The sequence below is a fragment of the Columba livia genome, chromosome 16, assembly GCF_036013475.1.
Source record: "Columba livia isolate bColLiv1 breed racing homer chromosome 16, bColLiv1.pat.W.v2, whole genome shotgun sequence".
Taxonomy (NCBI): Eukaryota; Metazoa; Chordata; class Aves; order Columbiformes; family Columbidae; genus Columba; species Columba livia.
In genome coordinates, this window is record NC_088617.1 from 2,818,976 (window position 1) to 2,963,154 (window position 144,179).

Genomic DNA, 144,179 nt, shown 5'->3' on the forward strand with positions numbered 1-144,179 from the left:
AGTACCCTCTTGGAAATCTGTTTCTCACTTTACTTGATTTTTGCCTCTCAAGCATACTTCAGTCCAAACTTCTTCACTAATTATTTCTGTTAAGAGCAGCGTTTTGAGGTGCTTGGCAAGACCAGCGGTGTCCTGGGCTGTGTATTCAGACAGCAAAAGCTCGCTGCCTTTCACCGGGTTAGTGACTGAAGAAGGAAAAAAGAGTCAACAGGAGATAAAGGAAACCTCACAATTTTAGAGAGGGGAAACTGAGGCAGAGAAAGATTAGGAACCATGATTCTCAACTCATATTTAGAAGTCTAAATTACCTATTTTTTTTTAAAGGTGTCTAAATTATTTTCGGGATCTAGGACTCCAAGGGGCCAGTTTTCCCTTGTAAGAGAGGTGCAGAGTGACACAGCCAATCGTCAGTTTTACTCACAGGCTCATTAGCCCTGCTGCAGACTGCCATAATTTTGCCTTGTCCCCCCAAGTGGGATTTTGTGTTCCAGAAGATTTTGCCTGTGATGAGTTACTATTGATTTTTCCAGGCTGCCATTAATCTTTCAAGCACTTTTAAAATACAAAAATATCCTCTGGATTATGAACACGTCTGGACCTTTGTACCACTGAAATCGGAGCTCAAAGTGCTTTGTCTCCTACCCGGCCCCTCTCCCTCCCCTTTCCCTTTGCTAAGGGAACTTACATCTGTCAAACAAATCCAGCAAACTGTCTGGCAGCAAGAGCTTAATAACAGGGTCTCCAAACAGCCAGAAAGACAAAAAAAAGCCACACTCCTACCATAGCTCCTGGGTTTTGTATGGGAGCAGTGATGCTCTGTGCTGAACTAAAAATGTCTTTAGTTCTAATGGTAAATGATAGGCAGCTGGGTAAGGTGAAGAAAAAAGCACTTTTCCACTGGGATACATAGATGCAGCACTTATTCTGGGTCTCTGGGGGGAGCAGCTAATGCACACCACAGAGCATGAATGAAGAAGACCCCTCTTTGTTTTCAGATAGATGGTTCTTTTTGCATATGCACAGTTGCAGCTGAGATTTGCACTTAAGTGCAAAGCCAGGCACAAGCTTGCCTTTTCTTCCTGTTCCAGTCTACATGTGAGTAGCAGAAACATCTGTCTTGAATTTCAATAAGAAATGTAGCTATTAACTATAAATATTAAAATGATACAGAAACAGCAGTGCTGATGGGCAATGCTTTAGCAGAACATGGGCTGCATGCCATGGACTGAGAGCCAAGTGTCCATTGCATTCACACACCAAAACAGTGCCTGTAAAACAACGTTTGTTTCCTTTTTGTGGTTTTCTAACCCCAAGAATGATTTAGGGAATTCTCTAGTCCTGTCTTTGTATTCCCCAGCACTGTGAAGCAGAAATGCCACATGAGGCTGACTTGACTTCTCACACAGTATCACAGTATGTTTGGGATTGGAAGGGTAGATGTTTTCTTCTTTGTGTATTTTTTTTTCCAGAAAGGCTATGTGAATTTTGGGTCTAATAACATTTGGGAAAGTCAGTTCAGAGCTCCAGCAGGGGCTCATTTGTACAAGGACAAATGTATCTTCCAAATCTGTCTGTCTGAAAGGAAGTAAAGCTTTAAAAAATAATTAAGATTTCCTACAAGTGCCTCATTCACAATAGAATTTCATAATATAGTTACATTAAGAGGAAATGAATGCCTCTCATTTGAGGCTGTTACCACAAATTGATTAAATGAGCAGATACCTTTTAGAGACCGGTTTTCAAACTTGGATTCAGCTCTGAAATGGATGAGTTCCAAAAATGCTCCGCTAGTGCAATGGCACATGAACAAGATGTGTAGTGCCCAGGTCCTGGCACCCAGGTCAGGATGACCTCACTACATATTTAATCAGTATGTGCTGCAAACAGCCTGCACCTCATTACCAAGGGCTTTTGGCAGGATGAAGACAGTGACTTTATGGCAAAATAAAAAAAAAATGAAAATGTGTTATTTTTTGAAATTCATCTGGAATAATGAACTTGGAGAGGCCCCAGTATCTCCTATCCTGACCCTACCAAAATTAGGAGATGAGCACTACGCAGATGTGCTGGCCTGGATGTACATGACCAGATCCATTGCTCTCTGGCTCTAGTTCTTCACCAATAAGGTCTTCTGAAAAGCAGGTGGATAAACGGTGTATTGAATCAAACTATACCTGGTTATCTTGGCTAAATATGCTTACTGAATCACATGACTGGAGTAGGGTCAGTAGTCTAGCTGATATCAATTGCTCTATATTTAATTAGAATATTCTGCTTTTCCTCTGAGGATCCCCAAGTTCCATTGTTAGGGGACCCTTCTTTTTACTTAATCTCAAATCTCAAGCCTGCCTGCTTCTTAGTGAGCCACAACCCTATCCAGGGAAAGGTAAGGATTGCTATCAAGTTTAAACCAAGTCTTTTACTTAGGTAGAGACAAACCCTTGGTTAGTCCAAAGCACGATTCAGGGACCTCCCACAAGACACACTCAAACATCCTCTCAGGATGATACTGAGTGTATAAGAGCATAGATGTACAAATTACCTCTCTCTAGCAATATCAACAGTCCAGGCTGCAACCGAAATAACTCTTCAAGCTTTTAAACTCATCTTTTGTGCCACACTGTTTTCGGCTAGGACTTGGTTTATTTTCTAAGCTAATCCCCTATTTTTTAGCATGGGCTCCACTCAAACCTGTTATCTATTGCAGCTCTGTGAGTTTGGTGTCTCCTCTCCTGAGTCACTGCAGACCAGTGTTTTAAAGTCGGTCCCAAAGAGCTGCAACTTGGCTTCTAGAGAGCGGAACTTCTGCTCTGGAACAGCAACTTGTGACACTGGCCACCCTGCCCTCCTCTCTGCTGGCAAAACTGGCCAGTCCCAGTTTGCTGTCAAGAAGAGCAAGAACTTGCTTCTCCTATCCAGATGAATAAATAAGTAAAAAGCCGAAACAGGAATGTGAGACTTTAGTGATAGGAATGCTGTTGTGTTTCCAGCAGGACACTTTCTGCTCTCGGCAAGAGGAGCACGAGCTCTGCACGTCATTATGGAGACATCAAACCCATGTTCCCCAGGCTCTCATTCCTACCTTCCCCAGCTCATCTCTACATAGCACAGCTGGGTGTCCTCTTTGCTGGAAGAAGGGGATTGATGGTTTCCTAATTTCTGTCCTCGTGCTGCGCGCTGCAAGCAGTGTGGCATTTCTGGTGAGCAAGGCGGACAAACCTGAAATTCAATTTGTTCAGAAGAACATTTGAGTTGGTAACAGTAGCTAGGTTGTTTTGTGTTTTGCAATAAATTCCTTCAGCTTAAAAATTAAGACCTAGAATAAATACCTTCTTATGCACTTACCCTACATGTTCAGCCCATCAACCTAAGGTTTTATAACCTTCTTAATAATTAATATTCATTCTCCCTGCAGTAACTTCTCATTATAGTCGGGTTTTGTCTTCATACCTGACCATATTTTAAATAGCATTTGATGAGTGTACTATGATTTCCTGATAAAAGACATTAAGCCTGAAGCTCATCACTAATTCTGCAAGATGATTACTGTATTTCAGCCACATGCTTTGATAATATCATTAAATGTACAAAAAGGATGTTAATTCCTTAGCTGTGTCTGCTCAACACACACAGGAAAGGCTTTTAAACAAAGTCCAAATAAATAAGTAAAATACAGGTTGACGTGGAGACTGGTTTATTAGCTCCTCAGTAAGTACAGCTGTAAATAAATGTGTCTCTCGTATTTTCTCAATATTTGAAAGAAGATGACACAGAGAAGGGCACACAGACTTCAGCCCCATGAGGCTCGGCTGTTGCATAGTCATAAAATAAGTATCTAGCTGTTGCTTTTCACTTCAAGTATCAACTGTGTGGAAGGGTACATAAGGGCCTACAATCAGTTGTTTAATCAGCTTTAAATAATAAAATGAAAAACCCACAGACATTCAGACAACCTACTTGTGCATAAATGATATGCTTGATTTGTGAGAATTATGGGCAGTAATCATATTATCATTTCCATTAGATTTTTCTCTTCCACACTTTAGATAACTCAAGTGATTCATCTAGTCGATGAATATACAGACACAGACAAATACTTCAAAACGGTTCTTTTTTGGAGCTGTTTACGTTTGTCACATAACAAGTTCATCTCACCTGATTTTCCAAGAGCTGAAGTTGTAATTACAAACACAAAGACATAAAGATTGTCGTGGCCATGGAGTAGAGAGGGAAGAAGAAACTAGGCAAGGAAAAGGAGCCTATGCAGTGCCTACCGAAGGAAGGGTGCAGTGTGAGAGCAAATAAAAAGGAAGAATCGCAGTGAAAAAGGTTTAGGCTTGCAAATTTGCAGATTCTTGCAGATTGAGAAGGATCTGACGTGGATGAGGCAATGACAGCAGACAAGTGCCTTGCTCGGGAGTCCAGCTGGTCAGGGGAACACAAAGCTGTCTCAACTGTCAGGACTTGAGGGTCACATCATATGTCATAGGAAAGATCAGTTCCCCAGACTGACAACAAACCCGGTGCTCTTATTCGGGACCTTTAAAGGTGAAGCCAGTGATGATCTTGTACACCTCAGGGAGGAGTGAAGATTGACAACAGGAAACAAAGAGTCACAACGCTTTCATTGTCTTTTGCATGAAAAATTAGTCCTAGAGCATTATTAATTTCCGATGATACTTGCAATCAGTCGAACTCATTCATTTTTTAAGTTTTGCTTATTTGCGGTGAATGGATCTGTTTCTCAGCTGGGTAGCTACATTCATTTTGCAATAATGGTGTTTGTTTGACATCTGAGAAATTAACAATGCAAATGCCTCCGCGTCTTAGTAGCACATTCAAAATAAAATATCTCCTCATGCAGAATTGATGGCATGACTGTAAAAAGGGCTCCATAATAGCTGAAACATTTTTTAAAACCTGTTAAAATGTTAGGTACTTTAATGCAGTGGGGTCATCTCTTGGGGTCCAGCTCTATCCACACTGTCCTGCTTGTTCCTGAAAATGGTGATATCAACCAGCAGATACCCCCAGGGACCCCTGGACACCCTGATACTGAGCACTTTAATAATCTTGCAGTGTTACACTTTATAATTCAGATTCATGTGCTAAAAGAAGAAGTCTACTGACAATAAATGTGGGAATTTTACCCTTATGTTTACAAATAAAGGTCTAAAAATGGTTAACAAATAGTGCATTACTCCCCTTCCCTGACTGACGTGAGGGCCCACCAAGGATTCACACTGTACAGCTTTCCGGTGCTGTACTGTTTCTATAACCCACCTACGCCTGCTTATTTCTGTATTCTCTTTGGTTCGTAACTATGAGGAAAGCCCTTCGTTTGCAAGCCATTGATAAATTGTCATTTACAGGAGGCAATAACGTCCTTAAAAATTTGCATAATGTTTTTACTGGTCATTTAGGGCTGTTGCATATTATATTAAACCTCAAATGGCAGATTTTTATTATGCATTAAGCCTCAAATAGTATTACAAATCCACCAGCCTCACTGGAATATTTTGTGTTTCCTGAAATTTAATTGTGTTGCAAGGCAAGGCAGCTCATAAGCTTCAATAAGTCCCATTAGTAAATTGGGATGTTGAACTGGCTATTTCAGATCGCTTCCATTAAATAAAATGGACACATCGTGTTGCCAGCAGGCGTGTAAGGACTCAGGTCACAGGAAACAGCTTCAGAGATGCACCAAGGAGCAGCCCAGCTTGAAAGGCACTTTTCAGCCCGGTTATGGGTCTCCCCTCTGCCTCACAAGCTCAAGCATAGGCAGCAAAGGATATATTATATATATAGGTGGACATATAGAATAAGGGCATAGCCTCCAGGACATCAGGTGTCCTCCAGGAGTTTCTCTTATGGCAGAGACATATAAGCGGCTGTAGGATGGTGCCAGGGCTAGTGCAAGAATTGATGTTGTCCAGATGAGTAGGAAGAAAGAGAACTTTGGGAAATTGCTCCTTATTTCCTGGAAATGTGGGTCACAGGCTGGTAAATCAAGCGATTACTGATGTTGCCTGAGGTCTACTTCAGGGGCCATTAAGTCAATTGAAAGCCTCTCATGGACATCAGATAGCTTTGAGTTAGAGCCCAAGGTCAAGTTTACCTGCCAGTGAGATTTGTACTCCTAGAAGTAACTGGCCTTAATAATATGTGTTCGACTGTCATGGACCAGCTCACTGCTTAAATTAACTTGCTCAGCTGGACTTTCAAATAAAACCGCTTTAAGAATGCAGTGTGCCCTAGAAAGTAATTTGTTTCTTTCAGATTTGGTACCAAAAGCCTCGTTTGATTTTGATTTTAGAGAAGGCAGCAACTGGTAAAGTGGGTAATTTGAAACTTAACATACTTCTCCTCCCTAAGATCCGAACACATTAAAATTAGGTGCAAAGTGCTTCTAATTTGTCAATCATTCCTCAGGTAATTTTATCCCTCCAAGAAAATTGCCTCGGAGAGTGTTTCCTTTTTCCTTCATGCATCGTTCATTTGACTTGATCCTGGTTCAGGCAGGCGAGCGGTACCCCCGCACCCACCCTCACGTCGTCTCCCATCGTGCAAGCTGCTGCCTCCAGACGACATCTTTCTCTTGCCATCTGAAGAACAGCTCTGTAGACAGGGTAAAGACAAAAGGACAAATGAACAAGCCTTCCGTCCAAATGGCAAACTCTGATTTGTTTCTACAGTTAAAATAGTCTTAGCAGAGGAAGGAATGGAAGTATCCCAAAAGCTCCGAGGAAAAAATGGTTCTGCTGATGCTTCCCATTCAGCCTGTCAAGTGCCAGAAATGGTTTGTGAAGTTTCCACCTCATCTCTATAGCAAGGAAAGTTCAGATAGGTTTCTGATTTAGAGCCATCAAAATACATGCAGCATAAGATAAAACCAAAGGAAAAAAAATCAGTTCTTGGGGTTTGTCAAAAATGCTTACATTTACATGGATTTCACAGTGCAGTTTGGAAAGGTTCGTAAAATCCAAGCCCAAGTTTCAGGGCTGCATTTTGTGCAAGCTGTTCAGAGAGATACAGATAGTTATCTGCGTGCTTCAAAATCAGTTAATGTCAAACAAAGCTGGGAGGCTGGATGAAGCTCAGAGTTATGTCAAGCTACTCAGGGAAAACCTGTGCTAAGCAATCCTGCTTTCCAGCTCTAACAAACCAACCTGAGGAGTGTTTAACTGGAATTACAAGAGATCAGCCCACCAGTAACATGTGATTGTGAGAAAAATGTATTTGACTGTGGCTCGATCATAAATTCTGCTCAGAATTTAAATGTACCGGTGTCATTTGCAATTCTAGACCTCTAAGCCAAGCATGAAGTACTTTGATGATTTGATAGCAGCTGTCTTGTCTCAAATGCAGGAGCCCTGGCTTTGCTGTAGTGAATTGATTTCTCTCTGAGAGTGGCCAATATCAGCTCAGGGCAAAAATACCCTGGTCTGCTACTATAGTAACAGGTGTGCAATGCTACACGTGGAGGGATGCAAAAAAATGGGGACAGAAGAGCAAGAGAAATTCCTTCTGCAGATTTTATTCCTTCTATTTTTCTTTATAGCCTCAGCTTTGGGTGCTCCGATGAGTGCTTGTAACTACAGGTGTAATAGTGCCAGAATCACCCCTAAAATTCAGCGCTAGGTTTGGCTCCTTGACCTCTCGGCAGTGGAGGGGGCTCATCGGCTGGTTACACCCTGCAGGAAGCAGCATTTCTTGTCATAAAATCAGCTGCTGCTAATGCCCCCGGGTGACCTCATGTTTCTTGTGTTAGAGACAGGCAAAAAAGCCTCCAATCGGTTAGTGCCACACTCTTCAGCCTTCATCCCCACCCAGAGAGCTCCTGCCAGCGGCGGGTGGATGGTGAGCACGGAGATGTACTCAGAAGCTTGCTATGCATCACCATGAAAACTCTTTGTTCATAAAATGTTCTGGTTTTTCAAGAACAGCAGTAGAGGAGGTCCAGAAACAATTTTCCTAATTCTCCTCCTTCTCAGGAGCTGGTTGCTTCCTACTGAAGCCAGCATTTATCAAGCAAATGCAGCCTTTTAGCTTGGTAAAGGATGCCACAAAAGGGCAAACTTGATTCTCCCTTTTCCCTTTTATGCTTTAACTTAGAGAAAAAGAGGTCACTTGAGGGAATTCCTCCCAGTTGCTGCCCATCCGTAGCCTGTTGGCATAAACAAGCCTGAACTGCTGCACGTACCATGAATCCAACAGAGCCGCAGAGGAGCATCATGCCTCATGCATCATCAGCATCATTTCTGCAACAGGACGAAAGGCATGGCTTGGTTTTCAGCCGTTGGATTTAGCCTGCAGCGCTGGCAGAGAAGGGAAAAGAGAGAAGAGGGGGAGAAAAAAAATACCAAGTTTTGATTTTTAAAATGAGCAAATTGATGTGGAAGTCACAGATGGTGAATAAATATGGGCCACAGAATTGTCATTTGGCAGCAGTTCTCCTGACCAATTTAAGAGGGGTATGCTGTTATCAAGTTTGGTTCAGCGAAAATATATTTTGGGCAGCAGTTAGTCATTTAAGAGGCCTCATTGTTTCATAAAATATATTTGGGTTTAATACAAACACAATTAATTCAGCTTTCTAATATTGTGTTTGAACCAAGCCCAAAATACATGTTGTAAACATTCATTCTTTTATGTCGTTTATATTGGTTCCTGGTTCTTTTCTGAAAGCTTAAATTTAAAAAGGGATTTGCAACAAAGAACGAACATTTGGGGTGACTTCAGCTGGTGCAGCAAACTCCATTCTTATGCACTGTTTTGAGATGTGCCTCCAAATTATCTGACAAATGATATGTTCCAATTTAAGTCCCTCATTACCCATGCTTTTCTATTGCTAAGTGCTGCACAGCAATCTTCATTATTATACCACTGTATTTTGGGGACTTATTAAGCTTTGCTTGTTGGGTCTAGCAATTGAAGCAAAGAATTTGCATCAGGCGTAGCACAGGCAGCACTTCTGCCAGCTGAAGCACCACAACTGCATCTAAACTCTCATGCTTTGGTTTCCCAAGTGATGCCTTTGAGGACATAATGGTCTTGTGAAAGACCATCAAGATCTCCAGCCCTCCTGATCCAGAGGCTTCTTTTCTCCCAGCTATCTACACAGGGTTTGTTTGGATAATTTGTGCTTTGCATGCTGAAAACAAAGGGCATGGCAAATGGGTTGTAATGCAGAACAGTTTTTCCAGAAGTAACTTGTTGGTCTCCATCTCATCACGCTGGGTGTGCTGCAGCGATATAAGGAGTTATTTGGCAGGATAGGTGGTGCAGCAGGTCTTGCTTTGCACACAGGTGACTGCTGTCCCTGTCAGCAAGTGTCACAAAGCCCATCAGCTGTTACCAGAGTGCAGCTTCTGCCCAACCCAGAAAGCACCAACCACCACAAGTAAGTGCTGGTCCTCGACTTGCAAATCAGCCCTGCCTTTCCTTCCCAGAAACGTTTCTTAGCCAAAGGTTTCTATAAAATCCTGGTTTCCGACGCACAACACACAAAACTTCCAGTGGTTCTGAGTTAGGCGAGTTCAGCATCAAACTTCTCTGAGTTCAATTGACAATTACTGACACTATAGGTGACAGAGGGGGAAAAATAATCTAATCTCCACTTAGACATCAGTCCCCTCCTCCACATCTGTGTAACTTTTGGGAGAGAAAGGAATTGGGCACAAATATTTCAAGACTATGTTTGGTTTTCCCACTCATGTTAGAGACCTCATGATGTAAAACTCTCGACAACCAAAGCGAACCGAGCTTTTTAAAACAAATGAACAAGGCCTACTCTACCATACATTATCCCTCACCTGGTGGTAAATCATGGCTGCTCATACCATCACTGACTTGCAAAACACATCCCTCCATCTCAAATATAAATACTAATTAGCGAGATTTCTGCTTCAAATTAGTGATGCCAAAGCATTTTGAGATCCACACATGAAAAGAGCACAGAGGCCAAAGTGTTACTGCTTGCTTTGGTCACAGTGTTTGAAATGGATATCCTTGAAAAAGTCTGTTTTCTCCTGCCAGGTAGTTTGGTAAATGAGCCCTAGTGCCCAGCCCGCCTCAGAAACAGAAGGCAGGAGCAGAGCTCTTTGAAGCTCCTCCACAATTACAGTCCTGTGATGGGAAGAGGGAGCAGGGTGTTAACAAGTTTCAAAGTATACATATAAACCATAGAGATCAGGACTTTCAGCAAAGCCTTCAATAAGAGCCCTTTTCAAGTCTAAGATACATATCTAATTTATCCACTATCTCCAGAGATGAAAAGGACTCCTGATGGTATCGTCTCTACTCACCACATTATCATATCAATGATGAAACGGCCAGGCAAGCTTCCTGGCTTTGGAACTCATAATGCAATTATTAATATTTGTGTGTTGTCCCCTCCTTTAGACGGGTGTCTGGATGAAGGAGGGCTCGAGGTGGGCAGGCAGCTGAAGAGGAGAGAACAGCACAGGAGCACCAGCATTAATTCTACCACAGTGAGAATAGAAGGTTCCTGCTCCTCAGCTTCCCTGTCATAAGCAATAAGGGGAATACACTGTGCTCTTTGCCAGCTGCATCTTTCTCAGGATGCGCTATTACCGTGGCTACTGGGATGGAGCCAGGAGAGAGAGAACAGAACACTCCATGGCATTGAGTGCTTGGCCTTGAAATGCATGGTACCGAACACCCTGCGAGGTCGCACCAACGCACACAGGTGAGACATGTTTGTACCTCTCCTCACAAACAGGTTTTCTGAAGCTTATTGCATTCATGAAATGCCTCAGGAAGCCATGTCAGGGACCTGCTATTGTGTCAGGTAATGTTAATCATCTCTGCATGATCGGGAAAGGTAGGGGATGCTGCACACAATGGAAAGGAGATGGTGAGACGTGTATCGTGCTGCTTCGATAATGCAAGGTGTGAAAAGTGCCTTCTGCAGTAAAGAAATAATAGTAGTTAGGATTAATTGCAGGTTTAGAGCAAGGGAATCCCACTGGGTTATACACATATGGTAAATGTCTTCTCCACTGTGTGGATGGAGAAAGCAAAACATGAAAGAGGAAGAATTGCCAGCAAACACACGCCAGGACAGATAAAAACAAAAGCCCAAAAAAGCTTTTCAAAAGTACAATGAGATATTTTTCAAACCATAAATACCTTTTTGTTTTAAAACCAAAAATGTCTGTTTGGCTTCCAAGATTACATGCTCACCATGTAAACTTATTACAATATATGACATAGCTTACACTACAAATGCACCGTCTGGATGTCACAATATTGTCACTGCAGATAAGAGGAGGGCAAACCAACTCACCTGTCTCACCCAGAACTCGTGGTCACTTTTGCAGGAACTAAAGGACTAATTTTCTTGATTTCAGCTTATTCAACTACTGTAGTACTGTGACCAGCCAACTGAGGAAGTTGAAAAGTCAGGATCTATTCAATTCAAGAGTATAAGTTAAGGTTGAGAGTAAAAGATCTATCTAAAACAACATCACAAGATGACCAGAAATACTGGCCTCATTCATTGTCCATTAACACCCAGCACCTTCACGCGCTGTTGTTTAATGAATAAGACACGTAAGTAAAATACTGCCTTTTCACACCCTTAAGTCCTGTGTTCCATCCAAGTGCAACTTGAAACATATTACATGTGAGAAGCTGATTATCCACTGGTATGTCATTCACCATTTTTATGTTGTAGAGTGTAAAAAGGAAAAATTAATGAATGTACAGTGAAACAACATGCTTGTTTAAATCACTTTGTCTAGGTATACTACATTCTTCTAGCTAGCAGAAAACAAAAAGGCCAGCTAGAATATCAACCATCTGTTACTAAAAAGTTTCAAGGTTTTCCATGAAAAAAGATATTCCTTTAATTAACAGTATAGCTACACTATAAATTGTCCATCCAACCAGGCTTGACATTTTTCTCTGAATACCTTTATATGTGCATTGGAAATTCCAAATATCCGGGCTGTAGGTGGCTCACACAGCTCCTGTCCTGCATGAGCATCTCAACCAATTCCCATCCCCATCCCATCGCAGGGCGGTCACTGCTCAGCCCCACGGAGCTCAGACACACACCCGTCTGCTCCAGCAGTCCTGCCAACCCCCTCCCTACGCTTCCCAGCCCTTTGCAGCGCTGTCTCTTTTAGTGCTCCGCTCAGCAAGAGCCAAGAGGTATTTAATACCGAACCATTTGGCACCTTCACTCTGGGCTGCCTATTCCAGGCTGCCAATACAAGCCCAGCAGCTCCAAGCTGCCTGGCCGTGCCAAGAATTCTCTCCCTTGTGTGCAGCTCGCCAGCCAGAGGCAAATACATGAACTTTAGAGACTATCTAGAGGGAATATTCCAGGAATTTAGATTTCAGCCCCGGCAGTACGACCATACATCATTAAAGCTGTCTCTCCTGCCAATGCGAAAAGCAAACATTGATGATTTAAATCATGGTTCCCTGCTGGCTCATTTAAATCACTTGGATGGAAATCAGACCACCTTGTCGCTGTGGAAGAGGTAGAAATGGAAGTTGTGGATTCATGACTCCCAGGTCAACACTCTGCATTGGACATGGACCAGGTGGACAATAAATCCTGCAAGGCACAGTATATAATAAGCAATTTTATGAGGTGTGGCACTGATGAATCCTGGTTCCTACAGTTGTGTGTGTTGTGTTTATAGTTTCTATTGTCTGTGAAGTGTGATTATTGACCAAAGCTTTTCCTGCAGTCCTGATATGCAATACCATGCTCTTCGGTGTCTTGTGAGGGTAAATGAGTCTTCTATTCCGTAAGCACTTCCATACAGTCTTTCCCTATTTATTTTTTTTTTAACCCACCAGCCTATTATCACAAAACCTGCAAAAGATGCAAAGCTGACATTTGCATTTGCTGCAGAAGCTGGTACCACGTGCACGAGGGGACACTTGGAACCACAGAGCATGGGACAAGGAGCCTTGAAAGCATATGTCTGATGGTGCCTTCCCAGGAGAAGCTTGACCTGGACACACACAGGCCTGGACCCACATACCCATACACATCCTGGGATGCTCTGTGCAGCCTGTGAGTTGTGGGACACAAAACAGTTGTTCATCCCCCATCACTGGAGCATTGAGCAGGGCACGTGTGTTAGTGGAGGTGGTCTCTGCCACAGAAAATCTACTGTTTGACTGGGGAAGCCTAAGTAAGGTTGGCAAAGTACAGGTGAGTAACCAACATAGACAAAAAACAAATAAACCAAGCCAAACCAAAACCCAAACAAACGAAAAACCAAACCAAACCAAAACACCCAAGACAAGACCAAAATAAACCAACCAAACAAACCCCCTACCTTTCCACACAAAGACCAAATCCTGATCTCCCTCAAGCGGGGGGAGCTCTGCCAGCTCACTGGCACACAGACCTCTTCAAATTGGTTTGAATTTTTACGGCTGCACAATAACCAACCAGCAGCACAACCTGCAATTTAGCAGAGATGCGTTGGCTCCACATTTTCATGCCCGTTGGGCTTTTCTGAAAGCAGCAGATTTTGTTGCCTGTGTTACCTACAGGAAAAGACAACATTTAGTATGAGAGCAGGTATCAGAACCCAGCCCCAGAAGAATGCTTTGTGTGCAGGCAGCTGCCCACGTTTTGGCAAACTTGTTTGACACTTTCAACATTGGAGAGGCGTTTGAGAGGTGACAGCTGATTTCGGTCTCCGTGGCATTGAATTCTGATTGCTGACATTCACAAGTGCTGTTAAAAAATCTTCCTGGCTTAGGAACAAATAAATAAAAAACAGAAGGAAAGGAAATAGAAAAATAGAAGTAATGTCACATCAGTGCTCTCTCCAGCACAGGTTTATGGGAGTGAGAGAGAGAAGACGACATAGATTTAAGTCTCTCTGGCTATTTTGGTGCTAAAGTGCCTTGTCCTCTGTTTCTTGATGCCACCGTGGCTGGCTCTTTATTGACTAGGGCTAGGACAACATTTAGGGGTCTCCCACACTATTTAAAAGGTGATATAATCCGCACACCAAAAAGAGGAGAAAACCTCCACTTTAAACAGTGTCCTCAGCCGACAAAAAAAAAAAAAGGTTTACCTTGATATACCTACAGAAGACTCAGAAGAAATGTTCAGCGATAGCAGAAAGGCCGCTCCTATAATAAGAATGTGCTTTGTCTGCAGATGCGCTTAGATGGCTCAGCTCCTTACGAACTGATTTCAACCTCTGCTTTTTGAAGTAATAACAGCTCATTAATGAGGATTTTACTTCCTATTAGGGGATCCTGCTGGCTCTATTTAGAGTCTTCAACCCATGCTTGCTTTCTTTGTTCCCCTTAATGCTTTTTTCCTCAAATCTTTTTCCAGTGGTCAAAGGCGAAAAAATTACTCCTATTTGCATTATACCAAGGGCAGTGATATTATACTTCTTTCAAAAGATCCTTTTACAGCTTTCCATCTGTCTATCTAATGCTTTAAAACAGAGAAAGAAGTCTGGCAGCTGGCAAGTGCCCAAGATCTCCCAGCATGGGGAAGGGCTTCAGTAAATAGCTGGTGCCCTCTCCGAATGTGATGGGGTCTGTGCTTAAGTTTCTTCTATTCTGCTCAAGTGACAGAACAACCCACCAGCCCTCCCAGTGCCCTGGCCTGAGATCCAGGAGCAGCCGCCTCTCCCCAGGGTGCTGAGCCCCAGTTGGGTTAGAGATGGGAGGGTAAAAGTCCTTTTCTGAAATAATCAGCTTCCAGACCCTAAATGACTCACCAAGAGCAAAGTCAGTGCCTTTATCTCATACCCCTAAGACCTGCGGAAGAGTCCAAGGATGCACATACCTTCTACTTTCCCAGTAACACAGTCCCCTTCACCTCCATGGACAGCAGCATCATAACGGTTCAGCAAAGAAGAGATCAAAGAACACTACGGAAAAGAAGTGGTGGGTAGGCTGCATGTGAACAACAGCAAGATAAGCATGATAAATTCATGCTGAGACCTCTGAAGATGGGGACAAGAAGGTGAAACAGAGAAGTTTGCAGAAGGATGTGAACATAATTGGGACATGGTTGGAGCTGTGAGATCTCTTAAATTGAATTTCTGTTTGGTGTAACATCCCTTGTATATGTTAATCGGGATGTGCTCTAGCAGACTGGTTTAGTGTTATCATCAAAAAGGGTTTCTCAGCTGCCTTTGTCAAAGGAAGATTACAAATTATTTCAGATAAGTAATGGAACTAAAGACCTTTAAAACTAATTGGCCATTGCGCAATCCTGTTAATATCCTTTCTTGTCTAACAAAACGTAAGAAGGCAATTAAGGCCAAATACCAAAAAATCTGAACCTGGTTTCTTGCATGAAAATATGATTTATATGCCACTGGCTGTTCCTATCATGAGAAAAAAAATATGGTGAACGATCATCTATTAACAGCCAACATGGCCAAGAAAACTACAGCTTCATAATAAGGCCTGAGTTGGGAATGGTTTAAGAACCACACTCTCCCAGGTTTGCTACAGAAAACAGGAATTTCCATAAAGTCTCCATATTAAATAAGAAACCCTGGTGGTTATTGAGCTTTGACAAGCCTGAGCTGTAGTTTCCTTTGAGATACAGCTGCTTACTGGCAGCTCGGAGAGGGTCGTACCTGCCCAGCAGAGTCTTGGCGAGACATGAAATGGGTTAGCGGGACCCGGCTGTGCAAACCTGCCACGTCCCGGTGACAGCTGGTCAGGATCCATCACAAAAAGCAAAAACAGCCCTTGGAAAGTGCTCTAAGGCCTTCTGGACCTCCCAGTCATCTTTAATCAATCAGGACCCAGCTGCTGTTTGATGTTACTATTAATAATCATCATCGTAATCAGCTGGTGTTGTTTGCATGATATTGTCTCTGTGTACATCCTTTCCCCAGTCCTAGATGCCCTTAATGTTGCTTTAAACCAGAAGAAAACAGGAAAATAAAAGAACTTGTAAGCCAACCAAATTGCAGCCAACCAAAATTTGCACCCAGCAGAGCTCCAGTCCGGGCGGCACCTTTGAGCATTGCAGCATTGGCCACAACTCACAGGCCTTCACGCAGCCTTTTTTTCAAGAAAACCAAGTCTACCAAGTCACTAAAACCACCAAGATTTACCTTGTGGGTAAAACATTGCTCCCTAAACACCCCTACCCTCACCCCGCCACCTTTCTACCATGTTTTTTATATTAGCAATAAAGTCACCCATTTTGTTGTTGTACCAGTGTCTTGACAGCAACTCTTCACTGCTCAAGTAGTTAGTTGGCCATGGCACCTCTTAATATTGGTGTAAGGGCAAACAAACACCAAGTTACAGAGGGATGGCTGTTGCTCAGAACCCAGGTGGGCATTTATGTCTAAACAAATATATACTTTGTCTTTAATGAATTATTGCTTCTTATCAGGCTGCATTTTCCATATGAGACGGAATCTTCAACCTCACTAGTAAAAGGGATCTTAGGAAATCTCATTTAAATTTCAAGGACCTCTTAGGGATAGTTGTTAATGGTTATGCTAATTGGCATAGGGTCTGAGTGACAGTTATGACCTGGAATGATTTGCAAATCACATTTTCTTGGAGCTTATTAGCAGACTCATTAACTGTACAACAGTACATTACTTTCAGAAATTTAGATCTAAGCAGAAAATTAAAATTATTTGCTAAATGACCTAATAAAATGGAATAAAATGTGCTGAGAAAGTGAAAACTGAGGTATATCAGGACTCCAGAATTTGGCTAAAAATAATCTGCATTTACCATTGATGTTCACCTCTCCTCTGGGAGTAGTTGTAGCCCAGGTGAAACTTGGTTAGAAACCTGTTTAGATATGAAAACAAATGAGGTCAAATCAGCAGTAGCAAACCCCAGCTAGCACACCCAGAGCCAGCATCAAGATCTACCACAGACGTGGCCAGGACGTGATCTGGTGATGGATCTTGTGGTCCTTCCTCCACATCTCCATTTCTCCTTCCCTCCAGTTCCCCATGCAAATAGAAACCCAAACAGATGCACCTTCCTACTTCCCTGACAAAATCTATTTGCAGAAGGTTTTGTAATACTGAAAGGTCTTCCTTGAGGTCAAAAGGATTATGTGAAAAATTGAGAGTCAAATTGTGCAGTTTTACTTAAAAGTGAGAGAGGAGACACAATGAAATCTCCAACCTGATTAACATACGCTATCAAATCTTCCTCTGTGTAAATAAAATGTTTCCCAAACTTCAGAAAATTCACCTGCAAAACAGTTTGATGAAAATATATTTTAAATTTTACAAAACTATTAGGTTTTCGTGCTATTCAAAAACACACATTTAAGTGTATGCAGTATATACCTGTATTTCCACATATTTAGAATATATTGTGCAATGCCAAGATACTTAGTGCCAGGTTTTTGAAGGAAGGAGAATCTGATTTCTCATTGTGTGTGAGCATATGACATTGACGCTCCAGATCCAAGTTTGCTAGCAGGCAAATCTTCACACATTTGATAATTACGGACTGAAGCCCCAGATCTGAATTCTCACCTGACAACGCACCGTGCAGCATTGCCCTCAACTTACACCCTCCAGATCTGACTTGTGTGTGCCAGGTGTAAAATTTCCAGCACCAGTTCTACCTCCTCCATTTTTTTTTGTTTGTTTCTTGGCTGTCGAATCATAGCAGCAAGCAATTGTATTTTAAGGGATTTTAAAGTCCTTTTGGAGGACTTCAATTCAAAAATCATAAGAAGGGCTGGTCTGGATCAGATACACTCCCCAAAGCACTCTGTTAAAATTTTAGGATCCTGGTTTTCACCTCATATCCAGAATTAAAAGGTGTGATTTCTTTTGGCTTTGGATTTTTTTGGAACCCTTTAAATATCCCTACTTCAAAAAATCTTCAGCTGTAACAGGAATAATTGATGAGTGTACAGTATTCTTGGCACACTAAAGTGCTTTTTTTCACTAATGAAATCTCAAACCAAAAGAAACAATTTAAATTTAAACATGTTTGTCAACCTTGTATAACTTTGTTTTACAGAAGAAGCAATCTGATAAGATTGAAGAGATCTACAATGAAAGGCCTAGCTTTTTTCTTGAACCGACATTTCGAAAGAACCAACTTTGGAATTAAAAGGTTTAAAACCAGAAATTATAATTAAATATTTTGATGTCATAAAAACAATCACTTCACATTAAAAAAAATATGTTTAGCCATACTGCTTTGGAATTGAGATGCCTGAACTTGAGATAATCTCAGAACATGCAGAAATCTATGTCTTCAAAACCATTGTTTTCTGAAGTGTCCTGTATACCATTTCACTCTTTTTGGTAAGTATCATTGCATTCAAGTCCAGAAACAGTGTTTTCATCTCAGCAGGTCCTTTTAAAGTTTTTTTCCTCAAACTATAGTGGAAATGCTGTTTTAATCTACATGTTACTGTTCATTGTAATATGGTCCGAATTTAAAGTGCTTACAAGCTAATGAGCAATTCCGCTTGGGGGAGCTGGAGAGGCCAAATCATTAAATGCACAAGTTGGAAACGAAGGGAGATTTTCTCTTTAGAAAAACCTACTTTTGACAAAAATTTGTCATATTTTCCCATAATAAACAGGGAAACCTCCTGTAGTAAAGAACCTTGGAAATTGTTGTCAATGTAACATAGGGCATAATAGCCTTAGAGATGTATTTACACATATATATGGTGTGTATATATAAAATATGTGCTAAAAGATAGCATAGTATTTCACCACAGGAAGGCAGTATAATCTTCATCATAAAACACTTGCTTTGGGCTGCAAAGTGCCCCTACCTGGGGAGATTTAGCTGTGCTGTGTTAAATAGAAACTGGTACCTCCAGGTACCTCTTGGCATGAGTGTGGTAGGAAGCACCATGCAGGGACCTTGGGAACTGGTGTGTGCTGGGGAGCAGTGTGAGGACCATGCTGGACCACCACATCAGCAATGAATTAACAACATAGATGAACATTACCTGGGGATCCAGACATTCCCCAAACCGGGCTGGGCTGAGCATGGAAATTTTGCCCAAAGATTGGTCTGACCTACTACCAAAAATGGGTCAAAGCCAAAACGTTTGGCTGCAATTCTGAAGCTCCTGGTGCTCCAAGAACTGGACCTGGTGTTTCTGCTCGATGTGTCCTCAAGCACATCTGCATGCCCCTCATTCTTCTCCCAGAAGCCAAATAAGGAACACAGGCAAATAGAAACTCATGTCCTAGGAGCAAAGGAAATCTAGGAGAACAAATAACAGTAAGAGGAAGACTCAGCCTCTTTAAGAGTTCAGACTTGTGATGTATGAGCTCCAAGAAGCCCAGTAGTGCTGTCTAACACCTGCATCTTTAGAATTGTTTAAGCTTCAGCAATGGTGTGGAAGTCTATGAAGTCAAAGCAACCACATGACAGAAAATTTCACATAGTGCCTTTCATCCCAAGCCCTTTTCACATTAGTGACCCAGCTGTGTCTCCGCATGAATTTCCATTTGGCTTCAGAAGCTGCTCAGCATGTCAAAAAATCAGCTGACTTCTTTAGGAAACCGCATGCAAAGTTGGGATCTCAGCAGTACACTTCTGCACTTCAAAAAAAGAGCCATTCTGTCTTGATTTCTATTTTCTTAGCTTTAAAATGGAGACAAAGAAAGCTCTAAACCCTGCACTGGTCTCCAAAATTGAATGGAGTGGGAGGGGCTGAGGCTGGGGAACTGGGATTCTGCAGTGGCAGAGGAGGTGGTCACTGGTTTTACATGGTCTCAGTTCTGGCACAAACTGGCTGGTGCTACTAGTTTGCTTTAAGAGACCTCAATTTCCCAACATTTCAACTCAAATCTGTAAGCTACAGCCACTGTTTCAAGGCATTCAGCCTGCCCACAGACAGCATTATTCTGATAGCTTCACAAGAGGAAAATATCTCAAGTGTTCATCCTTTTAAAAGCCTTCCCCAAGTATGTGCAGCTCACCCTGTCAGCTGCTGGAGTTTTTCCCTGCAGCTACATCTTTCCACTGTATTTCTGTGCCTGTAATAATAAAAACAAGGCAATAATTTAGCTCCCATGATTGTTGTACCAAAGCTTGTTTCTTATCCCACTCTCTTATCTTCTCCATTCAGAGCCAACGTGTCTTATTACTTTGCAGCAAACATGGTCAGAGATGAAAGATTCTGTCATATATTTTCCTTCATATTAAACCACAAGGCTTTATACTTCTCTTTCATTTTTCAATCTTGGACTTTATTGTTTCTGACTATCTCTGCCACATGTGATTTTGGTTTTCATGCGGATGTGAATATGTGCATTTCTCTATTTATCCTCTTTATCAAAACCAAACAAGATTGGGAGCACTTTAAAATAACTGCCCACTGAATCCTGTTTGATCAGTTATTTGTTGCAATAACCTTACTAGGACAGACTTGGGGTTGTGCAGGTACCAGAATAAAACATTTTTTAAGACTTGCAATATTTAAGCACATTTTCTTTACCTGTATCATACATTAGTGTGTCACAGCAGGAAAAAAGTGACCTAGAAATGGTTGCATCAGGCCAGATCATGCCCATGTCAGCACAGGGGATGGACGCAGAGGAGAAGAACTCAGAAAGGACTGAGCAGGGTTCTGTGGGACTGGCTAAAATCATAGAATCATAGAACCACAGAACCTTTTGGGTTGAAGGGACCTTCCCAGCTCCCCCAGTGCCCCCCCTGCCATGAGCAGGGACATCTTCACCAGCTCAGGTTGCTCAGAGCCACATCCAGCCTGGCCTGGGATGTCTCCAGGGATGGTTCATCCACCACCTCTCAGGCCAACCTGGGCCAGGCTCTCACCACCCTCAGGGACAACAATTTCTTCCTCATGTCCAGCTTGAATCTTCCCTCTTTTAGTTTAAAACCATCACCCCTTGTCCCGTTGTAACAGACCCTGCTAAAAAGTCTGTCCCCATCTTTCTTATGGGCTTCTTCTAAACTGAATCTTCCCCTCTCCATATCAGCAAAACACATCCCAGCTGCAGGTAAGGATTAAAATTCTTGATCATGCAGTACCACACTTAATTATTTTCCCCTCTGTCTTCTCCCTTCAGATCACAGGGTTTTTTTCATGGTGAAGGGTTGGGTTTGCTCCAGACTCAGTGAACATCATTTCTATCCTGCTGAGGGAGAAATGAGAGTCAGAAAAATAATCAGAGTTTTGAAAACTATTTAAGTAATAATAATTCACCTTTTAAATTTATACTTTGAGGATGGAATGGAAGAGAAGCCGGAAAGATTAGGGTGCCTGAAGACTCAGTATCTGAGTTTAAAGGAATAATCACATCACCTGATTTCATCTCCTAATGCTAGAAAAGCCTTATGGCTGAGTTCCTTCAGTTTTGTGTTGGCAACCACAAGAGCTCTCCTCTTTCCTCACAGAGTTTTATAGGCAGTGTGCAGTGTCTCAACCCATCACATTAGTGTGACTTTAATCAGGTACCAACTGTACAGAAGAAAAATTATAATTTTCCCATGGATACAGTGTTCACTGGGCCACAATGAGTCCACCTTTATGTGGTTACTTTGCAGTTGTCCACCCACTGTTTAGCTGAAGCAGTGGGTTGGCATAGTAGAAAAGGAGACCCAACAGGGAACATTGCTGGGTGTGAATTCCTATTCACACCTCTAATTAGTGTCAGTGGAGTCATCAATGGTGTAGTCACATTAATTACACATGAATGACAGCTACAATAGCATTGAGAGTAACTACAATTTTACTAGAGTGCCAAAAAGGACATTACCTTCAACATAACACAAATACTGAATGTATTTAGAAATAAATTGTGATTTAAATATTTTCATATTAAATTAGAGCATACCACTGTGGAAATAGAAAAGATGGCAAAAAATGGAAAAACACTGCAGAAATACAGTTAGTACTATGCTGGTCATTATAACTTACTAAAAGTTTCTTACAAGATGGAGTTATAAATACTTACATGGTGGTCATTAAGCCTTCCCAAATCTCGTCTGGCAGGCACCATCTGTTCTTCTGGCCTTGGCTTTGAGAGGGTGTGCGTGACTTGCAGGCATGAATGCACATGAACCACTCGTCTACTGGAAGATGCACAGCCCCACTGCGGTGTGAGGAACTGGGGGTGCTCAATACACCTTCAGGGCACAGGACCATCACCACCACTCAGACCACAACTGATGAAGAGTCTCCAGAGGTGACCACGGATGGGCTCAATTGCTATCTCCCTTGATCACAGCGAGCTTGGATGGCCTTCTGACATAGTTCAGTGGCTCTGTTTGGGTAGAAGGAGTCAGGGCAGCTGAAGCCATATGCCAGTTCAGTCACCTGGTGATGCAGGGGTAAATGAGGATGTGTCTTGTCTTGCATCTACCAGACAGCATGGGGGTGTGATGGTATCACAGGTAGACCTGCGTGCAGTAGCTCTGATCTGTCACAGGCAACAAATGAACATGTCACAGCACATCTTTCCCAGCCAAGCTAACTCAGAGGTTTGGACGTTTCCACCACTGGCAGGGCAGGCAAGTCTGAAGTGTTGCCCTTTCCTTGGTTTCTGATTGGGAGAGAAGAACATTTGCAATTACACTCCCTTAATGTCTTCATGGGAACAAACCAAACCAAACAAACAAAAATATCCCACCCAAACCAAGCAAAAAACCCAAACCAAACCATAAAAACCACACACACACAACCCCAACAACAACAAAACCCACAAAAACCACAAACACCAAACCAAATCTTTAAACTCCACAAACAAACAAAAAACCCCAAACACACGAAACAAAAACACAAACTTCCAAACTGTGCAGAGACCAAAAATCTCGCTACTGAATGTTAACAATGTTGAGAATTTTGTTCTTTTTCATTAAGAGGCATTTTCCTGGCCATTAGCATCCCTGCTACTCCTGTGCAGAAGTGCATTACCTCTAACACGGTAGAGCTGACAAGCAGCAAGAAGTGTGTAGCTTCCCGATGGTTAAATCTATAGGAAATGTCTGGTGTTTAATGAAACCCCTATGGAGACCTCCATATTAGCCATGGTTTATTGCTCCATAATGGCAGTGAGTAATTTATCTATGAGCAACAGCAACTCCTAGTTCTCTGTGCATTAAGAGTTATTTATGAGGTAATTTGAACAGTTTCACACTGGCTGGTCATTATGTTACTGAAGGCTAGCTGTCGGTAGTTGTAGCCTAGGAGGAGAGAATTACTTTCCCTGTCACTGGCTGAGTAGTAAACAATGACAAGGGAGCACTTGCGTGTTGGTGGAGAAGATGACAGAAGAAACAGCTCTACACTTAACACTTGGAGGTCTCTGCATGGACAACAGTGTCTACTTCTCATCTCCCTCCCACCAGCTCTGTCCCAAGGTTCCCCCTGCATGGTGGCATCTCTCATCCTCCTCTTGTGACCATTTCCAACAACTGTGCTGGAGAAGAGGTTAGAGAGCATAGGGAACAGCCCGAAGATACTGATGAGTTGGAGAGCCAAGACACAGCATCCCATAGAGGAGATTTGCTGGGGTCTTGTGAAGGACCAGTTGGTACAGAAGCTACTGAGATGCTGCTGAGGTAGGTAGGTGGCCCAGCACAGCAGAGAATGGTCACAAGATGGCCAAAAGGATACAGGTAATAACTGCACTTTCTGGAACATGCAGAACATTGTACAACCACCTACTTACCACTTCAGCTCCACCTGTGTGCTACAGACACGCTGTTGGAGCACAAATTGTGAAAAAAGAAAGTTGAGGACAGGCACAAAGCTGTAACAGAGGCTCGTGTGACTTCAGTCACAGGACAGTGGCAGAGGAGGATGGCACTGCAGACAGATGTAGAGTGGTTACAGGGCAGACAAGCTTGGATAAGGAGGATGTAGAAGGTCTAGCCAACAGCTGGCCAGAAGTGACAGTGACAGCCATGTTCCTTAAGTAACAATCAAAATAGTTAATATTTGCTGTGGCAAACCTGGGGGAGAGGGTTTGGTGGTGCAGGGGGGTGAGTGCAGTGTGGGAACCTTTTCCACCACTGCTTTTGATGTGAACAGTTTAGCAATTAACATTATTGCTAATCACTGCTCTAACAGAACTGAGCTGACAGTACTTTGCTGGCAGAAGAGAAAGAGATTCCCTGCTTGACAAAGATTACAGCAAAAGGCAGGAGGAAATCCAAATGGAAAATGGGGGTGAAGAAGGTGCTGGCGTGGGCACATGAACCTGTATCTCGTGCTTCAGAAGCAAAAATGTATTAAGCAGTGGCTGTTCTGAAACAGGGAGTGATGTGTAGGAAGACTCACCGCCTTGCCAAGGGGGGTAAAAAGGATTCATCAGCTATAGAGAACTGTGGTTTAATTTAGCACCTTTATCAAGGAGAGGCTTTTAAGAGGGATCAATTGAAACATCGACTGCAAACACAGAAGACCAGAGCAAGTAAACGATTATACTAACTGTGTTTACCTATATTGTGCCCATTTGCCTCAGGTTTTTAGGTGCAATTCTTCACTGATGGAATGGCAGATTGGGCACGTATATAATGCACACTCTGACTATAAAAACACAGAGGATCTTTATTGTTGCTACGCAACACTCCAACATCGCAATTATTTGACAACTTTATGCCCCCGATGCCCTCTGTTTGTTTTGCTGTCCACTTCACTAGATCACCAGCTTTGGCAGCTTCACTTACTTTCAGTCAACATCATGTTGCAGTCATTCCTCTCTGTGGATGGTCAAAATACGGCTCCCTTCAGAGCAAAACACCCCCACAAATAAACAAAAATAAACAAAAAAACCCCACAAAAAATAATCCCAGCCCCCTCAAACTTCATGATCTTCATTCTCAGGACAAAGCTCATGCCATGGAGCTGCTTCCCCAGTTTTATCACAGGAAGAAAAGTGAATGTTTATATTTGCAGCACTCGTCTTTCTGCTTGTGCGGTAGTGAAAAAGCATAAAAGTTGCATCAGAACTGATTTAGCTGCAGACCAAAACACCTCTCTTGCCTCTCCTGCAGCTTATCGTCTTATTTATCTTGTCTGTCAGCGTTTCACGTTGAAAAGTTGTCTGGGAAGACCTTTAACCATCTTCAGCTTGGCTGCACTGTACAGGGCACTACTGACAAAGTTCTCCCCTTTACATCCACCTTCTAGAAGTGAGACAAAGTTTAGAGTGCACGATTTTGGAAACTGGTTAGTCCATCACCTTCTAGAAATACAGAGCTGAAATCCACTTGCTGAACATCTGCACAGATTCATTAAGTAACCAATCACTTAGGAATATGGTGCCATATATATATATATATATATAGTTTCAAGTACCTGGAGGATGGTAGAGTGCATTCCTCCAATAGATCCAAGAATACCAAATATCCTGCACTGTAACGAGCTGAAGGAGAAAAATTACAAAAAAAATAAAAATAAAAATAAGCATCTCAAGTAAAGGTCTGGCAAATCTGTAACAGCACCTTCTCTTGAGTATCTGAGCTGGTAGTTTGCACATCCAGGTACAATCTCTGCAGGAACAGACCAAACCCTGAGCAGCAGCGCTGTATTTCACACTGCATGTGAAAACATCCCAGGGCCTGTTGCAGCTGTGCTCCCATCACTGTGTTCCCAATCACTTGTCAAGACAAAGAATTCAAGCTGCAGGGGTTGAGCTTGCTCCGAATCTTTTACAGGGGCTAAAATAAATCAGGTACCTTACTTTTTATAACAGTTATTCCTTACAATGCCAACATACACTGAAACTCCCTTACAAAACAGAGACTAAGTATAACTTAGCAGACACCTGGACAGCGAAATTGAGCTTTTCTACCTCCACAAACCTTTTAGCTCCTACTGGAACTTGCAGTGCCACAATAGCTACCAGCCTGTGAGGGTGCTCAGCGATGGAGGAAATAAAGCTAAGCCTTAAAGAAGGGTTTCACATGACTAAAGAATTAACGCCTCTCTTCCCATGCTCAGTGCAAATAATGCTGGGTTTAATGGGGACCCCTTGAGAGGGGAATCAATCCCACCCACAATAAATAAAGTGGTGCCGTTTGTACGTTAAAAGAAGAGCATTGCAAGCCAGTTACAGTAACGACCCATAAAACCGAAATCACAGGAGCAGGGCTTTACCTGCTCTGTGATTCATACCTCTCCACGTTGGTAAATAATGGGGACTCTTGCTGTTTTTTTATTTCTTGTGCAAGAGCTCCCATTATCAGAGCCAGAATTGAAAATGCAAAGTGAAACAGATGCCTGTCAGAGCCCTGGTACTATACCTCTCTGCACTTTAGGGGAAAAAAGGTATTATTTTACATTTAAGGAGTTGTCTATGCAATGTAATTGTCGCTAAAAAGTGAAACTGCTCAAAGGTCACCAGCCTTCACCCAGATCAAGACACAACAGTGTCACCCTGTGCTCATTTCAGTGCCAGAAGTGTAACAGCCTTGTCATATTTCAGCTGAAATGCCCCTTTCTCAGCTGGAGCTCAGTGGACAGCTAGAGCTCATCCCTGCTTTCCACAGTGACTTCCTGGAGATCCCCATCCAGGGGACCTCTCGCCTGTCTATGGAAAGGGGACAGAGTCCCAGGGCTCCTCCTTGCAGGGTGGACTTATTCTGTGTATTGACCTCAATTTTTACCATGCTCTGCAGTGCACAGCAAAGATAGCTTGAGTCTCCTCCAAACTAAAGAGCCCCAGCTCATCCTCAGCCTTTCCTCACACAGGAGATGCTCCACTCGCTTAATCATCTTTGTTGCCCTGCGCTGGACTCTCTCCAGCAGTTCCCTGTCCTGCTGGAACTGAGGGGCCACAGCTGGACACAATATTCCAGGTGTGGTCTCCCCAGGGCAGAGCAGAGGGGCAGGAGAACCTCTCTGACCTACTGACCACCCCCTTCCAATCCACCCCAGGTACCATTGGCCTTCCTGGCCACAAGGGCCCAGTGCTGGCTCATGGTCACCCTGCTGTCCCCAGGACCCACAGGTCCCTTTCCCCTACGCTGCTCTCTAAGTCACGTGTGATCTATGGTGATGGTATGGTATACATAGCTTTTTGACATCTATCGGTGATGCAAGCAAAGCCTCCAACTGATGTTGGAGGTTATATGAAGGCAGGAAAGAATATCTTGAGCACCAGTTTTGGGGTGGATGAGTGCCTGCTGCAGGCTCTCTGCCACCTGGGTTTGGGGGTTGTTTCTGAAGTGGCGTTACTTGACTCACTGGGATTTGTTGCACTTTTGTCAGCCCATCAAACTTAACTGACTAAAATACATCCATGAAGTACAGAGTCTGATTCAGCAGCTGTAGCCCTTGTAGAGATAAAATAAACATCGCAAAAGTGTTCCTTTTAAGGGCTTTTCATAAGTAACCAAAGAGTACATGAAATTATAAAACTGAAAAAACAAAATGCCCCAGAGACATTTTCATGGTTACCTTGCGTGCATTAAAATATATAATAAGGTTTTATGAAATAGGCTGTATTGCTCCTCCAGACATTCCCAATGTGCAATAGGGCTCATTTGAACTGGAAAAAAGAAAAGTCTTGGAATCACTCTAGACATAATCTTGGGGATTTTCCAGTAAATTCAATTTATTTTGGACTTTGCATGTGGGCCTGGTTGAGCTTTGGAAGGTTCACGAGAATTTTTTGGAACCTCTGTGTTAGATTTTTATCTGTTAACACAAGTGGGAGCCTGAAACAGTTGCATTTATAGCACGAGATTCACTTCAGCCTTACATCTGGATGTATTAATCAAGATCATATTCTGGCTCCATCCATAAATGTTTTCCTTTTTTTCAAATGTAGATGAGAGGGAAAAACAGCATTACAGCTCTTCATGTCCGTTGTACCCAAATCATATTTATGTTCCAAAAAAAGGAAAAATCAGCAAAATATTTTATCCTCTTTTAACTTGCTTAAGTTTCCCATTTAAGCCACTTAAGATCTTGGCTCATATCATGGAAGAAAGGAGATTTCCTTCCAGTGGCCACAAAAACTTTGGAGATGGTTGCATTTTCTACTTCATTTCTACCAGAGATGTTTTCTCAGCTTTGCGGCAGTGACATCTCTCTGTCATATTGCAAGGCTTTTTCTTTTATATACTCAAATACAGAGAGGTAGGCAAAGCACGTGAGCACCGCAGGAGCTCAGAGCCTGAGGGAGCCTCAGGAGATCCCCTGGTTTATTCTCTGGCCCCAGGGCAGGATCAGTCCTGCCTGCAGCATCCCTGACATGTCAGCCACACACGTCTCCGCTCAGACCACAGGGAAGGGCACTGAAATTCAGTGGAGTGCACCAGGATCCAACAACAACCACTATTAATTTGAAAATGTAATTATCGTTAGCTGGGATTGTTTCATTGGAGATCTCTTTTAAAAGCCTGAGTATGAGACCAAATTATTGCTAGCTCAGCCCAAGTGAGCAGAAATGGGGAAACCTTGGTATTGTTATTGCATTCTGGTTTTGTACAGGAGAAGATGTACAGATGTACAGGAGAAGTAGTAAATGGCTGTGTAAGAAGTAAAAGTAGTAAATTCCCTGTGGGTTTTTTTTCCACTTTTTTTCCTCAGCTATAGAATTTCTGCATCCCCTTTGGCTAAAACAAGAATTGAATCCCTGGAGACTGAGGTAACTCAACAAGCAGATGGATCACCTCAGAGTGAAAGACAAGCTGATCAAATCACCTGTTAGTCAATTAAAGTTCATTTTCCTTTGCTGGATGTAGTTTGCAATTATGCTTGATGACTGGAGTTTCACTTTGATACCAAGTTTGGGCAGGATGCCCCCCTTGCAATGGTTAGCCCAAAAGGCTCTCCATAGGGTGCCAGATACCTTTAAACTCCCCACTGATGCCTTTGCGCAAATAAAATTGCTTTTCCAGCAGGCAGGCTGCTAGAGAGCTGGGTCTGACTGTCAGGTGTCTGAAGATGTGAATATATTGCCATGGTTAAGAACCAATGTGATTATGCAAAATTCAGCTCTGTGCATGTCTGGAAGTGCACGCGGGTGTGCAGATGAACCGAGCGCAGTCGCTTTCCCTGAAACGTGACTGCTTTCTCTAAGATAGTGAAAAATTTCTGCTGTCAAATAAATGCTCACAGAGTGCTAACGGAAAGTGGAATCTGAGCAGAAATTAAGGTTCAACCAGATTGCACAGGCTGGATCCTTAGTTGGTATAAATCAGTGCCTACAGTGGATCTGACTGCTACTCTACTCTAAGCTAGGCTTATCCATCCTGCTGTAGTTCTTTCCGCATGCCCACCAGCACAGAGGTTGGATGAATGTCTGCACAATCAAGATCCATCCCATTACTATGCTGCCTGCAGACAGGGCTCCAAAAATACAATACTTTGTATGTCTCAGAGCAGCCTGGAGTCAACACAAGCAAAGGTTCCTTTCCAGGCCACACTCACTCTCATGAACAAAACATAGTTGCGGCAGGTCTCGAGGGGTAGTTTTTGTCTCCTTCCCAGCTTTCTTCCTCCTCCAACCACGCTCCCCATCTTCCTCTCCAAATATGCCTTGGTGGGATTAAGACAGCCCTGACGACTCAGAGAGTACATGGCCTTGAAAATTCAATGCTGATTTTAAGAGATACTGAGAGGCAGAGCAAGTGTGAGGAAGAAGGTGAGTCTGAGGAGAACACAGATAAAACAGGCTCCTCTCAGCAGCACTTTGAAAAGAAATGACTTTCCAAAATCTCCCCATTGCCGAAACACGAGTGTTTCATGCTGGTGGATGTGACAGTCCATGAGAATGAGAGGGAAAGGGAACGTGACATGAGCTGAGGGACCAGGAGCTGCGGCAGCCTAACAGGTGTAAAATGAGTGAAAGACGCCAGCGGGAAGAGAGGGGATGGGCTGTGATGTGCCAGGATGATGTGCTGTTTCATGGAGAGTTTGCTCCGCTGAGCAACCACCACACGGGCACCTGCTGCTCCCGGGAACTGCACACAGCAGGTGGCAAGGTGGGATGGGGACAGGGAAGTGAGAGGACAAGTGGGGCAAGCTCAGAGGTCCACATTGGCTCCAGACGGTGGGGTGCACATGGGAGGATGTGGGCATCACTGTATACCTGCAGAGATCTGTTCCACCTTTTGAAGTGGGATGTTTCGTTCAAGCAAAGAAAGGGAAAGGTGGAAACAGCATGTCTGGGATGTTTGGAGCTGTGGAAGCACCCGCCTTGCCAGCAGCGAACAGCAAGAGGGAGCAGTAATTATGCACAGTGCTCTTCAGCGTGAAGCGACCTCTGCACAGAGAGAGCTGGTGGCACACAAGCCCTCTCCAGATAACATCTCTGGTTTTCCATCTGTAGCAGCCCAGCCTGTTCAGTGAAAGATATTTTGTGAGACAAAACCAGAAGGGGACAATGGCAGATTGGCTCCTACATTCACCGCAGTGAGACGTTCTGCCTGGAGCCACCCCATTGCAGACCCAGTAACAGAGAAGTGGGAATGAATTATGAGACCACAGCACCTTCCCCAAAGCTGCTACTGCCCAATGTCTCATGTGCTCCAGCTCAGAAAATGCTGGAACAAACCCTCCCCTCTCCTTCAAATAGGAGTCAAAAGATAACTTTGACTACCTGATGACTGATTCAGAAGCATATCAGTTTTAGAAAACTTTCCAGGGTCAATAAAGATGAGACATCCAGTGAAGGGATTGGTGGTGAAGTCCTGGTTCCTCAAGGGTTAATGGCTTCTTCACACAGTGCTCAGGAGGGCCGGGATTTCATGCTGTATTTCCAGGGTCTGAAATACTGTCTCATTATTTCTGTGATCCAAATACTGTAACAGAAGACTAACAGCAGCCAGAAAATGGATCTTAGTAGCTACTGACCATAAACAAAGTGAAATAAATACTTCTTTTCCTTTAGGCAGGCAAACAATCCATAAGCATTCAGCCAGCCGAGGCTCTGCTCAGCTCACAAATGTCAATGAACATACTATGCCCATTTGTCGCCCAGCTGCTTGCTCTCTGTTCTGAATTTCCTCTGCTCTCTGGCTTGCCATGGGACTCCCCAGTCCTGTTACACTCACACTGATGCTCCAGGACAGTCACCAGGAATGGGACTCTTCCTCCAGCCCCCATGGCTAGATGTGAATTAAATGAACTTCAAATTCCCATCTGTTCAGGAGTTTCAACTTTCTTCTGGAAGTAGCTCTGGAGAGAAACCCTGAACTGCCCAGATCCCTGCAGAAAGGGGTCAAACCTGAGAGAAGCAGAACTGCATTTTAATCATACAGAAACGGCTTTTGCACCAGTCTGGGATCCCTCTCCAAGTTACCCAACCTTCCTGGTGTGTGCTCTACCTCTGACAGCCCCTTTCTGCTATTTAGCTCAGTACTTTACTGTGCTGATGCATCCCAAGAGCTTTTAAAGGCATAAGTAAATATTTGTAGACTGTTTCATCCTCCTTACAATGAGAATTCCAAGGGTTATCATACAAGTCTGTCCAGATTTACATATTGTTTCATACCATGCTTTCTGTGTCTCTAAGTGCTGCTGTCACGGTGTGAATCGATCGAGTCTTACAGCATCATTTCAGGAGGTATCATTAACCCACCCACTTCACAGTGCTGCTTTAAGGCACAGGGTGATTACTTGACACACCCAAGAGAACAAGTTGGTATCTGAGGTAAAACAACTCAGTAATCTCAGTGCCAGACTCCAGCAGATATATATTTGATGCGGTGTGCATTAATGCAAAATTAATAGATATCCATCACTGTGCAGCAGCATTTGCTAACGGTATTATATAAGCTGGTAAATAATACACAACACTAATACGTACATGATTTTTGACAGCCAAATGCTCTTCAGGTGACAATAACACCTGCCAATAGAGAATTTGTCTCTCTAATTCCAAATAATGACAATTAAAGGAGATATATAAGGAACTGACAGCTCAGCTTCCGAGACTGGACTGTTCTCATTTAGATACAGGTCAAGACTCAATCAATTTATAAGGGATTCTTTGTCTTGTGGGATTCTTTGTCTTCAGGCTGAAAGGGAAGACAAGGGGAAGAAGACAACAGAAAATGCCATCGGGTAAAAATAAAAATTAAGATCTTGGGGTTTTTACGTATGTTTTATTTTTCCTTGGCATCAAGCTCTAAGCTTGGCCATGTTCTCCCCAGTACATACATCCCAAGCAGTCTCACTGTGCTCTTTCCATGGGTTTAGTCATTATCTCATCTGAAAGTGAAACTGATAACTTGTCCTTTCAGCCTTCCTGACCATCAGCAAGGGGCCTTAAATATTGGGGAAAGCTCTTTTCTCTATTTGTATCACACCTTTGGCTTCTACAGGTTCCCAGCATCTCATGCCCCCTGTTGCAGCGGTGATCCTCCTTCTCCAACATGTGAGCACCTTCAGTGCAAATGAAACAAGAATTCAGTATTTTCACCAACAAAGACCTTGCAAATCTTCATTTTATTATGCACTTCAGTTTTCTAAATGCACAAGGGAACATACTTCATGTAGTTTCAAGACAGAGGAAAATCCTCAACAGAGTTTTCAAATCCCAGCTCTAAAACAAGGTGCAGCTTCTAAAAGGAGAGATTGCTAGGTGTATTTTTTTCTGTTAGGATGAGTAAAACAACATATTTCTCTTTATCCTCTTTCCTGGAAATTTAAACATTGTTTTGCCTGAAGTCTTTCCTAACCAAGTCAGCTGGGGGCAAGAACCTGCTGCAGCAAATTTCAGCCCAAATACTTAAAGTCTGGTAGAATCACAAAGAGCTTGCAGTGAGATGTCAGGGGCTCATTGACAGGTAACAGCCCTGCACAAAGAAGGGCTGAATAGTTGATGGAGGCTGGAAGATAGAAGTAAAATTAAAGATTGATTTTTGTCAGTAATTATAAAGGGTCAGAAATGATTCACCTAAAAAGAAGGATGTGATTGAGGACAGCGTAGTAAACAAATTAATTTGACATCTAGTTATTACATTTTAAAAATACAACAAACGAAATACAGATTAAATAAACCTCAGCTGACCCAGCTCCCTGGCTGCTTGTGTTTGACTTGCCAATAAATAACAAAATCCATCAGTAAAGCTTGTTCACCCATTTCTACTTCAGGTACTAATTTCAGCCCAAAGATCAATTCCTGACACTTAATTAGGTGAATTGAGGAAAGAGATGTTTCTACTGATCGAAAAGTCACAGGAAGGAAAAGCTAATACCATTATTCTTCTATGTAGCTGGAAGAAGCCTTGTAAGATGTGGCAGGTCTGGGATGCAGGCTGGGAGCCACAGCATCCTGCAGCACTCACTACATGAAAATCCACAGCTGGCAGCTGTAGCATCGCACCCAGCGCTGTTGGACCTCACCTGCTACACAGGGAAAGATAAAGGTCAGAATACTTTACAGCCAACAGCTGCGAATGTAAATGATCAGAAAACAATTCTTAAATTGGAAACATCAGCTCCTGGGGGAGGGTTTGGTTCTCCTCTTTCATGGTGCAAGGTGGTAAATACTCTGTAGTTAAAAGACATCAGCTAGGTTTTACCTAACTACTCCCCCACTTTAGTAGGGATGTACCAAATGTGGTATTTCAGGCTGACTCTGACGCAACTGCACAGACAGGGTCCAAGCAGCAGATTTTCAAAAGCATTTAAAACATTGATTCCCTTTTAAATCAATAGGACTTGGGCACTGAAATATTTGAAAGGTCTGAGCGTTGGCCTATAGTATTTAGCGAAATCACAGCAAGTTCAAGTAAGCCAAGCCAGCACTGGAAGATTTTGGGGAAGATGGAGTAAGAACCATGCTGTATTTATACTATTAACAGCTTTTCAGTCTGCACAGGCTTGGTGGGACTTGAAAACAAGCAGTTAAGCAGATGCAGCCCAGGCGTTTTGTTCTGAGAGCGCAGTCAGCTCACGTCCTTCCAGCCCTGCGAGCACCGGCAGCGATACAGCAATTACCGCAATACTTACACATCCTCGCATCCCACCTTGGGATCTGGAGAGAGGGATGGAGCTCCCTGCAAACGACAAAGTATCATTATCCCCAGGGTGTAGATGGAGAAACTAAGAGATTGTTACGGGCCCACAATCACATCGCACCAAACAGTGGCAGCAGGAATAGAAACTGGCTTTGCTCAGCGGCTGTTTGCACAGGCTCAGAAACCAAACACTCTTTCTGAATATCCTAATGTTTGGGGATTTCATTCCAACCAATGCCTATGAATATCTTTTTATTTCAGTGAATAAAGTCCCTTTTCTCATTTTAGTGAAGAGTTCCAGTGGTAGTTATCATATGTTTGTATTATTTAGAGAAAACTAGTGAATATGGAGAAAACAGCAAGGTTACCATATTCCAAATTCCAGTGTCCTACAAATATAGAAACTATGATTATCCTAGGTCTGATTCAGAATACATAAAGATGATCAGATCTCAGTTAAAAATGTAAAAACTTTCTCAGCTTGAGTGTACATCATTACACCCGGCTTCAAATCTGTATCTCTTTCCCTATGAGTGATAACTCTGATATTCCCAAAGAAGAAGGATGGATTTACACAGTGCTTAGAGAAGAGAAACCTGAGAAAAACACCCTGGATCAGGAATAGATACGTCTGTGTCAGCAGACAGAGCTTATTCAGTGAATATTTTGTAACCCAGAGTTATTTGCGCCACTCTTCTGGAGCTGTCCTTAGTAAATCACACGTTCCATGCTAAGGCTACAGCTTATTGATCATAAATGCAATCAAAGCCACGATACATCCCTGTAACTGCAGTGGTCAGTCTGCTGGGACGATTAATTAAGCTTGATACTGTACATATTCTTCATGCACAATTATACAACTGCCTTGTCAAAAAAAATCTGTCCAGCATTTCTGGCTGCAAAATATTAATAATGGTGAGATCTGTGGGTAAAAGATTAAGCTAAAAGGCTGCTTAAAATCAGAAAAAAATCACATGAAATGCTGCAGACAAGAGCATCCACTGAAGTCCTAGGATCCAGCTCTACACAGAAGTGCCAAACTAACTTAAATTGGAGGATCACATCATAATCCCATATAATTAATGTTTGTCATCTTGCTGTAAACTGCCAGATTATCATTAGTGCATCTTTTGTATTTCCAGGAGAAACTCATTACTCAGCGAGTGAAACGTTAGGAAATTATTTACAATTATGCTGCCGAGAGCAGTAGGCTAATTCCATCTACTAATTAGCACCACTTACATAAGTATAGGTAGAGTGCTATAAATAATAGCGGTAATGTGTGCCACGCTGGCACCAGCTCTCTGGGTCTCCGTGCAGCAGTGGAAGCTGCCCCCTCTGCTGGCCTTTTAATGGGATTTTACTCAAACCACAAGAAAGGCTCCTAAAAATTATTCTTTGCCTGGGGTGGAGAGATATGGAGTGACTTGCAACGCAGGTATTTCTAACCTCCTTTTGTAGTGGGCACCTTAACTTAAACACCAGCTGATGCTTCCCAGCCTGCTTGGCACTGCTGGGAGAAAACTCCTTCTGTAGGGGCCTTTAGGGGAAGCAGGGTTGATAGGGGGAAAAAGGATCCTTGGCTTTGACCTGGAAGGTGTTGTGCGGGTTCCAGGCAGGAGCCACTAAAGTGTTGAGATTTTGATGGATTTTGTGCCGCTGGTGGCTCCAGTCTCCTTAACTCAGCCATTGAAAGGGACAGAGCGTTGCACATCCCTTTGTACTGCACTATTGGTGGTTTGCATTAGCAGCAGTTGGGTTTAACGTTCAATAATGGTTAGAAATTGGAAAGAAAAAAACCCAAAACAACAAAACAAAATAAAACAACAGTAATAAAAACCCATAAAAGAAACAACCCCCCATTCACACAACAAAACCCAAACAAACAAAAAAGCCCCAAACCAAACCAAAACCAACCGAACGACAATCCAGTTCCTACAGCAGGAATCTGCCTCTCTTCCAGCTGCATCAACTAATGCAAAGGCTGGGGAGATTTGTCCTGTTTAACCAGCACACAGGTGTATAAAACTTGTGCCTGCGTGAGACCTGTGCAAACTAACAGCATTTGTAGTACCTTGTTTTAATCGGACCTCCACAAACCTACAGTGATGCTACACGACCTCTTAGCTTTCATTCTTCTCCCTCCATGAATCCTGCTCCTCTACAGTAACCTTGATTTGGCAGGGACTCACCTTAACATACATCGCAACATACACCTCAGTCTTTTCCTTGGTGATACAGGGATTGACTAGAAACATGCATTTGTGCGTGAAATAACGAAAACCAGACTGGTGCTATTTTAAAAATGGAGAAGGACTTACCTTCCTCAGGAAAGCGTTCCAGGCTGTGGACCTTCCATGGACAAAAGCAGGTCAGAAACAGGCCAGGTGGACCTTCTTTTGGTGCTGTGTAGAGCCAGGCACCTTCCCAGGATGCTGGGTCCCTCTCAAAGGCCTTGATGCCTAGAAACAAAGAATGTAAAGCTCACAAGCTTCCTTGGGTCTAGACTAACAAATTGACACCTGTTGGGTGGGGTGGGGGAAGGAAGGAAAATGGAAAAAGGGAAAAAGGAAAAAGGTCAGTGCACACTTGAAATGTCATCTTTTCATCAAAGCCAGCATTATTTCACATGTGATTTCTCTTCCCAATGACTTTAGGGACATCTGGGATGTTAGAGAGGGAAGACAAATGGTGGTGTAATGCCAAGGCATGCACAAAAAAACTTCTAGTCCGGACAGCGTTTTTCATTAAGTCATTAAAATATGCAGAAATGAACAGCTGCCATCCTATAACACTTTAAATATTAGTGACATAATAAAACAGTTATTTTCATTGTTTCATATGGTTTTCAGTTTGCACACTTAGCCACAGCCAGAATTTCCTGACTAAGAGTGTGGAATTGGCCAACAGCTTCAGCCAAACTGTCTCAGATGTTAGATTCCTTATTACAATGTTCCCAGCACCAACTGCCTGGAACCGTTTAATAAGATGGAATTGCAGTTTGAATGACACACATAATCAAAATTTTCATTTGTTTTCTGAAATAAAATCCATCTAATCTCCAGCAGAAGAGAATGGAAGTGGTTTTGAGGCAGGCCGTTCTTGTTCCAATATCAATTTAGATGCAATTTGAAATATCGGATTTGCCTTAATGGATCATCAGGTCTTAATATATAGGGGAAACGAAGGTATAAGAAGGGTTATTGAATGAGCAGGAAAGGCTATACTAAAAGACAACAAAAAATAAGAGAGGGAAAACAAAAGATATATTCCTGTCACTGTAACTAGAAACAATTACTACATACGATGAGATTTTTCAAAATCCTTTGGTAACTTGCTATATCCAGACCACTTTCCTGCTGTGGCAGGACTGTTCCCTATAGGCCATGGTCCAATCTACCAGGTGGTTTTTCAATAATTCATGCAAGACATCAGAATGCACCTTACATGGTTATTACATCACTCCAATCTCCAAGATGAGCTCATATAGTTTTCATTATAGGGAAAAGCCTCCATGCAAAGTGACTTGCTTGAAGAAGCAGCCAATAGGAATAGTTTATTGCTTTTGCTGCTGTTATAAAACATATAACATCAAATGTTTCCAGCTCGGTACTCTTTCTTTTCCTCATCAGCGACATTCTCCAAGAAAAGCTGGTTTCTTCTTCCAGCACTGAAATCCCAATGTATGGGGTGGGTTTGTTTGTTTGCTGTGTGCTCACTCTCCTATGTCATCTCAACTTTTAACTAAACACATTCTTAGGGAACAATGTATAACAAAAAAGCATACATCTCTCCCACCCCACACATTTATCTAGTTCACATGCCTGTTAAACTGGTGCATTGCCCATCACAAACATGGAACCTATAGTAGAAAAGTCCTCAAGGGAGCACAGGCTGGCACTTCAAACCATTGGTTCCCCACTGCAAAGCCTCACAGTTTGGTCCATCAGCCTTGACCATCCGGTAGTTGATGTTGAAAGACATTGGCAGTTCTGCTGGCACAGGGATGCCGGATGAGCTCAAACCCCAGCTGAAGGGCAGTAGGTTTGTTCATACTGGGTCAGTCTTAAAAGCAGCAGCAATATCCCTGGGACCAATCTCTCCTAGAAGTCATTCCTAAAGCTCTCCAGACCCTCAGCTCTTCCAGGTATTCAGCACATTCCTTGTGGCGCAAGAAACCTTAAAAGAGAGTTTACAAGGCTATGTGTTTGCCCTCGCACTCACTGGTGCTGCTAATCCTCGCTCTTTCTTGCAGTGGCATCCAGCTCCTGGTTGAACTCCTCCTTTCCATATGCTCTGTTGTTCCTTGTTGGAAAGATGCCCAGAATCCCCAGATTCTTCCTGATAATTTTCTTCCCTGTGGGGCATTTTCTTGATTTGGTACAGATTAATAAAACTACATTTGCTGATAGCTCCCACTTCTTCATTCTTCCTCAGCCCGTATGTCCCACAGTTCATCAGTTTGCATGGCCATTGGGCCCTATTACATCTGGTGTGGGAAACCCATTGTTAAAGGTGGCAATAACAGAGCAGGAGCTACATCTGTATCCTGAAAATTATGTGTGTGGCAAATAAAAGCACCACCTGGGTGAGGACCAGACCCCACATCCCTCATTCTGAGTCCCAGCACAGGCTGCATGTCAGCCCAGGACTTACCGACGGGGCCAGTAAAGTTTTTGCCAAAAGCCTCTGGGAAAAGCCTCTGGCCAGTGGGAAGCAGCTCTGAATGCAACGAGTTGTACTTACACTCTGTCTTGATATGTCAAAGGCAGAAATGACTCTGATTTGATCCTGCTCACAGCATTCCCTCTGGGTCAATGGATATCAGGATTTGCTTTGCTGAGCATCAGGGAAGAAAGCCTGGGCTTTGAAATTACCTTTATATAGATGTATACGACCAGAAATATACAGATGTAGACAGATGCACATCTGGGGCTTTTTCCTTGCAAACTTTAAAGTCATCACAACACTTTGTTTATGTCAAATTCAAAGAGCAACAGTTCGCTGTTATTTTATTTTTATTCCTTCTTATTTGATTTTGTATTTCCAGCATGTTACAAATCACCAGCTTACACCAGGGTGTAAGCCATAGAAGTATTGCCTCATTGCACACACAAATGTTTCAGATTAAAATTATAGGCTAGTGGCATATATGAAAGGCAGATTATAATTAGTATCTAGACTCTTGGGTGATGAATAACAACAGAGCATTATATACCATCAGCTTTGCTCTGTGTTGCAGGTCAGAAGTTAATGATCCAAGTAATGCCATTCAGCACAAGTGCTGCGGGACCGGATGCCTGTTGTCACATCTCCAAGATAACAGGTGACATTGCTTCTTGCGCTTCACCCAAAAATGAAGGCAGGACATGAGGGGTGCTAGACAGACCACTCCATAGCATGGAGACTAAGGAGGTCTATCTCTGGCTTCTGCATGTCAGGAGGGATGAAGTAGAGAGAAAGGCAGGTAGAAAGCTGGCAAAGAATGAGCGGATAGCTGTTAGAGTCGGGAATTTTTCAGTTAAAGAGGGTTTTCCAGGAAAATACCCATCTCTTGAAATTGAAACATAGAAACATTCAGAGAACTTTTTGCCGGGATGGAAGGACAAGAGGTGGGAGGGTGGGCAGGGAGACTTCCCAGGACTTTCCATGGAGCATCTATACAGGGAACAGACTGTCCCATGACTGATCATCTGCACAAAGCTGTGCAGGTTCCCATAGGCTTTAATCCTTGCTGATTTAAAAAGACAAAAATGAGCAGCTTGCCCAGAGAAATGGTGGATGCCCCATCCCTGGAGACATCCCAGGCCAGGCTGGATGGGGCTCTGAGCGACCTGAGCTGGTGAAGATGTCCCTGCTCATGGCAGGAGTGGCACTGGATGAGCTTGGAAGGTCCCTTCAACCCAAACTATTCTATGGTTCCAACTTGATAACAATGAGGAGATTTAGCACCAGGAAGACCTTCCAGTACAGGGACTACTGTGGACTCATCCCCGTGGCAGCCCTCTCCACTGCATGCATTTAGACACTGACCAGTGTCACTGTAAGCCTTGCAATGTTATTGTTTTCACATGTGTTTCTCATCTGACCAAACATTTAAGAAGCTCCAAATTCTGTTTAAATGTATAGTTCACTGTTCACTGGCATGTTGCTCCCAACACTTAGGCTACATTAAAAAGCATAACATACATACTCATGTAAGTATATATATATATAGCCATATGTGTGCTCACGACACACATACACACACAGGAGCGAACATTTCGATAGCAAAACCACCCTGATTCTCATCTGTCAGTAATTCTGCCCTCCAGGGCAGCATATGTGCTGACAGTGAGAAGATTACAAAGGTGATTGAGCTTTGAAATGTATTGTTACTCTCTTCAATAGTGCTGATTGGCAGCGGTGATTAAATGACTCAGGCAAGGGGAAGCGGTATGAGAGGCTGACCAGGCAGATCATGGATGCAATCAGCTTAAGCATCTGAGAATAAGTGCTGGTTTTCTTCTTGAACAACTCTGGATGGAGCCAGGTGAGGATATGCATCCCATGTGGCTGGAGTTTGGTTATTTCTCAGTTCTTTTCTTACCCCATCTGGTGGTTTCAGGGAAAAATCCAGGTGCTAAGTCTTTATCACCACCACAACTTGAGTCACAGGTCACTGTCACACCGTCTTAGCCTGCAACAGAGCCAGCACTCTTTCTTGGTATTAAAGCATCTTAAACTAAGACTTTAGCTTTACCCTGAAGACAACTGAATTAATAAATTCCAGCTTGGTATTGAAATAAAGCTCACTTTCTCCTAGGTGGGTCAAAAATGCACAATCTATATCGGCTGTTCTGTTCCCATGAATTCTATTACAATACGTCGCAAAGGGAAAGATTACAGGGAAGGCAGAGCCAGCAGCATGCCTTGCTTTATGAGGGAGAAAAACACACACACACACAATTTATTTTTCATTGCTTTATGATGAATACGAATTCAATTACATGCAGAAGAGAACGGCAATAGTCAGTTGGAATTATACTCAGCTAGTAGCGAATATAATGGCTTTTAACAAGTAGAGCTTATCATCAAGGTTCAGACAAGCTTGAGTCCATGTTGCACCTGATGAACCTGCACAAGGAGACAATGGCTATCACAGCTGAGAATTCATCTCTCATCTCCACAGCTGGAGGAGGGAGGGGGAAGCATGTTAGTGGAGCCTTCTGGTCATTGCCAGCCTTCCAACCACACGTGTCAGGACAACAGCCATACGGGCACCAGGGAGCAGAAGGACCATCCATCAAAACATGAGCACATGCAACAAAAGCAACGCAGAAACATGCTTGTCTCTAGTCTTGTTTCTGTCATTTTTCCCACCAGACAAAACACCCGTCCTGTCCCTGGGTAATGCGTCCAACAGCCTGGTTCAGCTTTGCCCACAAGGCTCACAAGCTCAGAAACCACGTGTACAAAAACCAGCTCAACCTTCTGCCTCGATTCAGCCAGACATTTGGGAAGTGCCTGTACAAATGGCATCACAGCACCCAAGCACCACATCACACACCGCATACATATGTCTACATCTCTCTATATATATATCTGTGCCTTTTCACTTATAAGGCTGAAACACTCAAACAATGACCACCCACGCAGAAGCTGAGTTCTTTAAGGAGGCCTTTTAAGCCCCTTTTAGTCCTTCCAATTGAGCAGAAAACCACAGTCATTAACGCATCTGTGCTTGGCACAAAGTGCCTCTTTGCACAGCTACACTGGAGCAGTGAGCAGCCTGCCTGGGGACCCACTGCACCCCTGGGAGTCCTCTGACAACCCCCGTGCTCTCAGGACACCCCTGCAATGCTCAGCAGCCCCCAAACCCTGGCCCCTCTGTCCTGCTCCCCAGAAACGGCAGTGGCTGCATTTCCCCAGCTGCTGCAGCATCAAAAGAAATCCTCAAGCACACGGGAGGAGGGACAGACAGTCACTATGTACTGTGCATTAGTCTCATGAACAGTGCAACTCTCCTCGGGTGTCACCAATGTTAGTACAACATCGATACATCCAGGTTTTATTTCTTCAAGGTAGCTCTCAGGTTATTTCTTGGGGTGCTTAGCAACTCAGAACAGTAATGTTAATGCAACAACGCAAGCAAACACCTCCAACCTTTCTCTGGCAGCAGGCGTGAAAAGATTATACATCTTTAGTCGCTGTTTAATAAAGCAGTACTAAGCAGCAAACTTGACTTTGCTTCTGCCTAAGACAGAAGCCCTGAAATCCTCCAGTAGTGTGTGCAAACACACATACGGGTGTTGTCTCACTGTGCAAACACTCACACAGGTGTGCCGCTGCCTGTCAAAGCTGCCTTTGAGCCAGACACGCCAGTCAGGCAAAGGGGAGAAACTGGGGGCACACAGGAGGGCTTGGGCAGCAATAAGCCGGATGAAGTTGGAAGATGTCGTGCGCTTTGTGTAGAAGATCCAGTTGTTAAAGCTCCACCAGCAGATGTGCTGGGCTGTGCTGCCCAAAGGAGGCTGGTGGGGACAAACTGCCCAGGAGAAGCTGTTCTACCTTCCTCTCTGCCTACAGGCAGCGCACACAAAGCTTTCCCCTGTTGCAAAAGCAAAATGTTATCTTGGAGCAACTGTCTGAAAAGGGACGATCAAGTGATACCCAATGACAAACATTTCAAATTTCCTTAGTGTTTTTTGTCAAAGCATTTCATGGACATTTGTGGGTTAAGCTTCACATCATCTTCAGCATGGAAGATAAGTGTTGCTACTCTTTAGAGACAGCACGGGCATCGAATTTCTTGGCCGAACTTATGGATCAAGACAGAGTGGAGCTCATACAAACCCCTGACATTTGCACTACTTCATCCCCATCTATCTGCTCCTTCTCATCAGCTGAGATGCTGCACCGTGGCTCTGAAACAAACCGACCGTTCTCTCACCCGCTGCCCTGAAAGTATTTTATTCAGTGCTGGAAACGCCATCAAGCTGGTGTATCCAAATTTGGGGAATTAAAGCAGGCTCTTTCATTTATTTAGAAAACATATTAATAATTATTACAATTATCACCTAAAATATTAAAACCTAAAAGATACTAACTTGGGGAGAATAGATGCTCATATTATAAAATAAGCGCAGTAGTCACACCTCTCCTCTAACAGCTGGATATCAGCTTCATTGGGCCATTTAAAATTCAACGCCAAGGTAAGACTTCCCACCGTGCTCCTGCTAGTACTGCTTTATTTACACAACTGGTACAGCAAGAGCACTCTGAGGGATTACCAGCAGCGAGCCCTAAGTAGCAGTGAAATCCTGCATCAATCTCTGCCTCCGTGTATTCAAATTCTTCCCTGTGAGCGGCCAGTTCACTAAAACGCTCTCTGCCCTGGAAGAGAAGGTGTTTAATCTCATTTCCATCCAGGTGAGGCTGAGGACCCCAGCCCAGCCCTGAGCCCTTTCCCAAGCCCTCGCTGCAGTGGAGTTAAGCAGAGCTGAGCTCTGCTGTGAACACAGAGACGGCACCGGCTGCGGGGCTGGAATCAGACTGCACCATTAGACAAAATCTACGGGCTTGAGTTCGGCCATCTGCTCACCGGGCTTGATTGAAAGTGCAGGAATTACATTAAATTACCTGATTATGTGAAGGCTGACAAATGATAGCAGATATTACAGCCAAGGCCAAACAAGAGCTTGGTTATTCCTGTCTTTACAGGAGGAGTAGGAATTTTGCCCTGTGATGACAAGCATTGCAAGTGTCTCCTCTTTTTTTTCTTTGTTGACTGAGGATGGAGAAGAAAACATACAAATTGCTCATAATAAGTGGAACACAAAGAAAAAGAGCCAGCTGTACTCACAGATGTTACAATACAACCAAAGGTGCTTCTCTATTTTCTCTCCTCCTAGAACAAGCCGTATACATCTAATGAATAATGCAAGCGAACTCCTCTATAGAATTAATAGCACGTAGTCCTTGACTTGCCTTTAATCATGCTCAGCACCCAGTGGGCCTGGGAAAGTCAGTGTTATTAATTTACCCAAACTCTGTGGTTGTCAGCCATCCCAACAGCTTTAGCACCACAGTTTTGGGAACAAACTCAGAACCCATGGGCAGCCCTACGAGCTTTGTTCCTCATCATCAGCAAAGTCTGTGTTAAAGTCAACTGACGTTTCACTTGAACATAACCAGTGTTTACAAATTATGAGCGTAGGAAAAGTCTCTGCTTAATTAGATGGACTCATTCAGCTTAATTTATGCCCAGTGATACTTCAGATTTGTATTTGTGCAAATTCAAGGAGATCCAGAGGATTTCACGCACTTAAAGCAGGTGAATTAGATGTAGATCTGACCCTATCAGTCTATAAGATGCATGGACACTATTTAATCCAAGTCTGTTAGCCACTTGTTATTAGCAGTGCAAATGGTATGGCTTCAAGTATCCATGTAAGCCTACAGCTCAAGGCTGAAATGCAGCCTTTTTCCAGAAACTAATGAATGCAAAAGTGTCTGTGAAGCTTTGCAAATTAGGAGATGAAAAGAGAAAAAGAGTTCAGATATGGCTGCGTCTGAAAATGACTCAGGATTTGCAAAAAAGGGTTTGTAAGTGGCCTCTCCTGATCTGGCTGGTGCTGGTTCAGAAGACAGGAAGGTGTAGTGCTGTGGGAGCTTTGCCTAAAGACAAAATAAATCAAGTATGAGTCATAGGCAAGTGTCAGAGAATATTGCAAACTGGAGTTCCCATCCATCAGAAAATCTGATTCCCTTAATGTGTTTTGTTTAGAAACATTTCTGCATACATAGATCAAAAAAGTTTGTTTTTTCTCTTGTTGAATTGTTATGGCAGCCAAGCAGCTTTCAACCCAAATACAATCTCCCAGGCTCAGAGAAGACCCTCAGAAGGACGGACATTTGTCTGTCCCTCTGTCCTGGCGAGGCATGGGAGCCACTGCGCTCTCCGGCAGCAGAACAGCACAAAACATCTGAACAACAGCTCCTGCAGGGCACAGAACCAGCTCTGGCAAACACAAGGAACATTGAATTAACTGAAAATGGCATGTTTTGATTAGGCTTACCATGCCAAGCTAGCTTGATCTGGGTCCGCTAGACTGGAATGATACGTTTCATTTAAATCTTTGTGATGGAAGAGAAACGTCTACTCATTGATTTGATTTAAAATCAATTTTTTTCCCCTAGAAAAATTGATCTTTTTACAGAAACTGCATTATCCGTATACACAAACACTTAAGCACCTCTAATTACCACGCGGTGGTGAGTTTGCTAACAGATTTCTTGTGAGCTATAGGACGTAATTCTCAATTACAGTAAAGTCATTTTACAGCCTCTTACTCCCTAGAGCCATAAAACAGGTGTAAAAATAGTTACGGAGAAACATTAAGAGCCCCCACCCAGAATACACTTCCGTTTGCAAAACTGTGTGGGAACATGAACTGCTACAGCTACATCTGATTATCCTGCAGGGGTTACCTGAACCCTGGGGATCCCTCCCTTTTCCTTATTTCCCTTCCAGGTGTCAACAGGAAGTTCAGAAAAAAAGAGCCCAAGTTGGAGGAAAGGGAAAAGGAGATCTTCAGTATGTCTTCAAAAAATACACATAAACCTTCCCACTCCCATGAGGACTTGTGTATTTGTCAACTGATCTTCATGGGAAAGCAGTAAAGAAGATTTCCGATGCCTCATACTGACATATATTCCCACTGAGGAACAAAGTTTGAACCAATTTCTGAATTTTAAAATTGTTGAGAGGAGGGATTATGACAACCAAGAATAACTGTGTGTGAAAGGAAATTGATTTCTAGTCTGCTAATAATTTATTTTACATTCTGCAGAAGCATATTCCAAAAAGCACATATTCTTGAGCAATAAACAGTTCCAAGGACTCTCCTCATTTAGTCTCCCCACAGCATTCTTTGGACTTGCTTAATTTCATAGCCCAAGGCTGCTCTGGGGTTTAGGTGAATTTCATATCCTCCCTGTTTAAGATGACAAGACATCAAAAAGCTGCAGTTGCCTCGTGCCAGTGCAGAGTATCCTACCAGTGATGGCTCCCAGTGCTCTCCCCTGCTTCTTAATAATAAATTTAATTTGGTCTGCACCTGTTGCATTCAGGTGTTTCCATATCCAGCCTGTGCCAAGACCCAAGGATCTTAAAAGGATCTTGCTCCACTGCAGCAGATGGGATTTGCAGTGCCACCTGCCCATAAGGGCAACGTGGATGTACAGATTTGAGTTCTGGGATGCTGCAGGCTGCCGTTCCCAGGACAGCTGAGCCAAAGTAAGTGTTAACATAGCTCCTGTGCTTCAATTTAAGCCTGCAGAATGAATATTATTCTCATGGGCTGCAATAAGGTTGTAACATGCTTAAATACTTCATTAATGAGGGCTCCGTAAGCACCACAGAGACAAACAAGATTTTAGAGGGACAGAAGCCTTTGTGCTTTCCCCTTCTCCACAGGGGACAACTTCAACTCGCTGTCCAATTTGCAGTTGCTAACAGAAAATTTTGCACATGGAGATGGATTTGCTAGCACAGTTTGTGCCTCCATCTAATTGTTTTATTGAACTTTGCATCTTGCAAAGAAATAACCATCACTCTTTGGTGGATCCCTGTTCTTATAGTCTTCAGAGTTTTTAAATTTTTCTTCTCATAATACCCCATAAGTTTCTATTGCTTCCAGAGGAGCAGAGCCAAGCCATCTTCTAACTAAGACCTGTTAATTCCAGAGCACATCAAACTAGAAGACAAAGCATTTGCACTCTGTTGCAGAGATTAAGACGAACTTCCGTAGTGGGGAAAATTACACCAGGAATAAATGCAAATCTTGTTAACATTATTGTTTGTATTTTTTTTTTAACTATACACACAAAGACAGATTAATTTGAAGAGAGCAAGGATGAGAAGGTGAGAATAGGAGGATGCTCGATCAAGACCACTAGGGCCAGGTATTTGCACAGAGCAGTTCCTTGGAGCCTTGCAGCACTGGTTTGGGATCACAGGGGAAGTGGAGATGCAATAATGGCTCTTACCAGCCTTCCCAATTTGGCTTCTGCTATAATTTAAAAACACCTCAAGGCTTCTTTAACTGATAGTGATGGATAATCACTGCCACAGGCCATGCCATCATCCAGGACATGACCCCACCAACTGCTGTGACATGCACACCCCCTTGGCTTCTGCTTTAAAGTCCCTGATGTGCCCTTAAATGTGATACAAAGAGGGTGGACCTCACAAAGATCTGGTCTATGATGGCTTTAGAAACATTCTGGGCTATTTAAATTGTCGTGCTTGAAACTAACACTAGCTCTGTTTTTAAAGTGTTCTTAAATCCTCCTACTCAGGGAAACGGGATAAAAATATCCCATCACACCTGGCTGAGGTAGCCACTTGTAACAGCCACTGCTTTTGGAGGATAGGTATTTCAAGATGTTGCCGCTAAACTGCTTTTTTCCGAGCATCTGACAGATATAGATATTTTAGGTTTTAAGCAATGCACACCAAATCAGAGAAAAGACTAAGAACTCAAGGCGTTTGTGGCTGCTAGAAGTATCAAAGTCCCGCTCACTGCAGCACTCTAACATCCATCCCTCTACTTTTGCTACCACAAAAGTTTCTGAACTGATTTCCTTCAAGGGAGACTGGTTCCCTTTCCTCTGTCTCAAGCAGGCTCCTAAAAATAGAAACACTACCCTAACATCTGTGCCCTTCTAATGTGAGTAAAAGCAGGGCACAAGGTGCTTTAAACCAGACTCTCATTCTCTGGAATAAGGAGGATCACCGCTCTCTGGTCAAAAGTCACAGATGGCAGATGTTTGGTTTTATCCCCTTTGGCCATTGGCAGTGGCAGATTCAGAGCTGTTATGAAGTGCTGAGGCTTTGCACCCGCTCTTAGCTCTGGGAAATCCTGGCTGTCTGCTCCCATTCATTCTCTTGAAGCAATCTTTAATCTTCCCAACATTCCCTTCAGGCTCTCTGTTCCAAGGCCGCGGCTAGAAGAATGTCTTTACACGGTCTCAAAGTCCCAAAGTACAATGCCACCTCAAGGCACGCAGTGAAAAAGAAATCAGAACTCCCTCTATTAAATTGAAGTGATTGCTGACCTCCCCGCCCATGAAGATACATAATCTGCTCGTTCCTTTGAACTTCAAGTCTTGTGTTTCCTCCTCTCATCCTTTTTTTTTACTCCTTATCTTGACAGAAGCACCCACCACAGACCCACCAAACCTCTGGGTTTGCAATAGGTCCTACAGCCTTTATGGCAGTTAGCATTTCCCATCCACTTTGCCTACCTTGAGCCTGCTGATCAGCATCGCTGACACACACACAGGTTCATCCACGATAGAATCCATAACCATGGTTTTCAAAGGAGCTCCACGTGCCTTTGACTGTTTGAAGCTTGGATGGACATGAACAAAGTGCACCCAGAGTCCTGGACATGCCTGTGGTTCTCTGGCCCCAGGATCTCATCTGCAACGAAGGGAAGAAGGTCCATGAGGTCCAAGAGCTTGAATATCAGAAAGCACTTAAGCACACCTTGCACACACTTCCCTGAAGATGATCCTGCCATGACTATCGCTACTGTCCGTAAATTTAAGAGTTGAATTACTTTTCTTCCTTTCTGACAGACCTGACGTCAGCACACCCAAGGCAGGCATGGGATATGGAAAAATGCATCTTATTTTTTAAGTTGAGTGAAGGCAAAGGAAACATAGTTAAGAGATAAATGAAAGTAGGGCACAAGAACATGGAGAAATTTTCAAGCTGGCTGATCTGCAGGTGAAGGATGAGCCTGAAACAGAACCAAAGCTGCTAACCAGACCTTGGGAGTCATCTGAGGTGAGACAGAATCAGCAGAGATTTCATTACTCAACAAATCCCTCCAGATGCCTTAAATAATTCACAGCAAACACTGGGACATAAAGACCAGAAGCCCCATTAGGAGGCACATGGTATTGTTTCTGTTCATTAGGGTGAGTCACACAAAACGGGATGTCTCATTAATTACGTCAGTCTGAGGGCTATAATGTACCAGTGCCTGGAAGAGCACTGGGAGACTCAGTCTTTGTTCTGATTGTTTCAGAGACACTGCGGGACTTTCTCTGCAAAGTCACCTGTCACTCCCTCCCCAGCTGTCACTCAGGGTCTGGCTCCCAGCACCCTTGCCGTGACCTGCCCATGGGTGCCAGCATCCATTTCTGCAGCAATGTCACCTCTCCTGCGAAGTGGCCCCTGAGGACACAAATCTCCTTGTGCTCCCCCAACAGAAGCAGGGCACCGCTCCTGCTGGGTGCTCAGCTCTGACACCAGCGAGGGAAAACCCGTCCCTGAGCTGAGCTCCTGCTGCTGCCATCAACTGAGAATACAGGGAAGAGTAAAGGAGGAGCTTTCATCGCTATTACAAATCATGAAATCATTTTGGCTGGAAAAGACTCTCAAGATCATTGAGTCCAACCATTAAGCTAACACTAAACCATGTCCCTAAGAACCTCATCTCTGCATCTTCTAAACATCTCCAGGGATGGTGACTCCACTGCTTCCCTGGACAGCCTGTTCCAATGCCTGACAGCCCTTTACAGGAAGAAATTTTTACCAAAATATTGCTGCCAGGATACAGTACTGGTTGCCTGTACAGAATCTATAGAATTTACTGGTGCGTAGAAGGGAAAAGGTCAGGGAACATCCTTGCATATTTTGCTCTCTAACAGCTAGTCCTTGTGACTGTAACAATATGCAGTAGCAATGACAGGGACAGACTCCCTGCATTATTAATATACTGTGAAAGATGAGGTAGCTATTGTGAAAAGTATCTGTTTGCATGTTTAATATACAATACTCTAACCTCAATGCACTGCCACTGATGATGCCACATTAAAACACAGCTAACCTTTTGAGAAGTCCAACACTGAGCACAACAGAAAATACTAGCTGTGTTCAAACACTCCAAAATGTTCCAGGCTTGGAAATAGGACTGTTAAGATCAGGAGAACAAAACAAAACAAAAAGGTGGGGAGATAAAATGCAGTCACAAATGCCAATGGAAGGTCACATGAATGGTCACATTGTACCTGATTGTGATGTGATCTAAGGAGTGTATGGATATGGCAGAGCCAGGCCTTTAAACTCTGTAGTAACCAAATCCCAGAAGTACTTTATCCTAAGCTCTTTAACACAGAGTGACAGACCAACACATGTAAAACTTGTCTTAATGCTTTCAGACAGCAAGGAGTCCAGGAGACATGGTTTTCTTCCTATTATGTTAAGCTTAAATAGATTTATATGGTCTTTAGTTTACCTTGCCATGTAGGCACATTAGGCATGGATTTCTCTAAAGCCAGAACATCACAAACTAACCAAACAGCCTTGTCATTGCAATTTCACAATTTCCCTCTTTTGTGCATCTTTAAGCTCTGACTGCAGTAGAATTTCTTCTCCTCAGCCCACTGCCATCTGGAACAAGGTTCAGACTCAGTCACCAGCATAATGGGAAAGGATATTTCTGGAGAATGGTGGGAAGGTTAATGATGAGTATGCTTAGAGCTGGTAATCTTTCTGTGTCTCACTGTGACACTCTGGTCTCCACCATATGATCTGGAACCACTAGGAGGAAGTTACTGAGAAGACAACAAGAGGTCTGAGATCTGATGGGAATTTGGGACTACAAAGCCTCAGTCAACAATGTAGGGGGAGTCTCCCCAAAGGATTTTCCATTTTAAGTTATCCTGATTGATCCAGGAGACTGGAGTGGGCCTTACACCATCTCCAGAGCATCAGAAGGAGATTATCAGCAGTTGTGGGGACTTTGCAACTCCCAAATCTGGGCAAGCTCAGGGGGACGAAGATGGATGGTGTTCAGACAGGTTCATTCCAGGTTATCCGTTAGGCTTCACAGCAAACATCAGACTTTAATTATCAGGGTTAAAAAGGGACATCAGAGGATGCCTTGTAACCTCTTGCCATCAAGAAAACAGGTGGTACCCATTGCTTTACACAGATCAAATAACACACCAGCTTTCCAAACTGCCCTCTGGTTGCGGGCTGGATCTCTCTGTACCGACTTCAACAACGCACGGCATCTCCTTGAACTGCTTCAGCTCTCTGACAACCTTCTTTAGCCATTTCAGTGCTCTTGCTCTTTCTCCCGTGGCCCTGCCTTACAAGGCTACATTCCTCCAACCTCCACAAGGCAGAGCCCAGGAAGGAGGAAAGGAAGAGAGATGCTAATGCCTTCGCTACTTGGTGTTGCAAGCCCATATCATACAGGCTGTTTATTTCTGCTAGGCTTAGCTGGAGGTCTTTGGATGCTTTTATACAACTTGACATCCACCCCTCAAATAATCAACCCTGTGTCCCCAAAAAGGCCAGAGACAGAAATGTTATTTTCTGATGCTATTTCTAGCATTGTCCAGCAGACACCACAGGGAAGAAGAACAGCTGCAGCTCAGGCAGTCGTACAAGCTGTTGCTGGCCCAGCCATTCCAGGCGATGTCTGTCAGGTCTGAGCGAGCTGGACGCTGGTAATCGGGCAAAGCTGTTGTTTGTTAGCCCCTCGCGGTCTCTTGACTTTTCATCTTGATTAAAGACTACACTGAACAATAGAATTAGCAAGGCAAGAATCCTAATCTTTTTGCCGCTCCTGAAATCCAGTCGCCTGCACACGTGCGCATCCTCAGGGCTACCAATTAGTGGCACCAGCTGCCAGCCTGGATGCCAGGGCCAGGAGCTATTAGTGCACAGACCATTAGCTTTAAAAGGCATTTGGAACTTCTGAACATATTAGGGTTTGTGTGACTGACGTACAGTACAGCCATATGTGGCTCGCTGTCCTTTCTGTCAATCGTTTTTTCTCCAAAACTGTGTTGGTTTATCGAAGCTATCTTGTGGAGCATCTCATGAAAGCATCTTACCAAGAGGTTTCAGTAACTTTGTTTGGTTAAATAGTTGTTACCCACTTTAACTAACTTCCTTGGCATCTTTCCTCTCAGTTTGGAGTGGCAATGGGTTGCATGAAAGGTTGGATATCTGGACTCTATTTTTAGCCCTGTCATTTGCCCAGTTAATGGTTCCAGGGAAGTCATTTCATTTCTTTATGCTTCAGCAACCCCATCTGTAAGATGGTAATGATGAGTCTGTACCACAGGGCTTTGGGATCTATGCTTGTAAAAAATATAATAAAACTTAGAACTACCATTACTGCCTAAAGCAAGGGTGGAGAGGAAGCCTCAGGGGCCTCCACGTATTTTTCAGCAGTACCTGCATGGGGTTTTTTGTTGCAAATCCCATCCTGATGCAGCATCAGACCTGGATACGCCCTGCTGACCTTGGCAGTCACTGTTCCATGCTTGGAGGGGATGAGACTCACTGGGGGCTGCTGTGGTCACTGAGTCCCCAGGAGTGGTGATACCAGCAAGCTATGCAGGTCACTTCCCAAGAAGATGACAGGAGATGATGACAGAAGGTGCTTCCATGATGCACTTGTGGGTGATCAACAACACAACAAGAGGGATCAAACCACTGACTTCTTTTCCCCTCACATGGCCTTCATTTTCGCAGTCACAATGACAGCTCAGTGCAGGGTAACTCATGAGTTACTCACCACTCTTTCCATTGATACTTGGTCAGCCAGCACATCTCAACTCCCCCACTTCTCTGCCTTGTCTCAGCCAGCATCCAGGAGGTATTCTGATATGCAGGACCTGCTTTTTGTGAAAATTAAGAGAGTTGGACTGGAGTTTATCTGAGCATACTGCTAGCACACCAGTTACAAGTTATTTTAAGCCAGTGTGAGTGCCAGGGAGCAGAGCCAGGACACTGGCTGTTTGCTACTCATCTTGTGGCAGTGCGTCCCAGGCAAACATAGACGGGAGATTGTCCATCAGGAGACCACCTGGCTACCCAACCACTAACCCTGACCTGCAGGGACGAGCCAGGTGGCAAACCAGAGCCTTGACTCTTAAAAATGAATTAAAAGCCAGGTTGTCTCACCAGCCTGTCTGAGCCCACTGCAATCGGACCACAGGGAGATTTTTGCCATTTCTTTCCCAGCTTTTTGTTTAAAGCAGGGCCATCGTGGAATTTGGAGTTCAAATACAAGATTTCTTCAAAAGTCTCTAAAAGGGACTTTATAATGTGAAGTTCTGATGAAATTTCCAGCCTTCCTCCTTCATATAGCTGGCAAATGCCAGCAGAAGTCTTTTATCACTTATAAAAATATTTTAATATTATGCCCCTTAGCTCGATTCCTGACATGCAAACATTAAATCAGTGTCATTCTAAGCTGGTCTTTTTATCTCAAGTCTGGCAGATTTTTCAGGCTCAGGACAGTTCTTCTGTCATTTGAAAGGACTCTTCCCTCAGTAAGACACACACATCCTTGTACTTACCCAGATGGTCTCCTCCTCCAAGCTAGAATAATGTGTTTAAATTTATCCAATGGCTTTCGTGACTCAGATTTCCCATAACTAAATGGTTTCTAACCGTCCTCTGCTCCACCTGTTCAGACACTAATGCAAGCATCTCACGGGCTCACAACCTGCAACACTGCAGTTCATAGGTGGAGTGCAATTGCTATTGGGCCAGGGAGAGGGATTTAGCTGGTTTTAGTCTATCACACAGCAGTTCTAGAGCAGCTTCACATTCACATAACCCATGGTCTACAGCTTGGTCCAGTTCAGTCCTGGAAAGAAAACATGGCTTTTAGAAACTGCTTCAAAGGGTTTTTTAATTCCTGGGAGGAGGACTATGTCCTACAAGCAGCCATTTCAATCTCCTGATCAGACACAGGGAAAACCACACTTCACTCCCCCCCAAATCTTTATCCGATGAATATTTCTGATCAAACTGCATATCCAATCCAACAGAAAACTCATTCAGCAGCCACCAACACAGCAACTTCACTGTCTACATAAACAGGTAATTTTCTGGTTTGGACTACAAGACAGAAATGCAAATCCTTGCATACCGATGTTTCATCTTCTGCCTGGATTGCTTCAAGACAACAGGCAGTGATTTTAAATGGCATATAAGTGATCATGAGAGCCCTGATTACTGGTATTCATTGAGGCCCGAGATCCTACACTACACAAGCTCCTTTGAAAATGCCACTGTTGCCTTCCAACTCACAGGAATCGTTCTGGAGCAAACACATTTTTCAAGAAAAGTATGCTAAACAACACTGACATTCAAGAAATCCTTTGAAATTGCTGGCAAGCAGAAGTGGTGGCTCATCATAGCCTGGAGCAGCTGAAGGTCAGTTTCAGGAGACGCAGTTGAGGAAGGATGAACAGGTGAGATGAACAAGCTCAGGGAGGAGGTGGGGAAAGGAATAGGGGCAAGAGACTGGATATTGGGGTCAAAGAGGTTTCAAAGCTGTTTGGGTAAGCTATTAGATTGGTTTTAAAATGTAGGCTGGAGTTTGGAAAGGCAGAAAGGAGCTGAACTACAGGATATTGTTCTGCCATCATCTTCCATAGGCTATTCCCAGCTACCATGGAAATTGTCATTTGAAGCCCTTACTCTGCCCCAGTCTAGATCCCATTGGGCATCAAATGCACAAAATTCAGGCAAGAGCTTGACTCCAGAGAAGGACAAGTGATGACCAACAAAGTCTTGCTTCAGTAGCCCAGTAATACTGGTGATATGGCACAGTTTACTGCAGCCAGGGTGGGATGTATCAGTAACCTTCCTAAAAGAAGACAAGACATTAATGTCTAGAAACAGAAACCCAAATGTATGAGAGCTGCTGTATATTAGAAAACTAGCCCCTTGCCATAAAAGACAAAATAGGTAGGGAAGATTAGTAAGGGCAAAGAGGCAAGCAATTAATTACAAAGTATATTAACTCTCCAGCCATGTACACAATCAGACAAGAAACATTATAAGCATAACCCAACAGTTTCAAGTAGCAAAATATTGATGAAATTTGCATATATAATCCCCTGACACAAGCAGCAAAGTTCTGCTTGAATATGTCAAAATGGAGCTGTCAGTGAGCACCATCGTCAACCAAAGCCCTTGCATCAGGGATCTGATGGGAAGACAACCCCATCCATAGAACCCTGGTGTCTAACCCTGGAGCTTCTGCCCTCACTTCATAGGATCACAGAATAGTTTGGGTTGGAAGGACCTTCAAAGCTCATCTAGTGCAACCCCCCTGCAATCAGTAGGGACATCTTCAACCAGATAAGGTTGCTCAGAGCCCTGTCCAGCCTGACCTGTGATGCCTCCAGGTCTTGAAGCAAATCAGGTGCCAGGGGATGACAACCTACCTGATGAGTAAAGGACAATAAGCACATTGCACTAGTATCAAAACCACAATGAAGGTGAAGCGAGGTAGGATGCATCCAGGAAAGCCCCTGAGGATATAATGAGATGATGGGAACCATGCCCTGCAGCCCACTGATGCACTCCAGGAGGATGGGTTGTTTTTCCACAGCAGCAGCAGTGGCAAAAGAAAACAAAACCAAAACAACTAAAATCAGGTTTTATTAGCTGAAAGCAAATGTTCTCTCCCCTGTTGCTTCAGCAGCCTAAGGAAAAGCATGCAGCTTTTGTCAATATGCCCGAGGAACGTTTAAGGCTTTCAACATCAATGTGTCATTTCCCATAACAGCCCATCACCAGGGCAAGTCCTACAAACAAGCCTTCGTGACCGTAATAGATGTTTCAGCGCATTTTGCTGTCTCCAACACAGCTCCCCAGGCTGCCTTCTCAGGCTCCAGGCTGCTGTCTGGAGACTGTGAACGAGCAGTGGCTGGAACCATCTCAGCAATGGCAATCCCAAGGCTGCTGCTAATAAGACAAGTCCATGCACGTCACCGTCAGCGCTGCATTCCCCAGGCTGCCACGTTCACTTAAATCACTTTAAACCAAAGGGTGGTGGGTCAGGGTGGTTCACACTGCCGTGCAGGTGACCTGGCCAGAGGGTGCTGCGAGCAGCTGGGCCTGCTTTGTGGACACCAGGGGACAAGGACCTGCATGCTTGTGGGTAAGGAGTTGAGGGGCACTGAGGAATATGAAGCCCTGGTCCTGGGGCTTAGAAACTTACTGTTTGGCACTGCCAACTGTTCCTTTTTAGCAGCTCTTTATGTCAGTTTTATAAAGTATTTATTTACCCAAATTCTGCCATAAGCCACAGTCACACACCTTCCTGAGAAACTGTAACTGGACTTTGACCAAGCTACCATGGAGAAAATAGTATCTGGTGTCTGAAATACAGGCAGTTCCCCAAAAATCCAAATACTGCTGCATTTCTGCATTGGATTGAAAGGTTTTTATCATTCTATGGATTTTGCTGGGTTTAATGCTAACATTGTAAGATCAGATTTGGTTCAGGCTCCCACACTAGTACTTTGCGTTTTCTTTGAGAATCAGCACGGTTTGAATTACGAGACAAGTGCACAGCGGTGACGATGCTACCACAGTGTGTTGCTCTAACCAGTTCTGGGAGCAGCAGAGCAAGGGTCACTGCAGTCTCATGGAACTCGGTGGTCCTGAGTGACCCTGGGGATGAAGCCACCATGTGACAGACCAGATCCTGGTCTCAGCCGGGCCAAGCAAACCAACTTCATCAAACCTACACCTGCTCCAGCCCTACCTGAATTTGGCCTGGAATGTTTCATTATCCAGCTGACAGCTTTGCTGTGAGACCAGGGGCAGCATACTGGAAATATGTGACTTCTCTATAATGAGTTTGGCAAACAAGGTAATTGCATGCCGGTCCTGCAGGTTCCATCGGTCTGTCTCTGCCCACAGCAGGCTGATCCTGCTCTGTCCTCTGAGGTGGCTGCACGCCAGCCCCATTCATCTCTCACTGTCCTCTTGGCTGCAGAGTCCAGTTTTTTAATAGCCATGGCCAGAGCAGATTCATTGGGTGGCTGGTGGTGGGAGCGGATCTGCATCTCTGAACACCCTGAAGGATGGCTGAGCATTAGGCAATGCCATAAAATTATTGTCTTTCTAAGATCAAAGAATGGAGAGGCACAATATCACTATGACAGTTTGAGAGATATCATTAATATGGTATGCATTTAATTCCAAAATATTCTCCACATCTTAAAATAAGAGGCATGGAAGGTAGTCCCTGCTGCCCTGAAAGCAAAGATTGGGAAGGTTTGGGCATCTTCAGGGTGACAGCGTGTCTGTTCAGGCTGGAGTGGCAGAGTGACCCAGGTGGCCATAATGCACAATTCTTCATTAAATTGTGAGGAGTTAATGAGTTACTGGGGCTGTCCCTGCAGATCAGCCTGCAAATGCTATTTGGACAGGCAAAAACAAAGTTCTTGCATTTGTATTTCTTTTTTGTTTGCATCTGGGATTTGTGATCCGAGTATTATTCTCATAAGAAGTTTCTATAGCTTTAAAGCACTTTCACATCTATTCTCTCTAATTTCTACTCATATAATGAAGACTCAGCATACACATTAAACAAAGCTTTGGTGAACATCAAGATTTCAGAAACTTCCTGTGGGGAAAAAAAACAAACAAACAAAAAAGAAAATGACAGGAAAAAAAAAAGCGGGGGGGAGTGGGGGGGGGGGGCCAAGAAGTCAACTTTAAATAAAAGAAAAACAAAAACAAAGCCAGAAGATGAAAGAAGAAATATCCAGGTGGTAGGGATTAATGTGATTTCATCTGAACTTTCCCCAAATGGAGAATATACCTTCAAAAGTCAAATGCAGAGCCCTATTTCATATTCTCTGTGGTAACCTTTAGAGTTCAAAATGCTCATCTGTTCATCCCTCCATGTCCCCTCGCAGTGGCGTTTGCAAATGACGCAAACATCTGACTGCGATCTGTGTTCTCCCTAATACAGCCCAGCCTGCCTGTGCCTTGTAACAATTTTCTCTGGAGCAAGTTCAAGCACAATTTGCTCCTGCTGGTGTCTATCTGTCATCGGATGTGTCAGCCGAACCTCTCTCAGCTCGGGTGGGGAGGAAGGAGACAAAAGGTCACCTTCTACACACGGTCTGTTCTCCAGGAGAAAAGAAAGAACACTAAGTTTTTATCTACCTGATGAGAATCAAATGTTTTTTTCCCCTTTCCCTTCATATTTCACTCCCCACGCTTGCAGCATGGCTCAGCGCCTCTGGTAGCAGGTGGATGCACCCAGGACAGATGGAAATGAACCAGATTAATCTGAAAGCTGGGAGACCTGGTGCTGCAGAACGCTATCTCTGAAGGTTTTGAAGCCTTTCCTTAGAGGAAGGATTTCTCACCAGCCTTTGAATGCTGATGGTGCCTGAACTCCCCAAGGCTGCAGCTGAGGTGCTTTCAGGAGCCAGCAGGCTCCTGACACTACCCCAGGTGAAGTCACATCTCATTGCTAGGGAGTTCATCTTCCCATGGGAGATACAAGCAAGGAAGGTGGCTCTAAGTGCAGTTCTGCACTGAAAAGCGGCTAACGAAGAAACACCACCTTCCTACTCCTTGTGTGTACTCATAACTATATCCAATTACTGACTGCACACAAGAACACAAAGCATCATGACCCTGGCTGGTCACCATCGCAACCACCACAAGCTGGCATGGCTTCCATAGAGTGTGCCAGCAGGAGACAGGACCACGGGGAAGAAGAAGGACTTGACAAGCTAAGCTTTAATGTGCATTAGACTCTTAGCTCAGGTACAGGCAGTCACCTTCAGCAACTCAACAATTAGGAACATAGGCTCTAGGAAACAGCAATCTTGAGTATATCGATTGGGTGAATAAAGCAGATCATGCTACTCTGCTTAGGCCATGGGATGTATGGATGCTGCTGTATGCGGGTTGGTGACAACCCTGCTGACTGATGGAGGGCATCAGCCCGACTCACAGGTCCCTGGCAGGCTGACACAAAAGAGGGGAGATGTGATTTAGAAACCTCTGCAAGACTCCAACCCCACCAAGGACAAGTGCTTCTCCTGATACTGGACAAGGGCTTGCCGTGCTCCAAGAAAACCTTGGTCCAAGGCATAGCCCAGAGCATGATACAGGAGTTAGTCAGATCCACTTAATAATAGAATCATAAAATAGTTTGGGTTGGAAGGACCTTCCCAACTACCCCAGTGTCCCATGAGCAGGGACATCTTCACCAGCTCAGGTTGCTCAGAGCCCTGTCCAGCCTGGCCTGGGATGTCTCCAGGGATGGTTTATCCACCACCTCTCTGGCCAACCTGGGCCAGGCTCTCACCACCCTCAGGGACAACAATTTCTTCCTCATGTCCAGCCTGAGAGGTTTGGACTGGAAAACACAGCAGAAGGAAACACAGCGTGTGATGAGATGCGACCAGTGCCCACAAGAGCCAACGTCTGTCCCACCATACACAGCTGCTCTGGCTCAGGAGGTGGACAGAAAAGCAGCTGGAGCGGGGAGAGAAGCCAGAGTGTCCATCTCTGTTGAAAATGGATCTTATCTTTACTGCAAATAGAACCACAAGGATCCTTTCTTATCCTTTAGGTTTATTTTGTTAGTGTTTCTCTATCTGACACCAGTCAAAAGGGATTCTGGGAAAGAAATATAAATGGTACTTTTAGTGTTTTATAAAAGGAGATGTACGATCTCAGTCATTCAGTGAGAGCAGAAGACTTAAGGGATAGTAAGGAATAGAAAAGAGCTTGGAGATTTATTTCCCATTACAGTGTGGCAGCTGGGGAGGAAGGGGGTACAGACAAAACCGAATGATTTTATGTGAAACCAGAGCCAAAAATGTAGAAAAGGCAAAAATCCAATCAAGACAGGCTGGAAGTTTTCCAGTGAAATGTTTCCCTCCCCCCCCAGAAAAGAGGTATTTTCTACACAAGGACATGTTCAGGGACAACCCTCAGTTTTCATGAGGTTGTTGTTATTTTTCAGTTTGCATTGAGTAACCAACCCAAAAAGGATTAGCACCACCAGAAAAAGAAGGTAGGTTGCAGCAGACTTATTTCCATTGAAAACGTAGGTGAAAGCAAAGGCTTATGTGCAATTCTCCCATCAATAAAATCTAATTTTCCAACCATTTTTGAGACTGAAGTGAAAGAAAAGACTTAAGGAAAAACATTCTCAGGGAAAACAAGCTAGATGCTGTTGACATTGACTCTACGGAAACTTTTACCAATCTGGCTGCTGTTGTCACCTGTCAGTCTCCTAGAGCTGCCACGTGAAGATGTCCTGGAGGACAGCCTGCTGCTTACAGCATGGATGAGCTTATACACTCCCTGGCCATATCTCTCAATCTAATAAAAGGTTTTACCTTCCTCCACAAACCTTGTTTTACTACAACACTTAACCCTCACTTAGCTACACACGTCCCAAATAACCAAACCTATTTCAGAGAACAGGAGAAAACTGTGACATATTGAGCCAGGGCAGTCAGTCTTGCAGAGAAATACATCTTAGCTGGGGCAGAAAAGAGACATTTGTGCCCTGCCTGCCAGGAGGACAGGCCAGCAGGGACTCATTGCTCAATCCCACTCCATGTCCAGGTTTATTTTGCTGTGCCCCTAATCGTGCTTCCCAAGCATCTCATCTCTATTGCATCCCTGACGCTTCCTGTTGCCCTGTGAGATGTTTTCAAAGTCATCAAAATAGGAAAATACAAACACCCACATGATACAAATTTAGCAACATGAATTGGAGAAGAACTACTATTTTTAGTGGGCCGGCTGTTACCAGCGCACAGCATTAATTGGTGCAAACTGTACATTTTGTGGTACATCTCAGTGCGCAGAGACCCAGACACACATTTTTAGCAGCAGCAGTCGCTGTGATGAAGCTGGTTTGAAACCACCAGCATCAAGTAATGACGCGATGACAACACCAAACCATTTCACTATGCAGCCAAACTAAATGCCTTCTGATTCTTCATGCATGAGTCTTGTAAGTGTAAACTTTTCACACTAAAAGAAATAAAATCATCCTTGGACTTTAGCAATAAGAATGATTCAGATAGCCCCAGGCAGCAATGATCTCAGCTGATAAAAAACAACAACATTTGGCTGCCTTTGGAAAAGTACTTGCTAATTTTTTTCATGTGCAACATTGCTTTAAGCTACAAAAGACACAGAGGTTAATGGCAGGTCACTGGGAAGTTTTTATTGTGTTATTTGTTTTCAACATGCCTTCCTCCCCCTTTCCAGAGGTGTAGGGATAAATAGGAGATGGACAAGCAGTGGAAACCTTGATCCCCACTCTCTACATGGAGTTCAGCCCAGCTCTGGGTCTGAGCTTTGGGACCAGAACCTTCTTTATTACTCTGAGAATGAAACACAACATCACTTCTGTAGAGACAGTTCCAATGCAGTTTCCATAGGCAGATGCACACAGAAATAAAAGCCAAACATCTGTCAGCTCCACGTCACTAACTCAGAAAAGCAGCACCTATTGGAAATCTAGTCAAGAAAGGGCAGGGGAACAAATACTTGAATAGTAGGAACCCTAAAGGTATCTCAGCACTTCCCATCTCTGAAACAAACCTCTCTGGTGGGCAGAGTACGTTGGAGGAGTCCCTACCTGCTCTGCACCTGAGAGCAGCAAACATTTTCTACCTAAGGTGAAAATAGTGCATGGAGGAAACAGCAAAAACAGGTGGAACAGACAGTGAAAACCAGAAAAGTGAGGAGCCATAGGGTGAAATCCTGGCCTTTTTAAGTCAATGGCAAAAAAACTCCCACTGGTTTCCATAGGTTCACATAAATTCTCCTCTCATTAGTAAAATATCCAGACAAGCCCAGAAAATTTTACCAGGAAGGATTATGTTCACACTGTCCATCGTTTCTTCTGCAGTTCCAACACCATGGTAAGAGATCAGGTAGGGTCCCTCACCCTGCCAGCAGCACTGCTCTGATGTGGAAGAGGATATGGCCTTTTGACCGCCCCTACTGGCTATAAAATAAGCTATAGGGCCTATTCATCTCTTTACTTAAACAGGATTTCTAACATTTCTTTCAGAATGAGAGTAGCATAAAAACCTCTTGTCTCATGAACATGGTGTTTTCTAATGAATGTTTCCTGACTAACTGATGAGAAGGGATGGAGAGAATGATCTAGGGAGCAAACCTCATCCACAACCATCACCCAGCAGTTGGAGGGTGAAATGAGATAAACTGACCTCTCGCTTAGCAATGGTAGATGACTTCCCCAGAGCTTCCTTGCAGCTCTATAAATCACTCATCCAAGCAGAGGTTGGCTGGTGGTGCCTCAGCCCTTCCAGGACTCACAGACCTGCCCTCCTCTTCCAAAGCCGTTTATTTGGAAAGGGCAAAGAGAGGTCCCAGCAAAGCTGTGACTAATGCCGAGCTAATTCCCAGAGGAGAAGGCAAACCAGACCCCAAGGAAACCAAGTCTTATGTTTTCCTGACCCAGGCTGTGACAGTTTAAGAGAGAACTTGCTCTTACCAGTAAAAATAAATGCGTTCCTCATCAGAGATGACAGAGGGCAGCTCTCCCATCCACGTCACATCTGCAGGGCTGTGGTGTGAGGGCAGATGTCAAGATACTGGTTACACCGCAGACTTGGAGCAGTGCAGCACAGGGATCAACCTAGGTGCAGTTCAGAGGAAAAAATGAGCCTGACTTTGGTCTTAAACCTTTTCAGGTGTTAAATCCTGAAGTCACTGGCTGGTTTTCATTGTCACCACCAGGCAAAACTTACCTTCACTTTCCCTGAGCAGTGGTTTCCTACTTTGGGTGTGAATACCCAAACCTGTGGAGTCCTTACTGCCACGTTTACAATATTTACAGGTGTGAAACAGCCCTTCAGTGGAAACTCTTCTTCTCTTTAGCTTAGAAAGGAAGTTCAGAGAGTAGCAAACAAGCAGCAGAGAAGACATTGCTTAAAAAATGCAAAATACAGTACACGACCTATTTGCAACACAAAGCAATGCTCAATGAAGGTGAGGAAATAGCTATTAAAATGAAAAATACTTCACATTACAACTTTTTTCCTCCTCAAATATGTATGTTTTAATTAAATATTTTTAGTGCTTTCTGCCTCTTGCATTACCAGCTAATTTGTAAATTCCAGCATTTTTACATGCTTTCTAAGCTACATTTGTTCTTGTACTGACAATTAGCATTTGATTCGATTAATATTTTTACATTCACCGAAGAGGTATAAAACCTTTAATCTCTGCAAAAAGAAAGTATTATTTTAATGATTTCCAGTGTTCTGCTGCAGGCAATATTTTGCGGGTGTACACGGGAAATGGAAAACTATTACCTAGAGCTGGAACTGCCTCCTTCTCCCTTGGGGGAAAGGAGGATTCCAGCACTTAACCTGCAGTAACTCATCTTTAGGATGGAAAATGATGCACAGAAATAACCGCAGTTAGTGAGTATTGTGTATTTTGGCCATATGAGCTTAGATAAATTATCTCTTTGTAAGGAAATACCCAATCTCTTGTTCCATCAGGTCACTCTGACAGTGTGCAGGAAGGAACACTGAAGGACCTGCCTCCAGCACCTTGTTCTAGAGAAGCTGATGCATCCAAATAACTTTCTGTGTCAGGCAGTGCTGCTGCAAAAAAAGAACATGGAATCCAACGTGAACCTCGTTCTTTCCGTGCAGGTTTCACCCTTCTGCAAGGGCTGATTTTCAAGGAGTTCTACACACTTCAGGGTGTGAGCAATGTGTTTTGTGGTGTAACTTTGCAAAGCAGAATGGCAAAAGCTCACTGGGACTGAGCTGCAGGAGGAATTCGGGTTTGAGCATGTCAGCAAGGAACAGGAGTATCCAAGAGCATGAACTAGACAATAAACGACTCCTGCCTTTCTGTGCACAAAAGGGGAACTTCATGGGGTAAAACGTCACAAGGAAGGAAACCATTTTAACCATATAAATAGCAAGCATATTTTAAAGAAAATGGTTTCTAGTTTAGCAGAAGTAGTTTTGACCTAGGCATACTTTGCCGTTACAGAGGGAACACAGTGTCCAACTTTGTGTTCATGGTGATGCGCCAACACAGCCCAGTATGCAAGAGAGGGCTTTGAATTCTTATTTAAGAAAAGAGATCAAGGAGTTTCATGTTGAAATGCAGATTTATTGTGGATTTGACTGTCATGGCTCAGTGCCGATCAAGAGGTTTCCGAGCAAGGTTCTTCAACCTTCCTTTGCTTCAATCTCATTCAGGGAAGGAGGGTAAAGCAATGACCCTGAGGGGTTTTCATAAAGGAAAAAATTACACGCTCTCGCCATGGAATAGCTGTAACTAGTAAATCAAGATACCCATGCCAGACAACGTCGCTGCTGCTTTTGCTGCTGGACTACATCTTACCTTCAGGGATGCAAAGAAAGTTGTTGTCTATAGGTGAGATGAACAGAAAGATGGAGCCATGTGTGCTGCAGAGGTGGATTTGTCACAAAGTTCATTTCAAGCCCAGGTTAGGGTCGACTGGAGGGTGAAATAGCAGCAAAATCTTTCATTCATCTTAATTTCGTGGCTAGATCTGTGTAAGAATGAGGACAATGATTTTGAAAAGTATCACCGTAAATGTGTTTCTTTATTTCATTGCATCTTTTTCTTAAGGTTTAAAACTTGACATATTCAATCAATTATACTGCTCCCTTTACATTGCAGATTAGTTAATTGCAGAAGCAAAAAAAAAGAGTGCCTGATTTATTATGTATAGAGCTTTGGAAAACTACAAAAGGCAGAAACGTAGACAAGTCATCCAACCTCTTGCTAATGGCCTTCAGCAGTGAGGAAATGAGACTAAGTGTAGTAAAAATGCAAATAAAAATCAACTTATTAATTCAAGCGTCTGTCTCCATTACAGAATCAATAAGAAATACATGAATTCAGGAAGCCAAAAGTTTAAAGCCAAAAAAAGGGGAGTGAACTCCAATCTTTCACATCCGTAGCCCTGGCAGCAAGGAAGTCTTGTCAAATTCCAATCCACTTATTTGGAAATTTATACATCTCATCACCCCACATGGGCTGTAGTCATGTCAGCTGTTCAGAGTACAAGTCTCCAGAAAATAAAGGCCAGTCTGGGGGCAGGAGGAGCCTCTCTCAAATTCTCTTCCATGATGAAAGAGTGAAATTGTCAAGAAACTGAACTTGCACAAAATTTAAACTGGAATTTCTGGCCAGTCCAAAAATTCTCCCCATTTCTTCTTCTTCCCAGATGTTCCTCCCACAGGCACGATGCCCATCCTGTTGTGCGAAGGACTCAAGCTCAGTGCCAACACCTGCTCTAAGGGCTTTTCAGTCATGCGAAGGAGCGAGACTGATCAGCAGCTGCATGAGAAATCCTCTTCAAGGATACGTTTCAGACACCCAATCTATTCCAGATAAAATACAAGAACTTGAAAATTTCAACTGTGATACCAGCTGCTTCTGAGAAATCCATTACACAGCCATCAGCTCATGACAACTCTTGGCTTTTAAAGACTGAACTACCGACATGAAGGAGAGATCTACATGCAGCTACATAACCTCAAAGCCCCTTCGTGGCAAAGCATCTGATAAAGCAGTAAGCCCATGCAAACTAAATTTAGTGCTGAGAAAATGGAGCTCGAGCGTGTTCAAGGCTTTCGCTCGCTGTGTGCATGTGTATGAATCAAATTTCTACACTGCTCTTTGCCAATTAATACCCCCAGATAAAACACACCAGGGAGAGACTTACAGTTTCAAAGATTTTGTGTGCTCTCCTGCCCTGATAGACATCGCAGCACTTTACTACTGTTTTACATGTCCAAATATTTGCCTGGATAAATAGATTTAGAATGGTTTGAATAAGCTGCACTTTCGCTTAGGAAGCTGGATGAGTCACATAGAAAAAAAGATTCTGGAAATGATCTACAGCACAACTACAGACAGGAAAATGAAAGGAGAAGTTGGCACTAAAAGGTGCATCAAGGACAGAAACATCCAGACTATGTGAAATGTGCACAGCCTATAGATTTAAACAAAATTTGCCAAAGGAGGTATTTCCCCAAGCTCAATCTTTATGAAAAGTGTTTCATAAAACAATCAATTGGATATATACCTTTTTACAAACACTATATGTATTTTTTTTAACATGAAATTCACAGACAGTTAAGCTCATCAGGAGCAGAACTCCTCAAGGTTGTTGTATACACAGCTGGACTAACTGCACTGTTTTAGGACTGGACACAACCTGTGAGCTCAGTGGGAAAGACTTGCAAAACCATGGTTAGAACTAGAGGTTTTATTCCCAGCAAGAGTCTCAGAAACCCCAAGGAGTCACTTTTTAAAGCTGTTTGCTTGGCTGCACCGCCCTGGTACTCCAAGTCCTGGGTCCCTGCTATGAAAGTCCATGCAGTAAGGTGGCCTTAGCCCTGCACCCAGAACTTGCCAGGCATAGGAAAGTAAATTGAAAGGGGTTTGAGGGAGAACCTGCCCCACATGCTGGAAATATCCCTGGAAACAGGACACAAACATCTGAGATGCAACAAAACCTTTGTTACTCTGCTTGTACCACAAGGAAGCAAAGGACCAAAATAATACCTGCGCTGTAAGACAAGGGCTTGAGTTATACTTTTGTGTCTCTCAGGACTCCGCAGGAGCCCTCACACACTCCAGAAATCCAAGTGGAGATCTAACAGGTAATGTAGATCAATTGCAGGCATAAAATCAGGGAAGCAAAAAGTGATATTCCCACCATTAAATATAGATGGGAGCCTTAATAAGGCACAAAGTGAGGGAAATGAGTGGCTTTTAAATTGAAGTTATTATGCACTGCAACAACTGCCAGAAATTATATGCTAATGTCATTCTCTTGCTTTTATTCCTCTCGAGTTCAGCAACAACCTGCTCCCCTCAGTCTCTTCTGGCATCTGCAACTGTTCCCGTCTCACAGCTTTGATCCCCCTCTCTCTTTAGCCAGGGAACCCTCCCCCATCCAAATGAAACATCTTCCCCTAAAACACTCCAAATCCCACAACCATGGATCCAGCAACTTCTTTCCCCAAAGCCCCCCTGCAGCGTTAGGTCCCCCAGGACTCCTCCATGACTGTGCCACAGGCTGGACCGTAATCTGAGATCCTACTCATTTCTGTCCTACAGCAGTAAATCTGCTGCTAGAAAGATCCACTTAGGCATTTAAGCTTTCTCAGCTTTGCCTTTTACTTCTGTATATAGGAAATACTAGAAAAAAAAACAAAAAACAAAACCAAATCAATTAAGACTATTGCATTTTCCCTCCTTCCTGATTTGCTTCATTTAAAAGTAAGAAACAGTCCAAGGTTGGCCACCTGGAAACTTGTACCAGGGCAAGTTCTACTGCTTTCCTGCCTCCAGAAACACAGAGGAATAAACCCAAACCTTCCTTCCTCCTCATCTGCAGCTCCTGGCTCTGCATTACATGCATATTGTGCAGTCAACCTACTTTGTGTTCTGTGCACTCATACCCCTAAATCAAACAGAAGATAATTTCAGCCTTTGGCTGGTTCCTTCTATGTGGGGCTCCAAGCCTATGTTATTTTTCCTGCTCCATCCGACCTGCAGTTTGACACATCACCAAGGGCTGGAGGATGGTGTGGGCAGCACACGATCCTCCAGCAATACTGGTCCTGTTTGACAGCCCTTGTATCACTCTCAGACAACTCAGCAGCATCTCAGAGATGTTGCTTACCGTACAACAGAGGGTGTCCAGGTATCACACAACACAAACTGGAACTGCAACCAAAGTGAAGGGTTGTCTGGGGAGATGGCACAGAAACCAACCCTGTGGGGCTGTTAGCACATAGAAGCTATTCAGAACTAGAAATTAATCCTACAAGGGTGGCCTGCAGCACACATATGAGTGCACTGTGCTCTCCTCAGCCACAGGTAACGGTCCTGAATCTCTTCTGCAACCACAGGTGACTTTGCTCTTCTTTCTTATGGCTGATGTTCCTCGGTCACCACTGGCACCCAACATCAGACCGTGGCAGAGGTTCAGTCACATCAGTAGCAAAAAGCATGAAAACAGTGTTTATATGAAGCCTGTGGAGAGAAAAGAGATGAAGAAAAAAAAAACAAAACAACACACACAAAACAAACCAAACAGAACACACACACAAAACAAACCAACCGAACAGAAATCTACAAAATGCATTTAGAGGGGGACAAAAGACAAAGGTGAAAAATCAGAAAGCCACACGATCGCAGGCAATTATGGGTGACTTTCTTGGCAATCACTACTTGCAAATCCAGCCCACCTCCTGCCCTAGTGGCTGATTGCCAGGAACAAGTTAATTAACCATCGCTAACAAATGCACATCTAGTCTAGACTTCAACAACTCTTCTAATGCTGGGTCCACCCCCTCTTGGCAGCTTCTCCCGACTGACCTCCTGTGATTGCCCACGGGCCAAATTCATCCTTGGGGAAAGTCTTTTTCAGTTCAACTTGCACCAGGAATTAATTTAGCCCTGAAAGTATGCTCTGGTATTTTCCCCATAAGCTTCCCTCAACATTGCTGATCTTCCCTGTCTTCTTCCTATCACCTTCATGCCAAAGGCTTACGGCCGGCTCCTCTTCTCTTTTAGCTGATATTTGCAAGAATTTATTTCATTTTACATGTTGCTCATTGAACTTTTTCCAGTTCATGTGTCTTATTTTAAAACTACAATTCACAAAATAGCCTAATTCTCCAAACGGTGCTGAACTGAGTGGAATAATTACCTTACTTGTTTTAGGCCCCTGCTGGAGTCCAGAATTATACACTTGGAAAATTATGATTGTTTTAGCTTCCTTTTTTTTAGTTTCACAAGATGCGTGAAAGACAGGTTTTTATAAAGGACATAAAACCAGCCCAAACTATAATTACCACAGACGGAAAAGAATTCAGAGAAAAAATGATTTTATGATTAAGGCATTGGAGTAGAAACTCAGAAGTTTTGATTCTTTTTGAGGCTCTGCCAAAACCTTTTTCTATAACCTTTGCTGAGTGAGTTTATCCCTCAGTGCCTCAAATAAAATACTCCGGCTCTTCCTTGTTTTACGATAGCTGCTGCAAAAGCACATCCATTCACATTTGTGAGATGTTCAAATACACCGATAATCAGAGAACCACAACGACTGGGACGGTCACAGTCATCTGGCTGTATTTAATCATCTGTTGTCGAAAGCACATGCATCTTTAATCACAAGCACATGGGATACAGCAGCATCGCTCTTGAGAAACAAGCGCTGTACTGATAAAAACAAACAAAAAAGGCACAAAATTGCATATTCCTGACAGAAAATGTTTTGCAGAGCAGGGCAGCAAATGTCAAAGTGTACATCTGAAGCTCAGCATCTCCCCATTCCTGTTCCCCCAAAACACGGACAGGCTCAGGTCTCTTGTTGAAAAAACCTTGACCAAAATGTCAATTCCACTGGAAATGGGTGAATTCAAGAGCAATTACAGCGACTCCCAGACTTCCATCTTGATACTAAGGAAAAGTACACAAAAGAAATGCTACTAGAGGAATACACATAGCTTTTAAAATAACCTTAGAAACAGGATGCTGGAGGAGTCAGGGGGATTAGTTGAATACGCTTCCAGGATGTGATGAGGACACTGAAGTTTCAGAGTGAATCCCATTTAAAAAACTCTGAGATTGAGCAACAAGTGAAATGAGAAAGCGGGAAAGTCAAGTCTCCGCAAGCTAAAGCAAACCCAGCAAGTGAGGGTCACCGCAGGCACGTGTGGAGGCAGCTGCCGTCACCCTGCACTAGAGGTTTTTGCTGGCAGCTTTGAGCACAAAATAAGGCATATTCAGAAAGTCTTTTAGCTGGTGCTGCCACTATGAACCGTGTTTGCATCACGTGCTTGTATAGAAACTGCTGCCACCGCGCTTTTTAGCAGGGCATGTTGCGATAGGACGAGGAGTGATGGTTTTAAACTAAAGGAGAGGAGATTCAGGCTGGACATGAGGAAGGGATATTTGCCCTTGAGGGTGGTGAGAGCCTGGCCCAGGTTGGCCTGAGAGGTGGTGGATGAACCATCCCTGGAGACATCCCAGGCCAGGCTGGACAGGGCTCTGAGCAACCTGAGCTGCTGAAGATGTCCCTGCTCATGGCAGGGGGGGCACTGGGGGAGCTGGGAAGGTCCCTCCAACCCAAACTATTCTATGGTTCTGTGCTCTGCCCACCCCGGCACACTGAGGAAGAGGAAAGCTCACAGGTGTCTCCTTCCTCCTCCCTTCCAAAACACCCAGGACTATGTCAACCGATCCCCCCGCTTCCTTTTTCGTTGCTTTAATAAATTAAGCGGAGCAACAATAGAGATGAGAGAAAGCAGGACAATGTGGTAAATGTAGCAGAAAGAAATTTGAATTGTAATGAGGAGAGCTAATCAGGAAAAGAATGGACTATAGAAAAAGCGCTAATGAGTTTCTAAATAAATTCGAAAGGTTAATATTGTTCTATCTAACAAATACGAGAAGAATCATAATGTGAAATTAAAGGCCTCACTCCAATGCCCTTGTGGCCATATGTTACAGCAATATCCACCCACCTGCTCTATTTACCTGTCCGGCCACTGCTGCCTGTTAAACGGGATCTCCTCAGATCAGCCGCTGGTCGCAATCTCCTTTGTTTCCCTACATCAAATGTCTGAGCCAAAGTCCAGTAAGGGAACAGAAAGACTCTCTTTGACTTACGGTTTTTGTTTGCAGCAAGATTTTTGTGACTCGTTTCTGCTTGCATTAGCAAACCAATAATCAAAATGTGGTTTTAAGACCATAAGGGATGACCGTGAAGTGCTGGGCAATGCGGTTTTCAAGCACATTTATAGTCACTGTTACTACCACGCACATTGCCAAGGCGAGTAAAATCCAATGCAGGTTCACTGAGGAAAGAGTAAGTAAACAATAAAAGTTCTACAAAAATAAAAATGTGGAGGGGTTTTGTTTGTTTGTTTTAATTTGTATGATGCCAGTAGTGCCAAATATAAAGTAAGACTTTCTATATATAATCAAAAGGAAAGTATTCAGAGACCTAGTATAAAACACTGTGAAAATTGTATTACAGCCAAAAAATGTTTTGGTTTTTGCCCCTTTTTTTTTTTTTTTTAGGTAAGAAAAGCAGCCCCTTTCAAGAAAAATAAAAATAACCAATTCTCAGCAAAGCAATAAAGTCACAGGCTTTTCATAAGAACAGAAGATCTGCTCAACTATTTTCTTGCTTGAAGGAAGGAAATGGTGCCATTATAATATTTTACCCTGAACATAAAAAAAAACCCTAGAATGACATCATTCTTTGGGGAGAAGTCTGAGTGTATTTGTGTACATGGCTGCCCATCTGTCTTCTGAACCACAAATAAAATCTAGAGGGAAGAGACGAGGGCAGCCGCACATTTATCTCCCCCTGGGTCCCACGGTGCCAGAGATGAGTTAGGCGCAGTCCCAGAGCTGTGTAACCTCATTACGATCCAGCTTTACCCACACTAATAAATCTCTTTGCATACATCACTGTGGGCACAGCCGGGGGACTCACAGTGACTCAGATGCCATCAGATCTGGACCGGGCAGAGCTGGGGTGTCTGTGTCCCAATGCCCGATGCAGCAGCCGGGGTCAAACCCAACGATGGGCAAAGCTGCAATCATTCAAGCTCAACCATCAAATGAACCTTTCGCTCTTATTGCTAATGGAAAACGAACAAAATTAAGATGTGCACCTTTTTTCTTCCAGGCATACGAATTATTCTACAGCTGGAGTAACACTCCCGTGCCAAGACTGACCATCCTATGTATTATTCACGGAAACCTTGCAAAATGCTGCTCAGCCACTCACCTGACATGAATAATTTTGTTTGACAGGCAGGTTAAAGACTTTAGCTTTCTAATCCTCCTTCTGGCAGGGAGGGCGGGCGTTCGTGCACTGCACTGAGAGGCGTCACAGCGAGGATGTTTAATAGCGGCTTCGGTGGAGATCGACCCTGGAAGGTGAAGACTGGGGAAAAAAGAAAAAGCCATGAACCTAAGAGAGAGGAGGAGTGTGAAATGCAGGGAGACAGGGACTTGATGGTCAGGACATGTAAACTCTTCGCGATTAACCCTTTGAATGCCAGTGGGAGACATGCACTTTCCCTCCCATCACTGATGGAAAGCTCAGCAGAGCTCCTCAATGTTTCCAGCCCAACATACCAGGGAAACAGGATGGAAAACAGTGGAGCAGCTTGTGCTCCTGAGCCCAAGGTGGAAATCTCACCGGCTGAACGTTTCTGACAATATGCTGTCTGTAAAAGCTGAAATGCAAACATCTTTCTGAGACAAAGGGCACTGCGACGAAATTGCTAACTGTGAATAAACAAGACAGTTGCAGAGCTCATCATAACCCTAATGATCCTCGCTAAATCATGCAGACCCATCACCTAGATCTATCGTCCGCATTAGCAGACTGCTGAGTGCAGGAAATACGGGAGGATCATTTTTCAAGGGTTTTCCATGCCACAATCATTGGGAACCCTTTGAGATGGAGTCTAAAGCAGATGGTAAAATGGGAAAATTATTCTCATTAATTCTTTAGCTGCCTAAAATAAATTAAAAAATAATAAAAGCCTCATTCAATCACACTCCCGCTTTTGCAACCGTTACAAAAGCACCAACAGGAAGAACTCAACGCTGCTACAATCTGCAGCACAACCCTGCTGCTCATTAATCAGTTCAAAGGCACAGGAACAGTCGTATCCTGTAAGAAAATACAAGGTCTTCCCCCTTCATTAGCTATTGTTCAATGGCCTGATAAAAGAACAAACAAGCTGAAACAGCAGATAAACTTCACTGTACACAGTGTTGAATGCTGAAACCCTTTCAATTTTCCTTCACACGTGTTTTCTACTTAACAGCATCTTTTGCTTCGAGCTTGTCATCTACTCTGCAGACTCTTACAATAAGATATATCATTACTAGTCCCTCATTTTATAGACAGTGAAACTGAGGCACTGATTTCATTCAAAAGTGGAACAACAAAGTCAGGACTAGACCCTACGTCTAATCCAATACCAAGCCTGAGCTTTTCTGCTCATTTTGCAGGAGTACCAGCTCAAGTGACCTGTCTGTCAAAGCATCAAGGTCTCCTAAGCTGAACAAACTCTGTTCCCACCACAGCAGCTCCAGCACTTGTAGCCTCTGACATTTTCCCTCACCCAGAGGACCTGAGAAATGTGCCACAGAGGAACCCCCTCCACAGCAGTGGGGTGTATGGAACTTTACCTACTGTCTTAGACACAAAAAGCAAATAAAAAGCATTACAGAATTAATAAGATGTTTCTGTGTGAGAGCACTGAAAAGCTTTGTGGAACTGCTGAAAGCAAACGAGGGAGAATGTAAATGCTTCATAATAAAAATGCTGAAGTTCACTTTTAAAACCACTAACACCAAACTGACCTAATATTAAAGTATAATATTTGCTAAATGGAAATCTCTGACTTCTTCACAGCCCTGTTGCTTTCTGGCTATCTTCTTTCTTATTAATTTTTGGATGATGAGCAAAACCTACCAAGGCTTACAATTGCTTGTAGCTCTAATCTGCGTTTCTCTAAGCCTCTGACCGTTACCCTGATGCTATTTTAATTTTATCCTCTTCTCTCTAATGCACTAAGGTGTGCAAAATGAGTTCGGCTCACACAGTGAGAGATGCCATCAGCACAGAGCTGTTTCATTAGCGTTTTTCCCACCAGGTTAGTGCTGGGATAAGCAGCCAGCTGTTTCAGTGAATAAACACGGGTGGACCTACAGCACCTGGACAGGCTGCCCGGCCTCATTTCCCAGCATCCAGCAACTGCGAGACAAAAACTGACACAACTCCAGCACTGTCCACTGCCTGCGTGGATAAACCTCTAAACCCCAGGCTTTGGGACATGCCCCCGCTGCTTCCGCAGTTTAGAAAATCCTTCTTTTCAGATTGGAACATCCCCTGGGCTGAGGTTTTCCTGCCCTGCTCCCAAAATGAGGACTGCTACCGGATCAAAGGAGATGGGAGAAAAGCTTCTCTGTGCTCCTCTTGTCTCTTCCCCAGCATCAGCTGAAAGCTCTGAGCTCTGGAAAAAGCACGGCTTGGTAGAGGTCATGATCTGAATGCAGATTATTCACTGACATGAATTTATCTGATGAATTATTCTAAACATAATTCAGCTGGCTCTACTGAGCACGTATAGGATGCACCTCCACAGCTACTTTAAATACAAAGCGGGGCATTAAATAAGGACAGTCACTTGCTTGAAAGCATAATATTTTATTTGCCACAAATATGCTAATTCTTTAATTTTACCCCTCTGTGCTAACTAGAAATACAACCTGAGCAGGATATGTTTTCTTGTAGCTGATTATCGGGTAGCATATCACAGCTGATATCCTAGATTTTAGACCCTGATTCAGCGCTTCCTTAGACTTTTACCTAATTTTGATCACACCGTGATAGATTCTGAGTTGCTTACAAACATGTAGGACTATAATCTGTCTGCCACATCCCCATGCTGCTCATTATTGGCACCTACCAAGTAAACCTATTGACAGGTTTGTTGGAAAATTAAGCATTTTTTTCTAAATAAATACTAAGAGACAATAAAGAACCAGCTATTTCAGTATCTACCCCAACCTCCTGATGAGCCTCCTGGTTTCTGGACTCCAGTAAGCAGACAATAAAAGCAAAACCAGAGGCCCCTTATAATTTATCAGTTTTAAGCTTTAAGTCCTGCTGTTAATACTATTATATACAACTCCATTTTAAAAAGGCGATTTTCTGTCACTGCGATCTCTGCTGAGCACGAGCTCCCATGTGGAGGGACCACAGGCATCATATTTTCAACAGGATCTGTGGAGGTTAGAAACAGTTTATTCTGCCTGATGTAGGTAGGTCTAGTTAGAGCTAATCTAATTACACAGGAATTACAGGAATTGTCTCCAAGGAGGAAGACACCAGGCCTCAGTCCAAGATGAATAAACTACAATTCACCAAAGTAAGAAGGCTCAGAGATACCGACCTGGGGCTGCAGTGTGTAATTCCTGTTCAGGGGTGTGTTTGCACACGGTTAATTACACTGACTTCAGGTGCTTTGCCGGATCTAGTAAATGGAAGCACATGTTTTAAACTGAGCTTTAGTGCTTATAGGAGCTGGGAAAATATGAATATTTCAGCCTGAGCCCATCTCTGAAATCAGCAGCTCGGTGGAGTCATCGCTTTCTTGGCAAACTGGAAAACGGTCTCTCAAGGCTTTGAGTCACATGTGATGTTTGTAACTCCTGTGGCATTTTGCTGTGACAAAAGAAGGACAAGAACATTTGCTATCATGAAATTTTAAAGCAAAATGTACTATCACCCCGTGGCGTTTGGGACTATTCATTGTTTTAGTGCTTGAGTTCAACATCAGCACAGAGAATTTTAGGAGATGAAGAAAACAAAGATTATTCTAAAAACGAGCACAACTCTTTGAACCTCCCGAACAGCTCAAGTGCATTGCTGGTTTAAGACAAATATTCCATTTAATTCTTATCTTATCCAAACTCCAAATCTCTTTTGTCATCAGTTATCCAAGGCACCAAACAAGAGAGCTCTGAACTTGCATTTAAGACACAGAAACAACACCGAGTGTTTTTGCTTCATCTCCCAGAGCTTAGTCCAGCCAGGCTCCCGACAACATCTGGACCTTGGGGAAGTTCAAATCTAGAACAAGCCAGAATGAAATCCCAAACTATGGAAATAATGGCAGTATACAAACATCACAAGTAATTTCGCAGGGTACATCAGGGAAGATCAAACTCCAGGAGCAGTCACACTAATGGGATATAATTCTGTTGGACAAGGTTGAAAGCTTTCTTCAAATCTTTGTCAAAAAAAGAAAATCAGGTAAAAGGGACTGTTTTTCTGACATGTTCTCTTCACCATCTCATCCTGTCACCTATAAAATTACTTCTCTACCTGTTTCGTAGATGGGAGAAACCAGAACAAGTGGGACCTAAGCCAGCTGTTTTTCTCGGCCGTATCCAATCCACATTGCTCATTGGAAAACTTTGATGTAATCGTCCCTTTGAAAAATACCCATCTATTAAATAGAAGATGATCAGAAGAGTCACTTTCATATATTTTATTGATTTTTTTTTTAAAAAAAAAAAAAGGTCAGAAAGATATTTTTAAATTGCAGGAGAACATTAATTCTATTAAAGTAAACAAAATTCTGGTTAGCAAAAATGCCCAGATTCTACTGAATTCTCACACACTCTTCTAGGAAAAGAAAGCAATTTCTCATACTATGTTACCATACCAGATAATGCCGTCATCGTTCCAGTTCTTTTCTTCATAATTACTCATTGAGAGCAATTTTCCCATTCTTAAGTAAATAATTTGGGGGGGTTTTCCCCCACAGAAGTACCTGGCACAGACATAGGTCACTAACATGAGGTCAGTGTTGGCTGAATATCATTTCCACACCAGCAAGCAACGAGTCCTGCAAGGCCTCACCTTCTCCTGGGCGACACTGGTAAATCCTGTCCCAGCAGTGTTGTCCCTCGGGACAGCAGGAACAGATGGGACATGTTCCCTTTCCACTCACACTCGGGCGGTGACCACAAGTGGACTTTGGTATGACTGACAGGGCTTTGCGGATCCTCAGGATGTTCTCCACCTGATCTGTGCTTTCTGTAAGAAAGAATTATAGAATCTTACAATTGTATTGGTTGGAAAAGACCTTTAAGATCATTGAGTCCAGCCGTTATACCTAACACTGTCAATCCGCCTCTAGACCACGTCACTAAGAACCTCATCTATACATCTTTTAAACCCCTCCATGGATGGTGACTCCACCACTGCCCTGGGCAGCCTGTTCCAGTGCCCCACAGCCCTTTCCAGGAAGAAATTTTTTCACAATATCCAATCTAAACCTCCCCTGGCACAACTTGAGGCCATTTCCTCTTGTCTTGTTACCTGGAGAAGAGATCAACCCCCTCGACGCTCCAAGCTCCTTTCAGGCAGTTCAGAGATCAGAAGGTCTCCCCTCAGCTCCTGTTCTCCAGCTGAACCCCCAGGTCCCTCAGCCGCTCCCATCACACTTGTGCTCCAGCCCCTCACCAGCTCCGTTCCCTTCTCTCAACTCGCTCCAGCACCTCAAGGGCGTTCTTGCAGTGAGGAGCCCAAAACTGACCCCAGGATTCGAGGTGCAGCCTCACTAGCACTCTACGCTTGTCTCAACAGTGAGCAAGATGTGCTTTTACACTGAGAAAAGTAGCCTGGACTGAGTTGAAGTACCCACACAAAGTCAAAAATCACCTGGGTCTTGTTGCCACAAGGCAAGGTTTAGCCATTTAATCATCACACTTAAAAGACAGGCATCCCCTGTGGTCAAAGCTCCAGCAGATGCAGTAGTATTCAGCACAAGGTATGTAGAGCATCCCCAAACCTCTTGGGACACTGTGGAAAGCTTCAGCACAATCAAGTTGCTTCCCCTGTATGAAATACAACGGCCTGGGGCTTCCTACTCTAGATCTTCGTTTTAAACTTATCTCCTCCATAGCCCAAAGATAAAATGGGTCCAGTAGACTTCAAGAAGTAAAACAAGAGAAAGAAAAGCATAACCCCTTCCACCTTTATTGCCCCCAGACCTACTCAATGCAATCATTTCCACAGTGAGTCCTTCAAAATGCAGAAGACATTGTGCTTACACACATGCCAAGAGCAAATAAGGCCCCTTTGACACTCCAGAAGACACCTGGATCTTTGTGAGCACAATTTTACCCCTCCAGCTTTCCACATGAGCCTTTGAGGGGCTGTGCAGAGGAAGGACAAGCCCAACAGATATTGATTACATGGGACTTGGAATAAAATAATCAGCTATTGAAGCGAAGGTAAGTCCAAAAAGCACTGGCAAGTCTCAGCAGAACACGTTATACTACAGAGTATATGTGTGGTAAATAAAAGATCAACTGAAAAGATGAAACTGCTTCGGACAGCAGCTTTATCCAAGCAGCAGAAATTCAGCTGCACAGCAATAGGTTTTGCTGGCTAGTTTATCTGTGAGAGCCGGCCAGCCTGAACCTGGGAGTTCTATTAAAAATACTCTGAGCAGGACACAAGAACAGGTGCCTTCAGCACAAGCGCTGTCAGCTTCGCTGTCTCATGGGGAAAGGGAAGAAGGAAGGAAACCAATGCAATAGGAAGTAGCAGAGCAGCCGAATGAGACAGCAGCATGGATGACAGTAAACACTTTATAACTTACTTGAAAGCCTTTTCCAAGTCATCTGTTCTGCAGCTCAAACAGCAGCGGACGTTTGTTCAACTATATTACACACAGACACATAGCCCACATACATTCGAAGTTGTTTGTAACCATCTCTTTCATCCTGAGCTGTGGGATTGTTTCGACAAGCTACATCTGTGCTGATTTGTTTTCACGCTCGGTGCTGAACAGACAAGGCGGTGACACAATTCAGATTATCATGACCAGCCAAAAGGGGAAGATTTTCTAATTCCATGGAATCTTCTCTTACAATAAATAAATTAGTATGAGCTGAACTTCATGACTTTTTGTGCAATATGCTAAATAAAAAAGCAAAATAGTGTCCCTAAGATACATATGCACCACTGTTCTGTGCTAACTTGAGGAAGAGAGACTGGTGCTTCAGCTCAGTAAGCTCTGACGCAGTGATACCTAATGCTGTCCTCCCTCAGGATCCCTGTATAAAGCTTACAATTTAAACACAGGATTTGTCAGCTTGAGCATCCCCTTGGATCCCATCAGCCATCGTGGTTTGGGTGGGGACAAGGCTCTCAGGAGCCTCGTGAGACCCATCAACTGCACTTAGCATCCCTTAGCCTGTGTTTGGGGCTGGGTCACAATCTGCATCTGCAGATGCACGTGGTGCTTCTTCCTGGATCATCTGCAAAATCGGTTTGCCTCACAGCAGTCCCGGCTACCGATCAGCCTTAAGAGCTATCTCCCACCCAGGTGACTATTCACTAGCTGTGCTGAACCCATGGAGAAAATGAAAGCAGGGAGTTAAGGAGAAAAACTCAAAGAAAAAGTCTTCTGTCACAGTGTAGCTGCATGGGAACAACATGTTAAATTTACACCCACAAGACCTCATAATAATTACCCAGACCTTCTGTTTGCACAGTAATTACAATGAAACCATTTAAAAGGAGGAGGATGAGAGCTTTGCATACGAGCACAATTGGTTTTCTAGTCGCCTCCTCCGTCTTAAATTCCTCTTTGCGGCAAAGCAGACCTTCCGGCTCGTGACTTCGCCCAGCTGGGACCCTGGGGACCTGCTCCAGGTGTGGGGGATGTCACTGCTCAGGAGGAGCTGTGGGGAGCCCCATGGCCTGTGCCCCACCCCTGACACTGGGACCACACCTGTGGGTGCCACCATGCCAGCAAAGGTGCCACCAGCCATCCAAAGAGCGCCAGGGGCAACAGTTCATGGCTGTCTCAAGAAAATTTAATGCGTTCTCCAGATCCACCAGAATAGACCCTCATTAGCTTTCCAGTCACTTCCGTCTGCATAAGAGAAAACTCCTTGATTCCCTAAATCAATGGACATCTGCTGTGTCGGTTCAGCTGGGACCAAGCACGTAACTGCACCCACAGAGATGGGACCACCCCATGCCGTCCTCAGTGACAGACAAGGAGCTTCAAAGCCTGGGGGTGACCACACCAGGGCTGCTAACATGCTCCACTTCAAACACCAATACAAACTCCCAGCTTGAGGCATTAAAATTTAATTACCAGGGGCAGCTGGATCTGGGTGATGGTCTGACACTGAGGATCCGGAGAAAGAACAACCCGACTCCATTCAGCAGCAAACTGTCTGGGACTGAGGAAATGAGCTCAAGTCAAATATTATTTGCGTCTTAAGGTCTCACAGATTTTGCTCCATCAGGCTCAGGCAGCCAAGCAGCCAAATCCAGGCTCGCAGCTTGCAACACAGACCCTCAGGGACAGCCCTGGATCTCACTTCAGGGGACCTACTTTGCCGTCTCCATGCTTTTTGGGAAGGAAACGAGTCCTGCCACATGGTGACCTGCATTTTAGGGGTCACCCATGGCAGTGGGACAGGAGGACACAGACACCTGCACACACAGACTGACCCAGGGCTGGCTGCTATTGCTGGTACCCACCAGCACGGCTGCTGGAGCATCTCCAGCCCATGACCAGCTTACAGCAAGAGTGCAGGTGACAGATTTCATATTTTCTGTTGGAAATGAAATTCAATCTCACACAAATAATTGTGTTTGTTTTCCCTACAGGTTCCAATCAGGCATAGCTAGTTATTGAAAAAGCCAGATACTCATCAAATTTGCTTCTTGTCTTATTTTCAATGCTACAGGTTGCAAATTTTTCTCCTGGAGGGGTGGTGCTAACTTAAATACTTGGGTATGAGCAATGTTCCAGTTTTCAGTGAATCTGATCAAAACTGGGGGGCGCAGATACCTTTATACAAAAGAACAGTAATTTTTAAACAGCATTTTTGTTGAAATGAAAGACAAGAAGAACTGAGTCATTCCGAAACCCAGTTTGTGATACGAACTCAATCTTCTACATTATCTCCAGCAAATCTACAGCTGTTTTAAGGGCTGGTGTTGAATAATTGTTATTATTTTTTTTAAAGCACACACATCTTTTCCAGACTAAAGGGATATTGGTGAAATGCAATAGCAAAGGGAGACAGGGCTGGTGCCTGGGGCACCGCGGCTTGGGGCACCCAAGGGTGCAACTGGGGACCCACCACCACCCCAAAACTCACCTCCCAGCCTGACTAGCTCTTGGAGGGGGTTTTGCCGTGGGGGAAGGATTGTCACTCTGCACTTGTGGTGCGTGGGGCTCTGTCCCCCTCTGGTGACAACTCCGGGAAGTACAGAGCAGAACGAGCAGCCTGAAAACCGCGGCTCGGGCTCAAGTTGGGGCCACGGTCTGCCTGGGCTGGGCTTAGTCTGCAAAAGCAAGACAAGGAGAGAGACGTGATCACAGCAGGGTTAAAAAAACCAACTAAAAGATGCTCGGTTAAGGCATTCATAGGCAGGTATATTTGTGCGTATGGGATTTTCTTTTTCAAAACCAAATTCCAAACCGTTTTAAAAAGCACTTTAGAGATAAGTTGAGCATTTTTCTAGATGCCTTTCCATTCCTTGAAATCCCTGGCATTTGGGGGTTTAGCTACATCAATATAGAGAATAATGCAGGGAAGTCAAAGGCCAAACAGAAAACCCTGTTATGACTGAAGCAATCAATGGAGCCTCGCCACCCTTCAGCAGAGCTGAGATTTCATGTGATTTACATAATTTTTATGGGATTAAAAGGTCTTTAAGTGAGCCTCAGCACTCACTGCTCCTCTGACACCTGCAACACTGGACCAAGGTGAAAAACACATGGAAGAGGAAACTTTTTCACTTGGGTTTCACGGGGTTTTGCATTTAGGATTGCAGAGCCTTGTGAAACAACAACGAACTTGCTGTCCTGCAGACTTGATTTACAGTCAGGAGCCCAAGTACAAGGCTTTATAGTCTAATTCTTCTGCAGGACACTTCCCTATGTTCTAATATGGTCATCTCCCAGCCCTAATTGCTGGCATCATTATCCTGTCTCTAAACCTGCAATCTGAAAGTTCTCTAAACCTTTCATAGCTGTTGAAACCACTTCTTTTAAGGGGAACATAGAAGAGAGAGGTCCACTTTATACTTCCATCATCTTTCTCATTAGTTTCAGAAGATCAAGAGCTTTTTTCCTGCATCCTGTCCCTAGTAAGACCTCTGAGGGACAGGAGACTGGTGCAACTTTCATTTATGGACTTAAAAGTTACAGCAAAATGCAGTCCATCCTAATATTAAGTAAATTTTATGAAAGGTAACAAACAGTAGCATGATGCAATGTTTTTGAAGTGATAGCTTTCTAAAAATATAGAAAAAAATCAGGAATAGCCAGTAGAACTATTAATTAAAATGTGAAAGAAGATAAATAATGAATAGCAGTGTCATGTATTCATTAAGATTCTACAAATGAAAAATAACTCTCCCGGTTATTCCTTTGATGAATCTAGCCCAAATATACTTGAACTGCAACATAAAAAATTCAGATGCTCGTACTTCATTCTGTATCAGCCGTTCTCAGATCCCCAGATCTCAAAGCCAAGAATTGCAAATGTCTAATCACATCAATACTGACCTCTGTCTCTAGCCTTTATCAAGTCATTTAACCTGCCATGGTCTTAAAACAAGAATGTCTCTAATAAACCCTTATGAAGTCGTGCCATAATCTTATGAGGCTGAGAGACCCTTGCAAGGAGAGCAGTTACCTCCTGTGGGGTCCAGGGCTGTGGATGAAAATATCAGTGTTTGGTTCAAGGACCCCTGAGAGCTGAGGCTGTGTCTCAGAAGGACAAGAAGGGCCCACATCTACTGCTTGCTCTGGATATTTGCTTTGTGGATATCCCAAGGACTTGTAACTGAAAATAGGCAGGAAAGAACAGGTCTACCTGCTGTATTATTTAAATACATTTAAAATAAACCTGCAGAGGTGAACACGTATAATAGACTAATGTGGCTTCTTTGTTAAAATGTTTTCTAAAAGAACCTAAGCCTGTTTTGAAGAACCAGCAGTCAACATGCCACTGAAATCCAAGGGCAGCCATCGGCCCTAAGTCACCTCAACACTAAAAGAGAGAACCTCAATATAAAAATAAAATCATTTTTGTTAAATGGTTCTTCTCTCAGCCCATCAGTGGGTTCAAGGAGCTGTGAAGCTCCTGCCACAGCCAGTGGATGTCTCAGCCCAGCAATTCTTTTTGCTCACACAGAAAACGTTTTCACTAAACATTAAAATAAGGTTCCTGAAGTGTACCGGCAGTTGTTAATAAAAGACATGCTTTCCCCTGGGGTTTGTCAGCTCTGCACTTCAAAGCTCGTTTTACACACAGGCCGACACTGTATTTTAAAAAGTGAATGTTAACATGAGCTCTTTAGTCAGTTAAATAAGAGTATCATGAGCCCCTTTCTTTTTTCCCCCTCCCATCAAATTTAAAAAAAACCCAACCCCTTAGCAGCCTCTGATGAATTTAACATTACAATCGTTTTTCTGATATATCTCCACTCCTCTGGTTTGTCCTCTGGACTTGTGCTGCCCCACAAACATCCCCCCGTGCTCTTCCAGCTGCAAATTCCCTCCTGAAGGGTCAGCCCTCGGCTCCCACCTGGGTTTGTGTTTGAGATGTCCCAGGTAGGACCCACCTGCAGCTCTTATCACTATCCAAGTACTCTTCTTTCCAATTCAAAGGCAAGTTAAAGGAACTTTAAGCGAATATTCTACTAGCATTCCGGCTCCTAAATAAAGTCATGGGCAGAAGTTGGGAAGGGGAGGCAGGAACACACCCATTGCAGTATGTACAAAAATCCTAAACTCTATGAATGGGATTTTCTTCCAAAACAAGACCAGGTGACATAAACCAAGGAGTGATAGTTAATAACCAGTGGGCCCAAAGGGTGTTTGACTACCTGACTTTTTTTTCCTATTAAACAAAAGTTGATACTGATACAGCCCAGACAGGTGAAGGGCTGGAGATGGGGCTCATGTGCATTTATCTCATACCTCTGCTTCGGGTTGCTCTGCAGAGGCCATCGTCTCACTCTCCATCACCAGGCTCTCAAGCTACTCCTGTTCCTAGTGGGTACAGAAGGCAACATGGACCCACCACCCCAGAACCATGGCTCCAGAACCAGTGCAAACCCACTGCTCTGGGGTTCCACGTCTATGGGAGCTCCCGGGCAGCCTACATCCAGCAGCACTTCCCAGAAAGGAACTGCTTTCTCCTCTCGTTTTCACCTTCTCTTTTTAACAATGCTTGTCTTTGGACAAAGACCAAGTCCCCACAAACATTGGCTTTCAGCCAAAGCCCAACTTTAGCACTATGCTGTGCTATCCAGCACAGGTAACGTCAACTTAAGGCTTACTTACCAGGCCCTTTTGGAGGTTGCTCACACTCTCCCACCAAGATCAACTGCTTCATGGAGGTTGTCTCCTGAAAGAAGGTGCTGGCCCCATTATTTATGAAGAGGACTCAGCTCTCAACTTCCACGTCACTGATGCTTCAGTCTCCAAGAGCCACAGCTGGGGTGAAGATGTCTGATTTAAGGGCTGCAGTACTGCTGGCAGCAGGACAATTCCAGCCAAAGCGGCTCACTATGCACATGGAAAGAGCCAGGATCCTTTTACAACCAGAGGAGAAGCCTCTCCCACCATTAATTCAGAGCCGATAAATTAGGTGCTGTCTACAAGCAGGGATAAACTGTGGGAGAGATGTAGGGTCCCAAGGAAAGGACAGTTCTTGAATCTATGAAATCAAAAGGGAATTAAAAGAAAAATATATTATTTCTAGTTATTTGGACAGTTAATTACTATGATATATATGTATATTAAACTTATATTTATTGTAATTACTGAATAATTTATATCACCACGCACTTGACAGAAATTGGATGAAGAACTGAGAATGATTATAAATTATTTTAAGTGCTTTGAATGTGTGAGAAACATTTTTTAAGATATATTGAAATATTCTAAATATAATTATACCAGTAAGTTACGGAAAGCTCTGTTTGGGCTAATGTTTTTTCCTAGCAATTAGAGAGTGGTTGATGACACAATTACACTCTTATGTATAAAGTCTTTGCAACCAAGATAATTTTTTATTGAAAAATAATTAGAAAACATTATATGTTGACAAGTAGTTATATGCCGTTTTTTGTATCATTTTCTCCAGACGTATTTTATAGCTCCACTGCAGGCCTCTGCACAACAGAAAAGGTAGGGTGAAGTGGGAAAAAAAGAAGGAAAAGAGTCAAGGCAAGCAATTAATGCACGTAACTCTCCTCGGAAAGGGTTATCCCACCCTCCATCAGAGGAGTGCTCAGTTGAGGTTAATTTCAAATGGAAGAATAATCTCACACATAAGAGTAAGAAGATTAAAAGGCAAAAGGCAGAATAAAAATTCTTCATGACATTTTGTTTGTTTTCTAAATCTCATGATTTAAAGATTATGATTCAATGGGTTGTGGGGGTTTTATTATATTTTTCTCTTTTTTTCCCTTTGACTTGCCGAGCTGGCAGCACTGCTGCTTTGGAGCAGCAACCAAAACCTCTTTGGAAAAATAGCCTTCAGACAAAGGCCAGGGCCAAGTTCCCTCGCTCAAATATCCAAGAACCTGTCCCGGTTCAACCTTGCGTCTTGTGGGAATCGAGGTGCCCCAGCCAGGGCAGGTAACCCCAGCAGATCAGAACAAGGAAAGCAAAGGCAGCATTTGTGTCAAGGTCCAAAGGAAGCGTCTCTCCAATGCACCTTGAAGCCAGTATATTCCTTCCAAGAGCTGACAGGCTGCATCAATCCTGCCTTCCCCTCTTTTTTCTTTTGCCTTTCTGCTTGGATCAGACTTGCAGCAGATCTGGTGGGCCAGGCTGACAGGCTGTCCAAATGCCAGTCATCTTTGAAAAGGATCATTTAGATAATTAAGAACAGCTAGAATTTGAATAGTTTCGATTTATCAGTGGATTAGAAAGTGGCAGATGAAAAATCAAAGACCACGCTATCACTCACCAATAATAAATGTTTTCCTCTAGAAAATGAAATTCCTATGCAAAGAAGCATTCATTACTATCCATCACAGGAGCTTCTGTAGAGTCAGCCTTTACTGTTTCCTGGAATGGCATGATCCCAGAGACACAGCATTCTATCACTTGTTTTGAAATGGGCAAATTCTCCTTAAATCTCTATCCCATGTTGACTTCCCTTGTTGATTTACAGCATCTGCAACTCCACTGCGTTCCATAACATTACCACTGTTGACTTCCAACAACGGGAAAGAGTTTCAGGGCTGCATAGCCAAAGGCTGGGATCTTCAAGGGACTCTGAGGGTCTCATGTCTATTTTACTAAAAGATGCAGAGAAGTACAATAAAATACCTGAGCAGCCATTTAAAGACTGAAGCTTGGGGGATGTCATCAGCTTCAGTGATGAAGACTGGAAACCATCAGACTCCTCTTCAGAACTGCCTTTGGGTTTGTAACCACAAGGATCGCCTGGGCATCACCACACTGCAGGTGCAGGCAGCACCTCCTTGAGCAACCAGCACCCAAGGGCTGCAGATCCTCTCTGGCAGGTCTGGTCATGCACATAGCACACAATGCCTGCACGGTCCATCAGAGCATCCTCGGCAGGTCCAGATTGCTAAATAAGAGGACTGCTCATCCAGGCAGATGTGATGCTGGGCAGGTCTTGCATCTGCTGACACAGGTATTCCTGCTCTACTGCTCATGTGGATGCAGTAGCAGAGGCTACCAATTCTGGTCACTTTTGTTTTCCTGTCATTCACAGGTTTAAATATTTATTTTATTGATGAGTTATTGTGGTTCCAGAATGGTAGTGCTCAAGGACAAAATATATTGATTCACCAGAATAAAAACCTCAACTTTTAAATATCTAGTTCTTAAACAGCATATCAGACTCCCGTATCTTCCCATGATACACTCAGCTTTAGAAACAGGCAGATGCTGTTACCATGGTCAATGGCCAATATTCAGGTTGCTAAAGCTGAGTAGAAGATGACCAGCTAAGCACACTGACCCCTGTGCCTTGCAGCAATCATCTCTTTTCCCTTCATGCCCAGAGGTATGACCAGCTAAGAGAAGACACACGAAATTCACGTGTTGAGCAAATCAGCTGGGTAACTACATGGAAGCATCGACAAAATCTTCAGAAATTGTGCTGGCAGAAGTGCCTGGAGGCATAAGGCAGGTACAGACCAGCTGAGGCCTATTGACAAGGAAACATCGAACTGCGGGGAAAATAAGGCAGAGGACAGCTAGCACAGACATGGGGCCAAGGGGAAGGGTAACACAGGGCTTCAGGGGACATCCTGGAAGCAAAGAGAGGAAGAAAAGTGGAGAGAATCAGAAGGAAGTGAGATGTGTGGAGCAAAATGTTCAGTGCAACAAAATGAAACGACCCAGCTGTGTTTTGGTACCAGGGTAAACAGAAAGCAGCCGTGCTTACACCAGTTCTATTTGAAAGCGTGGAACTGCTGTTGCTGAGATCAAACTCGGGATTTGTTTGAAGGTGGCACCAGATCCCTTGGATATATGGCCTCTATGTCAATGTAATGCAATTTTAATAATACCACCGATTAACTGCTAGCAGGTTCACTTACTGACCCAGTGCATACCCAAGAAACAGGCTGGACCAAAAACTTCAAGCTGCATCTTCCCTGATGGAGACACAGGCTCACGAGTCTGCTCGGCACAGGGGGAAATTTGAGATTGTGAGATTAATATGTTGTGGCCTCCAAAAGCAACTATGTTATTTACAGGTAGAAAATCAAAATCACAAGCAACGTTTCTGCTATTCATCTGCATGGTAGTGTTTAGGGTTACCTGGCATCTTTCTACCTTCAGACAGTCGCTGACGTGTCCTCTGTTTCTTTATGCACATTTTTTTTAGGGAATCCAATCAAAGACTTCTTCATTTTTCAAATACAACAAAACCCCAGAGGCTGTACAGAGAATTAGATGTTCCAATGAACTCTTGAAATTAAGTACATGAGTGACCTAAACAGCAGCTGAAAGCGCTGGCAACCAGAAAGCAGGTGCAGGCAAAGGAGTGATGAGTCAGGCAGTTTAAATGACTCCAACCTTATCTGAATGAAGGTCTGAAGAAGAGTTAGGAGGACTTACTTTAACAAGCTGGAACAGATTGCCAAGTGATGTAGCCGCTTTTCTATCACTTCATATCTTTCAAAGAAGACTGAATTTTATATGCATATACACACACTTTTATACCAGGTCAACCAGCAGTTATTGGGATGGATATATCACTGGGTATGACTTGTTTCATACAAGAAGTTAGTCTGGATTATAACATTAATCTCTCTGCTTCTCCTAAAAACCTATGGCTGAACTAATAACTTCACTTAGAACAGAAAAACAAAAATGCCTTCATTTTAATTATAACATCAATTCAGCCTATGAACCTATTGAGATCCAGGATGAAAGCAATAGTTTCATATAAATTAAAAATTACAACCACTGAAGTTTAAATAGTATTTGATCACAACTGTAAATAAATTATGGTATGGAATATCATTTTAAAAGCCACACTATCTGATAAAGAATATGAGCCAAACAAGAATCTGAAAATTGCCAGATTCCCGAGACAATACAGAGATTTTTTTACAATTAATTCCTGTGAAAAATAACGTCTATTTTAAGTAGAGAAAAACATCAAGATTTTCTATAATGTTTGAGAGCATTTTCCTAACACAAACCTAGACAACAGTTCTAGAGACTTGAGAATTTCGAGAACACTTTTCATATTTGCCCACTTTGAAGTTGTCACACCAGGATTTTGAAGTTTCCTGATCTTTTTCTGTAAGTGTCTAGCAACCTTGGATGGCTCTGGTTTTGCTACTCAGCCTTACAGCTGTGCACAGCAGCTGGAGTTACACAGGGGTCACCACGAACCGTAAACAGTTTTACAGAGCATAAAATTTAACAGACCCAAGGAATATGTCGGCAGGGGCTATAAATATAAAAATTAACAACAGGAGCACTCCATCATTAAACAGGGATCAGGGAACAAGCTGAAAAGCTGGCGTTGGATCAGGAGGCTGTCACATTAATTGAGGTAATTAGTGAACTGTGGTGCTGATCAGTTCACTGACTTATGTGAACATCCCTTACGTGAGTTGGTGGGCCACGATGGTTTTGGGTTGCACAGCCATTCTCTGCCTCGTGTCATCACTCGTGTTTCTGTGAGTGCACAGCGCTCAGGGGCCACAATTTATGTTTGCAGAAAAGCTCAGGCTGCCATGAAGATACCAGAGTACATCATCACATTTTAAACATCTGCACATATAAGCTTCCCCTATGCTCCCCATATGTGAAATCCTGTCTCTGAAGTCTGTCATTGGGGAGTTAATAGCTACGGCATGTTCAAGAAACTGGTGTTTCTTTTACTGCCTGACTAGTTGAAAATCCAAATTATTTTGAAAAGTCTAGCCCCGTATTTAGTTAGTTATTATATTTAGTTAATACATAACAAACACTCAGCTCTCAAGAACAACCACTCATTCCACAACATTGAGTGGGCTGCAAAGAGCCAAAACCTTCATTGTCTGCAGCACTGGAAGTGGCCCGTCTTGACCTAACCAGGAGCTGCACACAGCAACAGGACTGAGAAGGAAAATATTAGGCTTGAGACAAAGGCCACAAAGTGGCTGATATGATACAAAAAATTGTGACTTGCCTGAAAACAGAGGGATAGCCGGGCTGAGATCAACAGGGCAGCAAATAATAGGAAACCATAAGGTAATAATGGGTGAACAGTATGAGAGGCAGTGGTAAACAGGTGGATTTTAGCCTCTGTCTTGGGCAGATGAAGGATGTTTAGATGAGAACCCAGTCCTCTGATAAAGGGGAAATTTATGTATATCTCCTAGGAAAGCACAGTGGTTGTTTCCCACATGTTCAGGCAAGCTGTGCAGCAGCCATGAGGATCATTTTTGCCCTGCACTCGATTTGATTTCTCTTCTGCAGCAAACCTAAGGAAATAACACTCTTACATAGTAAAGTAAAAAAGAAAAATAAATAGTAAATCAGGATCTTCAGTCAAAAAATTAAGTTTGGGAGTTCAAATCCTGATGCTATGAACATATTTTCATAGGAAATGAGGAGATCAAAAGTCTCAGAAAATCACAGCTGGCCCAAAAGACTCCTGTATGAAGAGCCAGTTTCCCAGGCTCCTGGCAGGGAGGTATTGCTAAGACTTCCTAACTCCTAGAACATGTAACAACAACAACAACTACGACACATTCTCACCATCTACCATGCTAAAAACTGACCTCTGAAGACAGCACGCTCTCTTGATGCATTAGTTTTTGTTCCTGAGATAGCAATTCAACGTGCCATGCTTTCCATATAGTTTTGTTCTGTGAGCTGTATCTTTAAGGTGGAAATGGAGAGTCATCCTATGAAAAGCAACATCATATCAGTGGAACGCAGATGAAAGCAGAGGAGAAATCCTCATACTGCTGTCGTCTTCTGAAACCAAATAAAGAGTTTTATCAGTATGAAGAAAAGCAATAACATAAGTCATCTCTAATTCACAGTAAGACCTGCCCACCTCACAGCACCAAGATGAATGATGCTGTTACCGTACTCAGTTTGACAGGGGCCGAAATGACCAGGCTCACCCAGAAATCCCTGGGAGAAACACGAAAATCAACCCTGGCTCTTCCTACAAGGAATGGCCCTCCCATTCTCACTGGTACCACATGCTGCTCTCCACACTGTAACAATATTCCCTCTGCCTCACGCTGCCTTCCCAATTATGTATATATAAAACACTGCGCATGCAATTTATCTTGGAAATTAATACGTTCATTTTTTATATGCTACATGCTGCACATCAGCACCTTGGACAGTGCCCAGGACAAGACACCGCAGGACACTTCAGGGAAAGGCATTTTACGAAAGGCACGTTGAAATGGCAGCTGTCAATCCAACAAGAGATGCCAGTGAACTCACACCGGGCATGGGGTGATTACAGGACAAGTCACAGTGATGCTGCACTCGCTAGTGCTATAAACCTGCGGACAGAATTCACTCCAAAATAAATAAAAAAGCAACCACAAAACAAACAAACACACAAAAGAAAGCTGAAGCTGTGGTGTGTTTTACAACACTCGGGGAGAAAGAAGAGAGATAATAAATCTGGAAGCTAGTAGCCACAGCAACAAATTGCATTTCTCCTCTGGACAGCTTTTCCCCCCAAATCAACAGCAATTACCAGGCACCTTAGGGTAATATAGCAAAGTTTGTGTTGCTTCTATGGCAAAGTTCTTTTCACAATACTAATTTATTCCACATCTGCAAGGTGCTGATTCATTACAGCGCATTACTGGGGGTCTGATCCCGACAAACAGCGAAAACACAAAGAGAAAAGCCCTGGACAGAGCTCATTCTGCTTGGTTTTTGTTGTTGTTGTTTTCTGATACCAATTAAGAGCCCAGCACACTGAGCCTGGAAGAAAGATGCCTTCCCTGACTCTTAGGAGCAGGGGAAAGGCAGCAAAGATAAAAGCGTTTGGGAGAAGCGATTGGGGGTGAAAGAAAACATAGGCTCATACTTGACAACGTCAGTCTCAATAAAGGTGGTGGTTGAGAAACCATGTACATGCTGCTTGAAAAAATAATAATGAAGGAATAGCTGTGCTTCCTTCTGCTGTTCAAAGGCTGCCTCCAAACCACTTCAAATTCTCTCTGTGTCACTGCAGCGCTATCAAGTCTAAGAAAGGGCTAGGAATCTGGTTTCCATTGTTTTTACCCAAAGGAGCTCTGTGAAGAACCAAGGCTGATTTGCTTTCAAAACATCCATGTGAATATATCACAGATCGCCTACCTCCACACATTAAAAGACGGGTTCGGCAGTGGGCAAGCTGTAACACGTATTGCTCTGTCCTAGGGCACGGTACAACCACTGAAGCATCTTGCCACGCACTTTGCAAAGGGCTTGAAAGCAGAAACTAATGTAGAAGGACAGGGTGAGGACTAAACCACGCATGGCAGGGTGGACCTTCCCCACACCAATGTGACCCAGCAGCTGCCATTGTTGGATTTTAACCACATTTGCTTTTGCTGTCTTTTAGGCCCTCAAGGTTTTCTGTTTCCAAGGGAATGACCTTCAGGTGCTGAGCTCCCAGCTAGAACTGACAGTGTGACAGCACACTGCACGCAGGTGCATTCATCTCGCCGGTGGGAAAAGCAGTAGGAAATCCTGCTGCCCAAAAAGGAGATTTATCACCCCTGAAACAAAGTCCCTCCGAGACAGCGCAGGTTCCAGCACACTCAGCAGGCAGGGTCAGCTTGGCAGGCTGCACGTCAGGCACTGCCGGTCCTAATGAGAAGGCAGAGGTGGTGGAAAGAGTCATCTCCACACCGCATTCAATTATTAAAGTTGACAGAAGGGATTTGGCTGGTTTTCTAAGTATTTTGCAGGGAAGCTGAGAGTTCATCTCTGTGTGAACCAGAAGATGATTTCCACACAGGATGAAGAGCTTTGTGCTCACATTCAGCAGCAATTGTGTCCTATCTGTAACTACAGAAAGCACGAGACATGTGGTGGCTGGTTGACACACCAAAAGGATATCTAGCATCACCCATGACAGCTTGACATGCTACTTTACTTTCCTTAAACACACTCTTATCTCTGCCTATGAATCCTATACAGCAGTTCTCTCATCCTCCCACAATCTCAAAAGGCATGGACACACTGTTCACCCCTGTCCAGATACACCACTTGCTCATCTAACCATGTGTGACCATATAGGACCAACTACTCAGAGGTACCTTGTCCCCATATTGGTGGTACACACAAGCTTCGCTTAGTTTTCAAAAACCTCTTTCTTTAGCCAGCTCTAACAGAATGGACCTCTCATTTCTGCTGCCTTTTATTGTAATGGCTTTTTTTCATGCTTCGTTTGTCAAACGCTGTGATTACTCCAGAAAAAGCCTTAACACTGGCCTAGATCAGGGTCCTGGAAATATGCCTAACTTGCTATTACAAAGCATAAGGGCAAACACAGAATCCTCTTCCCTGTTTGAACAGTCTCTTCACACTACATGCACCCAAGCAATATTTTTCTGCCAAAGTAGTTCACTACCTCTCTCTTCAAAAAATTTTAGACTGCTTTAGTCCAGAGCCAAAGCACGCTGCCCTGCTGCCACTGAAATTAATAGATGCCTTGCCATTACATTTACTGAGGTGAAAATGAGGCCTTAAGAAAGTCAGGCAATCACACTGCAGTCCATATTCATGTAGGGAATGCTGCAAGCAGGATTTAAAAGGACCTTACATTTATCTTTGTACTGCCTGTGCTCCATCTGCATATAATTGCTTATGTCTACAGATGCTGTAACGCTCAAAGGCTGAGTTTTTACCCACACTAGGTCTCTCTTTCAACTGGCAGGAAATTCTCGTTGCTCTACAATCTATACACAGCCATTTAGCATTTAATAATTCAAATTGTAACACAATATTTGATGGAAAATAGTCATTATGGATTTACAACACAATGCAGGTAGCTGAAGTACACAAATTTCAGCATTTCGGGAAATGGGTACTATTTTCAAACAGAGCTAATCCTATAACAAAAAAAAAAAAATCCACAATAGTATCCATAATCTTTTCTTGCTGCATACATCTGTGGGATTTGGGTGATTTCTTCCACCCTCTTTTTAGTGCTCAAACAACTGAGTTATAGCAGAACATTTTTCTACACTATGAAGCTTATTTACATACTGTAAATAACTGTGAATGCAATAAAATCGTGGTACAAATAACATGAAATAATGCCTCAATTTGCAGTTGTTTTACATCAGCATGGTTTATAGCAGTGTTTACTGTAGACTTAGAAAAGAACAAATAAATAAATAAAAAAGAGAAAGAAAGAAAGTCAAAACCTCTTCCATTCCCTGCACCACACAATGTGGCTTCTAACCTCTGACCAGCACTGAGGTTACTCACTGCTTAAATAACATTAAAAATCACAGACCACAAATGATACCAGATCCCAGCCTGGATAGCACAGGACAGGAAGAAGACAATGATGGGGTTTCCATCCCACATCATGCACAACCTGAAGGCCCAAGGGTCAATTATGTGAGAGGGGGACACTGCCTGGACTTGGATAGCCACACATCCCAGACTGCATGTGTGATTTGGGACCAGTTTCTCCCTCTCTGTGCACCCCGCTTCCCCAGCCATGCAGGTGTTTCCACCTCTAACTTGTCCATTTGGATGGTCTCATTGAGGTGCCAACTGCAAAGCACAGGGTGCTTCCGATACTGACCCCAGCTCTGGTTTCTATCACCTTTTATAACACAATCCGGACAACCAATCCTGGTGACTAATTCTTACCCTCTGCTTCCTTAAATTGAGAGTTCCTGGTGGTCACTGTCTGAACTACCTTATTTTGGTCATGTAGCCACCAGAAGCCATCCACCTCCTTGGAGCAAGGATATCCTCTAAGTCTGGTTGACACCTCATCACGTACACAAACAGGATCGAACCTTCCCCTCCAATAACCCCATGCAAATTCGTGTTACTGATGACATGAAGAAAACCATCACTTTCCTATCTGGAAGTTTAATGTTGGTTCCTAATTTAGATTTCTCTGCCTGTTTGGGATTTTGCTAAGACAACTTTCCACATTACCTACATGATAATTTGATCCCCCTTTTATTAAAAACAAACTAACAAAACACCACACAACAAACAAAACCCCTTTTAACACAATAGAAGGGCTCATGCCATCATTTTGGGTTGCCAGCAGGCCTTAACCAAGATAGGCTATGTTTAACGGCAAATCTCATATTCCATGAGCTGTCACCCCCAGCAGTCAAACAAACGTGTCGAACTGGAATAACTGGAAAAAAAGTGTCCCTGGAACAGACAGGTCAGGAGAAAGATTTCTCTAAATTCCTTTTTCCTCCTGGTATATCAGAGGGCCAGAACAGAGCCTTGAAACCATGGAGTGCAATTTTTTCCTTCCTTTAAGCATGCACTGAGATGTAAATAGTCACTTCCAAGAGCTTAAAACCCCAGGGAAGCAGATAATAAGCAATTACTCTAACCAGATAGCACTGATGTCTAAAAATTAATTTCTGTGCTAACATCCCACCCCTTAAGTTTTAAATTTCAAAGGAAAGCATCTTCTGAAAAAGATACACAGGTGTACAATTATGTTTCCTAGACACCTGTCTCCATCTACCCTGGTGGCACATGTAACCCCAGCTCCTCGAGGCACACAATAGCCATTCCTCCGCATTCCCCGGGCACGTGTGCCTTTAGACAGGAGCTGCTGCTGAAGCACAAGGCACTACGCTGATCAAAACAAATTGATCTTCTCACTGCAGCATTCCTGACATGCTTATCCCACTATAGATTTCCTTTGTTATCTCCACCAGTATTTACAAATCAATTTCTTTCAGAGAAGGCTGTTGTTTTCCTTGAGATCTGCTCAAGCACCAAGCTGCCTAGCATCTTCAGAAATCATTGAAATGGGACAATAAAGCCATCAAAGCCAGGAGAAGTGGGAACACAACCCCAGGAACAGCAGGTCCTCTGTTCGCAACATTTTGGTCCCAGGCAGCAGTGCTAAAGCTCACACTGGTGCTCTGGGGCTGCTGGTCCACGGGGAGATGTTCTTCATTGCTTCACACCACAGGAACATTTCTCTGGATTCAGAGGTGTCATCCTTAAGAATGACATCAAGTCTTACAGGTAAATGCTACCTTCATCCGTTAATATTTGTCAGAAAGCCAAGAGCAGTTACAGGCCTCTGTATACTATGAAATCACAGCATTATTTTTATTTCATCCTATATAACCATTAAGAATAACCAAAAGAAGCAAAGACAAAGATGTCATCTTTAACAGTGGCACTTTGGGTTTGCAGTACTATTAGTTGGATGTTATTTATAATAAATGAGCTTATCACGGTCAGTCTATCTTGCAACCAGGGTCCTCTGAGACATCTACGAATGTGCCTAAATAATAATCCTGAGCACCCAGAGACATCTTTTATCATTTATTTGCTGTCATTCTTTGAAGGCAAAACACTGAAAACAAATATTTGATATCTACATACAGATGCAGTGCCTACCTTAATAAATGCTTACATTTGGAAACTCACTGCACAACTACTGTGTTGTACTTAAAACAGAGAAAGGGAAAGCTAGCTTTGTAGGAATTCAGTGAATATTAATTGACAAACATCTATTAATTTACAATATTTGGGGAAAAAACTCAAAACCAGATCCTCTACCAAAGCCCACTCGGTTGTTCTAATCCCTGGTCCTTAACATTCACCACTGAATGGTATCTGGAAACTGTATTAGCAGTAAGTCTGCGCCCTGAGATCTCGTATTTTATATAATTTGTCAAGCATTCCCTTACATTTTTTTGCTGCAGCTCTGAATGTTCTCTGCCCTTCACTTCAATTAATGATGTCATAGATCAGTATATTCTCCCAACAGACTATCCAATTAACTGCCACACTCTTCCTTCACTTTATTCACAGAATGGAAGAAAAGATAATCATAGCAAACTGATGCACTTAACTCTTTATGATTTCATATAAAAGCCAGGGAAATGATTAGAATGTTTTGCCAGTCCCAAGGTTTAGCCAAAAAGCACATTGTACATCTTAGTTATGTCATGTTTTATTCCTCAGCCTATGAAAATGCTGGAGAGTGATGCACTTAGGGTTAAAAAAAAAATAGCAACAACTTTGTCAGATTTTTCTGTTGTTTGACGCCTCCACAAATAACCTTATTCTTCTCTCTCCTTTCAAAAAACAAAGACGCAACAAAAGAAAATAAAAAATGCCATGTGAAGCTTTTATTTCCAAGTCTGCAGAAGTAGCAGTTTTTCATCTTTAGCTTTCCCAGTTGTAACCCCTGTCACGTCCTTTCCCGGCTGGCCGTGGGCAGCTGATTGACAAGGTGTTGTCTGCATTCGTACCACATTGGAAAGCGGGTCCAAAACTGCCCCAGACAAACAGGTTGGAGGAAATTTCCCCTCAAGAAATATGAAATATTTACAGATACCTTTTCTCATTATTAGCTCACCAATGACACACAAATGTCCACCCGTTGATTCAAACTTTCCATCACCTCTTTTCCAGCTACTCTTTCTCCCTCTTCCAAGCACTAGTCCCCCACCTTTCCCCTTCTGCACCTTTTCCTTGTCCTCACTTTCCCAAGGCTTCCTACAGTATTCTCCCCAGCATCTCCTCCATCAAACATTCCATTCAGCATCATTCTTTCCACCTCCAACTCTGCCACATTTGTTTTGAAGGAATCTTTGGGCTTAAGCTAAAAAAAACAAACAGTAACAAAATATATGTCGATAACTACACATTCTCCTTGGAATACACAACGGTGAAGAATTTGTTGCACTAAGAAATCCAAAGCAGATCTACTGCAAATTTCAAGGGCAATCTTTTATGATGGGAAGCTGCATCCATTTGCTCTGCAGCTGGACTCAGCCTAAGGGGTGTCTCTGTTGCCCATGATGACAAAGAGAAACCTGCTAAGTTCTTCTCCAAAGTCAGCAACTTCTTCACCCTCCCATGCTTTTCATCCCCTTGCTTTGAGCACACAGGATTGTAGCCAAACCTCTCCCATCTACACATGCAATTTATTTTGAGACAAAACATTTTATTCAGTTCTGCCACAAAAGGATTTCAAGACTGTTAAGGAGCCCTCTGACCCAACTGTTCTAACAAGTAATGCACAAGGAGCTGTTAGATGCTCAGAGTTTGGGGCAATCTTTGTACAGTGGCTGCAGATGAAATTCAGAAGCACTCCTCTGAGCTCTGCAAACAGACCTTAATAAGAAAGTGCATAACCAGGACAATGGTGAGGACGTGAGAGAGAAAAAATAAGACAGATTGGAAATGAAGATAAAGAACAGAAATTATGTGAACGGCAAAACGATGCAGAGTAACAATGCTTCTGGGTATCTTGCATTAACCACAGAGAGGGAAGAGGGGTTGTTTCTCTCCTGTGCACCTCCCCAGGCATTGCAGCAGCCAGGACAGAGTCTCCACTCTGCTCCTAGGAGAAGATACATCCACATTCTACCTTTCCTTTGTACCATGTCCCTTTCCTCACACCATAGTGTCCAGGATCTATGGCACAATTTGGAAAAGGGAAGGAGAAATGTGGTGAAGGGATTCTCATCATCTATTCTCAGCTGAGTCCACCACCAACAAAAGTAGGCACAAGGACCTGTTTCTTCCTCGTTACCCAAAGAGCGGCAGCCCTAAGTCAAAGCTCATTCAGTTGCACTCCAAGGACAAGCTTATCTCCCCAAGGACTCCTCATAAACCCACCAGAGGAAAATTTGAGATGCAAGTCACACATTCTCAGTATCAGCACACACCCCAGCAATTCAGTTTGCAGCACAGGCAAACCTCAAAGCAAAGGCAAGACCTGACCCCTTCTCCAGTGCTTGGGCGAAGGGAACAGGATGCACAGGGTTAATTCCCCTAAAAATCTCAATGAGCTCAAGGATATGGTCTTAGCAACTGTATCCTGGATGGGGAACCAAACCAGATGCAACATCACAGCAGTCCACAAAGGTTGCTGGCATAAGAGGGACTGAATTCCTGAAATCAATACACAGGGACCTGTGGGAGTTTGATTCTCTTCAGGGACCCAGATCCAGGGGAGAAAACCCAAAATTTATATGGAGGTTAAGCTGAAGAGTTGAATCCAGGGATTAAAGGGATTTTAGTTTCTAGTACCAGAAGCTGCAGAGATTAGTTTTGACTATCATCCTCAAGGACTCCAAATACAGATGCAAAAATACAAATGCATATGTTTAGAAGAACCTTACCTGACTTCAGTAATGTAATGGGAGGCAATACCACAGGGTCTGGCCATGACCACACTGCACACTCCCAGCACTGACCTGGGCTCTGCTTTGTCCATGGAAATTACGCACCATCATCAGACTCATTTCAACTACAATGGCCTTTCGACTTTCTCTTTTTCTTTAAGGAAAAGCAGGTCCGAAATCTATCACACATTCTTCATGGCTGTACACTCCTTATTAGTTCTCTTGCTTTTATGGGCCATGACTCACAAGCTGGGTTGTCCTCCGCACACTGAGAAATGGGCACAAGGACCATAAATCACTCCAGGCACTGTTACCTCTCGCAGTGATTGAGTGATGGGACAGAAGTACGAGGAGACAAACTTCCCTGCAGACTGCACAGAGGAATTTGTTACTGCTTGGGAGTTGCCATCACTTTGGTCACCCACCAAAAAGGAACAGATGTAGCAGTAGGGAGCACATTCCTCCAATCAACGTTTATAAGTATCTCCAGGGTGGGTGTCAAGAGGATGTGACCAGAGTCCTTTCAGTGGTGGCCAACAACAGAATGAGAGGCAATGGGCACAGACTGAAGCACAGGAGGTTCCATCTTTACTTTGAGGTGCCAGAGCCTGGAACAGGCTGCCCAGAGAGGCTGTGGAGTCTCCTCTGGAAACATTCAAGACCCACTTGGACACATTCCTGTGTGATCTGCTCTGGTGACCCTGCTCTAGCAGGTGGGTTGGGCTGGATGATCTCCAGAGGTCCCTTTCAACCCCAGCTGTTCTGTGATTCTGTAATACTCCTGGTCACAACTACTGCAATGCAGAAGACACCTTTGATGCTCTATCTCTTCTCCATTCCAGATGGTATCCAACCATAAGCACCACCTCCAGGTACTGCTCAAGTAGGCTGTCACACCAGCTTCCAGTGAACAGTGGCAAATACTTTTCCCAGAGCTGACAGATTTGTGATGTGTTAAAAGATTTTTAATTACACTCCTTTCACAGTGGCACACGAGCCTCTCTTGCCCTCTCCTGGCTGGTTTGCCTGTAACAGAAATACCAGGACCAGAAAGACCTCTCAGGTCACAGAGGACTATCATTTTTTATTGCAGACAAACACTTTATATAAGCCCTTTAATAAATGTTATCAATACCGCCTGTAAAAACTCGTTAGGTTAATGTGGTGCTATTTTTATTAAAGCTCAGAGAACTTGCATTTAACAGCAATTACACTGTTCAAACATGAAACAACTGTAAAATGATAGAAGCCAGAGTCTAGTGTCGACCGAAATTCACAGCCCTGAACCTCATCTCTCAGAGTCTGACTTTACGGTTCTGCAGTTACGGTCAGACTCTACGGTTCTTACGGAAAGGCTGACTTTACGGTTCTGCAGTTACACCCTCAACTTTCTCAATGGTGACAGGGATTCCATGCTCTCAAAGGATTCAGATCCACTCCTGAGTGAAGGATGTGACTTCCAGTGCTCAGCTTGTTCTGCATAGACCTCCCTGAAGCCCTACAACATTCAGACGGGAGGTGTTCCCACCACATTTCCATTCCAGCACTCCAAATGGAACAGCATTATCCCCACGAGGGTCAAGTACTGAGGCATATGACTCAGAGTAGCATGTTACCCAGTTCACAGCATGAGAAAAATAACAGCCCTACAGCTAAAATCTGCCTCTTCAATGGGGTTTACAGACAAGCTGCAACTAAACTAATTTTTAAACAATGAAGCATCCTTTGTGGTAAAGTATCTTTAGAGGCAGGGAATGTCCTTGCATGCACTTAAGGAATTTCATCTCTGTTTAAATGCTCTAAAAGGGGTCAATGGGGTGGAGAAGAGATAGGAGCTTCAACCAGAAAGTCTGAATAAAACAAAGGGAGATTTTTTTTCTTCCTGTGAGCACTTCATTACATAAACTGGTATGTACAATAAGTCGAACTGCAAGAAGAGAATTCAAAGACTCCATTCTGCTTTCCAACAACATAAAAAAAACCCTCCAGCCCCTTAACATTTTCTATTATATGGCAGAGCGTGACCAACACTGCATGTATAAAACATCACGTATCTTCACTTCTTTTCTCTCTGGTAACAGATATTCCTGTTCCTGCAGGGAGAGGACAGGACTCAAGAGTAAATTCAGGTTAAGTATTCCATACTCCTCTTTCAAACATCAAGAGTCATCCTAGAAAGAAGACACCACCAGTCATCTCTCTGAACATCTGATAGGAAACAAAAAGAACCAGCATTATTCTGAACTCCAAAAGGCATTATTTTCTATAAGAATGTATATTTTCATCAACACGGGTGACTTGTAAGGCTGTTTCCATGTTCTATTAATCCCAGGCTCAGCAGCCTGGCAATTGTCATACACATTGCACAACCAAGAAAACAAAGGCCATAGTTTAAGTAGAGTTGGTACTGAGTCCTCATTAGTCAGGTGTTGGCAGGACTTTATTAATAGCACTAATTAGTAGAAAAAAAGTTCAGTGGTGGCAGTGGAAAATTCCACCACTTAAATATTCATTATTATCGACTCCTCCAGCTTCACGATGCAAACTATCTTATTATCTTCCTTTGGGCCAGCCTCTCAGGTCAGCTCTGCTAGTATTGCTGAAGGTGAAAGGCTGGAAATGTTAAACTTCTTTCAGAAAGCAGCAGAATTATATGCTAAGAGAAACAACCACCCCTCAATTCCTTGAGAATCCCTTTCGTTCTCCAGAGCATCAGGGAAATCTGAGTATTCTAACAAGTACTGCTCTTTACTTTGACCTTTTAATTCACAAACAACAGTAAAAGAGTAAGGAAAAACCAAAAGGGAAATAAAGCACCGATTGTAGCTACAACGCACTACATCTAGAATGATCACAGAACCACAAAGTTCTCTGCAGTTATCTAATGAGAATGATTATTTAAAATTAATCAGAGAAATCTGGAAGGTTTTGTAGCAAAGGCCCTCTAAACACCAAGTGGGAAAATGTTAAAAGTCTCAGTAAATTCTGTCTCCATTTGGGGATGTTCAACTTTGAGACAGTTAGGTCTAGATTATTAGAGCAATCTAAATGCTTAAACATGCTGAAGTCCATGGGAAGTAGAGGCACGAGCTGGTGAATCAAGAACCTGACGTCCGTTTTCAAAACTATGCTCCCACAGAACTCCCTTTTTCCTTGACCCAGCTGTAGGAGATGAAGGCAGCTCAGAGGCACCATGGTTTGGTAAAATCCTTTGGTTTTCAATTGACCAAGGGTTGTCAAAAACAAAAGCAATTCTACATGAAATCCTTTGCAGTCAGTATCTCTGTTGGTCCACAGTCCAATAGATGTCACACACATTAAATCCATGACCTCCAACACATTCAATATACAGGTACGCCAGACACGTGCATTGACATTGAAATATCTGCTCTTGCTCCGCACACCTCAGGATTTCTGGCCACGTGCAGCTTCATCTTTGAAACAAACTTCCACACAACTGCACACAACCTCCAGAAGGCCAAGGACAAAGTCCACCAACAGCAGCATGATGATATTTATCTCCCCTGGGTTTTTATTTTAAAAGAAAAGCCTGCAAATGCCTCAGCTGACAGTAATTCTTCTATCAGCATGGATTTAGGTGGATCTATGCCAAATTCTGTCAGCTGTAGGACCCTCGAGTCAAATTCTACTGGCCCATCTCTGAGATCAGATCTGTGATTCTCAAACACCAATTAGGTCCTGGGTGGCTTTGTCTCCTACCTATGAACCCAGAATAGTGCTCTGCTGTATCCTAGTGGTGCTGTATATCATTACACAATAGCTGTTAAGTGCTGGAAGAGCTTTAGGCTGGAGGGAGAAAGCATAAACCTTACAGAGAGTTTTATTGCTTAAAGTAAATGGTAGTCTTAGTGCGGCACTTGTAAAAAGAGGCTGAGCAGATCTGACCTTTCTACAGTCCTGTAACTTTTACTGTGAAGACTTTCCCAAACCCAGGCAGCAGTGAAGTAAAGCAAGCTCACCACTCACCACTGCAGCAAGGCTCAAGAAAGATGGTGTTTATTAAAAAAGGCCAGTCTAGGGCTATTTATAAATAGCTGCGGAAATACAGTTCGTAGAGAAGGCGATGCTGCATTAAGAAGCCTTCATAAAAAACAAGGTGGCATTTGTTGAGATTATTCCAGTCCCAGAGTTGAGATATTTCCACAAATCAAGCTGATTCCACATTTTACCCTTGCAAGTCTCTGTATGTGGGAAATGATTTAAGACAAAACAACTCCGTTTCCCATTGTATAGGGTGTCCTGCGATATTTTTCTATTTGTTGTTCTATTTGCAATAGCTTTTCATCACCATGGTGCATAATCCGTTTCCATTTGCACCTCTGCCTTCATCTCCACTAAACGTGGTCTGCCATAGTATTTTGGCTTTTTGCTGGAAGGTTGGTTTAAGTGAAACGTAAAGACGGGGGAGCTTGGAAATCCACATGGTTCTAGCAAATGAAAAAAGGAGCTTTCCCATCGTCACCTGGGCTGGAACAACAATGCGCCCTGCCTGGCATTAGGCATGCAGAGCACTGGCAGCAAAGCTCCCGAGACACCATCTGTGCACATAATAAAGAGCGGTGGGATTTTTGTAACATAAATGATTGAATTTGCTTTCTGCTTCTCTTGCAGTGGGAGTATGCCAGGTATTAAGTGCCATAAGAACTTGCCAGACTGCCTTTGAATATAAAATTTACCTTCCCTGATTCATGCCCTCTCCCACCTCTGCAAGTAAAGCTGGTGCTGCTATAGGAAATATCACAGTTATTTTGTTTAGGCAAAAGTAAGCCTACCTACCTGTCAAATCCACCTGAATTATGAATGTCATTGTGAACTACAGAAAGCCTGAACCGCTTTTGGGACTTGCCTTATACTTCAGTGCAAGTGGAACCAACTTAGAGCGATCACTGTGTCTTAATACCTCTCACAAACCTCTTAAATTTCAGTACCAAATCTGAGCCCAGCGAGAAGGCTGATATCAGAACCATCCACCTTTGTCACATTACAAGGTTCCAGCCCTTAGTTCATTCTGGCACTTGTCCATCACTTTTCAAGTAAGATGGGAACTCTGGTTCTCCAACATCGGCCTGTATTTTTCTTCTCTAAGTAAATAAATCGTATTTGTCAGCCACCATCAGATCCAGAAGCAGTCCCTGGTTAAAGCGGCCCTTATTAGACCTGTTTTCATTGGATTATCATGACAAATTTTCTACAAGGTCAAAATTTTATGTCTTGAGTGCCTGCACCAGGCTAAAAAGGTTTGAAATAGCTCAGCCAAATCAGTCAGGGATTTCAGAAAACAGGAGAAAAACAAACACACACAAGAATTCCTCTGATACAAAGATGACCAAACCAGATAGTGATGCTTTACTGGGAGCATCAGAGCATCTCATCTTCCTGGCCAAGGACATGAAGCTTTTAAACATGAGCATGCAATTAAAGGTGGTCACAACAAATGTGCACAAGGCAACTGTACAAACCAGTTTAACTCTGGCCTCTTCCTAACTCCGTTACACTTGACTTTTTGCTCTCCTAGTATCTCAAATGTGTCATTCCTGTGATTATATAAACAAAACACAACCCAATTACACCCAGGCAAGTCTTCTAAATTTTATGAGACTGTGGGATGTACATGGTGGGAAAACTTAGCCTGTACAAATTGAACAACAAATAGAGGCAGCAGGAGGAGTGGCAGCACTCAGCGGTGCTGTATGAGGCAGCTGTGTCTCGCCGATCCCCAGGCTGCACACTTGGCAGCTTTATTCAGTTAGAGAACTCAATAAGGGACACAGAAGACCAAAGCTTCATCTGGGGCTCAGAGGCGGTGGGACTCACATCAAGCCTTGCCCAGCTAAACACTGCCCTTGTTTCAAAGCTCATCTGTCCAGCAAAGAGCTAAGAAATACCTTTTGTGTATGCTTTACCCAAAAACTGCTGCACTGTGGTCATAACTATGTATGCACCAACCAGTGTCCTTGTGGGGCCTTAGGAAAAGACCTTTTTTCTTCTGCTAAAACCAGGAGCTCTCCCCTCCCCTTGCCCACAGCAATCCCCATGCTTGGTAAATCCAGCTCTGCACAGGACCCAGCAGGCAAGCCTGGCTGTGCTGTAAATAAAGATTTAGATCCACAGTAAAAGGTTTCTAAAGTGCAAACAAAAAAAGGCTGCTTCAGCTCCTGTTAAGCTATGTGAAGAGTATTAGCAGTCCTATACACACTGGCAAGTGCTTTGTTTCCTCGCAGTATCTCTGCTTGTCTCTCTTCTTCTGCCCTTCTCCTGCCCACTGGCAGCCCTGACTGACACTCTTTGTGTTAACTTCATTACTGCATCTCCAGAGAGATGGGGAGGGGTGAGAGGAAAGGAAGAATGAGGAAAGGGAAAAAATAATTACAAGGTGATTTCATCGACAAGCAGAAAAAAAGGAAGTGTCCCTCTGGGTTTGATCAATAATGCAGCACTTGTTATCTTGATCTTCTTAATAAACCACAAGCAACCCAGATATATTTCTATCTGTGAATCAATTCTTTGCAATGTTTCTATCACAATATAGCCAGTACATGCAACCACACAAAAATAAAATGAAATGGGCTGGTTTATTGATTGTCCAAATAAGAAACCTTGTAGTCTGCATAGATTATCAGCAGAGAAGTGCTGTCTGCTTTGCTTCTGTTTAATTACTTTTGCTTTGCTTCAGACTTTCTTTCTCCCCCACCGGGGCCATATGCATTACTAGGCAACCCCCTACACCATATCAACAGCTAAATCCTTCCAGTTTAACCCCAAAGACATTTGCTAAACCTGCAGCAGGAACTGCTTCTGTGTCTGTGTCCCCTGTCAGAGAAGCACTCCTAGGCACTGCTTTTATTTCTCTCAAGTCAGAAGTGTTGGAGGTGTTGTTGCATTCATTGTTGGAGGCAGAACTGGCCCAGAGTTCCCTGCCCCACTGAGAGTTTAATTACACAGCTAATTAAAAGGAGTTCCCCTCCTTTCACCTCTTTTTGTTCCAGTCTTGGAGCCTGCCTGCAAAGTTCATCCTCTCTGACCCATGGCTGTGCAGGCTATGACCACCCACCCAAACCCCACCAAGCAGCAGTAACTGCTGGGCTGGGCTCAGGCTGTGAAGTCCTCCCAGCCCAACCTAGAAAGCAGCTCTGTGAAGTTGTGCTGACCCTCACGACAGGTAACCCAGGATAAAATGCTCAGAAGTATTTTGAGTTTGAGTATTTTCAGCTCCCTGATGTACCCTCCACGTCACGCCATGCCTCCTGCTACAACACCATGGATGTAGAAAATGGCATTTGTAGGACCTGCCCTTGGGGAAGGGCTCCCCAAACCCAACTGCCAAGTGACCTGCAACAGAGCACCCTGTGGTTAACCCCACAGAGATAAGGACACCCACCTCACACATGTGTCCAGTGCCAGATTATACTCAGATGTCATCCATATGTAACTAAAGAATCACCCTAGATTGAATTCCAATGGATTGTGGTTTGCTCTTTCCATTTTGAGTAACACCTTGAGCCTTCCATGAAGAAAAATTTTTTCTGTAAAGGGAATTCAAGAATAAACTAAGTAAAGCCTTCAATATGTGACCAATAAAGCAGTTACTAATTTTCAGATTTTGTGACTGTCTGATGAAAAAAACAAGCACACAAGGAACAAGGTAACAACTCACTGTCTATCAGTTCCAATACTGGGCATGACAGTGTTTCCTGTGGGTCTGGTGGATCCATGCCGCATTGACCAAAAGAAGATCCTAAAGTAACTCCCCGCATTTGTTAGGTGTTTACCACAGATATTACTAAGTTTTAAAAAGACAGCCTTCCCTTCCTGCTGAGCCAGCATAACATCCTTCAAGAAAAACATGTAATTAAGTTAGACTTGTGAATGATAATGAGTTTCTATTACACCCCGCTGAGAGTAGCAGCAACATCTGAAAATTATTTTTCGCTGTCTACAACCAAGCAACAGCTCCTTTATTAGACACAGGGATGGAGCTGATAGCTTGGACTGTTGCGGTTCCAAACTTTAAGATCAAACACTTGTGAAAGATGATGCTGTGGATTAAAGCTCTGTAATAACGTACACGGACAGCGGAGCTCCAGTCCAGCAGGACAGCACTGGGAGTCTCAGAGAAGGATTTATCCAAACCCTTTCCTTTCTAGCATGGAACAGCCTTGGCCTGGCTCTGCTGTCTCCTGCAGCCACCACCGACCCAGAGCCATGGGGACATGAGTAAGAGGACAAGCAGTGGGACATCCCTGGGACTGTCACCGGGCTTGCTGCAGCCTATGGCTCGAGTGCTTTTGGGTTTTCTGAACCTGTTGTTTTAGTCTGAGACTGCATGAGTCTAAAAGAGGCAGTGAACCTCTCTTCCCAAATCAAACCACTGCTGATTTCCTTGAGCTCTGTCATAATCTTCCCTCCACCTTTTCTTTCCCAGCTTGGACTCCATGGCCCTTTTGCTGTTGGTCCTCGGAGAAGCAGCTGCTCCATGGGGCAGTAGTCACATCAAGGACCATCAGAGTGTACATACACACACTATGTATGTTTATATGTATGTAGACATACACAGTTAACACTTCTTTCCCCCCACCACATACGTACTTCATATTCAACTACATTGAATGTCATCAGGTAAGATATTACCACTCACTTGTGTGAGGTGTTTACACTCAGCCCTTGTTCATTTCAGGAGTGCGGTTGGTTTGTTTATTGGGGTTTTTTCTGTTTGTTGTTGTCGTGAAGTCTTTTTTGTTTCATTTTAAACAAAAAGGAGAAAACCCAAACAATCTGTTGGTCTTTGCAATGCAGGAGAGGAGGTTTGTTTCATACATAGAAGTAACAGTTTATCTAGGACCCCAAACAGACTAGAATGAAAACCTCTCGTGAATTTTATCCAAGAGAGTTCACTGCCTTAATCCTGGATAATCCATGTCTAATCCTTTTTATAATCTCACTCATCTAGTTTCCTCAATAGTTTTCCACAGCAGGGAGTTTACATTTCATAAAAAGAATATTTTCCTCTTTTTTTGAAATGAGTTTGTTATCATAGAGGTTTCACTTCTGCAAGGGTTCTTCATCCAAACTGAAAACAAATTACCTCTTTGTGATTCCATGCTTTATAAAAGACTGAAGGGTTGTTTTGTTTCCCAAAAGGACTTGTGCTCCAGGTGACTAGTGACTTCTACCAGGTATCTTTTGGACCCAGGAATAGTCTAGACCCCTAAAACCCACAGGTGTCAAGCAAATACTGAGTATATACATAGTCAATATTGAACAGAATATATTTTATCAGAAGAAAAGCAGACCACAGTATCCTATAATGATGCTAAAACACTATATTTCAGGGCTGGTCATGGTGGGGAGAGACAAGAAATTTTCTAGATGGCGTCATACGGGATGACAACAGCTTCCAGCTGCCTTTTTCCAAAATGTGGTACAAAACAAGCATTCTGAAGGCTTTCTCCAGGATGCCAAGACTCAGGCTCTGCCAGGCAACCTGGACCACCTGGTCAGGACCTTCACCAGTGAGATGCCCACAGTCTGGGACACTGCAGGAGGAGCAGGCAGGATGCGGGCAGGGGCAGAGCTGCCCTTCTGCTCACACACTGAGTGGTCCATAGGCAGAAAGCCAAGAGAAGTCACAGATGTGGGACATGAGAGACTTAGTTTTCTGGTCACAGCATTCTCTAGTGTGGCAGACGTGTTGATTTCTGGCTTAAGAATCTGCTTGAATTATCTCTATTGTGCTTAAAGAAACAAGACAGATGTGCATTTTCCTTTTTTGTGTGTGTGTGTATGTGAATGATTAAAGAAAAGGCTACACAGAAAATGTAGCTGCTACATATCACTGCTTTCTCATCCTGACAGAAACAAATCAGCCAGCCTTCAAAGTTTTGTTAACCACTCAGAATGAAGGGGACATTGCATCTCCCCTGAAGTAAATAATGTAAATCTGGCAACTATTCAAGGCAGGTATAATACACACAATGCAAAACACAACGTTAAACTGAATAATCTATTAGCGATCAAAGACATAGAACCAAATCCACACTCTACAAATAACATGCCAAAAATAAACAGCAAACTGTATGCCAAGATGGATAATAACTAAGAGAAACAGGTAAATTTGTCACCAGGATGTGGGTGGTGCAGCTGTATTTTTTGCTCAGGGAACTTATGAATTGTAACCCTTAGTAATCACTAAAGAAATCTTACCTTTCATTAAGCGGAGCATCCTCACTTGAAATTCAAATGTCTGCGCTCAGCTGCCCAATTCCTCATTTTATTATGAATTTCAGAAAGACCTCCTTTGCCCCCAAGCCCTGCAGGCAATTTCAAAACCACAGGCCAATCACACAGCTAATGAACATGGTTGACACCAGACTGTACAGCGATGCTGGCTTGTGCTAATGGATTCTGGTCTTCACGGCGGGTACTGGGGAGCAAGAAGATGAGTCCCCTGTTCTCACCCAGTATATATAGTACCACTCTGAAAATCCCTCGAGTTTTTTCACGTTGGTGCAAATAAAAGCAGTTTCCTAGCAGTGCTAGATCTTAAATACAAGCAGATCACTTCCAGCTGCTCCTTATCTAATTTCCATTGTCATCTGACACTGTTCATTTACAGTATATCAATCTAGCTTGGGAATGTTTGAAATATTAATTATGCAACAGCCTCAGCTCGTTACCACAGATGCATTTAGCAGGATGCATGCCTGTTTACAGGTATCCAAACTGCTGGGCAGAACAAATAATCAGTGGTTTCTCCCTTAGGGTATGTCTGTGCACAACTACTCAAACTAGCTTTAATTGAGCCAGCCTTGGGTCTGTACTCGTTCTATGCCTCAGCCACAATAATGAGCTTTGGGATAGACACAAGATATTGTAGGATCCACTGAGAAACCTGTACAGGCTGCACCACGCTGCGGTTTCTCTTAGTTTTATTTGTGTCTGTCTGAACCTGCCCATGCTCAGTGCCCACATGAGTAAGCACAGAGATGCTCTTAATAACCCCTCTACCCTGCTACGAGGTGAAGGAGCATCTCTTGTCCCCCCACCCCTCTGGCTGGGACACAGTGGGTGCTGCTGGCACCACTGACAAATCAGAATGGGTTGACTGGTGGGTCCTTGTCCAGAATTCCAGCACGTTTTGCAGCCAGGGCTGAGCTGCTCCAGCTCTGTGATTCTCAACACATTTAACTCCAGCTCACCCACCCAGTCTGTAGTCCCTGCATGATGACCCTGCTCTCTTTGCCTTGCTCCTTTACAGTAAGGCTGAAATACATAAAATCATAGAAACATTTAGGTTGGAAGAGACCCTTAAGATTGAGTCCAACCATAACAACCTCTAGCACTAAACCATGTCCCTAAGAACCTCATCTATACACCTTTTAAACACCTCCAGGGATGGTGACTCCACCACTGCTCTGGGCAGCCTGTTCCACTCTAAGAGAATGTAAAACGTAAGAGAAGCAAAGCACAGAAAGCTGCACTACATCTCAAAAAGTCAGGGTAGCAAGAAATGACCCTTTCTGGAGGCACCCAACAACAAGACATGGATGGCAACTTTGCCCCCATCCTGCTTCTTGCTGAGGCCAGTGGCTATTATCACATAAATGAGAAAAGAGGAGATTTGCACAAGCCAAGGCACACAGCACAGCTCACACAGCATCTCACAAAGCTGCTTCTCTCTCAGGTACCTTCTTGATTGTACCTATCCATGCCCCATATGAGGCTGGTTTTTGCTTTTGCCTTTTGGGGAGAGGGGTATCAAGTTCTGGGAGGAGAAAAGGAGCCAGAGAGGCAAATCTCACTGTGCTGTTGCAACATCACCATAGCTCTGCCCAGATGCACCGTGAAATACCGACATGGCGAGACACAGGATTTAGCCCCTCCTGCACCCACATCTTTCCCTGATGAGGCAGAACTCAGGAGCCAGTCAATGAATACACGCAAAGATGAACACACACTAAAAGCTGTCATTTTAAATGCCTGGGAAAATAGCCTAATTTTTGCATACTCTGGCTGCCTATTGCTGAGATGCTGGAGAAAGATGGGCCAGTGATTGACAAAGTGAGACATTAACTTCATCAAGCAGATGGAGAATGGCATAATTATGAAAATAATAACAGTGATTGGCCGAGATATGACAAAAAAAAAAAAAAACCCTGTAGGAATTATTTACATTTAGGGTTGTTGGGACTTAATTTATTCTAGTGTTGGAACAGCAAGAGAAAACACAGAAATCACAGCTCTTGAAACAGTCTGTGTTGACGCTCATAATAGGCAGTATAGACCAGAACAATGGCTTCTGGGGTGCTGGTTTTGCCTGGGATAGAGTTAATTTTCTTTATAGTAGCTAGTATGGGGCTGGGATAGGGCAGCTAGGGCAGCTGACCCCAACTGACCAAAAGGATATTCCAGACCATAGGACATCTTGGGTAGTATATAAGGCAAGAAGAAGGAAGGGGGTAGGATGTCTGAAGTGACTGGTTTTATCTTCCCCAGTAACCATTATATGTGATGGAGCCCAGCTTTCCTGGAGATGGCTGGACACCTTCCTGCCCACAGGAAGTGCCGAGTGAATTCCTTGTTTGCGTGTGGGGCTTTTGCTCTACTTATTAAACAGTTTTTATCTCAACCCACAAGCTTTTTACCCTTCCAGTTGTCTCCCCCATCCCACCAACAGTGAGTGAGCGAGTTGCTGCGTCGGGATTAGCTGCTGCATGGGGTTAAACCATGACAACCAGATAAAGTGGTTTAATTGCATCTCCCAATGAATGAAATTAACTTTGATTTGAGGCTGATGTGCACATGTTATCCAACAGCTTTTCTCAAAAGGCTCACACTTGCTTCCATCACAGATAATGGTTTAAATGAGTTCACTGTGGTCTGGGGCGAGCTGAGCTCAGATGCACAAGGTTGACAGATAAGAGGAATTAAGCTGTACTCAGAGGACCAGCTCTGGAGCAATAATGTCCCTCATCAACAAATAATTTGCAAGGAGATGGGGAAATACTGATAAAGGAGTTGGTTCTGAATAAAAAGAAATGGCATACTGTGATTCCTGTTTATGCCTCCATGTTTCAAGAGAGGCAAATCTCACCCCATATTCATGGTGGCTGGTTAGGAAGCTGGTGTCCTTCCTAAATAAAACACCCTCACCTAGGAACTGAAATATGACTGTGAAGATTGTCGTGTTGCCAGGAATACTTATACTTTTCATATTTAATCCTAAATCTTTTCACCTCTCTGAAGGTTTTCATCAATTTCCCTGCCACATTTGCTATTTATCAGAGCTAGTTGGCCCCATCTCACCCTGCTGCTGCCCTCCTGAAGGCAGGGGGTGGGATCAGCTCTGTACATGCAGAATTGTTCCCTCTTCTTGTCCTGCTGGGCTCTCTCCTCACGAATTGCTGGCCCGTCCTCCCAGCCCCTCACCTGGATGAAGGATATTTCAGATTTAATCACACTTTTTTATCCACAGGACCCCTGCCTCATTTACAGCTCAGGATAGACACTGTGTGGGGGAATAGGAGAGCTAGGCAGTGCTTAAATTCATTTTCATTCAACAGGGAACTTCTGACTTATTTACTGCACCCCTCCAGCCCCCACATTTGATTATTCCTGGCCTTTCCAGGGTGTTCATCGTTCTGCCTCACAAACGCTAATCAACCACTCTCTGCCAGGGGAAAGCAGAAAACTGCAGGTAGGGAAGCCAAGGCACAGGGACACCCACCATGTGCAGAGGAAACCAACTGCAGAGCTGGAGATCAAGGATGCCCCCCACCTCCCTGGGGGTATCAGCCACCCCCTGGGTGTGATGCAGGAGCACACAGCTTCACCAGTGACTGGCCCAGCATCACCTGCCACTGCTGGCACTCCTGGTTTTCTATGTTCTGCCTCCCTTTTGATGCAAATTGGTCATAAAGCAGTTCCTTTGCTGTTCAGTCTGGATTCTCTCCCTTGGCACCACCACTTTTACTCTGGGCAGGGTCATGGGAAGGAACAGCACAGAGTCAGTGAACACAGGATGAAATGGAGAAGCTAAAATGCATCACTTCTACATTTAGAGCCTCCTCTCAGGCTCAGTTGCCACCACACCTCAGCCAAGACAGGTTTCATTTCCACCTATTACCAGGTAACAAAACCCTATACTAAAAAAGAACAGGCAATCTGAGAAATGGAGTTATCCATGTGCTCTCCAGCAACCTTTCTGCTCAGAGCAGCTCTTGAATAAGTGTCCCCAGCCCTGTCCTGCACCCCAGACACGGTGTCCAGCCCTGGCAGTGGGAGAGAGGGGCTGTGCTCCTCCAAGGCTGGCTGCAGCTACCAGAGGAGCTCTAAACTCGATGTTTCAGGTCTTTCTGATGCATCAGCCTCAAGTTCAGCCTTGGCTGCAAAACTTGCTGAGGCCAATCAGATCCAGAGACAAGATGCCGGCTGCAGGGGCAGCAGCATCTCTGCTCGGCTGTGTACAGCTCGCACAGCTGAAATGTGTGGAAGGGGGAAAAAAGCAGGAAAAGTGAAAGAGACGGCTATAAAATGGTGTGTTGTAAGCTTCCTGTTATGTACAGACACCAGCCTTGATAAACTAACTGGAGTCTTGCTGTAGAAGAAACCTGCAGCAACCTCACACAGAGCCCTGGCAAAGGCTGTTGCACCTTAACAGACGTGGCAGTGCCCATAGTATTTATACACTAATTTAAATAATACACAATCACTTAATGAGGCAGCAACCACATGCTGTGTCCAGTTCCAGGTTCTGTCACCCAGATGGTTTGGAGCCAGTTCCAACAGAGGAAAGAAACTCCAGCAAAGTTACCTTTTAAAGACATATCACATTGCCAGCAAAATCCACTATGCCTTTGCTATCCCCATATCTGCTCCATGAACAAGGAGAGAGCCACAGCCACCCAGGGCTGTCAGTCTGCTGCCTTTCAGAAGCACAGAATTCACTCATTACACCATTATAAAATGTTCATTTTTCTACAATTTTTTTCCCAGTTAGGTGGTTGCATTTTGCTCTATTTTATTTAAGGCGGAGGATAAAAGAAAAAGTATTAATTACGTGCTGTCAAGATCCTTGGAGAAAAATTCAATATTATCTTTTGCCACAAAGAAGAAATGAATCGAGGCTCCATTCCAAATCCAGCAGCAGCCCCGACTTTGACGTGCCGAGGAAAATAATAACTTTCAGCACATACTAATTGTCTTGTTAACATGGATTATGCAGCCAGCCAAATAAATGTCATTCACACTTTTATGAGGAAGAGCATAAATCTAAAAATCGGAAATGCATAATATTTTTTTAATATTTTCTCCGCATTCTGCATTTGTAGCCTAAATATATTTACATTTTTAATCCATGCAAACAAAAGCAAGACTCTGCTGGAGACTTTTGAAACCTCCCAGGGGTCCCAAGCTCAAGGTGATCAGATTTCAAAAATAACAAGCTTGGTTCCCATGAAGCCTTAAAACCAGTTTATACTTTCTTGGCACTGGCAAAGCAGTTTTGAAGTCAAGATAATTTACACTCAATTTAATTTACACTAAGTCTCCTCCGCAGTACAAACAAGCGCTGGGTCTGGCCTGTGCCGAATGCTCATTTGGTTCCTCTGCAGGGCAGGCATGCGACCGGGAACCCAGGAGCAAAGCTGAGCCCCCCTGGGCAGCTGCCCCAGTTAGACTGGGTTTAACCCATCTACCTCCAAGCAATGCTAATTAGGTGCTCAATAGTATATTTTCTCTCTCAAAGCCCTCATCATACCATTGCCTTCACTTTACACCAGGAAAACAAGAGAGACAGAGGTGACGTGACTTGCAAAGCCACCCAGCCCACCTAGCTGAAAGACAAAGCTGTTACTTAACTGAAGGGAGGAATTGCCATTCAGATTTAGTCTAACACAAGACACTGATAAACTTCACTTATTAATGTTGCCTCTGTAGTTATTAAAATTCAGCATTTATCTCTCCCCCTGGAAAAGCTGCACGCACCAAGGGGCCCCACAGCACAGCCTGGTTTCTGACCACCCCACCACAAACTGGATTGATTTCTCAACAGGAATTGTTCTTTATCTCACAGCAGCCTGGCAAACAGCACAGCTCTGGCACAACGCTGGGATAAAGCCCATGGTGCTGAGCCCTGGCTGCTCCTCAACAGCCCATTCCTGTGCAGGATTATCCCACCCCCAGCATCACCACAGCCCCCCCAGCGCTAATCCAGCTTCTGACTTGGGTCTCACTTCCAACACTGCTCCTGTAGCCCCAGTCTGCTGGGATCACTTCAATCACTAGTATTCCATTTTTCCTGATCTCTCCTGCTCTGACTGGCCGGTGTCAGTAGCGACAGCACTCCCAGCGGTTACTGGGCCAGACCGTATTGAATCGTCCACCACACAATGACTTTTCTCCATCTCCGTACACACACCATTGCCACTAACAGAGACCAAACCCACCACACAAAACTCTCTGTTCCTGACTCTCAAACTGGTTCTCAGCTCATGCATCTCAGTGCCGTGGAGTTCAGAGATGCAGCCTCTGCGCTCAGAGGATGAACAGGCTCAGCGTGGCCCCGAATCTGGATTACCGAGCACCAAAACCAGTGCCAAGGCGCTGTTCTCCTTCAGGGCAAGAAGCGAGCTGGCTCGGTGTGAACACGCAATGGACGCTCCGCAGGCTGGAGACAGAACCCCCAGGTCACAAGCGCCTGAGATGGCAAGCGTGAAGGCAGCCCTGGCTCTCTGCAGGGAAGAGGCTGAGGGATTGATTTTTGTGCAGCTCTGAAGTCCTGCTGCACTTCACAAAAGTAAATCTGCTGAAAAAACACTTCCTGACACTGTAGCATCACCCAGCTCTGGAGCAGAGCTGGCAGAGTGGGGAAGCAACCTCGACAGAGCAATTCGAGCAAAAGCTTTCAGACAGACACAATTAAAATAAGCACTATAGTTTCAATTAACTCTTCTCGCCAGCAGCACAGGCCTGGAAAGGACTTTTAATAGAACTCTTCCACCGCAGTGCACAAACTCTATTGCCATTGCTTCACCGATTATTGAAAGTTAGCAGAGTGAGGCAGCTCTCTCGCAACACCTTCAATAGTGATTTGAGGATCTGTCTGTTATTAGCTGGCCATTTCGTGTACAGAGGGGCTAAGCAGGGTATAGAGTGTAACCGTTTTTCAGAGTTTATCTGCTCAGTCCCCTGTTTGCTGCCTTTGGGGGATGCATTTGCCATGGAGCAGCATCCCAGACTCCGAGGAGCGGCTGGACCACGCTGCGTCTGTCTTGATTAAACCACAGGAGCACACAATTCCCCATCGCCTCGGGTTGATTGGGAACAAGGCTCAGAATAATCTCTGATAGATTTTTCTTTCTCAGACAGAGAGACATCCTGATGGTTTTAAGCTTTCTTTTCTAGCTTGCAAAATACTCCCCCAGGAGGGCAGGCTCCCGCCAGCCCCACCATGGGGCTTTCGCGTGTCACCTCCTAATAGGGCAGAGAGTGCAGAGCAGATGTGTTCAGCCAGGTGTGAAGGTCAGCCACCTGCATGTCTGGACATCTGCGAGCAATATTCAATTTATTTTCCACATTGTCAGCATGCAGAGGCTCTGGAAGAAATTCTGGCTTTAGCAGCCAGCAAAGCAAAGAGCATCAAGGAAAGCAGAGCTGTGCCTTCATCCCCCATCTCAACACACTCTGTAGGAAGAAAAGGGTTGTTTTTAATAGAAATTATTAACCTTTGGAACAACTGACCTAGAGATGTCAGAGAGTCTCTAATTCTACAGTTTTGAAATCAATCCTGGCAGACTTTCTAAGAAAACTATTATAAAAATTGACAATACCACTCAAGTTTCCCATGAGAAATGACAGTTACCAACAGCTTCTTCATTTTCTTTTCCTCTGGCTTCTCCTTGACTAAGAGAAAAATGAAATGTTCAGTGACTGAGGCTCAGAAACCACATCTGGTCCTGGCACAGACTTTCCGTGCCCTGTGTACTTGTAAAAGAAGTGATGGAGATACGCACCAACTTTCCACACATGTACCACAGCATGCTTGAATGGGAAGTATTATAGAGCTGCAAGTTATTAATTTTACCCTGGAATTGCCTACTCCCATTATTTCCATCTTATCCCACTGAACACGGTCTTGTCCCTTCTTGTTTCTTCTTCCTTCCACTTAAATTTAGGTTCATTCCAATGGTCCCCAAGAATGGGACACCATGAACATCCAACCCCCCAGCTCCACCACTTTGTTTTAGCTGAAAAACCAAGGTCTTCACGCTAAATTCCTGAGTAACCAGGAGAATCATCAAGTCCTACTTTCCTATGGAAAGCACCAGAGCAAATTTTGTTTGTTTTTACATCCAAGATGCGAGTTCATGCTGTGGGTTTTCTCCCAGCTGAGCCTGTGGAAGAGCCTCTTCTTCACCTGTCCAGCTATTCTTACAGAGCTTTTCAGAAATCCATTACCTTCCAAGTCTCTTGCCTGTCAAACTGCACTGAAATTGCCCAGTTCTTCAAAAGTTAACAAGAATAGCCTGACAGGCAGACTCACGTGCATTTGGGATTCCCACAGCCCTCGTTCTCTCCAGTAAAGCAGCATAGAAAACCCAATAAACATCTCTCCCACCTCTCCCAGTCTAATAAGGCTGGTGCCTCTGGGATTAACAACCCCCAGGCCAGCAGAGGCTGCCCTGGACCATGGGGAAAGGTCCAGGTGGAGGCTGAGATCTGAAATCACCCCTCGCAGGGACGTACCCCAAATCAGAGAGGAGCACAGGAGGCAGACAGAGCGTTGAGATGTCCTCCCCCATCTTGGTCTGGATCTATATCTCATTCTTCTCTGGGGGTTTTGAAATATTGGGCAACACAAGACAAAAATCCTGTCTTCTTTTTTTCTAGCTTGAAAGAAATAATTTAACCTAGATGGCTGCAGTGAACATGCTGCAATAACAAGCGAGCTTTTCTACAAGGGTAAATTACTTAGTGGTGGTACCAACTGGGAACAATGTTGGTTTATAACATCAGATGTAATCTTTCAGTAACAGGGGGGGAAAATGCTTTCAGAAAAATGCTTTTTGTCATTGGCCACTACAGTGGTGCATGTAATTATGTTGTTTTCATTTCAGATCCAAGGGACACAGCTCAGAGGAGAAATCAACAGCCACAATAAGTGTGTGTGGCAGGGACCCAGCCAGCAGGAATAGGAGCTCGTGTGCACCCTGCTCCATCTGACAGGGCACAAAGTCTGTTCTATTTTCCCTCATATCCTCTTGGGCTACTTGGAGAAATCTCAAGGCTTTGCATAGCCTGAGGAGATGCCCACAAAGCTGGCAGGTTAAAGGGAGGGAGAAGCATCATGTCCTTCATTCAGAAAACTGGGTCAGCACATCAAATCCTGTCTGGAGCTAATGGAAATCTGACCTCAAGTTTCTAAGTCTGTTCTGAATCTCATTGGTATTTTGGCCTTTGAATTTTTATATATATATTTATTTATTTTAAATCTTAAACTCTACATAGAGTCCCTCTGGCAAGAAGCTGATACAGCACACAGCAGCTGGGAGCACCCTGGACATTCTCCTGAGACCCATCATCCCCATTATGAACTACCTCATCAATTATTCCTCCTCTTCCTACTCCATTCCTCTCCCATATGCCAATAGTATCTGTTATCTTTTCTAACTGTCATTCTCATTGATTTTGCCAGGCTGCTTCCCCTGCTCCAGACTCACTGTTGGTGTGTAGGAATTGGGTTTGTCAGGTGCAAGATTCCCTTACTTGGCCACAGAGCTGCTGCTGTTGCACACAATGAAGTGCCAGCAAGGACCAGCCAGTGCCCAACCCTGGTGACACCAGCCTGGTGATATCATCTGCAATAGTTTTATGTCAGATGGCAAATGCAGACTCTGATACCTGTATTAGCAGATATAAACCCCTCTCAGAAAGCAGCATCTGATCTGCTGCAGCAAATAAACCTTCCAGCCCATGCAACATTCGTGGGTCTCTGACTTGTGCAAACCAAATCTGAAACGGTGCTGTGTGGTCCCGCAACCCAAAAATAGGCGTATGCTTTTGGGGACACGCTTGCATAACTTATAAATAAAAGAGGGGGCTGTGGGGAGCCTGTTCCTACCCATCTCCACACCTTACAGAGCTCCTGAGGAACCCAAGATGGAGATTCTGATGTTGAATTAGCTCCTGATTTAGGAAGCTCTTGCTTCTGTAGGTACATAATGGAGCAATTTGTGGGGGAAGTGGTTGCATAATACTCATTTCTTTCTTTTCTGCCAATTATTACAATACATTTGCAAAAGCGTTTTTCCAATATTCAGCCAGCTTACCAGGTGACTGAATAATATTCACCAGCTACATCATTTGCAATATTTTCCTGTCAGTCATCAACTAATGTATTCAGAGATGAATTCCCTTTTTCCTAGGCCAGCTTTAAGTCAAATTTAGTGACTGAAAACAACATTAGCCTTATTGACTCTTTTATCAGAATCACATTTGTTGATGGGGAAAGACATCACAGATTTTCATGAATAATAAGACTGATCATACTTTAAAATCACAAGAATCAAGGGGAGAGCAAGGCAGGGGCAGAGGCAGCAATTTCCATGGCCAGATTGAGCAATGAAAAGGTCCAAGCCCTTTCTCCCTGCAGCAGAATTGAGGTCTGGGTTTGAAATTTGCCACTACTAGACAGAGGCTGGGCTCTGATAGTGACTCTCAATCTCTCCCACCATGGCCTCCAACCACAAAGCCTCCAGGCCACCAAAAAAATCCCTGTTCAAATCCTTTTCATAACTATTGCACTCCAGTTTCCTGATTCTACATTTGCATGACTTTCCCTGCATTTAAAGCCAGAATAATAAATAAATAACAAATACAAAACCCCAGCTGTTTGCACCCCCAGACTGCCACCAGCCATTGACTCCTCCTCCAGCTGCCCCAGCACTGCCCAGGGTTCAGACACTCAGCAAACGCATGCAGTGGCAAGACAAGAACTCAGGTCTCCTCATTCACGACTACCAGCCCATACACCATCCTATTTTTCTCCTTGATAAGCAAGACTATCCAGCTCTGCTCTCTGAAGGGCAATGCCTGCCTGCCCAGCAGTCACAGCTGAGGTTCTGCTCAATAAGTTACAGCCACAGCACATTTATCTGCCTGTAGCACCTGTAATCATCTGCTTTCTGCACACTGCGCCCTTCCTTGGCAATGCAGATGCAAATCAACACACATAGAACTCCGGAGAACAGAAACAAATCATTTACATTTGTTTCCTAACCAGTAGCATTTTCATTTGATTTCCTAGCTCCTTATTGTAATTACCCTCTACACAATTTCAATCAAATCGCATCCATCAGTCTGCCCAGCCCAAAGCTTAACGATGGTAACACTCTCATGTGGGTTCCCAAATGTGGTATGTAATTGCAAATTGCAGCAGGCATCAGTTATCTGACCCATGCTCACTCTTCGTTGATAACCTCCTGATCCAGAGATTACTTGCACAGATATATCTCTGGGAGAAGCCCTCTGATGTAGGTAAAGCTGTCACATAAATTCTCATATGCAAGTAAGCTGTAAAATGAGAGAATTCTCCACTTTTAAATATGGGCAGCTAGTGAGAGAAGTCATATCTCCAATTGCACCTCTGTTTCTCCTTGTACACTTGGCTTAGCATGACCTCTTCACTCCAGAAACATGTGGATTTTATGTTTTGACAGATAACTTGCCAGACCATCTTCCCTGTGAAGACCAAGGCAGATCACTTTTACCCCAGCATTCTCCAGGCAGTTCCAGCTGGGGGTCAAGACAACATCTGCTTTGCCTCCTCCAGGGTGCTGCAATGCCTCAGCTATCTTGAACCTTCTGCTTTATCCTAAACGCAAGGTTTATGCAGCAGACACACAGCCTGTGCTAACAGGTCAGTGGTACTTCATGCCCTCCGTGTTTGTGCAACGTTCAAAACAGTGAAGACAAACCCATACCAACATCGTTCAGATTAGTCAAACCAGAAGAAGTCTCATCCAGGATGCATTCCCTGGGAGAAAGAGAAGATCCACAGGGTCTGATTCATATCCAAGTCTCAGCTTGCTGAGCAACGTCATGGAAAACACCTTCACCCAGCACATGCCTGAAGATACCTGTGCCCACCACAGCCAAGAGTGGATCTGTCCCCTACTAGGAACAGAGACTAAGCTGCACTTGGAGTTGCTCTGACACGTTTTTCTACCTTAGTTATACCCAGCTAGGAGTGCTGGGGAAAGGAACAGGACAAATCAAGAGCCACACACCAGACTTACGCACACAGTTGCCTTCTATACCATGACAATCTTATCCATGCTGGGTGAATTATACCACCTGAATTACACTGAAAGCCGTTCAAGCAGTGCCATGTTTCAGCACAGACATGGCCCTGGGATGCCAGGATCCAGCCCAGAAGATTGCTGCTGTGCTTTGCCCTTCCAATGACCCTGCAGGCTTTGACAACCACTGACTGCAGAGGTGCAAAGCAAACTGATCTGTACATAGATATATCCCTCTTCTTCTTCCAAGGCTGCAAGTCAACCCCAAAGCTGTCCTGTGAGGAGCAGCCACAGCACACAATGGCCAGGGCCCACCACGTATGGACCCCAGAGCATCCTAACACAAAAGTTGGGGTGACCAAACTACATCCCCATGGCTCCTCAAGGACAGGTCTCTTTGGCATGGGGCCACCTACTGCCAACACTTCGCATCTCTAAGAAACACCTGCCACGGCTTGTCAGCGCAGGAAACCTGGCCACCACTCTTCTGAAAATCAAGCCCAGCACTAGGAGAAAAATCAACTCACTAAGCAATTCTAACAGCTTCAGCTCTTGGTTGTGCATGGACTCAGCACAGTCCTTCCTCCTCCTCCTCCCTTCACTAGTATGTTCAACACCAACATGGAGCAGATCTGGCTCTACGGTAGCACAGCAACCTGCTGCTAGCAACGGGGTGTTATGCTGCATACAAGTAATGAGGTAACTGGGAATAGTGTGGAAGAGAAGAGATTATTAGATAATAAATTATCAACACACCAAAAACTGCTCTGTACATATTTTTCCCCCCTTACAGCTTCCCTAATGTCCTGGGAAAGTGACAATTACACAATTTAAGGTTACATTTATTAAAAATCCTTTTTTTATTCCTTTTCTTCTAGCATATGGTCAAGATAAAGCATCTGATTAGAGGAAGGTCACAAAATAAAATATTTAATACTCATGGAAAGAGCAATTCATCCTCCCCTGTGTGTGCAGAGGCAGGGGTCCCGGTGACAGTGTGCTGCAGAGGCTGCTCCATGGAGACCATAAGAGAGCAAGGAAGCACTGCCAGCAGCCAGGTCCTGCTCTGCATGTTGAAGAGCATCACGTCACCTTATGGCAGCCTTTAGAAATGGTAAAATGGGGCCACGTGTGCACTGAAAGACACAGGCCACTTCTTAAGAGGTTTTACATGGGGCTTACTAACACCTCCCTGTCCTCAATATCACTTCAAAAAAGTTGCATTCAACAGCCTGGAGACCTGGCGCCCACTCCAGCTCCACACACACAGACACTGCACCCAGCTTAAGACCAAGTGCTTAAAACCTCTTCTGTGCCCTGCAATGCCCCAGCCCAGCATGTACTCACCCCTGGTGAGACTCTGCACTTCATTACACATAAACTGCACATCACAGACACCTGAATTATGTGCTTTCTCTTGCCACAAGATTACAGTCTATGCCAATGCATTTGGGAACTATTTGCACAGTGAAGTTCATTTATTTTTCTCCAATTCAGGCATTTAGGGTACTGCAAATTGTTGCTCAGCAGCATATAACCCTTTATCATCGTTGCTCCTGAGAGGCAGGGAAAAGTTTAGCTCTTAAATCTAAACAGGAGCAGGCAAGGTCACACCGTGGGGCCAGGCAACAGTCTCACCTTCCTTTTCCATCAAGAAACAAAGTCACTCATGTTTCATAGACAGTCCTGGTGTGCAGAACCCAGGGATGGACCCGATTTCCTACAGGAGGAAGGTCCCACTTGTCCACCTAGCACCCTCTTTTCCTTAGGGCAACCCCACCATTCCTCTCCACCAGCATCCATCTCCCTCCATCCCCTGCTCCCTCTCTCCTCTCCCTCAGCACAAACCCGTACTCTAAATTAAATGCTTGTGACTCAGCTTGACCAAAAGGAGGAGATAACTGCTGTTTATATAGAGCATAAAGCACCAAAAGACATTAGCTCAGGTTTAGACAGGGATCTAGTTAGGGATGAAGCTCCACAGTGAACACGGTGTGACAGGAGAGAACAGCAAAGTTCCTGCCAGGAGCAGCTGAGCCTCTAATTAGTTTTCTGCAAAACATCAATAAAATAATGACTAAAGGGAGGCCACAAAGCACTTGGCCTTTTTAAAAACCTTTGTAAAAGTCTTCATAAGAAACTATTAATGGGAATAAGTAGACATGAGGTGAGAGGTACAGCCCTGCCACTGATTGGGAAGGGGCAGAGGATGGGTAGGATCAGCTGTAGTGACCATGGCGTGGGGTGACAGCATGCTGCTCCACCACCCAGAGCAGAACACCAGGGAGGCCAAATCTGCAGGTGACACAGAATTGCTGAGAGATTAGAAAAGGTCTGAGAGTTTCAGTTCCCCATTCAAGCTCAGCTGGGCAGGCAGGGTAGTAAAATTCACTTTTGCCAATGTGAAATAATGCATACAGAGAAGTGCATTTTCAACTGGTTATACCCACTCCTGGGCTCTGATTTCAATCTTACAGATTGGGAAAACATCCTCTTGTTCATCAGGAAAATCACGTCACCTTCCATACTGTCTGCTGGGTGGGTGCTACGCACCCTGTGCGCAACTCCAGCTGCAAACACCAGCTGGATTCTGCAGGGAGCATCGTGGCAGCAGAACTGAACAAGTCCTTTAGTGTTCACATCAATCCGCAGCCCTTGGCACATACCTGCTGCGTATTTAAAGCCCTGTCTAAAGTCTGATTTTTCATGAAGAAGCTATTCCAAGCACACTTCTTTTAAGCAACAATAACAAATGAGCAGTTGATGAGCTGTATTTAGCCATCAGACACCGCAAGCAGCCCGTGCTTGGGACAGGACACTGAAAGTCCCGGCCTTGCAGACACGTCAGTCTGATCTTTGCTAAACCCTGCCATGTGCAACTGATTCTCCTCATGTCTTGGCACAACCTGACTCCCCTGGCTCCTGCAAGCCAGGCTTTCCTTGGACAGCGACAAAACCAGAGAGCTTCACAGTGAAGATGGATGGTGAGTAACATGGACTTTTACGAGACTGAGTGTTCTTGCATGTCCAGAGGTAAGAGGCCAGTACCCTACACAATGGCTTTGTCAAGCCATCCGAATTTAATGATAGTGGTTTCCAAATGTTCTTGTGTGGCAAACAGCAACACTTCTCTTATATACTATTTGCAAGAAGAAAGTTATATGGATTTTTAACTACACTGTAGATGAGTAATAATAGCCCCAAGCTCTCAAAGCCACATACAAACACTAATTACTGCTTGTTAACAGTCCTATGAGCCAGGTACATACCTTTATTGCCAAAAGCCATTAAAAAAAAAAAATATATATATATATACACATATATGTATCCCAGGGATCATTCGGAATTAGGTGAGGACTCAGCCTAAAAGCCAGGCAGGGACTCATCTGTCCCATGTGCAGCATCCAACCCCTTCAAGCACAGCAGGTGCCTGGATGGCAATAAGTGTGGCCAGTGCTCCCCAGCCAGGAGAGTGATGCACTGAGAGATAAAGTGGTTTTTTGAGGCTTGAACTCCCCATTTCAGAACCAGGAGTCCTTGACCTGGCACTGCTGGGTCCTGTGCCCCCAAAGGGCTGTGGTTGTCCCAGCGCTGCTGGGAACACTGGGGGAGCAACCAGTTAAGAAACAACACTGCTGACCAACATCTCAAATAGTGAGATGAAATAAAGTTTCATTATTAGCAATGGACCCTGCTCGGTTCAGCTTGATAAAATTAGCAGACTGGAGATGGATGATGCTGTGAATCACTTCTGAGTTACAGACGTAACACAAAGACAGAAATTAATTGAGTTCTCTTACTTGAAACACCGGGGCATGCGTTTTAATTTAGAAGGGCTGAAAGTAAAAAAATCGTCTCACTGTCATATTTCCAGGTCTGCATTTGACTTATTAACTCCTGCTTTAGGCACAGGTAAACGAACCGAGCCACGCTCCATGCAGCTGCCAGAGTTACATGGGATGTCTCTTTTTTTAACAGGATCATTAAGACTTGCTCATGTGTGTGGAACGGGCATCCAAAAAAAAGTATTTTCACTTAATAATCAGGCTTAATCTCTAAGTTTTGTTGAAGTCACTTTCCCAGGGCCTTAGGCAAAAATCAATCTTAAAAGCGTAGTGAAGCTGTACTGTGCTAGTTAGATAATTTATTATTCCATAACTGTGGGTCTTAATCTAATTAGAGATCATATCTAGGATTCACTTCAACATCTATTTATTTTTCTATTTTTACTTGCAAACATTCACAAAGAAATGACATTGTAAGAGGAGAAGAGGGGAGGTATGTTGTGTTCTTCCTGCTTCACTCCCATATTTAACTCCACGTTTAGTTATCAGAGACCAAGAAACAACAGAAACAAGACCCAGACTAACAGAGCCACTTGTAGAACTTCAGAAACTACAGCAAAAACCTCCCACGTGCAACCTTAAAACTAAAGAAAATATGTCCAAACACAAATTTGTCCTTCCCAGATAACTCCACCACCCCAGTCTTCTCTTTGCACATCTGTGTGGTTTGCATTACCATCAGGTGAATGCATTGGGTTTGACAGGTCATTTGCCCCGGCCAGCAGCGTGGGGACAGTGCAGAAATCAATCACGGGGCTGTCACAGTCTGCCCGAGGACTTGTACCACTTGAAAATGGTACCTCACTTCTTCCATGCCCTGGGGAGGATCCTGCAGACAATACATGATTTATTTGTTTTAAAAAAAAAAAATACTAGATGTACTACTCAGAGCCCGTCAGAAGCCACATAAACACTTGAGATGCAGTAAAGTGCAAATAGAAAGAAAAGGCAATCTCACAGCACATATTAACATAAAATCGTTGGGGCAGCATGGAAATAATCTAAGCCACTTACTTTGCTCCATAGCAAGCCCACAAACTTATGGTCGTCTTATGCAAGCAGAAATAATGGCTTGTTGTTTTGGAAAGATTTTGCACAAATGTTTGCAACATCAGCCCTTTCTATGAAAAAGTCTACAACTACAACTCTACAAGAACAATAGGGTAATAAGTACCTCAGCCTTTTCCTCATCCTCTGGCACCGTTTCCACCCCAACATGCAAGAAAGGATGGCGATTCTCCTTGGCCATACTTTTGTTGCTCATTTATTTAGTGAAACATTTATTAATTTGTCTTTTACAGCAGTGTGTTTCTCCTGTAGCTCTTGCGAGGAGCTTTTAGGGTCCTTGGAAACAGGAGGTACTAAACCTTTGCTTTCACTCCACCTCCCTCTCCTCCACTTGTTCCATCAGGAAGCTTTGCAAACCTCCTGACTACAACAGCTTCTGCAATTTCAGAATAGGAAAATGTTAATTCTGCAGCATGCTCCTTCTGGGCCTTACGAAGCACAACGTAGACAGACCTGGGTTTCCTCTCACACACCACCCCAAGCAAGAAGAACAAATAAGGCTCAGGAAGGAGGCCGTGGTAGCACTTTTCAGTGCTAATTTGCACCTCCTTGGACACTAATCACAAATTCTCTCTCATGCCTCGGTTCATACCGCAGTGCCCAGCAGCAGGAAGGTCTCCTGCTTCCCTGAGTTCGCCAGTCTCTCCATCAGCTCATCCTTCCTCACTCTCCTGCTCAATCTCCACGGAGGAGGACACGTCCATTTTCTATATTAACTGTCAGCATGGTGCTGTCTACCTGAGTAACCGTGAAAAATGAAGCAGTAACTCATCTGCTTGTCTGTAAGGACCTTTTTGCCTCTTTTGCTCTCTACTGCTGAATTTAAATCTGCTGGGGCCCTGGGGCCCAGCATGGCACCAAGAAAATGAATTTTACTGCTAACAGAGTGTTGGTCTATTCTCCAGCGTTAAGAGCCCAGGAGCTCTGGGTTACGATAGCCTGTCATCCTCCTTGCTTGCAAGAGGATACCAAAGCTGTACCCAATCTAACACTGCTTACAAACCAGCATAAATTTCAGTCAAATTAGAAACTGAAAGCAGAAATCTTTGAGAAAGGTTCCTGGGTCTGTTTTACCATCATATTTGACCATGTGCCCTATTTATCACTATATGAGCACTGCTATAAAGGTACTCATACATCTTACACAAATTTTTTTTAAAGGAATAGCTAAATCTGCACATTCACAGCTCAGAAGTGTCCTTCACAAATACATTTAAGCATCTATTCATAGCTGTTGATACTCAAGTGTGTACTTTAAATTAACCATATGCTTAACTGCTTTTCCCAGTGCAGACCTTGGAGGACAATCAAATTAATAATGTTGAGAGACAAGTAAAGGAAGTTGATCCAAATCCCCTAATAGTCAGTTCTTTCTTTAAGTGTGAAAAATGAGGCTATCTTTTGAATGCACAGGAAGGTAGGAAATTTCTCAAGTTTAACTCTCATGCTGCTGTCAGGAAGGACTTAACACCTCTGTTGTGTCCCCTCCTCCATCTCAGGGTGTCCCTGGAGCCCTCAACCCTGCACCAGCCACTTCAGCTCACCTCTCCTGCCAAAACCAGGTTCATTCCTCCTGTTTCAATGAACTGAAGTGGCTCCCGGAGGCATTCGAGGAGTCCCAGAGCTGGTGTGAGCTGTGGGAAGAAGTGGCAGGGAGCAAAGAGCATGTTTTCCCCTTTCATCAGCAACAAGGTTCTCTCTGAAGCACTACTAGAAAAAACCCCAGTGAACTGGGACCCTGCTGCCCTGTCAGAGGTTATCGTTCACATAAAACACAGCCAAAAGTGCAGGTGTCTCTGCTTCTTCATCTCTCAGACCTGCTCATAAGCTAATGCCAGTCCCCACCTGCCCCCAGGAACAAAAACAGAACACAAAATCAGCAAAAAATCACTGACTGCCCATCAAAAGTTTGCAACAAGATTTCTGCAGCAAAGATGGGCCCCGTAGGTCGGGGGGCCTGTGCGAGAGCGACTTGGCTTAAGGAAGAAAAGAAGGAGAAAAAAAAAAAAAGGTAGTGCAGACTGAAACAATCAGAAGTTGTCCAAAAACCTGCTGTGAGAGCTCAGCTGACTTATGACTAATCACTGCATTTCCCTTTGCCATGGGAGTTTCATTAATTATCACAAAATCAGAAAGGGCTTCATCCAGCTCTCCTCTGAGTCACTAGGAGAAAAATTAAAAGTTATTAGCTTCTATTTTCTTCACTGGCTCGCTTCAAAAATCTCATAATGGCCAGAAATCCAGATCGAAAAATATGACACACTCCAATTTCCCTTGATTTAATTTCCTCAAGCTAACTAATTTAATCGCAATATTTGCTTGGTACCTCGAGTTCTGCTTTCACGCTCTCTTCCCTTTGCTGAAACCTGTTCCCCAGTCCTGCTCCCTAAGCTTAAATCTGCACAGATGTTTCCAAATGTGTGTTTGTTAGAGACTAATTACCCTCATTCCCCAATGGATCATTCCATAGGGATCAGATATTCGTTTGCAATCACAGAGGTGACACACACACATCATGTGGTTATCTAAAAGAGGCTGGGTAATTAGGTACCTCAAAAAGGATAAATTGTTTAAAGTGAGACAGATTAAAGATGAAATCTGAATGATTTTTTAATCTTCTATGCGATACAAGCCTGAAAGGCATGGCTGGCTAGCAAAGCTACTGGAGCAAAATTAGAATTCAGCTTAGCCACTAAGAACTCAAACATCATCAAGGTGAGAAGATAGTCTGAAATCCATTAAAAGCTTTTTACGCTGTGGACTTTTAAACTATCTTTCCTCTTTGTTATACTTTTGAGTTTGAAAGTAATTATACATATATATATATATATATAATATATATATATATATATAGTGGAAGCAGTGAAACTAACTCAAAATGAGGTCATACTTTTAGACAGTCAGGAGACATGTTTTCTTCTTTGTGGGTATCTACTCCCTCTCCCACTGGCTTAAGCCAGTTGAATTCCCTTCAAAGGCATTGGGGGGACATAATGGGACAATTCAGCAAGTTTGCTGGGGACAAAAGATGAAAGTGTAATATACTCTTGAGGTCGAGGTGAGGCCTCCTGTGTGCACAGCTTTTCACATGCATATATATTTCCTAGTTTGAGGGTTTAGCAGTAGACTTTCAAAGGTAAGAATTAGGGATCTTAAACATCTTTGGAGATTTATAGCAAACAAAAAAAGCCTTCAGAGACAGGATCCTCTCTGATGACTAGCCATCACCAAACATCCTGCAGCGTTTGTCTCAAGACTGAAAGGACTTTATCCCACACTGGCACGGCAGCAGAGAAAGGCATGAAGAGCAAATCTGCCCCCAGCATTTCAGCACCTGCCACTTACATATCAAAAGTGCCCAAACACGGCCCAAACACGGTTTGTTCAGCAAACCGCGGCTCTGCCCTGCGGTCTCAGCTGCAGGCCCTGTCCTGATGTGTCCCGAGCTGCTGCTGGGTGTTCTCATCTCCCCCATCAGAAGGGAACACTTTTGCTATATAAAAAAAGGATTTGTAGAGCTGCGTGCTCTAACGGGTGCTGCCACACAGGACCCAGATGAGCCCCTGTCCTCTCTTTCTCCACAGATTGTCCTGGATTAGCCCCATCTAGCAGGCAATTGCCACCCCTTTATGCCCAGAGCCCCCAGCCCCCTCTCAAAGCAGTGGTGCATTCAGGCTGGTTTTGGTTTTGTTTTTTAATGCACTTTCTTGCTGGCAGATTGCAGACAGATCCTGGCTGATGGACAGCACTACCATGAGATCCATCTCTTAATTAAGGGTGGCAACTCTCCATTGTGTCCTGCCTGCCATTTGCTCCCCCATGCCCCGCTCAGCACAAAGAAACCCCACTCAGAGGGACCCTCATTGCACCAAGAACATCAGTATTAATAGGAGCGGTCTGTCCATCAAAGGTGAGAGCAGAGAAGCGGAGAGAAATTGTTTAAAGACTCTAACTGGAATAAGAAGGGAAAATTCTGTGCTATTTGCCCAATCCTCAACAGCACACCATTGCACCAAGTAAATTAGAATTCTTCAGTTACTCATCTCGGCTTCTAACTATGAACTAACTGGAAATCACTCCATTATATTCATTATTGTTTTGCTTACAGAGCCAGCCAACCTGCAAGCTTAGGCTGGGCCCTGTGTAGACCTACCAGCAGTAGGGCTTAGACCCAAATCTTTCAAATCCTGCATAACTTAAACGCAGCACACATCTAGCAGCTTGACACTGGCTGTAGCAGTCACTTGCGAGACAAACACTCCCGCACACACTCATTATTGTATCTCTATTCCCATGCAAACCCCTGAATACTTCCCTACGTGTCCGGCCTTAAAAGCTGAAGACTTTTGCTCTATTTTAATGCTGGCGGCAGCACGACAGCGGGCTGTCAGCCCGCAGACCGAAGGTGGTTGTTTGAGATCTCAATAACAGCTACCAGGTCACCGCAGCGCTGACTCTATCTTGATGTCTCTTCAAAATAAACATTCAACATCATTGGGTTCAGGCTCAGATGAAAAAGTGAAGGAAGGTTTTGCAGAGCAAAAATAAGTCTGTTCTCCGGAGCTGCAGCTCTTTTGCTCTTGGTGGACACTGCGTAAGGCCCATCACAGAGAAACTCAGGATTTTTTTTGTCCTGAGTGGAAACGCAGGTTCATGGGTTTTTTTTTCTCTGTTGTTAAATTGCAAAATATCTTTCCAAATAAAAGAGAAAAAAAAGAAAATCTTATCAACTAATCTATTTCTCTTCAGTATTGGCTCTTGATTCCTCCTCCCTCGACCTTTCCTGTATTTTGAAATAAAATGTGATTTCAAACTAAAAATATCAAAACCTGTCATTCAAAACCAGTCAATTTCCAAAATACTGCCTTTTTTTCCCCCTGCAAAGTTAAGCTGTCAAATAAATATCATTTCTGCATGCTGCACACATAGAATCACACAATTTCAAGGCACCGTCTTCCAATGCAAATCTTTTGCAAAGAGATATTTCAATGAGGTCCAAACACATTGTATGGCACAAGCTACCAGGCTGGAGCAAAGATGGGACAGCGTAAGAACTCTGAAAGAGGTAAAGAATCAGTCTGTGGGACTCATCTTTTTAATCAGTCTTGTAGGAATATGCTGACACAGAACCAATCAGTTACTGGATCATCACCATTTATAGAACATAAGAAGTTTTTTGGTGGGTTTTTGACTATAGCATAATGCTAGAGCATGGAGCAGTTTTCTTTTCCTTTGGGGCATTACCTTCTAAAGGAAGGTATTCCCGCAAGTGAGGAGATAGCTGGCTCTGCCATGCCTTGGGTTCACCAACAAGGCTCCTATATAGAGAAAAGGGCTCTTCCCACAAGCATATAAAGCAAAAGACTGAATGATTCATGGGAAGAGGCATTTTCCAACACAAACCGATATTAACACACATGTAGCCTCCCAGGCATCACGCTTGTCCATCTTACAGAGGAGGAAAAAGCCTTTTGCTTGCTCGTTTCTCATCTAAATGTCCTTCAGTTAAAATGATTCCATTTTATTGAGCTGAAGTTGTTTCAAAAATATTTGTCAGCTCCCATTAAGAAACTATAAAACCATATGACATCGTCTTGTCTCAAGTTGTCCATTAAGAATTTAATTTCAGAGTTGTGAAACTTTAGTTTCAGCTCTATCATACAGCATTAGCGGTGGGTCTATTTTGTTTGTTTGGGGTTTTTTTTGTTTTGGTTTGGCTTTTCACTTTATGACAAGTCCACTATAACTTATAACACGTTACTATGACTGACAAGTTCTGCCATAATGGAATGTATGAGCTGAAACACACAACTTTTTATTTACAAAATATCAGCAACAGATACCAAATACTTCCCCTCTGAAACAAAATATATCCTGTTTGTTCCAAAGCAGCAAGTTGAAACGCACTGACACATAGATCAAAGTGTTGTCTACTCCAAAACTGTCAAACCATTTCATTGCAAACTAGATGGGAAGAACTTTGAAACACAGGAAAAGATCTGATATTTCATTCAGCAAGCAGGTTCCAGCCACCCTTAACGCAAGTAAGAGAAACATCAGTGAGATTTGCTTAACAGGTTGTCATGGTATAGCATTATCAGTGAAACCTGTTCTTCACCATTAACATGGTGTCACAAAACGATGATAAAACACGACAAAGATAAAAGTAAATTTCAAGTGTCAGTTTTCCAAAGTGAAAATTCTTATGGTCTATTTTAAAGACAGGTTTTTGCCTGGAAAGTTAAGATATTTGAGAACATATGCTGCTGTGTCCCTGTCACCAGGTATTGTGGCTGGTGGGACAACGCAGGGTGCCCACCCCCGCCACCAGCTGCTGGAGCCAGCCAGGGCACATTAGGGAATCCCTACCATCTCCGGCATAAAGATTCTTACCCTCAGACCCACCTGACTTCGAATCATAAGAAAACAATGCTAAAGACACCAAATAAACTATGGAAAAACAGCTGGTGAGGACCACATCCTGGACCACAGAGAGAAGAAAGGTTATAAAAACTGGTTCGAGTGGCTAAGGACTGTGTAAAGGGGTAGGACATGCATTCAGGAATACAAAAAATAATAATAATAATTCAAGTTCTACACAGCTGTAGTGCTTGTAATGAACCTGAATAATAACAGAAAGAAAAAAGTTTAGGTCAAATTATTAATAAGCCAATGACCAGAAGAATAATTCCTGCGTTACTCAGCACAGCTCAGTTACCAGCCATCATTGCAGAGGGTAATGCTTCACTACTAAAAATGATGTATTCATTTGTATAGACATTTCAATTGCTACTTGTGCCAAAATGGTAAGAATTCAGACTACAAGGGGGAAGTAATAGCCTGGAAGATATTTATATAAATTACATGTTTTCAAATCAGCTGGGTCTACCGAGATTCACTGCCAGGTACTTAGAAATGGCAGAGGCAATCTGAGGGCTGTTAGCACTTATCTTTCCAAACTCAGGGACTGCAGTGAGTCCCAGAAGAGCAGAAAACAGCAAACATAGCCGGGAATTACAGGCCAGTCAGCTTAACTTCAATTCCCAGAAAAAAAATATTGCAATAAATCAAACACACACTTTCTAAGCACCTAAAAGATAACGAGGCAGTGAGGAACAGCCAACACGGATTTGTCAAGAACAAGTATCAAGCCAATCGTATATTTTTCTATGACAGGGCAGCAAGATTCACAGGGAAGGAGAAGTGGTCGCTGTTGTATCCAACAACGTCAGCAGGGCTTTTGGCATCACTTTACATGACATGGTCTCAAGCAAGCTACACAAGTACAATTAGGTGAAATGGTTAAGCTGTTGAACAAGACCAGTTCCTCTTATAGTGAGTTTTCCTTTCAGCTAAGTTCTTCTAAGTAACTGCACTAAGTAACTACACAGGTGGTAAACATCACTTATTTTCAAACAGGAGGAACATACTCATATGCATTGGCTGAGGATTTGTGTTGGGTCACTGCTATCAGCATCTGACCTGGAAAAAACTCCAAGTTTGGAGACAATAACAGCTTGGGCAGTGCTGCAAGGAAATGGGACACAACAGGCACTTGGACCGGTCTTGACAAAGGATGGAAATGAGTCTCAGGAGAAGCAGGCTGTGGTCAGCAAGGACCTGCGCAGAGACTTACAGTTCAGTAGGAGAGACCCAACATGTGGCCATCGGCCCAGGACCATCCTGAGCCAAAGTGGGGCCAGTGGGGAGGAAAGCAAGGGAGGACAAAGCCACGGGGCAGGGTGAGGTCTTTGGGCACCTACAGCCTGTCCACAGGGGCACTGCCCTCCATGGATGGATTAATGGATAGATGGAGAAACTTAGAAGGGCCAACTGCAAGTAAAGATGAAGGAGGTGGGGTTTAGTTTAAAGAGAAAAATTTGTAGAGGGAAATGAGGATAAATCTCCATGTTAGAGTTCTGCAGCCGCAGAGATGGAGACAGACAGATCACCATATCTGCTATGGATAAAGGGATAATGAACATGTTTGAATTGCAGAAATGCACGTTTGGGGTCAGTGTCAAAAGAAACAGTTGAATTTGAGGGTTAGCGTATCACTAGAACTGACTGCCCAGGAAGCATAACAAGCACCCACCATTGAGGTTTTGAGAAAAGGTCAAGCAAATAATTGTGGAGGATGTTATCACTTCAAATGACCCATTCGGAGGGTTGGATGGGCAGGTGGAACCATCCTGGGCTCCTCTTGCCTGCACCACTCACTGCACATCAGGAGGATGCTCTTTGTCTTATTTTTTTGTTACTATTTATTAGTTTTTCTTTTTCTTCAAGGAAGATGAAAGTCTTAAGGAAGCAATACACTCATCACTATTAGTGGCTCATGAAAATACTACCTCTGAGAACAGGACGATTAATTCTCCGTGATGTATTCTGCCATATGGAGAGATTCATTCTGGTGTCTAATGAATATGGTACTAAATGGAAAATAAAATACACTTCTATAACAGCCACTATAATCTCAGTCCATTTAAAAAGAAAAACAGAACATTGACATTTTCCAATAACACCACTAACTACCTCCCCCCAAAATATCTTTGGGCCAATAATGAAGCACTTCTTTTCATGCAGAGCCAAAGCTACCAATTTTTGCTTCACATTGATTTTTCTAAAATATCACCTGCAGATTGTGCCCTCAGAGGAATAAAGAGGATGTTGATACAACAGAGGAGCCAGGAGCACTTACACAGCTGGGTTAGCAAGGGCAGAGCGTGAATCACCCCTCTGCGGAAGATTAAAAGGAGCAGAGAAACTGGGATTCTCCTCCTCCGGACAACAGCAGGATCCAGCCAGCCCTGAACACACATGGATGCCCGGTCTCCCTAATGGCACAGGGCTGTAAATCCTCAGGATCAAAGGCATAAACCCATCACCCACTGGTGTCAGGCCAGGAACAAATTCCCCCCACGAGAAAACATTAATCAGTTGGCCAGGTGCATTGAGTGCTGCGCTCAGACACAGCCTCAAAACCAGCACCACCAGGAACAGTGTGAATTAAATTGAATTAATGCTGCTTTTTGCTTATTTTATTTTGACACCCCAGTCTGTAGGTTCTCAACAAGATGCAGTTCCCAGGACGGAGCATTTTGCCCGTATTCAGGGACTTAATGATGGGTCACTGGACCCCACACTGACTCATTTCCTTAAAATAAGATTGATTTGCTAAGGCAGAACTCCCAGGGAGGTGCTGGTAAAGCAGACATCATGCCCCCCTGAGCTTGTAGGCAACCCTTAAATGAAAATTCAGGAAACTTTACCTATTCATCTCATCTCTTTTGTCCCAAAACAAAGACAGCCACAGCAGCAGGAAAGAGCCTGGAGCAAGCACAAAAAATTGATAGATTTATTTTGGCTCTGTGTATGAGCATGAAAAATAATGGGGCTCTGTCAACCCTTTGCCTTCTGCTGATGCCCCAGGAAACATGGGCCATATCTTTATATTGCATTGCCTGAGGTCCCCAGATTTCTTATCTACATCAGCAGAGCCTCCTTCATTCATGACCTTGGGACAAGTCTTGCCCTGAAAACAAGGTGATAGCTGAGTAACTGCTAATGCAGAGAAAGTACTTGGGCTTTCTCCAGATTTCCACTGTGGGTGTGCTGCATCTGACCCAAAGTCTAACAGTAAGTCTACAGTTTTACCTCAAATCTCTCCTTTCTTGGTTTATACTTCTCTTCCCCACCCTTCCATCCCAGCAGGCTCGGAACAACTCAGCTTTGCATTCACTGAGTCACTAATTCCAGGCATGTGCAGTTGATTTTCTCTTCCCATGTTAAAACCCTCTGGTTTCTGCTGACAGCCACCCTGTCACACATCTCAAACAACTGACCCAACTGTCCTGTTGTAACACCCAGGCTACGACAGCAGAGGGAAAGCTGCGATCTGGCTCCGCAAGTGCGAGCCATCTGTAAAATGCAACTTCAAGGGCAAGGTAATGAAGAATTCAGATTGCCAGCATTTTATCCTCATTTAGCGCAGGTGTAAATGGCTCCAAATAGACCCAGACTCAATCCCAGAGAAGGAGGTTACTCAACTGTTAAGGTTTAGCTCCATTTCCCCATAGCTTACCAGGCTGCTCTTATAGTGATAGCCTAGGGCTTATGCTGGGTAGAATTTAGACTCCTGTTGGCTGCATTATGTATTAATAACTTAAATATATGAGACAATATATTAGATATATTTTAAATAGTACAATCTTGCCACAGTTTTTATGGCATTTTAAAACTGATGGTCCCTCATTTAAATACAAGGAAAATTTGAAATAGAGTTAACATCTACCATACTTTGCTGCTGGATCCATTTTTAATTATCAAGAACACCGGGCCAAGTTTACAATATTTTTAACAGAGTCTTACATGTTGTCACAAGTATCTAAACTACTGATGTGCAACTCATTTTATTAAGCATAACATTTCATAAGAACTGTGTTTTAGTGACACAATTTTACTAGAATTAATCTGGTAAGGCAGAAGGAGAAGCCTCCAGAAGTAAATCCTGAAGAGGGAGCAAGGCAGGTGAGTACAAGACCAATTTTGCACTTCTCTTGCTGTTTTGGAGCTTGAAGATCAAAAGACCCCCAGGTCCTTTTCTGTAGGAAGGAGAGGGGATGGGAGGGCAGGAGGGCATACATAATCCTGTTTTTTAACCTCGATGCCAAAGAGAGGTTTCCAAGAGGGCTGTAGGTGCCTCTTTAATTGAGAAAGAGACTGGAGAAGGGATTTTCCTCCTTTAAGAGCATCCATAGAGCATTACAAAGCCCAGCACATCCTCTCTCACCCTAAGCACCTTCAGCCTCCCAGACCTCCAGCAAGGCTGATCAGTGCTATTCCAAATTCAGACATGGGAAACCAAGCTAGATGGACACCAGCTGAGAAGCTTGAGGTAATGCAGGGAGCCAGAAGCAGAAGAATCAGCGAGGGCATCCCCAAACATGGGGATACAAGAACAACACAAAGTGCTGGAGCAGCTTTCGGCTCCTTTCCCCCTACACAGAAAGGTCTGGCCAAACAGAACCTGAAGATCACAACAGACAGGGCAAGGGCATGAAGAAGGAGCAAGGTAAAGTTGCTGAGGCTCAAATCCAGCTGGATGGTCCCATCTCAGCAAATCAGTGTAATTTCATGAAATTATTTTGCTCGGAAGAAACCCTATTTTTTATAAAAATTCAGCACAACATCGTTGACAAAAGCTACAAGACATATCAATGCCACTGTTCCACCTGGCTTTTCCCTGTTGGTGTGGATTCTTTTTATTATTATTATTATTATTGAATGGACTGGCTCTGCTGGCCACAATTTTATTTCCTCCATAGCTGAAGTTTGAACAAGTTGCCCTGGGGAGTAAATTTTGGAAGCAGCTGCAATGTTTATTATCAGTACAGGCAGGTTTTTACTCCTTTAGCAGCAATCTATCACGCCCTATTTATTAGGTGCCATTTCTCACTGTTTGCCCTCAGAAGGGCTGGAAACCCTTTTTCCTGTCCTGGAACTGCAGAAATTGTGGCAGTTTCAGCTCTCAATAGCAGGGACCACAGCAGCCCCCCCAGCTCCATCCCCTGCCAACCCACTGAGAGGCACGGGTGGTCTTTTAATTCCCTCCCTAGCAGGGTTGAGTTGATTTACATACAAGTGTTTCAAATCAGCAAGCATCACTGGTCTCCATCCTATTTCTGTTTGTACTTTTGAGTGTCTCTTGAGCAGAAAGGTTCATCCTCATTGGTGGGAAATCATTAAAACATGAACTGCAATTAAATCTAGCTTTTACATTCCATTCGCTGCTTCATCTGTATGGATTTAAGCAAATACAGATACCTGTCTTCATTTAGAGTCTGAATTTTTCCAATTTTTTGCCATGTTAAACAATGTTAAGTGATGCCTTTACTATTTACTAAATGATAGTTTATTTTTCACTTGTGTCAAATTGTATTTGGACAACTGGAACCGAATGAAAATGCACAAATCAGCATTTCAAATAGCTTTCTACCAATTATAAGTTCTTCCTGCGTGCTAAGTAACAAAAATATTGTTATTAACACATGCTTTGCATTTAAATCTGATCTGCAATACAAAAGATTAAATATATGGAGTGAATAAAATTGAACATTGTTACCAATAACCAGGGCCAAAAGCTTTAGGATGTTAGAACTAGTAATGTTATCTTCTTGCACCTGATTTTTTCATTCAGAGGTTGCAGAAGGAAAAACACTTTCCTGGGTTGCATTTTGTTTGTTGGTTTGGTTTTTAACAAATTTGAATTAATTGTTGAGCTTTGCTATTGGACAAAACTAGAATTAACACATCTTATTTCTGTAACGCCTGGATATACCTGCTTTTGAATTTCAGGCAGCCCTTTAGCACGGCTCATTGCACCTGTTTAGCCAGGTTACTTCTATCCTTTCAGTGGTTTGGTGCATCAGAAAACTTCAGCCATGAAAGTGTTGTGTTGGCATTTTCATTTAACGTATGTTATTTACAGAATCGACTGGGTTGGAAAAGACCTCAGAGATCATCAAGTCCAACCCTTGGTCCAACTTCAGTCCATTTACTAGATCATGGCACTAAGTGCCATTCAATATATTGAGATCTTAATATAGATGGTCAGAATTTCACACTTAATTTTCTAGTCTAAAAAACCACCTGATTACTATAAAGTCATGTATTTTTACCTGTGACCCCTCCTATAAAAACTCCATTGAAGGCAGAAAATATATCAGGGCTCCCAGAAAAAGCAACACTCACAACTGAACATAGTGAGTGTTCACCCACCATCAGCTGGGGCAGCCACACCCCAGCCAAGAGGTGCAAAAGCTCCTGAAACTTTAATATATGGAAATTAAAGATTCAGTTCCTCACCCTTCAGAACACAACACTGCCCTGATTTCTGCACACCTTGCTTCTCCTGCATCCCACAGGGGTGAGAAGATGAGGGTGGATGGATGCTGAGGGCACAAGGAGCAAGGATTTGGTTTTACTCCAGAAAAGTCAACAGTTGTTGGTGCATTATTTCAGCTTGGATCAGGAAGAATGACAAATCGCTAAATATTTTCTGCAAAATCCCAAGTTTTTCCTCCACAAATCTCCAGTCAGCTGAACCACTCACTAGAATCCAGTTTTCCTGAGTGGTGGAAACCAATGGACAAGCCATTCAAACAGCAAGCCCCCATCTGCACCCCACTTTTGTTATTACACCAGTCTGCTGCTGCCAAAAATTGCATCTACATCAAGGTATTTCAACTGCTAGAACATACGAGCCAACAAGTTTCACTGAAGGCAGTCTTTCTTCAGAGCTGGTTCCAGAAGTCACCAAAAGCGTATGCATGTGCACAGTGTGAAGGGTGACTTCAGGAATCAATGCTGATTCTATCTCCAAAGAGAAAATGAAGCAGACAGGATGGCAAATTTATTTGGACATGAGTAATTACTGAACTTATTAGTGCCGTTCTGCACAACACCAGCTAAAGCAGAGGTGGCAGGGAGCTCAGGAAGAGCCTGCAAGCAGGATAACCACAGCCTACACATCCCATGTCCTGAGAACCACCTGGACCCCCAAAGGACCCTTCTAACTTAAATTTGTTGGTGATCCTGTCTGTGCACACCCCTCCTCGCAAGTGCAATCTGGTCCCTGAAATAGGCAGAAAGGCAATTTCTTCCAAAGGGCAGAATAGGGGATGTTGAAAAAAAAGCATGAAAAATATGAGATGCATAATGGAGGGGACAGTATTTGAGTCACAGTACAAGCAGATAGATGCAGGTAGTAAATGTCAAATACACGGCTGTGAGGGAGCAGTCTCCCAGCCAGAGCTCTTTCTTTTTCATGTGATTACATTTCTAGAAAGCCCATGTACCCACACATACGAACACACACCATTCTGCAGTTTTGGCAGCCCCTTGTGGTGATGCACCACTGCTAATATCGCCTAGTTTGGGGACTAGTTTTGCCTTGAGATAAAAATTAAGTTGTAATAAATTTAGTGTTGCCTCCCCTACAGCTTATTCAGCCCCTGTGCCACACCAGCAAACAAAACACTTTGGCCTTTGTGTCTAGGTAGGAAAAAGCTCCAGTGCTGCTGACACAGCTCATACATTGTTCTCTTCTCACCAGAGCTCAGTAGTGCTGAATTACCTCCCAAAAAGCGTGTTCCACTGAACAGCAGGGGACACTGGGGCTCTGCATTGTGGTGGCCACACTCCAGCTACATCATCTCGCTGGTGGCACAAAGACAGCACATCCATCCTCAGCACCACCTCAAAGGGACGTGACACGGGGTGGGGAGAGTGAGAGATCACCCAAATCAACTCACACAGAAAAGAAACAACAGAAAACCAACTCAAAACACAGGGCACATCTTCAAAGGATTGGCCATGAGGCATAGAAGTCATTTGGTGGGAAATGTAGGCCAGCCCCCACATGAGGGACATGCATTTTTCATGACCTTCCCCAGCCTTGATATTTCTAAACCTTCAAACATATGTAAAGAAGGGTTTTCACCTTCTCTTTTCGCAGCAGCTGCAGCTTGGCCATGCTGTACACAGGAGCAGCTCAGGGTGGGTGGAGGAGGAGAGAAGTGACCAAGAAGCCCCTTGTTCCCTTAGAGGCCAAGCCTGACCCTAGAGAAAAAAGTAAGTAGGAAGAATCCGAGTCCTCCTTGAGATGTAAATACCAGAAATAACATATGCCATGAAGTGACAAAGTGCTGTTTGAGAAAGAACTGGGGAGCAACAAGAGGAGGATTTTATCTTAAAAGATGCTCTTTTATAATCTGTCAAATAGGGAACTCATCTGCCCCCAGCCTCAGAGACACCTTGTCTTGTGCAGACAATGCAGAAAACATCAGTAAGTGAGTGTTCCTAACTGGCTGGTTTTTTCATTTCAAGTATTTACCACCCTCTTCTCTGCAGATGAGAGGCAATATGTAGGGAACCTCAGGATCAAGGAATGACAACAGGGAAAGCCCCAGTCCTGTTGGAAGAGCAGAGTTCATTTTTAGAGCAGGATTACACCAAAGGAAGCAGGCCAGCAAACTAGTAACATTTATACCAGCCTGTTAGATGTAGGAAGCGTTTCACTATTATCTCTACTCAGTGGAGGTTTCACAGCTGCCAACACCCCTCATGCTTTAGCCACGTTAGCACTCACATCAATTGCTCAGTTTTAGAGAGCACACACGATAATGCACACGAGCAGCCTTTAACTCCTCTCGCAGAAACAGAGAGGCATGTTGGCCTCCTCTATATGGTCCATGTGCAAATAACCCACAGGTGCCCAAGGCAGCTGCAGCAGCATTTTGGTCCATGGTCCTATTCACACAGGATGGTCAGTGTAAGGCAGCTCTCCTGGAAATGGGATAAGGAACAGACCTGGGACCCCTACAGCACAAAAAGGAAGAAATTTCAATCGCTTCAGCTTGAGATCAAAGGCAAAAGGATAATGTTTCTGTACCATGCTTCCAGCTGGGGGCTAAAGCCCCAATTTTGATATTGAAGCTCCCTCAGTGTGAGAGTTCTGGCTTAAAACTGAGCTTTGAGCCCTTGGGGTTTGGGACAACCCAGGCACAACTATCCCCATCCCCTCCTGCTTCCCGCATGAGCCACAACCCACCCTCCCTAGGGGCTTTTTATTTGGGTTTTGTTTGTTTGGGGTTTTATTGTTTGTGGGGTTTTGTTTGTTTTGCTTTGTTTTATTTGTTTGGTTGGGTTTGGTTTGTTTCATTTAGAAACCACAAAAGCCAAGCAAGTGGCAGGGTGTAGGTGATACAGAAAAGGTTAAGTCAGTAGCGCCAACAAATGCTTCATACCAGCCAATCTGCTGGGGGACAACAGCCCTTTGGCACAGCCCCATGTCACGATCGCCAGCTGCTCTGCACCAGCAGCCTTCACACTTTTCTCAGCAGGCCCACGAGCTGGTATTTAAGGCACCAAAGGAAATCTGCTGTGAGAAATCTGCAAGAAACCCAGGACTCGAAACCATGCTAGGGTCACGACAGACACAGAAATAGCATCTATAGAAGATACAGAGCCAGAATACCAATTCCCTGAGCACCTTGCTCAATGAAGCTTTCTCCAGGCTACAGAGCATTATACAAGAAAAATATTACTCTTATTTGCTATATAAACACATTGCGGTTGTGTTCATTACACAGACTTGCATCTCTATTCAGCCATCGCGCATTAAATGCAAATAAGAGAGGACTAAGTTAAGCTGCACGACACACTGCAGGGAAGCCTGTGCTGATTAGGGACTCACAGGAGCGTTTCCCAGGAAAGGAGCTGAAGCTCCAAACAGCCCTCGCTGCAAACCGCTGCTGCAAAGTTCACAGGGCTTTTCCTTCTTGCCCTTTGTTTCTGGAGCTGTGAACAGAAGTCACGTGAATAATCACTTCCTTCATTAGCCACAGAGCCAGAGCTGTCCATTGCAGTGGTTTTGCTGGCCTTGTTTTGTTGGTGTATATGGGGAGGGGGGTGTTTTGGTGTTTGTTTTCTTCCTTATTCACAGCTGACAAATTAAACAAGGAACACAGAATATTAGCTATTGGCACGAGCCCTTTACAACATGCTGAACAAAGCTGTTTTGCAGCATTTCCAGTAGCGGCAAAACGTAAGATACAACAACCCGAGAAGCTATTGTAGCAGAGTAATGCCCAAAAGCATGAAGGTCCATGGTGCAGCAGACCTGGAGGAACCGGGTCTGAGATATGGATGGACCTCTACCCGAATGGCACAAAAGCTTATAAACTGATGCTGGGGCACCCACATCAAGTGAGCACAAACCCAGTGGTCCCCAACTGCTTTTAATAGTAAAGAAAAAGGCTGAGGCTCTGCTGGCCTTTGCCGCTACCCACACCAGGTCTCACTAAGGCTGGGAAATATTTTTAAGTCAATAATGGAGGTGGAAGCTGGACACCAAAGATGTTCCAAACATGACTGCCACAGCAAGCTTCCCTACCCATGCAGGAGGGCATCCTCCCATCCATGACACCCATGCGATGGTACCAGCTCCAGATAACACCCTCAGCTGCCCAACCATTTCCATTTCAACAGTATTTGAAAACAGAACACAAAACTTGCAAACACACCTGCATCTTTTCTCTGTATTTTGTTCTCACACTCAATCCTGTGGTTATTTTTAATTATAATTCACTCCAAAAATAATTTCTGAGACATTTATGGCTGCACACTGACGTGATTACCCAGGCTGGGCTTTGCAGCAGAGCAGCAGCAGCAGCTGGACCTGGAGCTGGTCAGAGCTGCTCTGCCCAGCTCTGTCCGAGGGTCAGACACCCACCACCCTGAGCTGCTCCAACTCCTTTTAATTCCAATTATTCAAAGGAAACTCTTGGCTTTGCAACAAATCTCACTGTGGCACAGAGGCAGTAAGAGGATCCGGCAGTAGAAGCAAAGGGTGCACATTATTCCTTGTTATTTCATTTATAGTTCAAGGATATGCATGTTTGTCATAAGCCTTTTCCCCCTGCCCAATTCTCCTGCCAACTCTTTTATCACCAGCATGTAACCCCTCGTGCTGATGCAAAGCCGATCTGGGCAGGGAACCCATCCCCAAGGCCAGCGATGTCAGGGTCCCGTGGCTTGTTCAAAGCCACACTGGCAGATGTCACCTCCCCATGCATCAAGGCAGACCCCACGATTCACCACCACCCCCCCTTCCACATCCCCATGAAATAAGAAAGGAAAATCCCCCACAGTTTCCTATCAGGGCACCCAGCCCAGGGTCGGACCCGCTGAGCTGCTCAGCGGGGACAGGGGGGACACGGCCCCCACTCGCCCCCCATGGCTGGGTTGGCTCTGCCTGAGAGCAAGAACTGGGATAAAAAAATTAACAGTATCAGGATTTTTAAATTCAGCAGCGCTCTCCACGTTTGGACTTCAGCTTCTCAACTCTGACAGAACAAGAATACTGCAGTGCTCCATAATTATTTTATTTTAATTTTCCAGATTAATATAGAAACAGGGAGATTTGCTTTCAAATGCTAATTTTTTTTAGGGTTTTTTTTGGAAAGTACAATCCTCTGGGCTGGCTGGCTCTGTTTGAAGGCTTTGTTTTAAAATTAACTTCCCTTCCTATAGAATTCAATAGCTACAATATTTCCATAGCTTAGGTGAGCCAAGAGCAAAAATGACTCCGAGGACCTGTAGCAAACTAGGCTGGGTTTTGCTTTGTGCACCTGAAGAGACAAGAAATAGCCTGGAACTAAGGTCAGGGAACGGAAGCCAGGATGGTGTGTCTGACAGTGCTAAAACATGCAAATGCACCCAGGAGGGCATCTCCTGTATAACTCATCTGCCTTCGAGCATCAGCTCCGCAAGCAGAGCTGCACCAAACTGGGGCCAGCAGCGAAGTCAATGTGCATAGTGGCCAAAAACAAGTGTAGCTGAGGCAAAAAGAAAGGGTTTGAGGTCTTAGGCATCCCAGATTGTTTTTCTGTTTTACCTAACAAAGGAATAACTCGGAAAGGTGACCCAGGTCCTTTCTACATGACAGCACTCTCCGCACACAATCCACACATCCAACAGTATTCTTGGGTTTAAATTTTCCCTCGGGCTCTTGAAAGCCTTGCAGAGGCACTTTTTGGTACTGTGGCACCATCTGCTCTACCCCAAGAAATAGGGTGGAAAAGTAAAATTGCACAAATTGCTATAGATGGATGGTGGTCCATGTGGTGGAACTGGGCCCAGCTGTTTGATTTGCT

General features: G+C 43.7%; 1 long non-coding RNA gene across 1 annotated transcript; it reads right to left on the bottom strand.

The window, feature by feature from the left end:
• Nucleotides 1–3,677: 3,677 nt before the first annotated feature.
• LOC110358946 (uncharacterized) lies at nt 3,678–84,110 on the bottom strand. The gene is made up of 21 exons (XR_010466528.1): nt 83,734–84,110; nt 80,534–80,720; nt 74,782–76,433; nt 71,592–71,750; nt 67,464–70,647; nt 64,139–64,310; nt 62,518–62,647; nt 62,262–62,405; nt 52,503–52,605; nt 48,199–48,376; nt 40,496–40,585; nt 36,228–36,368; nt 33,142–33,945; nt 32,251–32,326; nt 30,901–31,166; nt 30,540–30,754; nt 25,286–30,278; nt 21,939–22,526; nt 13,329–21,119; nt 8,204–11,433; nt 3,678–6,618 (listed from the first exon to the last, which is right to left on the bottom strand). It is a non-coding gene; the product is annotated as an uncharacterized LOC110358946 (long non-coding RNA).
• Between the last annotated feature and the right edge of the window lie 60,069 nt (nt 84,111–144,179).